This window comes from Labeo rohita, chromosome 15 (genome assembly GCF_022985175.1).
Source record: "Labeo rohita strain BAU-BD-2019 chromosome 15, IGBB_LRoh.1.0, whole genome shotgun sequence".
Taxonomy (NCBI): Eukaryota; Metazoa; Chordata; class Actinopteri; order Cypriniformes; family Cyprinidae; genus Labeo; species Labeo rohita.
In genome coordinates, this window is record NC_066883.1 from 9647700 (window position 1) to 9753268 (window position 105569).

General features: G+C 35.3%; 2 protein-coding genes across 4 annotated transcripts; both read right to left on the reverse strand.

Annotated features, from left to right (window-relative positions):
* Window positions 1-10266: 10266 nt before the first annotated feature.
* Window positions 10267-49941, reverse strand: arrb1 (arrestin, beta 1). Of its 2 annotated transcripts, none has more exons than XM_051129732.1 (17): window positions 49461-49941; window positions 49298-49356; window positions 21848-21878; window positions 21124-21184; window positions 20487-20531; window positions 19938-20134; window positions 19759-19818; window positions 19580-19647; window positions 18226-18361; window positions 17087-17171; window positions 16929-17001; window positions 16701-16838; window positions 16533-16616; window positions 14731-14754; window positions 14264-14334; window positions 13841-13892; window positions 10267-11638 (listed from the first exon to the last, which is right to left on the reverse strand). In XM_051129732.1, exons 2-17 carry the CDS (start codon window positions 49315-49317, stop codon window positions 11527-11529), a joined length of 1257 nt encoding a protein of 418 aa, XP_050985689.1. In that variant the 5' UTR covers window positions 49318-49356; window positions 49461-49941; the 3' UTR covers window positions 10267-11526. The 2 variants fall into 2 exon arrangements, with proteins under 2 accessions (XP_050985689.1, XP_050985688.1); XM_051129731.1 differs by having other exon boundaries at window positions 49298-49359.
* Window positions 49942-53215: 3274 nt separating this feature from the next.
* Window positions 53216-105069, reverse strand: LOC127177160 (protein Atg16l2). Of its 2 annotated transcripts, none has more exons than XM_051129251.1 (18): window positions 104657-105069; window positions 103896-103965; window positions 103385-103436; window positions 102688-102761; window positions 100588-100839; window positions 98892-98957; window positions 98466-98552; window positions 98186-98239; window positions 93398-93503; window positions 90810-90915; window positions 90339-90409; window positions 87610-87681; window positions 84841-84961; window positions 84595-84700; window positions 69888-70037; window positions 68249-68296; window positions 58524-58625; window positions 53216-56220 (listed from the first exon to the last, which is right to left on the reverse strand). In XM_051129251.1, the coding sequence occupies exons 1-18, from the start codon at window positions 104790-104792 to the stop codon at window positions 56127-56129; spliced, it is 1767 nt and encodes a 588-aa protein (XP_050985208.1). In that variant the 5' UTR covers window positions 104793-105069; the 3' UTR covers window positions 53216-56126. The 2 variants fall into 2 exon arrangements, 1 of the variants encoding a protein (XP_050985208.1); XR_007829195.1 differs by lacking the exon at window positions 53216-56220 and adding an exon at window positions 67867-68038.
* Between the last annotated feature and the right edge of the window lie 500 nt (window positions 105070-105569).

The following is a 105569-nucleotide window of genomic DNA, read 5'->3' on the forward strand; positions in this document are numbered from 1 at the left end:
GCATACAGATACTTTACCTTAACACATACTGTATAGTAACAAGGATGAAAATATGTACCTTTCAGAGTTCTAACAAAGTTGGTGGGTTCAAATGCTGAGAGCTGGGACACACACCTTAAGGCAACATTATTTGCACTTAGGACCAAAAAGCAGCTCACAACCCAGTTCTCTCCTTACTACCTCATGTTTGGTCGGGAGGCAAGATACCCATCAGAAGTTTCTGATAACTATGAGGTGGGTTCTTACATATCAGATACATCTAATGAATCTTAAACTGCTGATAAAAGTGATATTTCAAATGTCTGTGTTTTGTATCTTTCAGGTAAATGATGAAATTCTTATATTATATGTACATATATGCACATATATGTACATATAATATAGGAAAACGGCCAATTTTATATATGTCACATATATTAAAAACCTATATCAAAACCTATATTAAAACATATATGTTTATATAGGTTATTTCCATGTGGGTAAATTCCATAACATGCCAATTACATGTGATACCAATTTCACGTGTTCGCACATAAGTTTTTTGCATTTTTTTTTTTTTTAGTTAGATCTTAGTTATTGCCTTGATAATAGAAAATATGAGCTAGGCATCATGTATGACAGTTGCCAAAGTGAGATATGAGCTAAAATGACCAGATCCTGCCATGAGCTATATAGGAGACATATCTTGTATGTACATATAGGGCTTTTTTGTGGATATAAAGAAGCAATACAGGAGACCTATATGGCCTGTATATGCACATATATGCACCTCAATTTTGCCTATATGTGGCATATATACGCATATATGCAGCATATATATTATCATATATGTGCATATATACTGCATATAGGTTTCATATATGCGCATATATCCTCATATAGGTTCTTTCCATGTGGGTGGAACTGTGTTGGCCAGCCTCCCATTGAGGAAGATTTCTTTTGTCCTGCATGTGTGTAGGTGTGTTTGTGTGTGTGTGAGAGAGAGAGAGTGTGTGTGTGTGTGTGTGTGTACTTGTTTTTGCTACATTGTGGGGACCAAATGTCCCCACAAGGATAGTAAAACCTGAAATTTTTGACATTGTGGGGACTGGGTTGAGGTCCCCATGGGTACAAAAGCTTATAAATCATACAGAATGAGTTTTTTTGAGAAAGTAAAAATGCAGAAAGTTTTTTGTAAGGGTTAGGTTTAGGGGTAGGGGTAGGGTAAGGGGATAGAAAATACAGTGTGGAGAGTATAAAAACCATTGCACCTATGGAGAGTCCCTACAAGGATAATAAACCAGACATGTGTGAGAGAGAGTGTGTTTGTGCGTCCATTTGTGTGTGGTGTGCGTTTGAATTTGTTTTTTGTTTTTTTTTTGTGTTTTTTTTTACCTTTATTCATATAGTGCTTTATACAATACTGATTGTGTCAAAGCAGCTTTACAGTGTCAACAGGAAAATGGAGAACAACAGTCATTTTCCAGCTAAAATCAGTTCATTGATTTTAGTGATGTTATCGTTGTCATAGTCATCCACTTAAGCTCTCTTCCAACAGTGACTGTGCAATCAGTGAAGTGTCCCCAACTAAGCTATACAAATATGAGCTATACGAATAAGCTATACGATTTTTTTTTTTTTTATTAACCAGTGAAATTAACCACTTCAGTGTACACTGTCTTTTGTAGCAGGATTTGATTTGAGCATTAACTAACTTTTATCTTATGTATTTATTCATATTTTAAATTTATTTTTGTTGTATTTTTGTCAAATGTCCACTACACCAAGACAAATTCATTGTACATGTAAACCCACTGTATCTGGCAATAAAAGGGATTGTGATTGTGAAAACTTGTGAAGCATTGATTGAAAGTGTTTGGATATTTGTCCTTTTACCTATTTCTACATTGTGGCTGAGAGTTTGAATGGGGAAATTTCGAAAATCGAAATCCTGATTATTACTAGTAGTGTTTTTGGTGTGCTTTTAAAAAACTGTTGGCTTTTAAAATGTCATTTAAACTCTTTAAATGGTTGCACGTTAAAGGTTGTCTTGGAAAGTTAGATGTTACAGGGTATTTCTGATCGTAGGATCAAATTGTATTAATCATTTAGCAGCATTGCAATCGTTTTGGCTTACGCTAATTTATTACAGTAAAATTAGATTTTGGCTAGCAAACAAAGGTCACAAGTTAACACGGGCACATTCAAAGAATCAAAGGCTGAATCTTTACACCGCGTAGGAAGGGGCTTGTGTAAAAAGATTTTTGTCTGTGTCTTATAGCTCAACGTAATTGTGACCACCATATAACAGCACACACCATTTTATTCGGGTCGTATCCTGTGTCAAGCTGATGCTGTGTGATATTATTTTTTTTTTTTTTTTTTTGGAAGTGTAAAATGGTTACATTCTAAATGTAGTATTGGATACATAATGTGTCAGAAAACCCTTGGCCAGGCGTGGATAATTTAATACTTACTTAATAAAACTAAGAAAGATCTGTGTTTTCAAAACATCTAGTGACAAGTTAACACGTTTGCAAAATAATATTTATAAGCAAAGGTTTGACTGAAAAATGTTATTTAATGACTTTTTTTTTTTTTGGCAACAGTACATCGTATTTATTCATTAAATGTTATTTTATGAATTTATTGCAACAGTAAAACGCAGAGGTCACAAGTCAACACAGACACTTTTAAAGACTTAATTATTTTTTTTACTTATTTTATTTTCAAATGATCAAACCGTCCGATCATTAAGCCTACCTATCGGCTGTTTGCGAATATATTCACAAGCAGAAAATCACGTTTATATTTCATGCTTTTAGAATTAATCGGCTTGTGAAGGCAAGTCACAAGGTAACACGTTTACAAAGTATAGTATTTGCATAGAGATTTTCGATTACAGAATAAAGTTTATATTTTACATATGTACCGTTACTAAAATACCAGCTAGTGAATGCAGATCACAAGTTAACACGTTTATAAAGTAATTTTTATAAGCAACATTTCAGCTTCAATAGTCTTAGACGTTTGCATTTCATTCAATGAAATAAATCACGTCACGTTTCCACAGACAACACACACAACGTTATGTTACATTCATGAAACGAGACATCATCTAGTCTTTGACGAAAATGTACCATAGTTTTACTATAGTAAATATAGTTTATCGATAGCGTTTGTAATTCAACCACAGTTGCCACTTTTTTTTTTTTTTTTTTTTTTTTTTTTTTTTTTTTTGGAGACTCCATGAAATGTTTTTACATCATAAACCATAAAATGGAAAGTACTTTTTACTACAATAAAACCATGGTTCATTTTTATAAACACAGGTCACAAGTTAACACGGGCACATCTCCTGGATTCAGCCAGCTGCATAATGTTGCACCAAAAATAACACCCTGACTTCAATCCAAAAATGAACCACACGATCTACACAGTCTCATAGCTCAGTGCGTTAAGCGGCGGCTTATCACAACAAGGTAATTTTCTTTTAGCGAGTGTACGAAACCCGTGCCAAACAGATTTTTTTGTTTATTTTCCGAACTTCAGCCGTTGCGGCCGATTATACCATTCATTTGTAATCTTTACAAGAATGCCAAAATCATGCAATGCGCAAGTCTGCGTTTATTAGACAGCTTAATATCACGTCAGTTTGTGCTTTCAGAATCGGCGAATCTGCTGCCGTCGCACATCACATCTGGAGCGGAGGACCTGAACCAGGAAGTTGGTCACCACGGTCACCAGTTAAACCGTAACACCAGCACAACCCCCTACTGGCAATTCCTAACCACTTGAGAGACCTGTCAAGCTATCTTAAATAACTGGGAGAGTAAGAGTGATTCTTAGCTTTAAGAAATTTGATAACTTGCTTTTATACTCAAGTTTGAAAGTAGGAGTAAATTTCATGAATTCTCAGCACTTAAGACTAAAATGGCATTTTGAGAAGCTTGATAAATACGGGCCCTGGACACTTGCCACTTCAATTCACCAGAGCAGGTTTATTAACAGTCATGCCCAACATGGACTGGCCACTGTCTGTGGATTAACATTAATCAAGTTGATAAATCACTCGTAGGCATCTCATAACAGCATATTCCTCTCCCCAATGTATGTAATGCAAACTCTGATCTGTAACAATTGAGCAATATGATCATTAACACTGAAACACAATACAAGAATATAAAAGACAATAAAAGGTTATGAAGACAGAAATACCTGTGGATTAACATCAATAACGTTGACAAATTGCTCTTGGGCATCTCATAACAGCACATTCCTGTGTGATATAATACCTGTTAGCTGGCAAGAAACTGACACATACGTACATAGCCCACACCATATATCTTTAAATTCCTAATCCATCCACACGTAAAACATACAACAGAACACTGCATATAATCTCAGTACTACTTACCAGATAAAATTAAACCAATTTATGCACTTTGTAAGCTTAAGGGGCTGTTCACATATTTTTGCGCAGTCAAGTTCGTTATTTCAAATGTAGACACGCGGCAGCCGCACTCATAACGGAAGCGACGCGGTCGCGACGCGCTCGGTTTTTTCAGGCGCGTCCGCACCTCTATGCACGATCACTTCCGCGTTTGGTCTCAGTCCGCTCAGTTACATCCGGTGCAGCACCGGAAGCCGTTTTCGCTATTGGTTATAACTGTGTGAAACTGGAGCAGGAGAGGATTACATACTACACTCACTGTTTACAAGAGCTTCCCTGCATAACTGTAAATGACGTTAATCGTATTGTGAGGCAATCAGCTCAACAGTAAAAAAGAGAAGGGCTTCAAATGATATATTTCGAATTACATGGACTATTATGAGTTTTATGTGATTTTTTTTTAATTAATATACATTATGGATTTTACTTTATGAACGTTACTAACTATAAATAATATCTCAGTTTTTAGTAAGGATCAGGTGACAGGAGAGATCTGCGTGAGGAAGTCAGAGAAGCTGCAAGGTTTGGGAGTAGGACACAATCAAGACTTGAGCTAAGTAAACTTAACGTTTTAAATAGAGATGCACCAATCGACCTGTGCCAGATGTTGCTTGTGCAGCCTGCCTTGCCACACCAAAACTGTTTTGTGTCTCCGAGCAACACAGCGGTGTTTCGTTACTGAATAAATCCACGCTTTTTAACGAATCAAATGAGTCAGTTGCTTGCCTCGTTTCTGAATGAATCAGCTGTTTGAACCAATCTGTTGAACTCACGTATTTAAACAGCCTTTTGCTGCCACCTACTGGTTTGGTTTCAATTTATTTTCATTTCAATGCCTACAGGTGTAGAAAACACACACACACCAAAAATATATATATAAATAATAATAATGAAAAAAACGAACACAAATAATCATTTAATATTGTATTTACACAACATCACCGTACATGAAAAGTTTAACACTGCATCAAAGTTATTTATATTTGTATTTCTGCATTATAAATGTTCAGTTATATTTATATGTTTACATTACTGCATTGCATCTGTTCAAAGTTATATATAGTTACATGTTTACAGTATTGTATTGAAACTATTTATTAAATTTAAAAGTTTACATTCCTGCAGTCCAGGCAACATTGTATAAAATATACGTTTATATTATTTATTACGAAAATAAATCTAAAATCATCAATCTTCAACAAATGTTATCTTGTCTTTAATCCTTTGCCCAAGCTTTCACTAATGGGCCATTCTGGTAATTACTATAATGTATAACTATATAATACTATATTGTAATACTTAAATTATAAATCGCTGTCAAATTAATCTTATGAACGAGTTTTGCCGCTAGTATATTTCGCTATAGAATGCGCTATGCGGAAGTAAATGGGCTGGCCGAGATTGTACCGGAAATACGTCAGCAGCGTTCGTGCATAGAGACTCAAGTAGAATCTCGGCCAGCCCATTTACTTCCGCATAGCGCATTCTATAGCGAAATATACTAGCGGCAAAACTCGTTCATAAGATTAATATAATACAATACACGCAGACGCCACTGGAGCGCAAGCTACAGAGCGCTTGGAAAGGAGGAAAAATCGGCGCGCCTAGCGTTTTCCACGCCTTTTTAGGCGCGATATGTGAACATCCCCTAAAGTTACCTCTCCCCAGCGTATGTAATGCGAACAGGCCAGAAGCGCGCACTCAGGTCAAAATGCCGTTAGCAAATTTCAAAATAAAAGTCTCTAAACAGCTGATAGCAGAATAAACATTTCACCCAAAGAAAAACAGAAATAAATCAAAAATACAATAAGAAGGATTTTAGTGAAAAAGCAACAGTGTATTACATACAGGTTGTACTCACTATAACCCGTTACATATACACGAAATATATTATACTTAAATCATTAACAGATTAACAAAACGAAAGAAAAGAAAATGTTTACTTCTGCGACGCATATGTGGAGTTTCTGCACGAGGGCGCCCTCCAGTTTCCAGTACGAATAAAACAAACATAGCGTGTTTATATATTTTGGACAAAAAAAATATTTAAAAGAAATGTGAAACAGACATATTGTAATCCATGTTTTTTAGCATACAAAAGTGTACAGGAGGGTTTTTTGTTTTTGTTTTGTTTTTTGTTTTGTTTTTTTTTTTGTTTCATTTATTTGAAAAAATACGTTTTGTTTTTTTGTTTGTTTGTTTTTGTTTTTTGTTTGTTTGTTTTTGTTTGTTTGTTTGTTTTTTGCAAAAAAATTGCAAAAAACACTCCGATATGCCAAGCCATCAGAACCAAACCAAACTGAAAACCATCGTTTAAAAAACAAGGTATGTACCAACAGTGTATTGTTGCATCCGTAATATATGTATTAGACCATTAGTATTTTCACCAAAAAAAAATAAAGGTTTGAAGCTAGTTATTTTTATCTTTTCCAAACATTCCTTTTGCTATTAATTATCCCAGTGAGATTTTTGTATGCAGAAGGAATCTGACAACAGATTCCACACAGAGATCTGATCTCACCACCATCCATTGAGGCCATCTGGGATTACATGAAGAATCAGAAAAAAACAGACTAAATCCAGAAGAAATGTGCCAATATTTCCAAGACAAAAATAAAATATAATATAAATTAAAATAAAATAAAATGCTGGTGAGAGCTGTTGATCTGGACCATGATGACAATCCGATGTGCTTCAGCTAAAGAAACTGGAAACAGATTTCGTTGCTCTCTGGCAATCTGCATAACAAACGGTCTTTGAGCTGAGTCATTGTACTCTTGGATATACCTCTTTGCAACACCTCTTTCTTGCATTTGCATGTTTGCCCAGGTACCAGGATCTTCATTTAGGAAGAATAGCAAAGAAGTTGTAAGTGTTCTGCCATTGTTGTGACATGTTGGCAAGTATGGTAACCCATATTCAGAATTTCTGCTCTGCATTTAACCCATCCAAGTGCACACATACAGCAGTGAGTAGTGAACACTGCTCACACACCATGTGAACACACACCCGGAGTGGGCAGCCATTTGCATCAGCGCCAAATGAAATAACTGGGATCTAGTGCCTTGTTCAAGGGCACCTCAGTCATGATATTGAAGCACTGTTTATTCACTCTCTCAATAAATGTGGTAAGGGCATTGTTAAAGTAGCTTTATAAAATTTTGTTGAACCACTGATGTCACATGGACTTCTTTAACGATATCATTATTACTGTTCTGGGCATTTAACATGGTAGCTCTGTTGCTGTCAGTGCAGAATCAGAAAGCTCTTGAATTTCATCAGAAATATCCTAATTTGTGTTCCGAAGATGAACGAATGTCTTACTGGTTTGGAACGATATGACGGTGAGTAGTTAATGATACAATTTTTATTTTGGGGTGAACTACCTGTTTAATGGTCAGTGAAAACAAAGTTCCCATTTAATCAGTCCACTCAGTACAACACAGGACTATGGGATATTGCATTCTTCACCAAAGATATCTTTATTCATGCCTGAAAGGTCTTTAGCTGTTTATCGTGCTACTAGAAGTCCACCATGCATTTATAAGACAAAACCATGGTGACTAATGCAGCTTCACGCTTTGTGCCCTGTGTGGGTTTACGCAGATGCAGCAGACACAAGCAGTGCACTAACCAGCTTTTTGTATGTTTTGCCAACCCAGTCAATGAGAAGGTGCTAAAAAAACACTCTTCTCATCGGAATGTGGTGGCTATTTATAAAGCATATAAATGTAAAGTTTTGACTCTGCCTGCAAGGTCTACTATACATGGTAACAGGCATTGTCTGTGTCCATCACTGGCTTTTCAGGCATGGATAAAGTTGTTTTTAACAAATGGCTTACATTAGTTTATGTCTGTCTCATCCCCAGCACCATCCTGAGGTTACCAGAGTGACCTGGAGCAGCTAAAGCCCTGTTCGGATGGGACTAGTTCTACAGGGGGACATTAGAGAAATTTGTGTTTCACAGACGTACTTTACGATTTTAATCCTGTCCAAATCTGCCAAGTCTGTGTTTTTCTCACACAACCTTTGTAATAATTCTGTTTTTCTGCCAACTCAGTGATCCTTTTGGCCAGCATGAACTACTGTAGACGCTCTAACTACCACACACATTTTGCGTCCCATTCATTATGGATGTAGATGAGTTTTCTTCCAGGAGAAGGAATAAAATAATAATAATTATTATAACAAAATCAAGAGACAGATCACGTAAACTGTTCAGACTGGCTAAAATAATATCAACCTCGAGTAAGATTACTCATCTTCATTTCTCCACTACAAAAGCTAATTATAGTTGTTGTAGTTGATGTAATAGTTTACAACTATACGCAATGCACACATACAGAGCACCTGATTTCTGCCATAACCAGATGTACAAAGCAGACCCTCCCAACTCTGTAATAAACACAGATGGTGTCAGTCCTGTCCAAATCGGTACTTGTAATCACAGACATCAAGTGATAAGATGTAACTCAAATGTAATTTATAATATTTGTCCCGTCCAAATAGGGCTTAAGATCACAATACAATTATATTATCTTTTGTTTATCATTTTAAATTACATTTACTGTATTTATCATTTTAAGCCAAACACTAAAAGTACTGATTTTGTGCTATAGTTTGGAATGAGCAATCACATTGCACTCATACTGTAAATCAACAATCACACTCTGACAGACACTTTTTTCCAGTGAACATTGCATTTAAGGCACACGTTGTTGCACACAGTTCAAGTGCCATATTTTACTGTTTGTTGTCCAGAAGAGCTTCATTTGAACTGATGCAAGAAGAAAAATTAAAACAATGAAAACAGATACAATTAAGTCCGTTGTTGACATACAGTAAGAGTACTGAAAAACAGCTGAGATCTCCTTTGTGGTTACAAGGACTGTAGTGTAGTGCATTATACTTTAACTGTTTGATCTACTGATGATGGTAGCCACAAAGTTTCCAAGTACTTCAAAGTCTTCATTTGAACTGTATGTTGTACCTAATTTATATCATTTGAAGTTACATTAAATGCCACTTGGTTTGGTCTTTCATAAATACATAGAATGTAAAGAAGAAACAAAGACTTTGATATATACATTATATATTTAATATATTTTAAATTCTTACATTGAATCATCAATACCATTTTCTTGCCTTATGCCAATAATCAAGCTTATTTATTTTATAATTGTGGTTTATCCAGCACATGGAATTATATTATATCAGTTCACTGAATAATCCATTTTTCCAATCATTCTCTTTCTTTTGTTTTTTTTTTTTTTTACAAAATGTTTCATTCACAAAACATACAAATTTATTGACATGTTTCATGCATTAAGTCAAGGCCTCATTCATATAGAAAGCACATCATCTTTGCAATATATAAATGGCTACATTTCCAATCAAATTTCGTTTAGTTACTCTCCAGTTCAGAGAATTACTGGATGATTCTAGAGGAAATTCATGTATGAAACTGTCCATAGATTTAAATGAATAATTTGCCCCAAAAAAGTTAATTCTGTCTCATTCTGAATTCTCAACCATTTATTCACTGTAATTTTGTTTCTAAACCTGCATTTCTTTCGTGGAACACAGAAGAAATTTAAAGAATGTGCTGGTTGTTTTTTCAATGCACTTACAATTAATGGGGTCTGGAGCTTTCAAGCTTCAAAAAGGACCATATGGAGAATATTTATTATATATATTATAGTGCTTTATACAATACTCATGTCAAAGCAACTTGACAGTGTTAAACAGGAAAATCGTGTTTCAATAATGCAAATAAAATAAACTGTGCTGTAAAGCAGCTCTAAAAAGATAACAATTATTTAGCATAAACTGGTTATTTGATTCTCAGTTCAGCAAGTTGTTCTTTTGAGTCTGATCTTTTCAATGAATCGGTTGATCCAGTACACCAAATGAATAATGAATTGATGAACATTAAATAATACATTCAAAATCTGATCCAGTTCCGGAGTGCTGGAAAGATTATTCATGAATAACAACTTAAATGTTGAGTTCTTTCTCACACAAACCTATTCATTCAGTACAATTCATACAATATGCACAAGGCACAAACTGAAGGGATAGTTTTTCATTATACTTTGGGGCTTTTAAATTCTTACTGAAGCTTGAAATATCTAAATTAATTATGATAGCATGGGGAAATATACCAATACATTCCTCAAAAGTTATTTTCTGTTCCACAAAAGAGACAGATTTAAGTATACATATACTTTATATATACTTTATTCAGAATAGAGATTGTAACTGGAATGTTTGTAGCTCATGACTATTCATAGGTGCTCTGTATGAGAAGCTTCAATTATGTAAAAATATCCTATAGCAATATATAGTCCCCTTAAAGATATATAGGCATCGTTTATAATTAAATGATTTCATAGAAACCCGCTTTTAGAAATAATTGAAGATTGTTAGGAGGAAAAAAAAATATTTGTGTCATGTAGTCTTTTTATCAGTAGTGTATCCATAATTTTTGTTAGGTAAGATAACTTTTAGATATCTTTTCTTCCAAAAAATGAAAAAAAAAAAAAAAAATTAGAATAAAATAAAATACTTTCACAAAAAGCTCAGTTGAGATATGAGACGTTATAAAGATTATTCAGTTTGGCAACTTTTATAATAAAAATACTAAATCCAGTTCCTTTTACAGTAATTAAAACAACAAATTCCATACATTAAATATGGGTCAATACTAAGTCACGGCCCTTAAACTCTTCCTCTGTTCTTGCCAAAGGAAGAATCTATAAAACAAAGCAACAACAAAGGCATGCTACCACTGACATTTGATTTAGCTATAATGAGAAGCCATTGCCTCAACCCTAAAAGACCCTCAAATACCCGAGGCACTCAGTGGCCGGCCTACCAACTAAAACCTCACCTTCTAATCGCTTCGACGACAAGGTCACATTTTCTACACGTAAGTTTTTATTTTACACCCTCGCAGGATGGAAGAGACGAATGTGAACAAGAACACAACAACTGCACCACTGTGAGTGTGTTAAAGGGTGTCCCACTTTTCCAGGTTATCTCAAAAGGGTCTCTTGTATCGTCACAACACAGGAAACTCTCATCTGTATATCTATCTGTCATTCAGTTTGGGTGAATCGGCACCCTCCTCATCTTCATCTTTGTCATCTTTCGCCCCGATCAGTCGTTGCCGAGCAAAGTCCTCGAAGATGATGTCATCGTCACTAGGGACAAACAGTTAAAGAAACGTCCATCAGTTGTTGTATTTCCTTGAGCCCCTTTTTGTGTTGTGTATTACTAGCTGTTCTTGTTTTTTATAGACAACAAGTCAACAAGGTACAGACAGCAAAACATGGAGCAATCATAGCTTTTTAACACTTCATATATTTTTTTCCTTCAATTAGCTTAAAAAATTAAAACACAGAGAATTATCACTTAGTGGAACAGAATCTGGGCCAGGGTCATTCCATTTCTTGTGATTCCTATCCCTCAGTAAGATTAGGTTTTACTGCAAATTACGTGCTTTTAAAAATAAGTCTATTATACTCATCAAAATACACTAAAAACAGTAATATTGTGAAACATTATTACAATTTAAATCAATATTATGTTTTCAACCATTACTCCAAACTTTAGTGTCACATGATTTTTCAAAAATCAATCTAATAAGCTGTTTTGGTGCACTCTAAAACATAATAATAATAATAATTTCACAAAATTTACAGTACAAAACTGGCAGCTGTGGTTGCCGATTTTACCGTAAAAAAATACGATAGCAACGTTTTAGGTTTTACAGTTTGAATTTAAATGTACATTTAAACACCATAATTTTATTAACTGATAAAATGTTAATATTATCAACCTTCTGAAGTACTGAAATCTGTTTTGTACTTTTGTAATACACTGTTAACCACCAAAAGCAAGTGGTGATGAGAAAGTGACATGATGAACCAAAGCCCATCACAAGCAGCTTTTAAATACTAACATGTAAAGAAGGTGCACAGTGTTATTCACACAGACAGTAAACACCATCATGGTAACACATGAAACTGAAATAATAAAAAATAAACATTCATTTAACAACATTAGATGTACAACCCTACAACCCTAATGTACAAAACTGATAAGAAAAAACTAAGTTCTATGTTCTTTTTCACTTCAGAAATGGTATACTACTGTAAATTACATGCAATTTCCAAAACAGTTTTTCAACATATGTAGTAGGGGAACTTACGGTTAATCATTTTACAGATTTTTACTGTAGCATTTTACAGCCTTTTTACTGTTAAATTTGCTGTAATTTTTTAGAGTGTGCCCAAGAAACTTTTTTCATTATAATCATTGTTGAATATAGTGGTCATACACTACAAAAAATTAAAATATGTTTTTATAAAAGAAAAGTAATTAATACTTTTATACAGCAAGGATGCAAAAAAATTCATCAAGCGTGGCAGTAAAGGTTTATATTCAAAATATTTGCTGTTCTTTCAAACTCAATTTTAAAAAATCTGATTGTTTCTACCAAAATATTATCAATGTCAAAAAGTTTTTGCTATTTAAATTTTTTCCTGCCTTTTTTTTTTTTTTTGCTAACCACCACCTTTATTATTATTTTGGCCATAACAAGCATGCTTTATAAACACACAGTTACAGCAGGCAAAGAAAAGTAATGTAAGCTGTCAAGGCTCAACACTGATCACCATAATGGTAACTTCAAATGAAACTTATTTTAGTTACATATATAATCAACAAGCTCTGTAATTCTCAATAAGACCTCAATGTCGACATCCAAAAATAAAGTCACTCTGGTTAGTAATTATTATGCTGATTAAGAAAGAGGAGTTGCTTAATCTATTGCTGAGATCTTTGAAGGGTTAATGTGTTATTTTATTCCAATTAATTCAATTAATTTTTAATTCATTTCTGTAACATTTGAGTGAAATTTGGCTGTGATATCTGATGCGTTGTGCCGTGTCTGGTGTGGATAGCCAAATTGCTTGACGCATCATGACTGGTTAGGACATGATGTAAATGACAGAAACTTCTGTCAATGGTGGGGAAAGGGTTAATAAGAACCATTATCATTTATTGAGCACCAGTAATAATTAATAATAACTGAGCACCAAAATAGCATAATAGAATATTTTCTGAAGGATCATGTGACACTGAATGAATAGCTGAGTAATGGCTGCTGAAAATTCAGCTTTGCGTCAATTGTAATAATATTTTATAGTATTACTGTTTTACTGTATTTTTACAGCCCTGCAAATAAATGCAGCCCTGGTATTTAGTATACAGCATATAATGAATATTGAATAGAATATATATAAGAAATAAATACACATAAGATTTATGTATAAGCACATAGCTCAAAGCAGTTTAATATTTCAAAGTCCAATTACACCATGGAAAAGATTTTCACTTACTTTGTGTCAAATTCAATGAGGTTTGTGTCAATGGGGGCATCATTTTCTGGTGCTAAAACAAGAAAGAATATTGATTGACACTCTGTAGGTAATGGACACAATTTCCCACTTAAAGAACTCGTTATACATCTTTTAAAAAGCAGTTTGCACATAAATGTTTTCATTTGTCAAAATGGTTATTATTTTTTATTATTATTTTAGCCACTAAAGTCTCACCCACTGGCACCTATTTAACTAAACAAAACATTATTGTCAGTATAAATACAATTTTTGACTATTTTGCACAGATTTGTACAGCTTGAATTCAGTATTAAGTTAGTTTTAGTGTAAGGGAAGGTATATGACAGAATGTGCTGTAAGTGATATCACACTAAAAATAAATCCTAGCTTTAAACTAGTTCACCAGAGCAATATGACACATACCGTCTCTGTAAATTGATTCCTCCAAAGGTTTGGGATGCATTAATGTAAAGGGGAGCTCAACTGCAACATCACTAGAGAGGGAAGCACAAATTATGAGAGTAAGGCATCCAAGACTCATGATAACCAAATAAATCCTGGCCATTTAGGATATGCTGCTCCCAAACTTCAATCCCACCACTCATGAGGTGCTAACAGAGTGCTGGAATTACTGGCCTAAAAGCATCAGCACAAATGGCTCAGTAATTGATGGCATCTTATCAAGTATCTGAGCCCGCCTGTGCTTCTAGACAAAAGCTTGGCTACTTATAGGAATCTCTAATGTGCACAATTGGCTTGTCAGTCCTACTCAGTGAAATTCACTATGGAGCAACTTTATTTCAGTTGCAAGGAGAGAGTATCAAACATCTGTACACGCTGCATTAAAACTGAAGAATTTCTGGTAGGAATAAATATAAAAATCACAGTACCTTGAGGCAAGATCTCCAAGCAGCCTGAAAAAATAAATAAATAAATAAAACAAAATCTTACTATATTACAATAACAAGCATTTCATATTGATGTTCAGAAATTACGTTATATGTTATAAAATGAAATGACACAGGGATAAAGTATTGAACACATGAAGAAAGGGAGGTGCAAAAAGGCATGGAAAGCCAAGACACCCGCTGAAATCTAAAAATAATTAGAAAGCAATCCTACCCCTTGTCAGTGGAAATTAATATTAGCTGGTTCAGTCCCAACACCTACAGTTTCAGTGTGGACATTTCAGCAAGACAATGATCCCAAACACAGACAAGGAAACTCTCAATTTTAGAAGTTTTAGAAAAAGAAAATAAAGCTGCTAGAATGGCCCAGCCAATCACCTGACTCAATCTAATAGAAAATAAGAACTAAAGTTTAGAGTTCATAGAAGAGGCCCAAAGAACCTTCAAGATTTGAAGCCAAAATCACACCTAAGCAATGCATACAGGAGGCATCTTGAAGCTGTCATTACCAACAAAGGCTTTTGTACAAAGTATTAAATACATTTCAGTAGTCCAATACTTTTCCCCATGTCATTCCATTTTATTACACATTCATTTCTGAAATTATTAGTTTTGTTTTATTTGTATGTATGGATTGCTTGGGTTATATTGACATCTGGTGAAAACGTCACGTCAACACCACCTTCAGAAATATATTTACAGGGAAAAATGGTGACGTGTTCAATACTTATTTTAGCCACTGTATTAAATTACATTTTTCATTGCATTTATTGTATATGGGAAGTGAACAACTAAACATTGTTGAAACATTCAAACACTTCTGTATAATAAAAAAATCTTTCATTACACTAAAACAATAGATAAACCATGAAAATATTTCCTTTTAAGGAACCAACTGAATCCAATATGGGTCAATACCTTTAATACATTTGTGCAGGTTTTGGGGTCAGTTGAGAGTTGTGGATGTTTCTAGAATGTTGCTACGCTGTTACTAGGGTTTTGTGCCAAATGTATGGTCCACCATGCGTAGAGTTCGACTGCTTAGAAAAGTGATGCCACAACTCTCCTTAATAAGTTGTGCAATTTGAGGTTTCATGCCTGTAGCACAAATGCCAACAAATTCTCACTCACAACTCGTCACATATTGAAACTTGGTCAGGACCTTTGGATGTCACTCTTTAGCGCACAGTGTACCACTTTAGTGTCAATTTTTCGATGTGCAGGGTAAATCTTTGCTGTTAATATACAGATGCGAATGGCGTGAAAATTTTATCATGATGAAATTCTATATTGGTTAATAGGTTTGCCATTCTGTCATGTACGTCAAGGTATGATTTTCAATTTAAACGGCCACAGCAATTTTATTTACATTATATAACACTATTTAGACATTTATGAGCATGTATCCCAACTACTACCCCTAAACCTAAACACTCGTCAAGAAGATTCAGAAGATTTGGAATGCAACATGCAACATGCAACATGGAATAAAATCATTTCTATTTTTACAAATGTATGCAAAGAATTAAATGTCTTGATCTGATGCATAAGGCAAACAACTGAAAGCAACCCGACGAGCACCCTGCACGTCGTAAAGTGGCGCTAAAGGGGTACCCTGTGCATTAAAAAGTGATGCCAATGGGTCCTGAACAAGCATCAGTATATGACAAGTTGAGAGTGAGAATGTGTTGCAAATGCCTGTGTGCTATGAGATGTAGGACATCTTAATGTAAAGTTTATTTCAGCATCACACACCACACAGGATGACTAAAATGCAGACTTACCCTCCGCGAGACACCACCAGCTTCACTTTCACCTTATAAGAAACAATAATTCCCAGTATTTCCTTATTGGCCCCCTCTCTTAACCTTTTAAGAAACAATGTCATGAAAAGGTGATTAATAAACCTTGCAAGAAACACAATCCACTTTTAAATCAAAGACTGAACTTACAATGTACTTGAGGCTAAATTTGTGTCTTCATGTTTGAGTTTGCCATCCAGAGCCAAGCCACGTTTCTCTCGGTTATTTGCGAGGAATGGCGTGAGAGTGTATACTTTACAAAATGTAGCACTGGGGGCCACAATATCACTAGAAGAGGAACAAAGCAGAGAGTAATTAATCAGATGTCAAGCTGTGTTCTCACAAATTTGTTAAGTGTTCAGTTTGCAGAGTATTTACTCTGATTCCTCTGTCGCCACTGGACACTTGTACTGGGCAGTGTTGAAGAGGCAGATATCAGCATATTGACGCACTGCAATAATAGAAATAACGGTTATTGTTTCTGAACTACAAACTAGTGTAAATACAAAGTCTGTCCATACACTAAACTAAATGACCTGAAATCTTTATTTTTTTTACTGTCTTGTTTGTGTTGTTTGTGACATGGACGTTAACACTGATTGGTTCACCATGGTAGTAAATCTGAAAGACATTAAGCACAAAGAAAATGTGTTACTAGCAGCATCATGCAAATGGCAAGAGTAAATGGCAACATAAGAAAAAAAAAAATATCTGTACTATGTAATGTGTTTCTAAAAATAAAAAAGAAAGAAAGAACAAAAAGAAAAGAAATGATCTACATTAAAAAAAAAAAAAAAAAAAAAAAAACATAGGCCTAACTATTTAAGATTTATGTATTTGAAAACAAAATTTCCATCCATCTGAATTACACCATTTTAACATAACTTAATCTGGTGTAAAAGTACTAATGAACTGAATGTGTTTTGAATACACAACAATCAGGTTTGTATATTTGTCATCAATAAATCCAATTTTAAGTCTCAAAAAGTTTGCTTGTTTCACAGCTATGTATATTTTAACTTTGTTCATACTAAGTTTTTACAATGAACAGATTTATGCTGATTCTGAAAATATGATTATAGTAATCAAATAAAATGCCAAGAGTTAATTTTGTATAATTTTATAATTTATGAATACAGTTTTATAATTGTCATAATTTCTTAGCTTTTTCATTTTAAGATTGCAAACAGAATACATCACAGTTTATTACTTAATGTTAAAATTATGTAATCCAAATGGGTGAAAAACAATTATATGCAATTAAAATTCATTAATCTTAGCTTTATGCCAAAATAACTTTTGAAAGATTATGCTTCTGTTCTGTTCTATAAAATATACCAAAATATTTAATAACATGCCAAAAGTCCTTACTGACATGCTAAGATCTGAGTTTACATGAGGTCATCAGAACATATTTAAAAAATTAAGATAAAATTAAAAAGTTATTATTATTATTATTATTATTATTATATATACTACTACTACTACTACAATACATAACGTCATGCCTCCAGGATTTCAGTTGTAATCCCCTGGTTCTATCACTAGATGTCCTCATTGTCATTGGATTAACTTGGATAACTAATAAGCAAATGTGTATCTGTGATGTTGTCTTTCCTCAATAGTCAAACACTTAATCTTATTCAGACCAGCTAAATATACCAGACAATCCTACCTCTTTGTCAAGTGAGGCCTCCAGGTGTAAAGGTTTGTCTGACATGAGAAACTGCCTTGTGGTTTCAGCCATTGGCTGTGGGCCCGGCTTCTCTGGAGCATACTGCACTTTTCTGATTACAAGACGCACTGAATTCCTGTAGAAGGGCAGTTAGCAGGACATACATATTATAATTTTTGACATTTATTGACTTTTATGAAATGTATGTTTTGAGTGGTTGCCAGGGCAATGGTATGTGTTGTTAAGTTAAAGAAGTTCACTTCCAGAATAAAAATTTACATACAATGTACTTACCCCCTTGTCATTCAAGATGTTCATGTCTTTCTTTCTTCAGTCGTAAAGAAATTATGTTTTTTGAGGAAAACATTTCAGGATTTCTCTCCATATAGTGGACTTCTATGGTCCCCCTGAGTACGAACTTCCAAAATGCAGTTTAAATGCAGCTTCAAAGGACTCTAAACAATCCCAGACAAGGAATAAGGGTCTTATCTAGTGAAACAATCTGTCATTTTCTAGAAAAAATTTGCATGTTCACTTTGTAAACACTGGGTCGGTACTTCTGCAGTGATGTAGGACAATTTTGAATTGTCAATTTTTTAGAAAATAACAGATCGTTTCGGTAGATAAGACCCTTCTTCCTCGGCTGGGACTGTTTAGAGCCCTCTGAGGCTGCATTTAAACTGCATTTTGGAAGTTCGTACTCGGGGGCACCATACCAGTCCACTACATTGAAAGCAATCCTGGAATGTTTTTCTCAAAGAACATTATTTCTTCACGACTGAAGAAAGAAAGACATGAACATCTTGGATGACAAAGGGGTAGGTAAATTTTCTGTAAATTTTTGTTCTGAAAGAGAAATCGTTTTTTCCAGCACGTTGTTGTGTTTGTTTGCTATGTTCGTTGTTTTCTGGCCTAACCTCCAAGTCTATGTGGTTTTCTGGTCTTTACATAAGGAATTTTTCAGACATTTTATCTTTACTCTGATCATTTAAGAGTAATAACACATCATTCTTCAACAAAATACCTAGTTGGCTAGTTGTGATTATTAAAACAGTAACAGTGATTGCTTTACAAAACTAACAATAAACTAATAATAAATAAAATATGTTGTATTACTGCCTGTTAGACAGATTTCTCATTTGAATCTGACAAAAACCCAGACCTAATGAAATTAGCAATCAAAATAAGACACTTTCTAAAATGTATTCAGTGGGAAATGATTTAGTGTCGTTTATCTCCCATATTTTCCCAAAACTCATTTCAACAATGTTGCAAAAATGCTTAAAAGAAAGGTTATGTTTTATGTGTTGCTTTGTGTCAGTACTCGGTTGGGTGCCATTGTCAAAGGCTGTACCTTTTGTGGATTTTTTCTTCAACATTTTCTGCACAGAAAGCTTTCACTTCAAAGTCAACCCCGCAGGCCTTTGCAGATAGGTGTAAGAAAATGTTACACGGGGTGTGAGAATTCTGCAAAGCCTTTTTACTTATCTATCAAAACCAACATCATGAAACATTATTTGAAGAAAAATATACCTTTCCTGTATCCTCTGGCCCTGGTTGTAATGTGACAGAACAGGGTAAGTTCGGAGGAATCTGTGAGAATGAAATGTTTGACATTTAATGTTGAGAATAAAAATCGTAGCATATTTTTAGTTAAACCAGAATCCGATATGACACAGTTGGCATTATGTCAAGAAAATAAGACGTTTCACCTCAAAGGTGAAGGGGTAAGCATGTTCTCCAAGTTTCTTTATCAGTCGCTCTTGTAGACGTGTCAAGCTCTTTTTGTCTTCAGGCACAGGTGGAAATGCCTGGATGTTGGCCACAAAGAGGTCTTTGCGAAACGTCAAGCCAAGAACGTCCAAGTCCTCCCGTCCGTAGCGGAAAGCACACGTCAGTGTCACAAAAACTGAGGAAGAATAAAAACAAACTTCTCAATAGATGTAAGGTTATTGGATTCACAGTCAATGTTGTACTCCTTGTTCCTAATGAAAGAAAACCAGCAAATGGACACAATTAGTACAGTAAGTGTACAGAGCTATAAAATTAATGTTGAAAGCACAGCTCAGATATTAGCCTTGAAGATAGACATAGGTTTAAGCTCATAGATCTCAAAGTTATGATTGCTGGTATCTTTCAAATCAGAGCACAGATTGTAATGATGAGATCTCTTCTGAAACTTTAGGGGAGACATATGTGAAATTAATGATGAGTGAGGCAGGGAACATCAGGAAAGCCTCAGGAAACATCAGGAAACCTACCTTTTCTCTCTTTTAAGTACTCTGGATCAATTAAAACCACACCATCTGAAAGAGCAAAAAAATATATGAAGAAGGTTTTTTTTGCAAAAAAAACACACACACAAAAAAAAAAATCTTTGTTTTATTGTGTTAGTTAGCTGTATTTTTAGTTATTTTAACTTTAATCAAAATAACCCAACTGCAGTTTGATTGAATTGGAAACAACAAAGAAAAAACATGATTTTTGAAAATTGTTAAAAACTGAATTATTTATTTTTGCAAATGAACTCTTCATATATTACAGCTTAAAAGTCAACTTTATACCTGCTTAGCTGTGAAAAGATTGTTATACTATTTGTTTAATTTTTTAATCCAAAACATTTCCTATTTAAAAAATCAAATGATAAAATGTGTTTTCTTCAATGAATAATTTTGCAGATAATAAATGTGGTGACATATGGTAGTGTCTGTGTTAGATGTACTACATTCTAGTTAATAATTTACATTTTAATCTGCAATTCTTTTTGCAAGCAATTTCATTACGTAATTAAGAAGTACACATACATATGACTTATTAATTACAATGTAATTACAATGTAACACGATCGTTGTACAAAAAGTGAAACGTTAAGTTAAGATTGTGTATTTTAGTGCCTACCGACAGGCTCCACAAGGTCCACATGGTCGACGAAATCCCTCTTACCAAGGTACACAGTTAACTTAAAGGAAAATCATAAATTCCAGTATTAGCACAAACCATAAAACAATTCAAAAAGAGAACAATTTGAACTTAATTCAAATTGAGCTTAAATGTGCGTTTGTGCCATTGTGCATGTGCAGTTTTATATTTGTCCTTAATTAACCCCAGCAAAATTAATGCTTTTATGAAATTATGAGCACTAATTTGTCTTTTTAGTGCATTTTCCATCAAAGCCCATTACTGAGTTGTCCCACTGGAATATATGTTTCTGTATTGGTTGTGTTGCAGATCCTTAGTAAAGCCTTTCCCAGCTTTGCAGAAGGCTGGGTGCTGAGTCACATGCCCCTCTTTCATATTCGCCCCACGCCCGCTTCCTGCTCAAGGACTGTTGCGGCGCACCACAGGTCTCCCTGCTAATGATACATATAGACTCATGGCTATATGCTAACCGCACAATCATTGTGAGCTGGGACCCATTCGTCTGGCTAACAGTGTCGCAAGCATCAAATCAAATTTTGGAACAGGAGGTACTTTGTTGCTCAATATTTGTGGTTATTCAGTCATAACCATAACAGGCTGTGCTGCACTCACTGACTGAAAACCTTTGCAGGATCAGAGTCAAAACAACTAACAGTAACATTATCATCAGAATAAAGAAGGGACAAAATGAATGTAATATTACCTTTCCATTGGGACTTGCCTTCTTGAACACCCTGTGGAAAAAGAAGAGTAACATAAGATGATAATACACATGAAGTTTTGCTAAGATGCAGCTATTTAAAGGAGGTGTAAGTTAGTGGTGTCCTGAGAAATCACACTTATCTCTCTGACAGTATCTTTCTGGTGCAGGACCCCTAAAACATCCAATCTGGATTCTTTTTACTCTAAGGGCCCTTACTTGAAGTAAATAGTGTAAGGGCTCTCTTTTTTTTCTATGTGTAGTTTCTTTAAATATCATGAGGAAATGCTTATGAAATCATAAGCAGTTTTTCTAACTCAAGACATAAATGTAGACTTTTTAAGACTTATTTTTATCCTAATTTGTTCTTTTTTTCCTATATCTGTCTCAGTGGCACTGAAATAATAACACATCTCTTAGCTCCTCATCCACAGTTCAGCCATTTCTTTCACAAGCAGCACCCTACAGCAAAACAACAATAAATGAAGTCATAAATCAGTTTTGCTGCTGATGTGATGGTCTACATTTTTAAAGAAACACTAAGGTGTTTTATCTGTTTGTGTATGATCTAAGCGAAACAAAAATAGGGTTGTATGTGGCCTAAACAAAATAAAATCAGAACATTTATTTTTTCTAGACAAAGACTAAGGGTACCACTTTTTGTAAACAACAACAAATGAAATACATTTTCATTTCTTGACATTTTTAAAATGGATAAAAATGGACTAACCCAAAATCAAATGTACAGAGACATATTATGTTCATAAACAAATCTTACTGTTCTTTTAGAACTTTAAATGTGTCTGCATGCTTCCATTCAACAGTGCCTCCATGAGCTTCCATTTACCATATATTTAATGTGCTCTATGTATGTGCATTAATCAATGTTTATATGTAGTTTATACAGTCATGGCCAAAAAGACTGGCACCCTTGCAATTCAAAAAATGCAGCACTTCTCTCAGAAAATTGTTCCAATTGCAAATGTTCTGGTATTCACATGCTTATTGTTTTTGTTTGCACTGCAACAACACACACAAAAAAAAAAAAAAAAAAAAAAAAAAAAAGAAGAAGAAAAGTCAAACTTGATCAAATTTCACACAGAACTCAAAAATGGACTGGACAAAATTATTGGCACCTTGTCTAAATTGTAAGAAATAATTGCTTTTCAAGCAACTGATGCTCCTGTAATTTGTATTTAGACACACCTGTGGCAAGTAACAGGTGTGGGCAATATAGTAATCACACTTGCAACCAGTTAAAATAGAGAAAAGTTGACTCAACCTTTGTGTTGTGTGTCACACTTAGCATGGATAGTGGAAACTGTGGAAAAACATGAACGTCTGGAAGCCGCTCTTTGGGGGGGGCTATGTCATGAATCGGGCCCATGGCCTTCAGTCTGCTCACCACCAGAGGTCGCCTTGCCATTCTATGGACAGTCCCACTACACAGATCATTGCACTACACCCTGGACTACATTTCCCATACTCCACCTCACCTATTACGTTCCCAGGTGCCGCTCATTAGCCAGCCTTTATAAACCACGTCCGGACTCTTACTCCTTGCGAAGTCTTGTTTGCTGTAGCTACATTTCTGAGTGTTTACCTTGTTTGTGGATTTTCTGTGTTTGACTTGGACTGTTTAGATATCTGATTCCCTGCTGCCTGCCTTCGGACCTATTGCTTTGTCTCTCTGGACTACTGTTTTCTCTGTCTGCCGCCTGCCCCGACCATCGCCCGCCCACGGATTACTCTGTTGGATTATCTCCGTTGTTCTTTTTACACTGTTTCTGACCCCTGCCTGTCTGACCTTGAGTTGGTTTTTAATAAAAGCTGCATATGGATCCGCACGTCTCCCTCGCTACATTACAAGACTGGAGTTTGCCAAAGCTTATGTGACAAAATCACAATCCATCGGGGAGAACGTACTGTGAACAGATGAGACAAAAGTAGAGCTTTTTGGTAAAGGACATCATGGCACTGTTTACAGGCCTTCAAAGAAAAGAACACAGTCCCTACAGTCAAACATGGTGGAGGTTCAAAGATGTTTTGGGGTGCCTTTGCTGCTTCTGGCACTGGATGCCTTGACTGTGTGAAAAGTATCAGGAAATCTGATGATTACCAAAGAATTTTAGGGCACAACGTAGTGGCCGGTGTCAGAAAGCTGCGTCTCCACCAGAGGTCATGGGTCTTCCAGCAGGACAATGACCCGAAACACACTTCAAAAAGCAGTCGGAAACAGTTACAAACAAAGCGCTGGAGAGTTCTGAAATGTCCAGCAATGAGTCCAGATCTGAATCCCATAGAACACGTGTGGAGAGATCTCAAAACAGCAGTTGGGCGAAGGCATCCTTCAAATCTGGCGGAAAGTCTAATCAAGCACATTGTGGAATACAGTACCCAGTGTAGTGTCATAGATTATCACAGAATATCAAAACAGTGTTAAAGAGCAGGTCATATGGTATTTTTTGTGTCCTAATATTGTTTTACAGTCCCCTACAACAGGTTTAAATGAATCTAAGGTCAGAAAACATTGTAATGATTTCTAAACAGAATGTGTGTCAGAAACAAAAATGCCCATTACCATTAACAAAGCTGCTATAAGGTAAAAAAATGGCATCAATAATACCTTATTAAGTCAAGGCCAGAATCCGAGGGTGATAACGATACAGTACCTCAGCAAGCAAGCACGAGTTCATCAGGACGTTTCTCAGTGGTAAGTTTACACTTTGTATATGGTACGAATTGTATTGCTGAGGTATCGTGGCAAAAAAAAGTGATTTTAACCATTAATTGTTCACATCATCATCTTTCGGCAATGAAAACAAAACAAACTTGCTTTGTCGGCGCAGAACACAGCGTCTTCTCAACATGATATAAACACACTAACTAGCGGAAGTGTTTGTGGGCAGGTCAGACTGTTTGTATTTTCCGGGCAGATGGGGATTATGCTAATGTGTTACAGAGTATGTCAGTAACAGGCAGAAGATTCAAATATATGACAACTCCTTAAGGCAGTTCTTTTGAGATAAAATATCTTTATTTATCATGCACTTTTTTGATTAACAACATTGCAGACTGTTTACATTGAAGGATAGCTGTTACAAACTGCAAAAAATATATTTTTCGAAAACCCAATGACTTGCTCTTTAATATTATTCCTAAAGCTTTTGCTAGCCAAACAACTCTTGCTCGAGCATGACCTTGCGGTCAATGCTAAAGTTAGGCAGGTGAAGCACAAAAGCTTCTCAGCATTACACTGTCTGTTCAGTGCCATATCTAGTGATAGCCTACAGGCATGTTTGTTCTAGTTAAAGGGCTTCAATTAAATTACCCAGCTTTCCTCTCTGTTAAGTCCTAATGCTGCTGTAAATTAGCCGTGGTGTCTCCACAAATCCCACTGGGCACCAGCATATCCTCTCAACTTTACATCCTTATTAGAGGAGTGTCCTCATTAATGGACATTAGGCTTTCAGAGGAAGCATTTTGGTACAATAAAAACGTGTGTAATGATGGAGATCTTAGCAAAAAGCTGCTTACTATTAAAGCAGTGAGTGTGAATCATCACCACCTTTAAAAACACAAGTTTGTGGGATTTTTATGGCTTGAGCATTAGAGGACATTTGAAATGGTTGTAATGGCGCTGATGTGCAACCTATTTTGCACAAAACAAAGAGTTGTAATAAACCACAATATTAGCTTCATAAAATTAACCCCAAGTGCCCTCAAGACGGCGTAAAATGACTTCATATAAAACAAAATAAGCTAAACAAATCAAGACATTTCTTATCCCAATTCACCCCCCTGAACAACTGTACTGGAAAACCTGGATATTTTGAAAGTGATTTCTAACATGGTCATGACTTTAATATACAATTAATAAAATCTTAAAACGGCACTGAGTGCGTTTACACGCAAGTTCTTAAGCCGGTTATGCTTAATAAACCGAAAATGCTTGTGGTCATGTAAATGCATAACTCATTTTTTTTTTTATCGGAATAAGGTCATAAACGGCTTAAGCATAAACTGGTCAACACAGGTAGTTTTTTTTGCCTCTTACTCTGATTTTGCAAGGCATGTAAACACAATAACCCGCTTTCTGTAGGCTTATAGAACTGTGCATGTGTGATATGTGACAGAAACGCATTGTTAGTGCAGTTATAAGTGCATCTAGACAGAGCAAACATTTTTCAGTAAAGAAAGAAGGAAATATATTGCAAAAGTAGACTCTTTCATGACTCAAAAATTATAAAAAAAAAAAGTGTTCTCATCTCGCAGCCGAAGTAGAAGTGGTTCAGTCAAAACTCTGTATTATAACTGCATGAGAAGATAATATGACCCGTAAGTTTCCCACTAACATGCTGCAAGCTTGATTTAACATCACAACTGACAATTTATGGTATATTTGGAGTCAGATACGCAAATGATTATATTTTGACGTCACTACAGGGAAATAACCTGATTTATTACTTGCGTTGTCAGGTTACTGATGTGCATGTAAACAGAGAAAACTGCTTATTTTAATTAGTTGATATTTGTGAGTTACCAGCTTACTGGTGTGCATGTAAACATGCTCATTGACATTTTTACAAATCATATACATAAGAATATACGGTCATGCATTATTTTAAGGTTCAGTTCCCACTATTAACAAACTATTAACTACGACTTTTGCCTCAAAAAAACTCCTAATTTGCTACTTATTAATTGTTAGTAAGGTAGTTAAGTTTAGGTATTGGGTGAGATTAGGGATGTAGAATATGGTCATGCAGAGTATGTTACTAATAACTGATTACTATGTTAATAATAGGCATGCTAATAAGCAACTAGTTAATAGTGAGAATTGGTCCCTATACTAAAGTGTTACCATAAATACAAATTAAAAATGTAAAGGGGTCATCGGATGCAAAGTTCACTTTTACATGTTGTTTGAACATTAATGTGTGTTGGCAGTGCATGTACACATCTACCCTATAATGATAAAAATCCATGCAGTGGTTTTTAATTAATCTGTAAAAATAATATTCCCTTTTTCAAATCAAGCCATTCTCAGATGCCTGTCGGTGTGGCATCACACCAACAGAGGTCGCCCCAACGATAGTTGATTAACATGAGCATCTTACCTCAGACCCGCCTTAAATCAGCTGTAACAGTCCGACCTCCATTGTTTTGAAGCCGGAGCAGGGATGTAAGTTAGACAACAATATCTCCGATTGAGCGATTGAGGTGCTGTGTTGCTGGATGTAATAATTTACTCCCGCCATCTGAGCCACTGAAGATGCAGTGGATTAGGTATCTTTGTAAAGGGAATTGTGAAGGGAATGTGCCTCCCGATCTACATAAATGCGTCTAAGTTTGCGACAATCATTCGTGATCCAGCTTCACTTACAGCAGAAGTGAGTATAAGGGGTTTATTATGAATCTCTGCAATCACCTTTCCTAATAACGTACTAGTTAGCAAGTTTAGCGGCCAAACGCGGCTAAATGCGGCTAAAGTAAACAGGCTTGTCACTCCACAGAGAGAAGAGAGGGGCGGGGCGAGCAGAGCTCATTTGCATTTAAAGGAACAATCCTCATTTTGACAAGGTAAAAAGTGTGTTGTTTTACACTACCATTAAGAATTTTTAACCGAAGTATATTATAGACTTTTCATTAAGACCCTAAATAATCATATCAACTTGTGGAAAATGGGCATCCGATGACCCCTTTAAAGCAACATTATCATTACAGCAAATGTACCAAAGGCCAATAAAATATTAGCCAATAAAAAGAGCGAAGTGGCTATGGACAAATTAAAATATTTTTGCTGTAGAGTAGACAACAGTAAATTATTTGCAATAGTCAGTTTTTACATTGTGTGGCACACACAGTTTCTCAATGGTGGCACAAGCTTACTATTACTGTTGTCGTAAATAGTGGAGCCCAAAAGTTTGAGACCACTAATGACTAAAATAAATGTTTATTTGCTTCTATTATTTTCACAGTCATAAAACATTTTATTTATTTCTAGTTTTAGATTCATAGCAGTCTCTGAGTTATAAAAGATTGTTTTTCCCCTCATGTGTAAGCCAGATAACAGCATCTGATAAATGAATAAATGTAAATCAGTGACTCTCTGTGAAGTTTCACTGTTTAAGTTACCATGGTACAGCTGGCATTGCTTAAAAAATACAGAAATGTACCCTGAAAGCACATTGATATTCAGTGAAAGAGACCTCTCTTTTAAAATATAGTCGGCATGGCAATGAATGATGCCTTTTACAATTTAGTGCCATGCCTCTAATTAAAATGTTTTGTAATGCAAATTACCATATTAGGGCACTGACTTTATGTTGCCTGGGTTAGTGGGACACCAAGCCATTCAGAGCTGGATACTCTTTAGGTTTCCAACAGCACTATGTAGAATGTTAGTAGAATGTACTGTAAGTAGCACTTAATTCCTATGTCATATTTTCCAAAAGCATCATTATCTAACATAGAAAAATGCTTGTAAATGAATAGAATCTTCTGACCAAGTTCAACTGAGTATTTTCATTTGCAATAGCAGATACAAAAAAAAAGAAAGAAATGAAATGAAAAAACATGAAAAAAAAAGTAAAAATTTGACAAACAAAAATCCAATCTGTGTGTTGCATTTGTGGATTCAAGTTAAACCTTAAGGGTTCCTATTCAGTCAAAAAAAAAAAAAAGTCATGCCTCACTACTACATGTCTTTTGGAAAAGAGCTGATTGGCAGCTCCAGTGCTCCTGAACATGCCCCATGCATATGCAAACACCTGGGAAGAGAAGCAACTTTTCAACTGGCCTCTCTCCAGAGTCATTTGTCTTCATTTAAATGAATGGCTCATACAGCGGAGCCTCTTATTACACTCCCTCAGCTCAGGCATTGACAGCACAATAATGACAGGCAGTGATTTAGATCATTTACAGCAATTACAGTGAAAAATATTCAGCCTTTTCACACCAAGCTTTCCTAGGAGAAATAATGAGGAAATGATCAATAGGAAAAAGCTAGGCTCTTGAGTAACAAAATATTCATGAAGAGGAAAGGGCAGGATGTGAGATAAAACCAGATCTGATTATAGAGCTTCTTCATGCTGTTCTGTCCTCTTGCTAAACTGGTCATAATAGTCTGAACATTTATAAGAGGTGTCCATTGGGGGAGAACGTTGGGGAAGCTATTTTGAAAATGTCCTTATTAATAAGGATTATAGAATTAAAGTGACAGCATCAAACAGAAACATGCGGTACGTAATTTTTGCTCCACTAGTGCCAATGAATGGGTGAAAAAAAACTGAATATGCCCCCACCCCATCAGCCATCTGTTTGATCGAACAAAGATACACTCGCCCCAAATCGGTTGTTGATGTGTAGAACTAGACTGGCTGCTTAAAACAAATAGAGGTCTTTTTATAGCAGCTCAAGAAAGTGTTACCAAAAATTTACAGTTTACCAAAAATTAACCTTGGCTTACTTAGTTCACAACCAAAAATGAAAATTCTCTCATCATTTAATCATCCTCAAGTTGTTTCAAACCTGACCGACATGTAAAGAAACCAATCACAGTTTGTTTGTTCAGCGTTATGTTTAGGAGCGTGAAGTTGACAACACACATACTTTTCACATTCTTTTGAAAATCCAGTATTTAGTTCATCTTGACAAGCATTCATTCTCACAGTTTTAAATGTGATGGCTTTCGTCTACCATGAGGGAGTTTGGCATCACAACGGCTTTGTTTCCAGGCGGACTGTTAAAAATCGTTATGAAATAGAAGTTCTGATTGTCTTTTCTTTTTCTATATTGTGACATATATCTGAGTGAAATGAGAAAAAATGTAGGGTTGGTCTATACTGTTGCTAAAGACCCTAGATTAAAAGAATATAAGGAGATTTTATCAGCTATATATTCTGGAGAGAAAGAGTGCAAACATTGGACAAAGATGAACATTTGTATAGTGCACATTTGTTGACTGTATGTGCTTGTGCAGACAATCAAATCATAAAGTATACTTTGAAATGCTATGCAAACTGCTATATGTGAACACTAAGCGTTTGCATTAAAACTGAAGTATGCTTTAGTGTTCTGACTCTGTGCATACAGTATGCAGTCCTACTTACAATGCTGATGACAACATTTTTGCTAATGCAAAAAAAGTTATATAACAAAATTGCTTATTAATTCTAAAACACCTGTTTTTTTTAAACCATTTTCATTAAAAAAAATACTATCTTTAAAAAAAAAGAACTCTACAGATATTCTAGTAGAGAGTGTTTGATTATTGACTCAGCTTGCTTGGTGTGCAACATAACAGCTATTTGTCACACTGCACCGGTGGAAATAAAAAGCCCTTTAATGGAAAAGGTAAAGTTTTTCAAAACAGCTGAGCTACTGTCAAGCTACTGAAAAATGGAGCTACTGAAAAAAGTTTAACACTTTTAGCTACACCTAACCACTGCATATCATAGACTGACCCTTACCAAAAAGTTGTATACTTCAAGTTTATTTTATTAGGTATACTTGTAAAGTTCAAGTATATTTTTAAGTATACTTTATGTAGTAAGTATACAAATATCAGTGTACTCGTAGTATATCTGTAAGTGTACTATTTCAATACTCCTTGGGACTAAATTGGCCCACTTAGTATATGTAGTATACTAATAATAATAGTTTCATACTGCAAGTATACTGGTAAGTTTTCTTTAAGTGAACTTTACATCATACTTTAAGCATACTACTATGTCCCTATTTAAGTATTATTTTTATATGTATTTTGTTATATGAATATCTGAACATACAAAACATCAAAAGAAAGATCCTTATAAACAAAAACATTTTATTCTAGCTTCCAGCATTCTGTTCATAAACACTTGAATGTGGGTAAGTTTCATAAATAAATAAATAAATGAACAATATTTTGAACAAAACGCTGAAAGAAGACTGAACTGGATTCAGAATGATAATCAAAACGTAGATGGAATCGATCAACACCCCAAAGCTTGACAGTCTCTTCATGGGTATTTTATTCATTTTATTCCATAATGTTACACAGTTTTGATGCTGTTTTATGTCGGATGATCGCGTTAGATTACATGTGGAAGCATCTGTTGTTTCAGTTTCTTCTTCATTTGTGTTTTGGAAATACTGTACAGAAGATGTGTAATAGCACCCCCTACCATTTCACAATGAAAACATGGATTCTCTGAGCTTAGTATAGCATAGTTTAAATATATTTAGACTTCTAAGTATAAGTCAAGTATACTTAAATTACATTTTAGGTATATCTCTGAGAAGCACATAAAGCACATTTCTGAGAAGTATATAATATTATAATACAAACATTCAGAGCTACAGTCTGCTCTGTATTTTCGCATGCCAGATAAAAAAATAAATAAACAAATACATAATTAAATAAAAAAAGGACAAAGTCTGGCACACATTTGCTCCATAAAGTTATAATAAATAGAGTTAAAAAGATGATAAAAACTACACAGGCATATTAATACATAAAGAGTATGGACAAAATAACCCATTATTATAAGGCTAATATCATTTCTGTCATGACAACTCTTGGAGGGATTGGCATGGTAATATACATGACAATGTTAATGTATTTGGTCTTGGCTTGCTACTGCCAATACATCCACAAAATACTGCTGTAACCCCCATATACCATACATGAATCACCTCGTAGCAAATCTATACAGGTGGAGCTGGGGAAGGTGGAGGGTTTCTGAAGCAAGCTGCAAACTGCTACAGCAAGCACTGGTCATATATTTGAATGTTGAGCAGCAATCTCATTGGCTACTGATACAGGAGAAAACCAATCAGCTGTGCCATGTGATAATGATGTTATTATGTCAGATTGAGTTAGACCTATCGGACTGCACCATCTAGAGTGTCATGCCAGAGCTTTGTATTTCTGTAGGCTACATGTAAAAAAAAAAAAGAAAATCATTGCCTACTATCTCTACTTTGTACATTAGTGTAGTATAAGCATTGTCGTATTAGTGTGTTCAGCAGTGTGTTTAGTACAAGCTGCGGATGAAATGGGTGACTTGTCAGACTTCCAAAAGGGGCAAATCATGGATGCTCATTTAGCAGGAGCATCTGTAACAGCCTAATTGTTTGGTGATTTAAGATTGACAGTCTTTATGATTATGAATGTGTACACGAAGCATGACAAGACATCATCAGCGAAGAGCAATAGCGAGTGAAAACCAACAGTGAATGATAGGGATCGCCATACACTAAGAAGTATCAGGCCTAAACAACACAGAACTACTGTGAAAGTGACAGCAAAACTCAATATTCACCCTGAAGACCCTGTTTCCACAAAAATTTCACAAAGCAACCATCCAGAAAGAACTATAACTGCTACAACTGTAATCACAGTTAGTAATGCTAAAATGCACAAAAAAATCAATCATGATAAACCTTTAGAAAACCTAAACAGATGGAGCACCAAGATGAACTTCAATATCAAATCACCTGACTTGAATGTTATCAAACCTCCATGGACAGTTTTGGGGATTTTGAAGTAACATGTACTGTTACTTCAAAAAAAGATACCTTGCAGATATACATTTTTTTTGCCTTTATTATAAAGATAATCAGATTTTAATACTTCATCAAAGAATGGCCATATACACCTGACAATGCATTTCACAATAATGTGATAGCCCATACTGTATGTCGTTTTGGCAATTTTGACAGGACAGGTTATATCCTTAATATTAACATTTAATGCTAGAATGTTGAAATCGTCACATGATCAGTATATGCAGAACATCAATTATACATTTATGATGCATACATGATTTATTTATTTTTTGTAATTCTTTTTTTAAATACGTCCTGGCTGCTTCTACAAATTCAACCAGGAAGAAATTAAAAATTAATTATATTAGCTGAGCACATAACGCTGTCATGCCATAAAACTGAGTCATCAGGCCGGAAATTTGGTTCCCAGCATTCATGTCCTGTAAAAATGTAATTATGAAAATGTGTGTGCTTGACATGCAAATCACCACTGACCACAAATTTTTAATATTATCAAATATGGCTCAATTTTAGCACGAACCACAGTAAACTACAGCAGCACCAAACCGAATTGCTCAAAGAAACTGAACAATGTTTATATAATACCACAAACTCAGTGTTTGGGGGAGTCAACCTATAAATGGCTTAATTAAAGTGGACAAACTGTTGCTACAGACACAAGGTGACCTTTAGCCTAAGGAAGGCAAGGATAACAATGGCTTTTTAAAGGTGCTGTAAGCTTTATTTTTGGAATAGCATGCATAAAATGTTCCTTCTATCTGAAATTCTCTATTAACTAACATGGATATTACTAGCATATTGGCTGTTTATTAGTACTTAAAAAGCACATATTAATGCCTTATTCTACATGACCATATTTTAGATTCCTTAATCCTACCCCAATACCTTTTAACTGTTAAAAACAAACAAACAAACAAACAAAAAGCAAATTAGGAGTTTATTAAGGCAAAAGTCAAAGTCAATAGTTAGTTAATAGTGAGAATTGTACCTTAAGTGTGACCTATCAATCATACTACCCATTCAAGCTTGCTGATCTTTGAAAATCTCACTGAATTTGCCAGTTTACAAGGTTCAAATATGTTAATTAATAATTGGAAAAACAAGATATTTATACTTTAATATTTTTAAAAAATGCATTACAATTTCCACAAAAATATTAAGCAGCACAACTGTTTTCATTTATTTTTCTTGCGTAGCAAATCAACACATAAGAAGATTTCTAAAGAATCTGAAGACTTAAATAATGATGCTGAAAATTCATCTTTGCCATCACAGGAATGAATTACAATTTACACTATATTCAGATAGAGAATGGTTATTTTAATATTTTAATAATATTATTGTTTTTACTGTATTTTTATTTTAAAAAAAATGTTGCCTTGGTGAGCATAAGAGACTTCCTTCAAAAAGTGTGTATATATGCTAATCTATTCTTGTGGCCTAATGTTAATGTTATTAGGCCTTTATTAAGCCCCCAGAGCCGTGTGAGGCACTTTTTATTATGGATGGATGCATATTATTGGACTTATTTTGGACTGATGAGGAGAAACACCTGTCTATGCCGTTCTAAAGCTTGGGAGTGCCAGGATAAATTTTAATATAACTCCGATTGCATTCGTCTGAAAGAAGGAAGTCATATACACCTAAGATGCATGGAGGGTGAGTAATACGCTACAGTAGTGTTGGCTATCATCAGCCTGCGAGATCGCCAATACATGATATTATTGTGCTAATGTATTTAATTATTTACATACTTAGTTTCATTGCCGGAAACCAGCTCCAGCATAAGGCTAAAAGCAGCCTTACATTATCAAAGAACATCATCACTGATCAGCCTAGCCTATTCTAGTGCAAGTTTATGCATTTTAAAAAACACTTGTGTTATAAGTGAAGCTAGTGTTATCTACACTGTATGATGAACAAATCTCTTACCATACACTGCACACGTCTGCAGCGCATTACGACTCTGACGCGGCAAGCGGAGTAGATCGCCGCTTCGGCATGTGTTTCGACCCCCTGTACTGCACACGTCTGTGAGCGTTACAGCTCTGAAGCGGCCACTCTAGTCAATGCTTGTGTTTATACCAGCCATGGATTTAATTGAATGATATTCTAATGGACCGCATTGTGACATCATTGCGTGCGGAAAACAAACGTTGTAGTCCAAAGGAGCCATTCGTTGTAGTTCTTAAAAAGGGATTTTTTTTAAAAAACGAAATATCTCCTTTTGGAGTGGACTTTGAGATTTGTAACTTTGTAGATCTTTTTTATGCACAAAGATACACCACACACTGATTAAAGTTCAAAAAGTGAAAAAGCATAATAGCGCCCCTTTAAAAGGCATATAAAAATGTTGTATAAATGGTTACACATTGCACATTCATTACTTAACATTTATTAATATTGCTATGCTGTTTATATTAATAAAACTGCAAATGTTGGTGCAATGTAACATTTTGGTGGTCTGACAAAGGGGGCACAGCTTCTGAAGATCCCCCTACAACCCCATAATGCAGATTCTGGCAAAGGCAAGGCAATTACAACATGATTTATGTCAAAATTCTGGGTCACAGAAACACACTGCACAGTAGACTTTGCCACATGAAGTCAAAACAATTCAATCTTTTCTCAGAACAAATAAACAAATCCTGGCAGCAGTCCCTCTGACCTACATTTAGCCTCAGTCAAATAAACCAGATTAGACACTTTTCCCACTAGGGCAGAGGGAAAGACATTTTGAGACATTTCCAAAACAATATATTTTTTCAGTGATTAACCATTTTACTAGAACCTACACACACAGTCTTCAGAGAGATTATAGCGTTTTCATGTACATAACCATGAGACCAAACAAACTTACCTGATTGAAGGTTCTCAGATTTGTGATTATCTCAATATTACTTTAAGCTTATGCATGGTAAAATATCAGAAATGTGTAACCAAAATGTTATTTCATAGAAATCTGTGTGCAATTCTCTACCCACCGAAGCTCTACAGTAGCCGTTTTGGCCATATATAGACACATGGTGTTTCCTAAAAGCATTAGATTATGTGTTAACATAAACATGCCACAGACTCTCATGAAATTAAACCTGAGAGGCACCAGGAAGCTTTCAGCCCATAATGTGCTTTCTCACTCCAAGTTTTAATAGCCAAGGAACATACAGTAAGTGATTTCAAAGTGTATGTATGAATTTTTAAATATGGTGCGTGCAAGAGTATATGCAATCTTTACTGTACTCTTAAGCTAAAGCACCAGGACTGGCTACCGGTGTAGTTAAATAAGTTAATAATTTAGACCTGTTCAGGCTAAAAAAGGTCTTAAGACTCGCTAGAAACATCTAGGTGCAATGCCTTGCAAAAGTATTCATACCTCTTCATGTTTCCCAATGCTTTAAATGACTTTTTTTTCCACATAAATCTACACTCCATCCACCATAATGACAAAGCACAAGACAGGTTTGTAAAAACTTTGCAGGTTTATTACAAATAAACAACTGAAATTATTCCATTGCATAAGTATTCATACCCTTTTCTGGGACACTTGCAATTTAGCTCAGGAGCACTCATATCACTTGTAGATGTTACTACACTTTGAGTGGAGTTAAAATGTGGCAAATTCATTCAAATGAGTATGATCTGGAAAGGCACACACCTCTCAATAAAAGGTCTAACAGCTAAAAATGCATATCAGAGCAAAAACCAAGCCCTGAGGTCAAAAGAACTGCCTGTAGAGCTCAGAGACAGGAATGCATCAAGGTGAAGATCTGGGGACGAGTTCAGGAAAAAATCTGCTGCATTGAAGGTTCACAGAAGCATGTAGTCTCCATTATCCATAATGGAAAAAGTTTAGAACAACTAGACTCTTAAGATAGCCTTAATGAAAACCTAGTTCAGATCATTCAAAAACCTCAGACTGGGCAGAAGGTTCACCTTCCAACAGGATTATGACCCTACGCACAAAGCAAGAGTGGCTTATAGACAACTCTCTGAATGTCCTTGATTGACCCAGCAATTGGACATCACTGCACTATATGGATAAAAGTATTAGGACGCACCAACAACTGAATTTGTGTGTTTGAATCAAACCCATTGCCATATTGTATAAAATCAAGAGTTACATGCCATCTGCACTGCCAAACAGGGAAGTGTGATTCGCCACCCCCACAGAACACGTTTCCACTGCTTCAGAGTCCAGCGGTGGCTGCTTTACACCACTCTGTCTGACACTTGCGATTGTACTTAATGATGTGAGGCTTGCATGCAGCTGTCTGGCCATGGAAACCAATTCCATGAAGCTCCTGCTGCACAGTTCTTGTGTGGATTGACATGCAATGGCAGTTTGGAACTCCTCAGCTGTGGAATGAGCAGACGCTTCATGGCTGAGTTGCTGCTATTCCTAAACACTTCCAATTTCCAATAATACCACTTAGAGTTGACCATGGTAGGGATGAAATTTCACAAGCTGACTTACTGCAGGAGACATCCTATCACCATACCATGCTTGCATTAACTGTGCTCTTCAGAATGATGCACAAATATTTGTAAAAGTAGACTGCATAGCTAGGTGTTTATGATTTATAAGATTTGCTCATCATGATCCTCACAAATGAATACATCTTTTATGAATTTTGAAATCTAAAAAAAAAAAAATCGCATACCATGGTCAACTACACTATGGTCACATGACATCAAAGTCACCATCATATTTAACAGCTCTTGAAACCCTTATTTAAAAAAAAAAAAAAAAATCTTATGAGTTTACCTGTTCTGTGTGATAATGATGTTCCTAACAATCTCTGTATTTATCCCAATTAGCCACTTGTTAGCAACCATCTTTTTTTAGGACAAGTAGAAGCTTCAAAACCACAATGGGGTAGTACTAAAGTATTTTACATAAAACGTGAAAATACCTTGAGTTTGCGTTCAGGCATTAAACCAAAAACTCATTCCAAAAAACACAGGCCAGTTCAGTGTTTGCAAACAGTGATGTTTTTTTGTGTGCGGAGCTTATCTGGTTGCAGAAAATTACAGTTTTAAATTAGCAGTCTATGGAGTTCTGAAATAAATAAATAAAAAAGGTAAATTTGAGTTTATATTTCAAAATTCTTACTTTATTCTTGCAATTCCGAGATTAAATCTCACGATTTTAAACTAAAATGGTTAAATGGTTAAAAGGTTATAAAAAGTTATAAAGTCCGAACTAGCAGATATAAACTTGAATTTGCGAGAAAACAGTCAGAATTGTGAAAAAAAAAATTATGTACATTGTTAATAGTAATAGGTTTAAATATTACGTCATGTTGTAACTGTAGGGCTAATACAATGCGTCCCCTATGAACAGCATATGTGAATATTATGTAGACCTATTGTTTAATTCAAATTTTTGCTTTAAAAGTAGAGTAATCATAGCAGTTTTGATCCATAGTCTGTCTGTTTAAACATCTGCATTTAACTTCAAGTGGCATCTTTGACGACAGTATTCTCTCAAAATTATTTGCATTCCGATTCTGGCATCAAAAGGCACAAAAATATATTTTTCTCTTATTCCATGGATTTTAACTGTTTCACTCCACTTGTTACAAGTGTTTTTCTGACACCACTATGTGTGCGCAGCTGCAAGTGACGTAACTGATGTCTACTCCAAATTGGTCTGTAGTATGATGGAACCGGAAGTGCTAAAAAACTAACTAATTTTCTAGGTTTTGGCCTGGGTTTGGTCCAGGCTGTTTATTGTGGTTAGTGCAGGTGTATCCCTTATACAGATGACTTGCAAAACTTAACTGGTAAAGCTGATTAACCAAGGAAGATTGTTGGTTAAGCTTGTTAAGAAGTCCCATGCTTGGCTTTTCAGCAGGGTATTATCCTCCTCCCATCAAAAATATATCAGTTTATCTCCTACAGTGGATTGCCTTTTTCACATTATTTAAATAGCATCAAGCACTGGCTCGAAGTCCATACACAAACGGTATGTTTAACCGCAAAATGCATTCCGCATTTCCACTGCGTCTAAGAACAGGTTAAATCTGTGTTCAGTTGTATCCTCTTCATCCCAGGCTCCAGTCCCCAGCCTCTGAAGACACAGGATGTGCGGCCCAGGAACAAAGAGCATGGGTGGGATCGAGGCAGGTGGGGGTTGACTGGGGGAGGAAGCGGAAAGGATAGATGACAGGCCCTCTCTGTTTAGCACGCTAAGCATGACTGCCATGCTTGCTTCTGTCGGTCTTACGCATGCAAGTCTTCATTCTCCTGACTATATGGACATCAGTATCCATTCCGACAAGGAGGGAAGTGCAGAATGCACTCACTTGTTTACCATCCTAACAATACAGACTGACTGCGGTCCAAGATAAAATAGACTAGCATGTTTTCAGTGCTACAGCACAGCAAGAAGCTGTCTCACAGTATTTAGTACTTTGCGCTGCTTCGCTTGTCTTGACCTTCCTGACTTTAACCTACAGTGAAAATCATACCGTGATGTTGCATACCGCATGCAACCCTGTTGCAGCATGAAGCAAGCAAGCAAGCAAACAAAAACAAAACAAAACAAAACAAAACAAAACAAAACAAAACAAAACAAAACAAAAAACAAATAAAATATTTGGAATATTCCTTAACACTGTGACATCCAAAAAGTAATAATGGACTCTTTTTACATCATCCTGGGCTGGCCGATAAATAATTTCAGTTTTTTGTTTTTGTTTTTTGCATTTTGCATTTTGCACAGGTTGTTGTGTTTTTCAAATCTAAATTATATATATATCTACTTATATATATAATCTACATATAGGTTACACACTCTGAGTTTTTTAAGTTGTAAATAAGACAGATTATTAGAGTATGTTTTACAAGAAAATACTATTTTAGCCTTTCTACTTCATAATTTCAGGTATTTCAGTGTTTTGCTTGCCATTTTTGTTATGTCTGAAATTACTAGCAATTTCTGAGCAAAAAATGTTTAAAAAATAGTCTCCAAATGAAATTTTTTTAAATACCTCTATATGAGTAAATCAGTAAATCTTACACCGATTTTTATCGTTTCACTATGTATGTATGTACGTGTGTGTATACAAATATTATATATATATATCAGAGGTTGCGCTAGACTTTAACATTGTATGGACAGGCTCGTAAAAACTCCTTTATAATCTATTATTACCCGTGATTTTAATTTTCATATTTTAATTAGAATAACACATTTAATTGATTTATTTTTGTTCACATTTGTTTTTATTTTTAATCATGAACCTACAGGACGACAGCGCAGTGTTTAAAAACAACAAAATACGCTAGGGCTGGGTAAAAAAAAATGATTCCTTGATTCTAATAGATTCTCATTTTAATGAGCCAATATTGATTCTTAAATCACAATCGATCTTTTGGTCTATGCTGTTTTCAGTTGATGAATGAACAGTACATAGTGCGTCTTCCTTCCAATAAATTGCAACAGGCTAGCCTTTGTGTTATTTTTAATATGAAACAAATCAAATTCTGTCCCTTTCATTTGGAAATTCAAGCAATAAATACCGTTTTGGCGCTCTTTAATGTGGCGTGATCGTTGTAGCTTCAGTGTACTCGCCTGTGCTTAATCAAACGCATAGGAAGACATTCGTGACAGTTTCGTTTTTGTTCTCGATCCAGCGCTCTGCAACCAGACTGGACCGCACCAGACTGGGAATTACAGCTACAATTTTACAATAGAGTAATCTGTCAAAATGACGGACGGCCTTCAGATTTTTCCATCACTGATAAAAAAAAATTCGTCAATGAGGAAAATTTTCGGTTAACACGATATATACACACACACACACACACATATACAATTAAATCACTAAACAAATAAAAGTGTAAAACAAACAAAAAAACAAAAACAAACAAACACCTGACCTCAAAGGGTAAGCACTGCTGCAAAAGAAAATTACTTTTTTTTGTTTCAGACCTTATTTTGTGACCTATTCATGTAAAGTGTCATTGACATCAGCCTTCGAAGGCCAAAGAAAAGCAAAGCTGCCACAGCTGAGAGAGAGATTAGCAGGTCAAGGCGATCACTGACTAACCTCTGCTGTAGTGAGTTGTGCTCATTAAGATAGCTAATCAGATGGTAAAGAAGAAAAAGCCGTTCTCCGGCGCTCCATGAATAAAGAGAACAAGAGGACAAAACACAGGGGAAGACAACCAGTTTATTGGCAGCTGCTTGAGACTATCTTGCTGTGGCAATAGATTTCGCTCACGGTTATGTCAGAGGCTTTCAGGCCGAATCAATAAATGAAGTCAGTGCTCTTAACAAACAGCGGTCGTGCCCTTTCAGATGGTGGGCTGAGAGCGAAGCCCCTCCCCTCGCCACCTCCACTCATTCACAGGCAAACTACTTCCATCCTTTATGCTAGTGAATAGAGGTGCTTATGCTAATCATCAGCTAAAATGGAAGTGCTATTTATTGTGATTAGAGCATCTAAAATCTAGTTTAATGTGAAAATAAAACATCCCACTGTTGTTAAAATGGACTGAAATGATATACGATCTACACTATAAAAACACTGGCAGCTGTGATTGCCAGAACTTTACTGTTACAAATAGAGTGACAGTGTTTGAGAGATTATGGACTGTGATTATGTTAACGGTACACTTTAAAGTTATCGTTCACCCAAAATTTACAATTCTGTCATTTACCCACACTGTAAATGATTCCACCCCTGTTTTTCTTCTGCTGATTACAAAATATATTTTCAAGAATGTTGGTAAACAAACAGTTGACAGCAGCCATTGACTTCTATAGTATGGAAAAAGTACGTTGGAAATCAATGGCTGCCTTCAATGCTTCTTAACAAAACAATTTTGGTCACACTTTATTTTAAGGTTTAGTTCTCACTATTAATAAACCATTACCTACAGCTTTTGCCTCAAACTCCTAATTTGCTGCTTGTTAAAGGAGAAGCCCACTTCCAGAACAACAATTTACAAATAATTTACTCACCCCCTTGTTATCCACGATGTTCGTGTCTTTCTTTCTTCAGTCGTAAAGAAATTATGTTTTTTGAGGAAAACATTTCTGCATTTTTCTCCATATAATGGACTGATATGGTGCCCCGAGTGTGCACTTCCAAAATGTTGTTTAAATGCAAAGGCTTCAAACGATCCCAAATGCGGTTGTAAACTATCCCAGCCAAGAAAGAAGGGTCTTATCTAGCGAAATGATAAGTTATTTTCATAAAAATAATACAATTTATATACTTTTTAATGTCATACGCTTGTCTTGTCTCACTCTGCCTGGACTGTTTTTGTTCTCATGACAGTTAGGGTATGTCGAAAAACTCACATCTCATGTTCTTCCTCAACTTCAAAATTGTCCTATATCGCTGTTTTACCTTTTTGTTAAGGGTGTTTAATCTTCTTTGCATGTTCACTTTGCAAAGACTGTGTCGGTACTTCTGCAGCGAGGTAGGATGATTTTGAAATGATTTTTGAAGTTGGAATTTTTTAAAATGAAAATAACCAATTGTTACACTAGATAAGACCCTTCTTCCTCGGCTGGGATAGTTTACAACCGCATTTGGGATTGTTTGAAGCCGCATTTAATCTGCATTTTGAAAGTTCAAAATCAGTCCATTATATGGAGAAAAATGCAGAAATGTTTTCCTCAAAAAACATAATTTCTTTACGACTGAAGAAAGAAAGACATGAACATCGTGGATGACAAGGGGGTGAGTACATTATATGTTATATGTATATCTTTGTTTTGGAAGTGGACTTCTCCTTTAATAGTTAGTGAGGTAGTTGTTAAGTTCAGGTATTGGGTAGGATTAGGGATGTAGAATATGGTCATGCAGAATAGGTGCTTTATAAGTACTAATAAACAGCCAATGTGTTAATAATAGTCATTATAATAAGTAACTAATTAATAGTGAGAATTGTTCCCTGTTACCCAATTTTTAATTTGTTTGGGTAAGTACGGGTTTTGTCTTAATTAAATATTAGCTGTAAATTACGATAAGAAATTTATACTTGAAGATGTTTTATTTTAGTATTTTATAGAAATGTTACGTGTATTGCCTTGTTAAATATTATACAAATAACCACACAGTAATGTGCAATAGAGTTAATCACTTAACAGGCTGTAGCATTTCTACTTTTTCTCAGTTCAAATTACTATGATGTTATACAACATGCATAAACATTTTGAAAATTTGTTTTATTTGTATTTATTTATTTGTAAGTTCATGTTTTGTTTTAAGATATTAGTTGTAAATTATAAGTAAGGCAAACTTTTTATATATTTTTATAAACTTTTTTTAATATATTATATTTTACTACATTTACAAGTTATGTCTTGTTAAATATCACACGATTTTTAACCATGTGGTAATTTATAGTGCAGTTAATTACTTGAAGGGGTCATCGGATGCCCCCAGTTGATATGATTCTTTAGGGTCTTAATGAAAAGTCTATAATGTACTTTGGTTAAAAATTCTCAATGGTTGTGTAAAACAACACCCTTTTTACCTTGTCAAAATGAGCTCTGCAAAAATCATCCCATTTTGATGGATTGTTCCTTTAAATGCAAATGAGCTCTGCTCGCCCCGCCCCTCTCTTCTCTCTGCTGCTCTGAGGGATTCTTTACTTTAGCCGCATTTAGCGTGTTTAGCCATGAAACTTGCTAACTAGCACGTTATTAGAAAAGGCGATTGCAGAGATTCATAAAAAAAAAACCTTATACTCATTTCTGCTGTAAGTGAAGCTGGATCACGGCTGATTTGCACAAACATAGAGACATTTATGTTGATCAGGAGGCGCATTCGTTTTACAAACAAACGTAAACCACTGCATCTTCAGCAGCTCAGATGTCGGGAGTAAATGACGACCACTATGTTCATTATTACATTTCGCAACACAACACCTCAATCGCTCAATCGGAGATATTCTTGTCTAACTTACATCCCTGCTCCGGCATCAAAACATGGAGGTTCAATCATGTCAATCAACTGTCATGGGAGCGGCTTCTGTGGGTGTGACAGGCATCTGAGAATAACTCGATTTGAAAAAGGGAATATTATTTTTACAGATTAATTAAAAACCACTGCATGGATTTTTACCATTATAGGGTAGATGTGAACATACACTGCCAACACACATTAATGTTTAAACAACATGCAAAAGTGAAGTTTGCATCCGATGACCCCTTTAACAGGCAGTTTTTACATCGTTTTTTAGTTCAGATTACTAATATTAATTACAGCATACATTAACATTTTAAAGTAAATTCATGATGTTTTGCTTGTAACCAACATGAAAACCATCTGATTTCTGAGAGCATGTACCTGTGTATATGTGACCCTGGACCACAAAACCAGTCATAAGTAGCACAGGTATATTTGTAGCAATTGCTAAAAAAATACTTTGTATGGTGCGAAATAATAATTTTAGCTTTTATGCCAAAAATCATTAGGATATTAAGTAAAGATCATTTTCTATGAAGATGTTTTGTACATTTCCTACCATAAATATATCAAAACTTAATTTTTGATTAGTAATATGCATTGCTAAGAACTTCATTTGACAACTTTAAAGGTGATTTTCTCAATATTTTTAATTTTTGGACCCTCAGATTTCAGATTTTCAAGTAGTTGTATCTCAGCCAAATATTGTCCTATTCTAACAAACCATACATCAATGAAACGTTTATTTATTCAGCTTCCAGATGATGTATAAATCTCAATTTTAAAAAAATTGACCCTTATGACTGGTTTTGTGGTCAACGGTCGCATATATGTGTACAGTATATATGTTTGTGTTTTGCTGCATCAGCTGAGGGAAGAGCGCTCAGACCACAAACATGATGTTTCCTGGTGTATGATAAATCTAATAGCTTCTTCATGTCATTCAGGTCAGAAGGTCAATTGAATATATCCATCAGTTCAACACATTTGTGACCCTGGACCACAAAACCAGTCATAAATTGCACTGGTTTATTTGTAGCAATAGGCAACAATACATTTTGAATGGGTGAAAATGATAGATTTTTCTTTTTTTGCCAAATATAATGAGGATATTAAGTAAAAATCATGTTCCATGATGATATTTTGTAAATTTCCTACTGTAAATATATAAAAACTTAATTTTTGATTAGTAATATGCATTGCTAAGAAGTTCATTTTTACAACTTTAAAGGCGATTTTCTCAATATTTTTTGCACCCACCTTCCAGCTTTTCAAATAGTTGTATCTTGGCTTAATATTGTCCTATGGTCATAACAAATCATACATCAACGGAATAGTGTATAAATCTCAATTTCAAAAAATTCACCCTTATGACTGGTTTTGGGGTCCCGGGTCACATTTCACAGCCACTAAGACATTCCCTGTTTGATGGTGTGTTATTTGTTGCACTGATTGTGCGCACAACTTTATGACTGACTGAACTGGGGATTGTTATTTCAGCAATAAAACGTGAAATGAAAATGTATTTCTACACCTACTGTAAAGGTTTCCATTTGTGAGCTCTGGCTTAAAGGCTTTTTGAGACACCAGCAGCTTCAAATACGTTTTAATATAGCTGCCTTTTTATTACAATCAATTTGTTAGACAGAAATCATTCTTATCAATCCTTCATTTGAACCAAGTTTTTCTTCCAAGTTGTGCTCTATAATCACTCATAAATATTTTGACAGTTCAATAATCTCTATTCAGTTTTCACAAAATAGTTGTGTTAATTCCTTTTGCAAGACACTGCACTGTAAAAACTTTCTTCCTCCCCCTATTGCATGAAACTGTGACTTGCTTAAGAATATGGAAGAACATCTAGTAGGTTTTACATTTACTTAAGAAGACCTAACAAATCTGTCTGAGAGTGATTCTAGTTATCTAAAAAATAAAACACTTTCAATTAAAAAAATACAATCTGAATGTTTATTTTCAGAAATCCTATGTATGTCACTTCCATACTAATTTAGAACACAGTGTAGTGATTCATAAATGTTTTTGGTTCACCAAAAAATCTCTTAAGAGCCATGCATTAATTTTAGGACATGTGTTGAAGCTTGAGAAGCCATGCCAGATATTAAAGGGTTAGTTTACCCAAAAATGAAAATTCTGTCATTAATTACTCAGCCTCATGTCGTTCCAAACCCGTAAGACCTTCATTCATCCTCAGAACACAAATTAAGATATTTTTGGTGAAATCCGAGAGCTTTCAGACCCTATATATACAACAGTGTAACTGCTATGTTCAAGGCCCAGAAAGGTAGTAAGGACATTGTTTTTTTGTTTTCTGTTTTTTGTTTTTTTTTTTGAGAGAGTGTCAAAAGACACTTAACAGCACTATAACAGTTTTTGTGCTATTCTTCATGAAGAAGAGCAACATACAAAATTACACCAACAAAAGCATTATAGCATTAAAGAAGTGCCATCTATTATTGGATTCCATATCAATTGAATTTGCTTACAGCTGCCTCTTAACGGATTACGCACAAGAGATAACTCATTCTAGACAATGAAACTGTGATTGAAGTGTTCATACGCATCATGGGAGATTCAGATTGGCAGGAGAATGCAAAAGCATAGAAATCATTCAAAATGAACAATGGATCAGACAGAATAACTTTATATTTTAAGTGTGGGCAGCACAAGTAGGACGCCTATCCTGAAATCACTGCACGGTAGATCCATAGCAGAACAACTATAGGCTTTTGAACGAAAAAGCACTTTAAGTCACAATAAACCATTAAAGGCTATAAAGATTTCAAACTTGCTTACTCCACCGGAAAGTCAGAAATCAACTCTGAATTTTAAAAAGCGCATCAGTGCTGATAGCCTGATACCATTGTAAATTAGATTAAGTGGGGAAAAAATGAATTTTTATCTTGCAAAAAAACACTTAAGCATTGCAGATAGTGCACAACTTTATCACACCAAAATTTCAACTGCCAGTCAGGCCTGAGGTCTAGTTTCTAGATTTAACAGGGTGTTGGTTCAGAAGTAACACATGGCTGATCATGCAAGGCCATAGATTTTAAGTGGTTGTATGTTCCTCAAACTTTTAAAGAACAGAAGCAGAATAAATTCTTTCATGACTATGATTTATTTCATGCAGTGTCTGTGTCTAAAGGTCAAAGAATAGACATATAGGGACATTGGTGACTCCACATACCTTATGTTATGGGTGCATGGGTCATCCATTTATACATTTATAAATGTGATTATCGTGTATTTTCTTTTTCTTTATTTCTTTAAATTTATTAGTATACTCTAAAAAAGTGGAATGACTGTGCTTCATTTACAGTGCATTATACAAATATTATAATAAATATCAAAGTGATAGTAAAATATTTTAGTGATTAAAATGAAAAAGTTTACTAACAAAGTGTTTTTTAGTTTTATCTTAAATGAACATTCTACTTTCATAGCTTTTGTTTATTGTAAAATAAAGTTGTAAAAAACAAAAATTCATAAAAAAAAATGTAACATTTTGGCTTATGTCTAAAAAAATATATTAAGTGTGTATGATTTTTTTATATAATATTTGTATTTTGTATTTTTGACTTTGGGAAAATAAATATTTTTGATTTTGAATGTTTGAAACAACAAAAAAGTTAATACATTTGGATGTAACTGTTTATTAATACTTTTCCCCCCCTCAGTATATGCAGAAAACAACCTAGATTCATTTTTAGTTTGATACATAACACATTACCTAATGTTAAGTAATTGAACTTTACTGTAGAATATTACCAGAATGTCTTATTATTAATGTTGTCTTAGTAATGTCGTATAAAGAAGTGGTATAAACAGAAATAATAACAGAGTCATTTTTGATGAGTATATGCAAGGTAATTACATCACCTACAAGTCACACAACCATGTGATGCAACAGAAGATGCAATTCTTACAAATATAGTAAGTTTTGTCACGAGTACATTCAGATGGCTCGTCAACAGACCGTTCTGTGCAGTCTGTTGGAATTTAGGGTTCACAGGTATTTATCAGCCTGCCATGCAAAATAAAGTCGTAACTACAAATTCCTAGTCTGTTACAATAAGCACTTGCACGAAAGGACTAATCACTGTAATTTCCAACTTTTGTGGGGTTCATACCATTACATCTTCGAAAGATGTTTAATAATTGTTGGCAAGTAAACATTGCTAAAATGAGCACAGCTATATTCCACTGCACTCTTAGATTTACATTTTTATGTGTATCATATTACTTTTAGGGATGCACCCATCTGATCATATCAGTCCGGACCTTTTTACGGATAAAGTATCGGTTAGACGGGACTGATCCATTACGATTCTGTGCCTTATGGTTGTTACTGTTAAGCTCAAAAAAGGACAAAAGAGGAAAACAGTGAATTTATACAAGGTGAATTATATAAAAGGGTACATTAAGAAAAAAACTAAGCATGAAGGTCCACTCCATAACCCCACCCTTAAATCATAAGAAAACATAGAACTGAGATTATACAAATGTATACATATCACCCACCAATTTACCAATTACGAATTGCTATTAAATTGCGTAAGTCACATCATTCTTTATTATGCGTTCACTTACGACTGTCTACAAAACCCTTGAAAAGATGTTCCATTGTTCCCATTTTCATGCATAAGCTGACCATAAAGTCCTGTGCGTTTGTTTTAAAAGACTGCATTTTGATGGAGTTTACTGGTGATTCTGAATGTTGTACTTGCAATCGGATGTCTGTTAGATGAGATAACTGGAGTAGCAGACTAAATGAAACTGTGAAGGTTCCATGTGACTCCATAAGCAATGCTGCTTTAAAAGTGAATCATCATGCACCCAAAATACGCTTAAGTACATTTGTGCCACTCCACATTGGGGCATTTCATATTGTTTTTGCAATCAAAGATTGTTTTCCAAATGTAAAGAAAGTCATAAGGGTTTGAAACTAAATGAGAGTAAATGTCAGAATTTGAATTCCATGAACTGTTCCTTTAAGTGGGTGAGTATACACTCTTAAATATTCTAAAAAGGAGTTTTTGCAGCAATAATATGTATAAGAACCAAGTTAGCTTCCCAAAAGAACCTAAAAGGTTCTAAAAGTAACTTGTTTTTAAAGGAGCCATTTTCTCAGTGTAAAGAACGTTTAAAAATAATATGATGAACTTTTTTCCCATCACAAAGAACTTTTTGTGTAATGAAAAGTTTCCATAGGTGTTAAAGGTTCTTCAAGGAACCACAGATGCCAATACAGAACCTTTTTTAAGGATGCAGATGATTTTGAAGAGTGAACTGTTCAGTTGAATCATAAAGCTGTGTGCTTTGAGCGCCAAACTGGTTCACAACCCTGCTGAGAGTTTTGAATGTCCTGGTCAAATGTGCTCTTGTGTGAAATGTCAAATATCAATGGAAATGCTGCTATGCCAAAGCAGTGTGATACCTCCACCACCCTCTAAAGCTTACCTAGAGAGAACTGAAGCAAATGAATAACAGATGAAAGAAATGGGATACATTTAGACAGTGGTTTCTGATGTATTGCAGGTCTGTTCCTGATTGGCCCAGGTAAAACGCAACTATCCATATAGCTAAATGTCCATTTAGCATAGCAAATAGGCTTATTTGTAGTGCAGTGCATGTGCTAGTGAGGGCAGGGTCAAATCCAGCCCGTGTCCCAATCCCACTCTCTCCCTTCACTTTCCTGTCCTGTGTTTTCAATTGAACGCCCCTAAATACAATTTTTATGATGAAGACTTCTCATCCATTTACTTCATAAACTTAGTCTGGGAATGGAAAAATGTGCACTGGGATGCAATACTGACTGCGTTGTTAACTGTTCTGTTAAATGACTAATTACATCAACGTAAACTATAGAATAAAAAAAAAAACTGAGCAATGGTGCAATGTCCTCCTGTACCAGCCAATCCATCTGAAACACACGGCTTACCTTGTGCCTTTATCACCCATCGCGAAGATCTGCGTGCGACACGTTCCCCAGAAACTCTTCTGCTGTGGGAAGAAGATGAGAGGGGTTGCCGAGAAAAGAGAGGGAGATGGAGCCGAGGGAAAACAGAAAAATCAAGAGACAGGCTGAAAGAAAGAGAATTTACTATGCTGCGTTAGAGAGCCGCTGTCACTTAAGTAGCTCTCCTTGCGGTTTGAGCGCTTTCCAGATGAATCCAATTACAGGAGCATCTCCACTGCCGCTTGCCAACAGACAAACCCCGCGTTTCCGATATAAAGCAAGCCAGGGATTCCTCGTTGCTTTCCTGCGCCGCTCTGCTTTAAGAGTCCTTCAGGTGAGAATATACGAACAATAAACGCAGTCTGAAAAATCCTAAAGCTTAATAAGATTCCGTTTGATATCCACACTATCTAGCAGGGCTCTTCCGCTGTTTCCCTCTCCTCGTCTCTGTCTCTCTCTCGCACACATATACTCGCTATCTCCCCTCCTCTCGGGATGTGTGAGGGTATGTGTGCGGGTGGTGAGGTGAGTGGGTGATGATATTCTCCAACGCTGAGCAGATTTCTCAGCTCGCCATCATTGTGCAGAGGCTGTGAAATGAGCGCGGCGCGGTGTCGCCGCGACGACTGATGAGGCATTATTTACATCTTGACATTGACATCATTTAAAGTGGTGTCACATTACAGTTCTAAACTCCCAAAGCAATAAATCAATACCGGCGCGGATAAAGCATATCAATCAGCCATCGTGAGGGTTTAAGATGGTTTTATTAATTGAAAAAGCATCCCTGATATTTTAGTGTTTTTATCATGTATCAGACAAATAAATCAATATCATTACAGCACTGCAATAAAATTATAAAAAAAAAAATCAAGATGCTTAACGATGCTGAAATTAAAACCCACAAAAAATGACATGACAACAATACATGGCGTCGTAAGACTGTAATGATAAAAGTGCAACACTCTAAAATACATTAATTCTAAAATGAAGCTCTGAATGTTCTCAAATGAATGCTAAATCACGTCATATTGGCACTTTCCACAAATAGGATACATTTTGGTGTCCCTTGACTTTTTATTAGGCAAGTTTGTAACCCAAAAAGTAATCCAGAATGAAAACGATTTATAAAGTATCTAAAATGTATTAAAGTTATTATATGAAACAAATATAAAAAAATAATAAAATAATAGGAAATACAACTTTATCACAACAACATCCAAACATTTTGGTTTCAAATTAACCCGCCACAGAGAGTGACACATTTCCAACCCTGTTACAGTATTTACAAAGCAGTCACCCTTACTGGAATTACAGTGTTGGCCAAAATATTTAGAACACTATTTTCACTAGCTAAAAAATGGTTTTAGGTTAGTGATTTCTATCTTTTGCTGTGGTGTGTCAGTAGGAAATTTCAGTTTACATTTCTAAACATTCATTTTGCCATTAATTGTAATAATCCAGTGAGATTTTTGTTTGCACAGGGAGTCTGACAACAGCCAGTGCTCCACAAAGAGATCTGATCTCATCATCGTCCAGTTTGTCTGGAATGACATAAAGAAACAGAACAAACTGAGACAGCCTAAATCCAAAAGAACTAGCAACATCTCCAAGATGCTTCAAGAAACCTACCAGCACAGCTACCTGAAAAACAAGTGCACCTAGGGCAAAAGCTGCTTTAAACACAAAGGATGGCCACATCAAATATCAATTTCATTTAGTTAATAAAAGTTAACTGATAAAGAAAATCTATTTATGGCATTATTTTTGACAGCATCCTAATTTTACAAGTGCCTAAAACTTTTCAGTGTACTGTAGCTTTGGTAGGTTTCTTGAAGCATCGTGGAGATGTTGCCACAGTTCTTTTGGATTTAATCTATCTTAGTTTGTTCTGTTTCTTCATGTCATTCCAGACAGTCTGGATGATGATGAGATCAGATGTCTGTGTGGAGCACTGCCTGTTGTCAGACTGCTTGTGCAAACAAAAATCTGACTGGATTATTACAATTAATGACAAAATGAATGTTTGGAAATGAAAACTGATATTTTCTATTGCCACACTACAGAAAAAGATAGCAATAACTGACTTAAAACCATTTTTTAGCTGGTGAAAATACTAGTGTTCTAAACATTTTGGCCACAACTGTATGTATTTTAAATGTTAAAAGCATTTTATTTTATAAAATGATTTATTTAATTACCATTTAATGTAGAAAACAACAAACTTACTTAAACTATCCGTTTTGGTGTTTAAGGTCCTACAGTATTTTGTACCCTATTCATGGAAAGTGCCTATTAGAACAAAGACAAGCATGGACTTATTCTTGTTTGCTCTTTTTCTTTAATTTCCTATGTAAACAACAGACTTTATCATAAAACTCATTTTTAGTCCTTACTCTGCAGTTTCGCGTGGGATGTTTCTGTTCTGGTCACATAAAACAAAGACAGCATATATTTATATAACAGTTAAAAAGTATATAAAACGTTTTTACAAAAATGAGCATGTTGTTAACAGATATACAACTGTTCCCTTGATAATGTGCTACTTTGAGAACAATCCACATTTGGAAAGGCAAAGTTCTTTATGTTTTACTCAGTAACAATATAATCAAAAAAGAAACGCTTTCCTCTAAAAACACACTTTTAATAGCACTTTTAAGGGCAAAAAAATTTAACCTCAAATCTGTTGCTCCAAGTAGTGCCACCTGTAAACATCCCTGTTTTTCTAAGAAATTTGCTGTTGAAACGTATTTAACTGTACATCAGTCATTCTAAATCAACCAAAATATATATAATCATTTTTTTTTTTTCTTTTGGTCAAAAATATGTTTCTCTGTTACTTATATCATAAAGTGGCTTTGATTTACTTAGCCAAAGTATTTTAAGGAGGTCACTAAAAACATGCCAAGGCCAAATCTTTGAACATATGTAATTCAAATATTTATACAAAATGACAATTTAGTACATTTTCACCTTAATTCTCATTATTGCATGGTAAAAAAAAAAGTTACTCTCATGAGCGTAATGCAAACATAACTTGTGTATTTTTATATAAGGTGTTTTTAACATGTCAAGTTTTAATCATAGAAATCAAAAATAATTATGAAAATATAACTCCTTATACATTTAACTTTTATAAAAAGTTGTATAATTTCATAGACATACATTTGATCCTTTGATTTTGGGGTGAAATATGACCTGGACATTTATACAGTGATCTAGAGAAAGATCAGAGACTTCTGTGGCACATAATTCATCATAACAACTAGCACATATGGTCATAGGTTAATAAATATTCTAGACTCTACAATAAAACTTCTTGGTTCAACAGCTGACAAGTGTAAGATGGGCATTAGGCTTTCTTCATCTAACCTTTAATTAACATGCAAATGAGCACAGCAGATCGAATCACATAGCGGTCTGTGCATTACGTTGGACTCTTGTGATCTGCGATGGCAGTAATTTGGGTCTTCAAAGTCAGTCGGAGCGGTGCGGTGCGATTCTCATCAGACACGGACCCTTTTAAATGCTAATCTGAGCGCAGTTTAGCAGTGAGCATACTGGGTCTCTATGGCAGCACTAAAGAGTGTGGCGGAGGGCAAAGCCTCCTCTCATTCATTTTTAAAACACAAGTCCCTTTTTATAATAAATTACTGGAGTCAGTCCAGTAGAACTGAGCACTTCCCTGAGGCAGTGATTAACAACATACAGTGGGGTCTAAATGTCTCAGACCACTAGTGAAAATGCTTCTATTTTGCTTTTGTTTTTTTGCATTAATGCATTAAATGCATTAGTGACAGCAGCACTCAAGCTATATGAAATCATCCTGTTTGTGCATGATGATGATGATGTGAATAATTAGCTTGAGTACATTTCATTAGAGATCTAGAAATAGATAAATTTAATGACAAATACATCATAATGGTCCCAACATGTTCGTTGCTGTCTAAGACATCTGAAATATATACACTAGCATTCAAAAGTTTGTGGTCAGGCTTTTCTGCTCACCAAGGCTGCATTTAATCAATTAAAAATACATAAAAACAATACAAGTGTAAAATACTATTATAATTTAAAAGAAATATTTTCTGTTTTATTTACTATTTTCTTGTTTCATTTATTTCTAAGATGCAAAGCTGAGTTTTCAACAGCCAATTACTCCAGTCTTCAGCATTACACGATCCTTGAGAAGTCATGCTAAGAAATGTTTCTTATCAGCCAGTGCTGTCAAAATTAGCATGTTAACCCATGCAACTAATTTGTCCAGTTTAACGGCACTAAAAAATGTAACGGTTAACGCAGGGGTGGAGCTAGTTATCCACCCCACTCACAACTGCTGCTTCTGTCTCTTTTGTTTTTGCTAAGAATTGCATTTATTTAGATGCAGAACTGCGATGCGATCACATCAAACGGAAGACTTTTCAGATGCACACTCCACTTTGCCTCAGCGCCAGGCGCTAGTCAAATAAGCCCGGAAAAGGTACAGGTGACGAGGCAGCTTCAGTAAAACAACAGTGAACTGCTGTCAAATAAGATGTTGTCAGGCCATATGCCAGTAAAAATGAATTTACCTGTCCTGTCAGCCATATTGTGCTCTTCAATTGCACATGCAAATGCAGTGGCACACGTTGTATTAAATGTGAAAATTAAACTACAAGCATGCAGTGTCATAGTTACGTCTTCAGTTAAGTCATGAAGTTACCAAATAGGCGATTAAAGCTTCCTTAAAACTGTGCATGCATGCATTGTTATACACTCTTGAAAATAAAGGTTACAAAAGGGTGTTTTTGCAGTGATGCCACAGGAGAACAATTTTTGGTTCCCCAAAGATCCTTTCAGTGAACAGTTCCTCAAGAACCATTTTAAAGAACATTTTAAAAAGTTTTCCGACTATAAAGAACCTTTTCTGCATTTGAAAGGTTCAATGGATGTTCAAGGCTCTTCATAGAACCACTGATGTCCTTTTTTTTAAGAGTGTATATGAGTCTGATTTAAGAACATAATAGTTTATATAATAGAAACAGTTTTCAAAACTGTCCTGAAGCACCCCAGCACTGTCTCCCTCATCTAAAACACCCGACTCAACACGTCAGCTCATTAGTAGAGACTTTAAGACACTGGTCTCAAACTCAATTCCTGGAGGGCCACAGCTCTGCACAGTTTAGCTCCAACCCTAATCAAACACACCTGATCCAGCTAATCAAGGTCTTCAGGATTACTATAAACTTCCAAGCAGGTATGAGCAGGAGCTGGTTGAAACTAACTCTGCAGAGCTGTGGACCTCCAGGAATTGAGTTTGGACCTCTGCTTTAAGACCTATAGTGAGTCAGAAAAGTTGAAGACTTGAAAATATGAGAAAATATGAAGCATGTCAGATTGCGTCATGTTCAGCAGAGGCAGCTCTTAAAGTAATAGCAGCCAAATAACCTAATAACCCAGCTGCTGTGATGTCTGTTAATCAAAAAAACAAAAGAAAATCAAGATGAAATCAATAACTTCTGTAACTTTGGAAATAAATCTATGTTTAATTTAGAAAATAGTTTTATAACTCACATTTTGTTCAATTTCTGTATATTTCCTACTTGCTGAAGGGCACAGGTAGCTAAATATGATTATTTATTGGGTTTATGTAATGATTGTTTTCGGTTCACTTAAATTTGTTTTTTGTTTTGTTTTTTTTTTTAAGTCTGATGAATGTTAAAATTGATAGCTCTTAGTTATATTGTAATGTTGAATGTCTATAGTCAATGGTTAAATATACATAGAAAAAAGTTACTGGCCTTCGGACATAAAAAGATGCCATTAAACAAATATTTAAAAAAAAATACTGTTTTTATTTAGTTTCTACATCAGTTTGAAGATTCAGTGTAAAATGTTTGCAATATAAAAGTATATTTAAAAAATTCTGAATGTTAGGTGGGATTATCAGAAAAAAAGTGCAATTAATTGCTTAATTTTTTTAATCGATTGACTGCACTATTATTAACTTAAACAGTTTCAAGCTACTTTTTTGTGGAAATACATATTTTCAGGATTCTTTGATGAACAGAAAGTTCAAAAGTATGGCATTTATTTAAAACATAAATCTTTTCTGTCACTGTTGATCAGTTTGCTGAATAAGCGTTCGTTTCCAAAAAAAAAAAAAAACAAATAAATAAATAAATAAAAAATGCTGACCCCCCACCCCCCAATTTATAATATTTATATCTCGTTTATGTGGCATTCACGAATCAGTGTCATTGTGCGACGATATACAATGGCCATTTTACCAGGCATTCAAAATAATGTGTCTGTTCTGTGTTTTGGTCTCTAAAAATAGGACTGACATACGAATACATTGGGGTAGGGTTTCCATGTATTCAGAAACGTGTTGTCATGTTCCTAAAACAGGCTGAATCCATTTTGTTCGTGTTTCCCTTTGATATCAAATCCCAGAGGCAGCAATATCTGGTGTATGTCAAGAGATCTTTAAAGTTGCTGACGATAATAGTAAGAATTCAAGCAACAGGAAGGCCTACAAACGCTTTGGCACATTCTGCATCAGTAATTCATTCATAACAAGGTTTCAAAACAAAACCCAGACGGCTCTGCTCGACAGTCGCCAGACCCCTGTAACATCAGCACATCTGTCTGCGTTTTGGATGACACCGCCTCTTAGCAACAAGACTGTCACAATAATAAGGGTCTCGTTATTGACGGAGTGCAGAGTGTGAGCTTTTCCCAACAAGGTTGTGTTTTGATGACATCCCTGAGTGCATTTCCAGGAGTGACTTCAGTTGATAAGATGGAAAAAGGCAGACCGTGTCTGGTCTCAGATATCACTCCAGAGCACAGCTCGACGGCTCTTGTCCACGCTTACCACGTATTCACCCGACAACGACCAGGCCACAGCGCTTATTGAAGCTCTGCAGAAAGAGTTTCATCTTAGAATTCAATTTCAAAGACAAAATTAGATAATTCACAGCATCCCACCCAAAAAACACAGCAAAAGTAGAATTTTTGACACAAAAGCCTGTTTAAAAAAACAGTATATGTTTTGAAACACGGCAGCTGGTTTGAGCTGGTTTAAGCTGGTTATAAGATATACACTATGTGCAGAATTATTAGGCATGTTGAAATTCTGGTCATATTTTTTTTCCAAACACATTTTACCAATTCCAAACCACATCAGTCTTAATAACTACTGTTCATTTTGTATTTAATCATTTATATGTGATATATAATTGTCCGTGAAGGCTGGAAGTGAAAAACTCCTTATATTCAGGTGTGCATAATTATTAGGCATGTTTTCTTTTACAGATAAAATGAGCCAAAAAAGATATTTAACCCAGACTGAAAAGTCCAAATTATTAAATGCCCATGAGAAGAATGCAATACTAATGCATTACAAGAATTTGCAAAGTTAAGGCTTGACCATTGGACAGCGAAATGCTTGTTGAGTCTGCATGGTCAGAAAAAACAGGTGGAGAAGAAAAGATGCATGTTAACTGCAAAAGAATTAGGATTTAAGGTGAAGAATTAGGTGTGACACCATCAGGAACCGTTTAGTCTCCAGCGCCACCATTTTCCAGAACTGCAACCTACCTGGAGACTTCAGAAGTACAATGTGTCAGGTTCTCAGAGACTTTGCTTGGTAAAAAATCCTAAAAAATGACCCTGACTTAATAAGAATAACAAGCCGTGTTGTGAAATACATGAAGACAGTTTTTTTTTTTTATAGGCTTTATAGACAGACAAGTTGAGAGTGACTCTTGAAGGACAAGCATCACATTCTCTTGTACCTCTGATTCAAGAATTTATCTTCCAAAATCTGGCAGTACATTTTGGGAGTTCATGTTTAGTCTCCTATCCTGAAAAATCTGACTTGCAGAGATGGACTAAAATGAACTCCCAAAACTTACTGCCAGATTTTGACTCCCTCAACTTCGAAATTGTCCTATATCGCTGTTTTACCTTTTTTGTCAAGGGTGTTTGATCTTCTTTGTATGTTCACTTTGCAAAGACTGGGTCGGTACTTCTGCAGCGATGTAGGATGATTTTGAAATTATTTTTGGAGTTGAGGGAGAAAATCCGACAGGAGTTTTTTGACATACCCTAACTGTCTTGAGTCAGAGTTCAGGCAGAGCAAGACAAGATGTGCGTTTGAGATTAAAAAGTGTTTAAATTGTATATTTTTTATGAAATAACTGATCGTTTTGCTAGATAAGACCCTTACTTGGCTGGGATTGTTTACAACCGCATTTGGGATCATTTGAAGAATCATTTTAGAAGTTCAAACTCGGGGCACCATATCAGTCCATTATATGGAGAAAAATACTGAAATGTTTTCCTCAAAACCATAATTCCTTTACGACTGAAGAAAGAAAGACATGAACATCTTGGATGACAAGGGGGTGAGTACATTATCTGTATTATTGCTCTGGAAGTGGACTTCTCCTTTAAGCCAAAAACAAAGAAAGCATTCATTTATCAATAAATTATTAAAACGTTAAAGCAGTGTCTTTGTCATTTTTCCCTGACACATTCATAATTATTTTATCTGCCAGTGTTCTGTGGCAAGCTTTTTTGTGCACTATGTGGGCAAATTAAGGCTAATTATTATGATTTATATGGTTTATTAATGAACATGCGAATAATAGTTGACTAACGCTTAAAATTAAAACTACTAGTCGACCAGAAAAATCTTTAGTCAAGGGCAGCCCTAATGAAAATTGTTTAAAATGCTGCCAGTAGCTGGCAACTTAAAAAAAAAATATATATATATATATATATATATATATATTTATATATAAATAAAAATAAACACTGGCTGTGAAAAAGTTAAAGATATGTTAACTATTTTAGGTCTAATTCACTATTTTACTCTACACTTTATTTACAGATATTTTATTCAAATGCAGGTTCTGTATTACGTTCCACCAGCGTTCTAAAGCACATTTGCACTCTTTACAGATGGTGCTTTCATTGTCTAGACTAAAAGATGCAGAATGAAAATGTGGAATGACATATTGTATATAGGTTGTCCACATGTCATACTAACAAGAAACTATCCTGTAGTTCTGACCACACAATTCTGCTATGCCTGTTGGAACTATGGTTTTGGAAAACAAAATCATTGAACTACGCTGGCAATGACAATACTTGCAATCATAGTTTGCTAACAATACTTTTAGGAAATGCACTCCTGATTGGCCCATCCCTAGGTTACCTGTGCATGTCAGGAAGCTGTTTTTCCAAGTTTCCTGTGTTCACATTCCATATGTAGACGGCACCGTCTGCAGAGCCAGCTGCCAGGAAACTGCCATCCGGACTGAAAAAGAGAGAAAACCGACTATTGTGACTGATGACTCCAGACTGAAACACATTACTCTGTGGAACTGATTCTCTCTTGCCGTATAGATCCCTCAGGCAAGTGGTCTGATATAAAATTCACTGAAATGTCAGGAAGCTGTACAAGACATATCTGTTCAATCTGTTCCTAAACCAAGTGAATGAGACTGCAAGATTGCATTTTATTTTATGCTGAAATCATGGTGCCTTATTTTGGACAAATCAGACGTGGCATCAAATATATACCTCACAGGGTGTGCGATCGCAATGACAAAAGCGCAATGACAAAAGCGCAATGACAAAAGAAAATAAGATGGCGGATGGAGTTTATGAGCATTAGCTGAAACCAATGTAAAGTGTTTTAAATCTATTGAGGATCCAATTCAGACAACATCCTGTCTTAGAAGATAGCTGCCTATTGTATGTAGACAGCATGAGCCATAAACTACAGTCAATAACCATCTGAAAACAATTTTTGATGCTTTTGCTCTTTTCCATGATACTGCATCTGAAATGAATCAATGGACTTCAAAAGGTTTTATAAGCGATTTTAGCCTTGATAACCTCTGTTAGACTGCATTAGATCATCCTATTCCTTCAACCGCATGCTTTCTCTACAGAAACCTGTGCTCCAAAGACACGTGAGCCAACCTGATGTCAACAATACTAAGTGCACTAAAACATTACCATGCATAGAGCACTTCTGATTGGCTAGTTTTATGATTGGATAAAAACTGGTGAGCACTAGTTTTATTCTAAATATTATGTATAAACAGGGCTTGACATTAACAGCTGCCAACCTGCCAAATGCAGGTTGATTGCAGCAGTAGTGGGTAACACAGTCACTCCCACAAACCACTTTAGCAGGTTAAATTTTTATAACAGAGCTCGACATTAATGCTTGTCTGGGACAAGTGGATTTTTTGATGGGGCAAGTGAAAGAGACTTTTACTTGCCCGACCAGACAACTAATCTGATTAAAACATTGTATTAGGGAAGAACCAAAATTTAGGCTACATTTGGTGTAAACGGCAATTGATAATGAATAATGTATTAACAGTAACAATCGTGTAACAGCCTGTCTGAGAAATCAACACAAATGAACACAACGAAGAAATATGCTGCTGTAAAAATTCCATTTTTATATGTATATTTAACATATAGCTGTTAAGCAACATGACACGACCTAGAAAGTGCAGTTTTCCCACAAAAACACGATTGTAAATTTGACATTAATTTCATACAAGATTTCAATGTACGTTAATATACATTTAGGTACAATATTGTCAGTGTTTTTGCTCGATCTGGTTAACGAAAATAGTTTTAAAAACATCACAGCAGAACGTTTCGTTACTGAATGATTCACGTTTCTGAATGAATCATTTGAGTCAATGATTCAGTGGTCCATTCATGAAGACAGGCACTTGCTTCATTCTTGAATGAATCAGCTGTCTGAACGAATCTTTTAAAGGCATGACTCAGTGGGCCCTATTTTAACGATCTAACGCATTTTTTAACGCATGGCGCAGGTGCACTTAAGGCGTGTCCACATTCATTTTTGCTAGTTTCACAATGTGAAAAATGGTTGGCGCACCAGGCGCATGGTCTAAAAAGGGTTGTCCCTATTCTCTTAATGAGTCATGGGTGTGTTTTGGGCGTAATATGCATTAAACCAATCAAAGTCTCATCTCTCATTCCTTTTAAGAGCCAGTCCCTGTGTGTAATAAGCAGAGTGAATGTGCGTTGTGCACCTGCCTAAAGGCATGTATTACTAATGTGCTCTTTGAATAACAAGAAAAATATTGTGTAATTGACTTATTGTGTCAATGGCACAGTCTATTTCAGTTGCCTCAAAATAGCAATGTTACAACAATGTGCCTGAACAGACCAGCACGCCCACGGGTGCACAAATAGGTTTGCTATTTAAACAACATGGTGCAGGACGTGAAAATGATAACTGTGTCAGGCTGAAACTAGCAAAAATCACTTGCGTCGCGCCTGGCGCCAAATCGCACCATATATATAATAGGGTCCATAGACTTCATTAAGACAGTCACTTGCTGCCACCTATTGCTGGTTTACTTTCATATTTAAAAGTAGCTTATCTTTGTATGTTATCATTTATCTTATAATTTTTTTCTAACATTTCATATTTTTATATATATATAAAAAAAACTGATTTTAAACACAAAGCTCATAACATTCATATACTGTTGCAATTTTGCAATGTAAATGCTTGCATGCTACATTTTAGCTTCATTAAACATGCATAAATGCATCTAAATGTCACTTCAGCTGCTTCTGTTTCTTCCGCAGTGGAAAGATTGGTTTTGTTAATACCAACCTAAGTTGAATGGTGACAGCCCTGTAGTATCTTAATTAAGTGAAATTATTAATAAAATATAACAATTTGAAATGAAAGATGACGCATGCATTTCATACAGTTATGGAAAAATGTCCTTTAAATAAGCAAAAAAAAAGACCTGGGAATCAATTTAAATAAACTTTAATGCTACGCAGTAACTTTAGTCATTGAAAATGTAGAAGTGTATAAAACCCCCAACCCCCTTAGTTATTTATTTATTTATTTTATTTCACTAATACTTTTTAATTAAGGAATTATGCATTAAACTGATCAAACTTGACAGTCAAAGTCTTTTACACTGTTAAAATTTTTAATTAATTTCAAATAATTGCTGTTCTTTTGAACTTTCTGTTTTAAAAATCTGTAGATCTGTAAATCAGAACAACTGTTTTTAGCATTAATAAATAACATGAAAATGTTGAGTACCAATCACCATCAGCATATTACAATTACTTCTAAAGGATCATGTAACACTGAAAACATGATGCTGAAAATTCAATAAATTACATTCTAAAATATATTCAAACAAAAATAACTATTAATTAATAATTAACTATTTTTAATTATAATATTTCACAATATTTATTTTACTGTTTTTATTTTTCATTAAATAAATGAGTGAGCATAAGAGAATTCTTTCAAAAAAACTAAATCTATTAAAATCTATATCATGAATATATAAATATATCATTCCTCACACTCTGTAAATTGTTTAGCCAGATAACAGAATTAAATTAATACTAAATAAATTTTCTTTAATACCAACACAGTGTAGTAGATATGCTTTGTTCAACTATTAGTTTGAGATGCAGTGGGCTATTTTACCCGCCCAGTGTAACAGAGGTGTGTTAGCCAATGAGGAAGACGTTGAGTTATGTGCCTGGCACAAGGGGAGAATGTTGCAGAGTAAAAGTGTTGATGAACGATGAAGCGACCATTAGGTTCCTGCTTGTGACTCTCTCTCCCCTTTCAAGTGCTCGTGCCAGATCCATTTGTGAAAAAAAAAAAAAAAAAAGCCACAGTGCGTTCTGGCCTCGCTGTCTCCATGGAAACTGTATATGTCTGTGCAGGGAGGTGCTAAAAAGACTCATCTGTAAGACTCGTTTCTCATCTCACATCATATGGAGCGTGTTGCATTTAGTTTCTAACAATGCTGAGAAAATTGCAGGGTCAGACTGCGCATGAGGATATGGAGGCTGCAAAGGCTGTAAGATTATTGCAAATACATCTGAAGATCTGAAGTATAGCACTTCATTTTTAGGCTAGAAATTGAAAGCATCCATCTGCTTTTTTAATAAAGCATCTTACCCTGTTATATAAGCCTCTTCTGTAAATTCATACACAACAGACAAACTTGGCAATGAAATTAAGTCTAAAGCACAAAATAAGATATCATATTTTGTACAAAGAAAATGAATGTGAAATATAAGCAGTCAGGTTTTAGTTGTAAAATAATCCAGTTGGATAATTTTTTTTTTAATTATACAACTAATTTGTGGCTTCTGGAGGAGCCAAAAGCCAGTATGATTTCACATTTGCATAACTGAAGAACTACACTAGCCATAATTGAGAAGACAGATTCACCAACTAGAGAAGTCACTGTTACCATGGATATGGAAATTGTCCACTTATGTATTGAAATAAAATTAATTCTCCCTACATTCTCAACCAACATATTTAATGGCTGATTCTTGAGTCCTGACATGCACAGGTAATATTTAATTTTAATAAATGTTTATATATATATATATATATATACAGTTGTGCTCATAAGTGTACATTCCCCTTACAGAATATGGAAATATGTTAATAATTTTAACAAAATAAGAAAGATCATGAAACTTGCATGTTATTCAGGGCTCTTGAGTAAGGAGCCACTGGCTCCTATAAGAAAAAACCTTTTTTAGGTTCCACAGAATAAACGTGTTTTATTTTATTTTATTTTTTATTTTTATTTTTTTTTATATTTTAACATTTCAATCATACTGTCATGTGTTTATGTCTAACCTTTTCTAGACTTTATTAGCATTTTAATCCATCTTGTAGATGACCTGGGAACTAAGGTTTACTTAAAGTGGAAACTAAACATCTTTTCCAACTTGAAATATACAGTCAGAAAGAACTGTTTATTACACAGAATCTGTATCAATATCATGAACCATATACTTGGCCACTGAATGTAGTTTGGGTTCCTCCTCAATGCATCTTATAAATTTTGTCATATGTCTTTCACACATCCAGTCAAAGAGCATTGAAGCAATTTTATGGGAGGTGATGAATTTTATCTTTAGCTTGCAATCTTGCATTTTTTTATCATGTAGACAACAGTTTAAGTAAAAATATTAATATGCAATAATGCATTAATATAGCAAAATACTCCTCTTTATAGTTATTTTTTCTAACTGACTGATGACACCGAATGGTTATTCTGAGGTAAATCTATTGTTACGTGACAATGTTTACACAGTAGTGTAAGTTTTCCACTGTTTGACACATGCCAAAAAACTGTCGAATGACAAAGGTAAGTCAGCTGTGTGCATATATATGACTTGTGCTAGTTCGGATGATTAGCTAGATAAATTGCACCTGTGCCGAATTAGTTGATTATCTGATCGTGCTCCTCACGAACTTTATCAAAACATCATAAAAAGAAAGACATGGGTTCAATTGCCAGTAAAGCGATCGCTTTAAAGAGCTTCAAAACCGTATTTAGTGTTTGATTTCGTTATGAATTTGCCATAATTTTAAAGCTGATACTTTGTTTATTAAAAAGTAACAAAGCACAAAGCTTATTGCGATTACTATGGCAAGTGCACTACAAATAGGCTAATATGAAGTTCACGCATTGACAGAACACAGCATATAGACTAAGATCTTGATAACAAGAAGCCATAGTATCGATTATAAACCAGAATTGTTAATGATATTGTCAGTATCCACACAGCTGACAGCTTTACCTGTTATAGTTTGTTCAAGTTGTGCACGAAATGGACACTACTTCGCACGCCTCTGTCATCTCTCTCATGCTGCACATCTGGAGCTGTGTCCAGTAGAGGGGTGTCAGACTCCAGTCCTGGAAAGCCACAGAACTGCAGAGTTTAGATGCAACCCTAACTAAACCCACCTGATCCAACTTATCAGTTCCTTCAGGTTTAATTAAAAACTGCATAGTATGCGTGTTGGAGCAAGTTGGAACAAAACTCTGCAAGGCTGCGGACCTCCAGGAACTGAGTTTGACACCCCTGGTCTAGTATGTGTGCCGTCAACACGGCTGATTGGCAGAGACTGTATATATACAGGAGATGGACAATGAAACTGAAAAACTGGCCAATATAGTGTTGGAGGTTCCCTTTCGAGGAACTCGAACTGCATCCTCTAGGGGTCGCTATGGGGAACGCCATCTCTGTGACCCGGTGCGTCACTACCGGTGCGACCACAGTATAAAAGGACATTGGCTGAACACAACATTCTCTTCTTCGTCTTCACTGACCTTTTGTCTGAAACTAAGCACAAATTGAGTGCATGTTCTCTCATGAGGTTTTAAGAACAGCTCGCGTATGACAATGTGTGGTAAAGAGCAAGCACTTTCAGCTCCCGAGGGAGTTTATTGCCCTCTTTGTATTTATTGCTTGTCTCTTGCAAGAGGCAAGCATGCTCTGATACCCGCAGCTTTCATACGGCTCATGAGCTGTGTATGTACGGTGAGGAGTAAGCGAAAATCAGCTCTCGAGGGAGTTGAATGTGATCGTCGCATTCATTGCTTGTTTCTCGTGACAGACAGGCACGCTCTCGTACCCGCTTTCACGAGCTCGCGGGCTGTGTGTGTGGTGAAAAGCAGCACATCCAGCTCTTGAGGGAACTGGATGTACTCATCATGATGCATTTACAAAGAAGGGGGGTGAGTCTTCACTGTTTACTCAAGTTGTAATACCCGAATTCGCATGAGTGGGTTCGCCTCTTGCGGCATTAACAACGCATTTGTGGCGGTGGCTCCATTCTCGCCTGATTCTGAGCGTGTTTAGCTCCCGTGGGAGCTTAATATATGTTTTGCGTTGCAGTTGCAGTCCTAATTCTCTGCCAATACTCGGGTTTATGGACAGAACATAAAAAAGGGGACCTCCTTAGTATAGCCAGCTTCCTGGAGCCTGCAGAGATGGTGCTGTCTTCCCTTATCTGGTGACAGCTCAGTGAATTCTCCCCTTCCTAGGGTTTTTAAGTAGCGGTCTCTTTGAGCTCTTACCCAGACAGCACTGTCTCCCCTGCTAGGGTTGTATGTAGACAGCCCACTCTTTGTGGTCAAGTTAATCTCAGCTGGTCCCCTTCTGGTAGCCTTCATAGGCACATTGATTATCTGAGGATGCCTTCTTTGGGTTTTTTAAGCAGTGGTCTCCCTGAGCCCCTGCCTAGACAGTGCTATGTGCCCTGCTAGGGTTGTAAGTAGATGACCACTTTTGTGGTCTGGGCAGCTTCACAAGAAGATTTACCTGGCCTAACTGAAGTCATGCGCGGGAACCACGGTGGGTGAGTACGACCCTGTTATTATGTGTCTAGCCTCTTTTGCTGTATTTCTGGGACCTGTCTGTTGTGTTTTTCTTTCTGTTAAGTAGGTCCTCTTCGAGCACCCCCCTCTGGTCTTTGACTATGGTTGTGGCCTGCTTGTCTATTTGGATCTGCCTTCGACATATCTACCTGGACATCGTGGCCACTCTTGGCCTTCAGGTCCCCACTACAGCACTACATCTAGGGCTATGGTCCTCTTACCAGGTAAACTCTTCAGAATTTATCTCTTCACAGGATGCTCCTGGACACCCCTGGGTGGACATGTGTGCCTTAGAGGCCACCTGACTGAGAGACACTATCTGCGTCCCGCCCTGAGGGGCTTCCTGTTTCAGGGTATCTACCCAATTGTCATACAGCCTAACCTCATACCATTTTGATGATCTAGTGAGTCGTCCCTCCTCAGAGTGGGCTTGACCACACTATGTTTTCACCAACGTATGAGTGAAAGGTGTTTCTGCGGAAACCCTTCTGAGTGTTCTGAGGAGCAACGACTCTGCGGGCCTGGTTAGAACAGGGCCCATGCTTTCTATCGAGATAGTAAACGCAGGTCTGCTTGGGTTGGAAGTGGCCTGTGCCCCCTCAAGAGAATACCCGCAACACAGCCTGAGGGCTGGGGATGCTGCTACTCTCTATGCAGCCATACTGAGTTGAACTGGATGCATCTCTGCTGAAATGTCTGATCTCCTCTGATCAAATCACATTTCCAAGGCCTCTTTGGCAGGGCATGACGATGCTCCCCTCACTGCGGGAGGGTCTCTTAAGAGCTTATCACCCCTGGGTGGATCAGGTGTTCCTCCTTGTCTCTCTGGAATTAGAAGCCTCTCCCTAAGCACTGACCTCTCACGTTGGTCAAGTGTATTGGCTCCATGGCAGAATTATTAGACAACTAGCTGTGGCTAAATTGTCTGTTTTGGTGTAGCGATGCTCCCCTCACCTTGAGGGTTGGCTTTGTGCATTGCACCAACTGGACAACTGAAGTTTGCCCTTACTGCCTACCCCTTGGAGCCCTGTTTGGAATGCCTAGCAGTGCTCCCTAAATCTAGAGTGTTATCTACTAGCAATTTTTTCTAAAATCCATGTTATGGTAAGTGCCCACACAAACCTTTGGACACTTTTCTTAAATCCACACTCTGGTATGGAATGCACCTGGATTTTGCGTCCATTCTAAAATCCTGTATGGTAGGGATTCACATGCTTCCAGCCCGTACCCTTCTTGATTCAGACCATGGCCACCTTGGGTCCCACTCCATGTATGCATCCTCACTGATACCTTGTGAGCATCTGCTAGGCTGAGTCCCCAAGTAACAGTAATACTCGCACTAGTTGCTGCGCACTCTCTAAATCCTGTATGGTATGGGTTACATGCTCGATCCCGTTTCCATTCTCTGAGTTGGTTGTCCCCGGTTACCTTGGGCCCCACTCTACTTGCGCATCCTTGAGCAGGGTGTTGCTACCTATGTTCTGTAGCACGGTTCCTGAGCGAACCTATGCAGAGCCAGTGGTACCCCCTGGGTGACAGGCCAAACCTAGGTAAAACCCTAGGCATTTGGCCATATCCCTTAAAGGAATATCTTCTGATTGCAAGCTTCGAGCTCTACCCCGGGTCCAGCATTTCTGACCCCCTTCAGGTAAGTCTTTGGGTATGCAGCTAAGGCTTTATGCCGATAATGTCACTGACAGCCGTTACTACATCTCAGGGGCAACTCCCTTAAGCTTGAGGGAGTTGGTACTTAGTGCTTGCCTCTATGATGGCATGCACTCCCCTCAGCATGGCAGTGTGGGTACAACCGTTCCGCACCGGTAGTGCCACACCAGCAGCGCCGGAAGTGACGTCATAGGCTGTTGCGGGCCAACATTTCTTGTCCTTTTTGAATGTAGACCTCAGACACGGATCACAGAGATGGCGTTCTCCATAGCGACCCCTAGAGGACGCAGTGTCTCATTCCCTTCTCAGGGAACCAGGGTTACATACGTAACCTGAGACGTTTCATGGCGATATATGCGCAGCCTGATGGCCAATAATTACTGGTTGCACATTCCACCAGTAAGAGCAAAATGTGAAGGCTGACTATGTGGATCCAATGATTGACTAATGATGCTGAAAATTCAGCATTGCATTACAGGAATAAATAACATTTTAAAATATATTTAAATAGAAAACAGTGGGGGTTTTTTTCTTTTTTTTTTCTAACACTGTTTTTTCCTATTTTGAGGTAAAATATGACCTGCACAAGAGTTTGTAAGATTTACCCTAAAATATTATGCACCTGCACGCCCGAATAATCCAGACTTTTACCTCAGAGAAAACAAGACGTGACTCCTGCTGAAACTAGAAAGTGACAAGAGTAACAAACGAAATCCATCTCGCCAGCTATCTTTACTCAGGGGGTCAGAGCCTTTCTCCATTCATCATGGTAGCAGAATTGGATTTTCCATCTACGTGTAAATCCACATGACCTCTCCAAAGACTACGGAAAAAGTCAAGACTGCAAAACAGAGTTGGTGTAGTTGCCAGAAGCGTTCAACAATACAGCAGTATGTTTCAAGGGCTGTAAGCATCACACCGCATGCCATCTTGAATGAGACATAGCACAGACATGCCCTATTACTGCACAGACAGTGGTCCGCAAATTCAATATTGATGGATAGCTCATAGCGTCCTGTTTGATTTCACTCACCTGAAGATGGCCTTGGTGCTGTCACTTCCACATTTGAAGCCCTCCGCTCTGAAACAAGCAAGAAAAAGAGAGAGAAATTCTTTAGTCTTCTGTAACATGAACAACAAAACTAATCAGTATGCTCATTCAGCTTTATATAAACATATTTTTTAAATGCTTCGGGCCATGTTCTGTCTATATAACTAGTTTCCCTGTTATTGCAACTGTGCTTGCTTTAAAACAGAGGAAAATGCTGAAGGGAGCCATTCTGTCATTGGTGTCAGGGTATTGAATATGCATGATTGATGGTTTAAATAACAAATTCATGTCTTTGTCTCTTGGAACTTTAATAACCATTGTGAGCCTATTGCAAAGTCTGTAATTTAAAAAGGCAAAAAAAAAAAAAAACATTCTCATTGTGTGTACATATCATACATACATTACCAAGATTGGGATCAATTTTTATACAAACATACATTTTATTTTTTATTTATTTTTACTTTTTTTGTCACACACATATTTGTAACAATGCAAAACTTTACTATCACTTACAATTAGTTTAATGTATTTTATACATACTTATAATTAGTTTTATGTATTCAGCATATGTATCCTACTGAATAGTTTTAATTTCTTTGAAGAAAAAAAAATGTACTGATGATACATACAGGTTATATACCTTAAAAAAGACAAATTACATAGTTTTCTATGATTTATTATAATCACTAATATTTACATATTTACACATAAACATACTTACACACTGCTTTCCCAAATTAAAGAAGTCCACTTCCAAAACAAAAATTTACAGATAATTCATTCACCCCCTTGTCATCCAAGATGTTCATGACTTTCTTTCTTCAGTCGATAAGAAATTATGTTTCTTGAGGAAAACATTCCCAAATTTTTCTCCATATAGTGGATGTCAATGGTGCCCCCAGGGTTGAACTTCCAAAATGCAGCTTCAAAGGGCTCTAAACGATACCAGCCGAGGAAGAAGGGTCTTATCTAGCGGATTACACAGACTACGCATGCACATCGCACAGACAAGACAAGACGTGAGTTTGAGGTTAAAAAGTATATAAATTGTCAATTTGTTTAAAAAATAACCCTTTGTTTTGCTAGATAAGACCCTTCTTCCTCGGCTGGGATCGTTTAGAGCCATTAGAAGCTGCATTTAAACTGCATTTTGGAAGTTCAAACTTGGGGGCACCACTGACGTCCATTATATGGAGAAAAATTCAGGAATGTTCTCCTCAAGAAACAATTTCTTATCGACTGAAGAAAGAAAGACATGAACATCTTGAATGACAAAGGGTGAGTATATTATCTGTAAATTTTAGTTCTGGAAGTGGACTTTCCTTTAGTGCAGAATCAACATAAAGAAAAATACATTTAATAATTATTTATATTTATAATGTATATTTCATGATTTTTTTGAGGATCACTCAATATCATATCATATATTATGAACATGTATGTTACAGTTCCTAATTAACTTACTGGCCAACTGTCAGGGCTTTTATTTGCTCACCAAAGGTAGTTTTTGTTACTCAGCAAGTGTTAATTTTTAACTCTGCGTAAAATCTATTTCTGCGTATTACGTTGTTAAAAATACACTGCCACCTGTGCCTAACCTCCTCTGTGTGTGTGTTTCTACCTGAAGGCCACTCTGTCGTTACTCTTTCTCAGGTCAACCAGCTGCAGGATGTCATCCCTGGAGCAGCTGAGCAGCTGCCTGTGGTTGGGGCAGAGGTCCAATGATGTCACTCTGCCCTGAAGAGGCACTTCCTGTGTGCAGGTTCCTGCCCTACAGAATACAGACAACCAAATTTCATTTTACCATTATATTTTAGTGTAACTGAGCATTAAAACAGCAAACAGGTAAACATAATAATTCAGCACTTGTTTTATTACCGTACTGACCCAAATTTAAGACAATGTTTTTTTCTTGGAAATACATCTGAAAAATGCGGTCGTCTTGTATTCAGGGTCTAGACTTTGACATGTCATTATTACACCCACAACAATAAGTGGCGCCAAACATGTGTAAAACGAGTGTGACTACGTAATGTAATTATGTGTTGTAATGTTAGAACATTGCGACTGAAAGCAAAAGAAAAAGAAAAGCTTACAGAAGTATGAGTCGTGACTGCCCTATTAGCCTGATGGGACTTCCTCTGTAAGTGATTTTAAAATGTAATACACTACCCAGATTTGAAGACTACAATAAGATTTCACGTCGACTGGTAAAGAAGAAGTCCACTTCCAAAACAAAGATTCACATATAATGCACTCGCCCCCTTGTCATCCAAGATGTTCATGACATTAAAAAGTATATAAATTGTATTATTTTTATGAAAATAACTGATTGTTTCGCTAGATAAGACCCTTCTTTCTTGGCTGGGATAGTTTACAACCGCATTTGGGATCGTTTGAAGCCGCATTCAAACTGCATTTTGGAAGTTCAAAATCGGGGCACCATATCAGTCCATTATATGGAGAAAAATGCTGAAATGTTTTCCTCAAAAAACTATTTCTTTACGACTGAAGAAAGAAAAACATGAACTTGGATGACAAGGGGGTGAGTACATTATATGTGAATCTTTGTTTTGTAAGTGGACTTCTCCTTTAATAAAATTTGGGTAGGCTACTATGAGATATAGTCTACCTGTTATTTTATATCAAAAAGTGCATTTTTTATATGTGATTGTTGGTACATTTTACCAGTATTTACAATACTTTCAAAACAAAAATTAAAATAGGCAAAATATGCAATATGAAAATAATTTAAGAAAAAAATGTTCTAAATAAAACAAGGTTTGGTTTTCAAAAAGCCTTTTTCCAAAAGGTACATCTTGAAAAAGGGGGTCGTCTTTTATTTTTTTTAGGGCTGGGAATAATTTCTGAAATTATTATTTGCTGTTTAATGCATTAAAAAAAATAAATAAATAACACAATTAACACAGCATCTATTCTTTCAATTCCTTAAGCAGCTAATGCCTTTTCACATAAATTAAAAGATGTTATAATATTGTTAATGTTCTGTAATTGTTGATAAAACACACAAACCTAATCATTTGCAGTTTAGCCCTGGCTTTCAATTATACTCTAATGTTGAATGGCTGTAATTACCCATTTGATTCCCCCGAAATTAAAAACAAAATAGTCCATTTAACCAAAGCATCAGAATTAGGATTGGTATGGGTAATACTGGCCTGTATAATACTTATGAAGATGCCATTAAACAAATATTTAAAATATTAAATAAATAAATAATGTATATTTTGTTTCTACAATAATTTGGAGATTCAATGTGAAAATATATGTGACCATGGACCACAAAACCAGCAGAGATGGCAAAAGTACACACATCCATTGATTGCCATTGATATATGTGACCCTGGACACAAAACCAATCTTAATTAGCACGGGTATGTTTGTAGCAATAGCCAAAAATACATTGCATGGGTCAAAATGATCAATTTTTCTTTTATGCCAAAAATCATTAGGATATTAAGTAAAGATCATGTTCCATGAAGATATTTTGTACATTTCCTACCGTAAATATATCAAAACTTAATTTTTGATTAGTAATATGCATTGCTAAGAACTTCATTTGGACAACTTTAAAAGGTGATTTTCTCGATATTTTGATTTTTTTGCACCCTCAGATTCCACATGTTCCAATAGTTGTATCTCAGCCAAATATTGTCCTATTCTTTACAAACCATACATCAATGGAAAGCTTATTTATTTAACTTTTAGATGATGTATAAATCTCAATTTCAAAAAAATTACTCTTATGACTGGTTTTGTGGTCCAGGGTCACATATGTTTGTTAGGACAATTTTTGGCTGAGATACAACAATTTGAAAATCTGGAATCTGAGGGTGCAAAAAAAAATACATAAATAAATAAATTGAGAAAATCGCCTTTAAAGTTGTCCAAATGAACTTCTTAGCAATGCATATTACCAATCCAAAATTAAGTTACATATATTCATGGTAAGAAATGTACAAAATATCTTCATTGAACATGATCTTTACCTAATATCCTAATGATTTTTGGCTTCGATAATTTTTGCCCATAGAATGCATTTTTGGCTATTGCTACAAATATAATCATGCTACTTAAGACTGGTTTTGTGGTCCAGGGTCACATATTAATGATTACAAATGTAAATGTTTATTACAGAATGTATTTTAAATGCAATGCATTTACAAAAACCAATTAAATGAATGTATGAAACTGTTAATTTTATGTTTAACAATTATAATAGCTAAAAAGTTAAGATATCTAAACGTGTTTTTCAACTGTTTGAGAAAAGTGCCATTAGTTGTCATTCTTGCCATCTGGCCTCATATTATTTGTGTATTGTATATTAGGACAGATCACATACCACGATGCTTAAGGCCCATCTGAAAGTCTGAAATCTGTCAAGTGCAGCTCTCCATCGAGGTTAAGGAGACTGATGTCATGATAGTTTGTCTCATTACACTATGAGTGATGCACTTAATAAGACAAGAGAGGCGACTGCAGATGTGCAGCCTGAGGTCACAGTCTTCTGTTTCCTTTTATATTCTAACAAGTTATCATCTGGACAAGGACAAGGGGAAAGATTGTGAATCTCAAGGCGTTTAACATTTATGATGTTCGGGGTGTCACTCGGTAAACCGTAGCCTCGTTTTTCTAAATGTTGCACAAGACAATCATTTGAATTTCAATCGCAGAGACGGGCTCGAGTGTTTATTGCCTCTTAAAGCGACACACATATTGTGCAGGCTTATTAAATGAGATGTTTAGTGAACGCGCCCGTCATTAAATTGCCACTTGAAAGTGACTCTTCTTTTCCCAAAGAATCAGAAATAGTCGAAGCGTTGCATGGAGAAAAACGCAAATGTCATAATATAGCACAAATCCCATTACAACGAGATGAGAGGAGAGACAATTATGTGGGCTGACGGTTGCTAGGAGACAAGCGAGCCGTCGGCTCCTTGGCAGCTGAAAGCTGTGGTTGCTGGGAGTGAATGAGAGATGTCAAGGACTGAGACGTGGTGTAAATAATGGCTCTCTTTCTACCTCTGTGGCGTCATCTATATTGTCATCTTCGCGCTGAAAGGTGAATTACGCTCTGCCCTACGGAGAGGACTTTGCTGGACTAACATCCTTGGTTGCTATTATTTTACATCTCTTATCCAATCAGAGCAATCGAAACCCACTGAGATTCTGAATAAGGAGGGTTATGCAACAAATAAGGCGTATTATTACAGGGTCGCTGCGACCGTTACGAAGTGATTTCCAAAGCAGCCTTACTCAAGAAAACTTGACCAGCTCCAGTGTGACATAAGATTTATGCAACACCATTAATATTTAGTTGCCAACGATGTAAGCTGTTCTTACCGCATCAATGTATTCAATCAAACAAAGACGTGTTTGCTATTGTTGGTTAATGGAAGCAGGGATTAAAGCAAAAAAATAAAAATAAAAATTCCACAGACATACCTGTCACACACTCAGTTTAAGAGCAGTTTTTCTTTCTTCTTGTAATTAGGAGCGCTTGTCCTCCTAATTTAAAACTATTTAGAAGCACCTTCTGATCAATAATAAAAAATTCTGATAAAAAAAATTAGCCTTCCCAATACAAGGTGATATTTGACTCCTTAAAGTTTTTTACAGGGGCATTTTCTTTTTACCTTTGTAATGGCATTTTTCTCATTTTATTAAAAGTATGTCATCATCTATGTCAAATTTAAAACAATTATGTTTATAAGCTTTTTAAAATTTCTAATTAAAACAATATAAGAAGCAGAATAAGACAAATAAGTTCCAATCATATGACAATATGAGTGCTATCGAGATTAATGTTTTAAACATAACATTTTGAATATAAAAATATTAAATTATTGAAATAACTGAAATTATATGTTAAGAATGAAACTAAATCTGCCAGCAGGTGGCAGCAAGTCTCTGATTTTATCACTGAATCATTCATTAATTGAGTGACTGCCTGCATCCTAATGTGCATACTTTCCATCATAAATTCTATTTGATAGTAGTAATTTTCAATACTATTTACTCTGTAAAAATAATATTCCCTTTATAAAAATAATATTCCCTTTTTCAAATCGAGACATTCTCAGATGCCTGTCAGTGTGGCATCACACCGACAGAGGCCACTCCCATGATAGTTGATTGACATGAGCGTTTTACCTCAGATCAGCTGCAACAGTCCGCCCTCTTTCTTTCGATGCTGGAGCAGGGATGTAAGTTAGACAAGAACATCTCTGATTGAGCGATTGAGGTGTTGTGTTGCTGGATGTAATAATGAACATAGTGGTCGTCATTTACTCCCGACATCTGAGCCGCTGAAGATGCAGTAGATTAAGTTTGTTCGTGAAGAGAAAGTGCCTCCCGATCTACATATATCCGTCTATGTTTGCGCTAATCATTCGTGATCCAGCTTCACTTACAGCAGAAGTGAGTATAATGTTTTTTTTATGAATCTTTGCAATCGCCTTTCCTAATAATGTGCTAGTTAGCGGCTAAACACGGCTAAAGTAAACAGGCTCGTCTCTGTACAGAGAGAAGAGAGGGGCGGGGCGAGCAGAGCTCATTTGCATCTAAAGCAGCCTCGACCAGAATGAAATGATTTTTGCAGAGCTGATTTTGGCAAGGTAAAAAGGGTGTTGTTTTACACAATCATTGAGAATTTTTAACCAAAGTATATTATAGACTTTTCATTAAGACCCTGAAGAATCATATCATATCAACTTGTGGAAAAAGGGCATCCGATGACCCCTTTAAAAGCTGTCACTCTCTATAGTTTATCGCGATCTGTGGGCGCACAGAATGGTCTATAAGAGAGTGCACCAGTGAGTTATCTTTCACTTTAAATAAGCAAGACTCATGCAAATGATACATTCCGTCGTAACGAGTGGGGCGGGGCCGAGAGCCGTGGGAACGGAACGAGGCCGGTGGAGCACAAAGATAATGAGCGACACCTGCGCCACACACCGGTCTCGAGTCCCACTGAGGAGCTCCGGAAGGATAAAAGGAGGAGCTCCTCCGTGGAACTCGAGACCGTGGCGCAGGTGTCGCTCATTATCATTATACTCCACCGGCCTCGTTCCGTTCCCACAGCTCTCGGCCCCGCCCCACTCGTTACATCCGTCATCTGTCATCGCATTATAAGTGCGGAACCTGCGGGAATGAGTAGAAGTATTAGGCTCGTTTGAGATGCGCCTCGCCTTGCCTGAAATGTAGGCGAGAGTAGGCAGCTGCAGTGAGGGGAGGAGTGAAATAAGTGCAGTCAAGACGGACACTTCTGAGCTCTCGAAGTAGAACAGATACCTACGAGATCAAAGGTGGATATCGCGTTATCACACTCACGTGCTGTGTTGCTGATAAGCATGATATAATTTCAGCTCTGTTGTTTTTATATGAAAATAAATACGATGAACAAGACACTCAAAGTGCTTGCTACTTAATTCCATACAAAAGGCATATTTATGATCCATTTTTACTTTAATACAAAAGGGGTATTTTAGATTTTTATAGAAATATGACAACAATCACCTATGTCACGCAGAGATCGCACTGGCATAGTGTTTGAGAATATTCATGCACAATTTAAACACATTACCACATGATATTAGATTAAAAAAAATAAAACATTTTAGAAAAGAACAACAATTTCACGGATGTCTGAATCAATGAGCTTCAAGCTGTGTCGTCATCCAGGCATTTCCCATTGTGCTTTTGGTCAGCGCAGCCGGTGGAGAGCTACTGGCCCGACTGCGCAATCCAACACAGCCGTCGCAAGAGTTTTTTGGCACATGTTAGCATGACATCAGAGCAAGGCAGACGTAACTCGGACACATTTCTAACAGGCATGCATCTTGCGGTGATCACCGGTGATCGATTCTGCACAGAATTTACTCATCCCAAACGAGCCTATTAAAAAGTACCCGAGTTCTGCTCTGTGTTCTTTGCTAATTACTCGACTGTGAATGACGCAAGCGTCATCACTAGGTTGTCACTGAGAAGGCTGCACTCGCTATAATGTGCTACATGTAATACACATGTTCAATCCCTGAGTTTGTCCATGCTAACTGAAATATATTCTACCTCAGCCGTAGCCTAACATGATGCTTAGATTGGAGAGAGGGACGTGCTTTTCAGCTGATCACATCCCCCTCAGCAGGCTGAATACACCTCGTCTTTTCTTAATTAAAGACCTATTCAAACTTAAATTAAGACATTACACTATTTGAGAAATGTAACCCCATTTACAGCCTTAAAATTAGGAAAAGTGAATTTCAAGACATTAAGAACAGTTGGGAACTCTGCAATTGACGGAAATCCGTCGGAGCGACGGAAAACTTTAATCCCTGCGAAAGACACCACAGGTGAATAGGGTAACATTTTTAACTAAAAGATATCACCATACTTCCCCAGCTGACTGATCACAGTACATTAAGACTACTGTTTTGTATTACATTATAATTTTAAAACACACCATACATTTCTAGAACAGAAATCTAAACAAATCTAAAAAAAAAAAAAAAAAAAACTTCATTTATTTATTTATTTTAACAGAGGGGATTTGAGGTTTTTTTAATCACTCCATAAATTAGAAAATACTGTCAACAACCGGGGGAAAAAAAAAAAAGGAAGGAAAAAAAAATATTAAAATATCAGGATTTTAGAAATCATATCTGATATAAACCAGGGCCCATATTTACAAAACATCTTAAGGCTAAAAGTAGCCAGTCCATTTAACATGATAAACATAGTTGCTATTGTTGTGCTACTTTTACACAAATTATAAAACTTTTACGCAATTACGTTACAGCCACATGTCAATTACCCTTCCAGAACGGTAGCTCTGTTCTTGGTTTGCATGTGTTTTTTCTCATTCAAAGCAATGTTTGTTGTTGTTGTTGTTGTTGTTGTTGTTGTTGTCAAGCTTGTCTCCTGTCATGGTTTAAATGTAATGTCTATGTAATGACTAGACGTCACGTCACTTTCAAAGTAAAGCATTAATTATAATGGCCAATGTGGTTTTGTCATGTGGCGTCACATAGCGCCGCTCGATTGCAGAGTTGATGTATTTGTGGTGTTACACACTATTATGCTGTTATGAGAAAGGGAGAGTTTTCAATTGTATTTGTCAGCAAATAGGATACATAGATGATCTGTTAGTTATTAGAAAAAAAAAATTATGCCAAATTTCCAGAAGTTTGTCTGTCCACACTTTTTAACCCTAAATACTACACTAATTGTAATAGAAATTGCACATATTATTTGTAACTCTGGACCACAAAACCAGTCATAAGGGTCAATTCTTTGAAAGTGAGATTTATACATAATCTGAAACTGAATAAATTAGCTTTCCATTGATGTATAGTTTGTTAGGATAGGACAATACTGGGCCGAGATACAACTGCTTGAAATCTGAAATCTGTGGGTGCATTGAGAACATCACCTTTAAAGTTGTCCAAATGAAGTTCTTAGCAATGCATATTACTAATCAAAAATTAAGCTTTGATGTATTTATGGTAGGAAATTTACAAAATATCTTAATGGAATATGATCTTTACTATCCTAATGAGTTTTGGCATAAAAGCATAAAAGAAAAATCTGTAATTTTGACCCATACAGTGTATTGTTGGCTATTGCTACTAATATACCCATGCTACATCCGACTGGTTTTGTGGGCCAGCGTCACATTTAGTACCAAAAATATTCTCAAAATATATAACAACTAAATATAACTGAACTTAAATATAGTACAATTATTTAATTGATTAACTGGTGTTTGATCACATATGACTGCCAAGAGTACAAGAACAAATTAATGCTGACCCTTTATCATTCCCCAGAACAAAATGCTATTGTAAAGCATAGTTATCAATGCACAATCAATGCACATTATGCGTTAATGATTACTGCTGTCTATCCTACTTAAACCCATACACAGAAAAGTGTATGACACCCGTCAGCATGCAACTATCTTGTCTTCTGCCTTTTGAATGGTCAAATATACACAAATTAGGGTGAAAATGCTCGTCTTTATAAGTTTACCAAACACAGCCGGTTAAGGCTTAAGAGAATGTAAACATTTGGGAGAAAATTTCATGTGAATCAACTTACTGGATCCATGCATTCAGTTTTAAAGTTAAAGCAGCTTCCCTGCTGTCTGTGCCGCTAATGTAACATTAATAGATTTTTTTTCTGACATTTGGTTAGTTTATTCAATTTCTTTAGTATGTCTCACTATTGTTAGGCCCAGTTGTATTTTTGTTCGGTTGTATATATTTGTCCTCTTACTTGCTGGCATTGTTATTTTTTTTATTACTGTTTGCTTGTCTATGCTTTTTTTCCTTTAAACCAGATGTTTAGGAAAGATGTGTTTAATTACTTTTCACAACAGTTTGGAGAAGCTGTAATAGAGTCACAGGAAAACGGTAAGTGTGTTCCTTTTCTCTAGGCCAGCTGATATCTGCTGTATTTTATCAATTAAGTCTCAGAGTTGTTTCCATCTGCACCATAATATTACAGACCCACACCAGCTGGTTCAATATGAAATTAGATTTCAAAGCAATGCATACATGTACTGTACAAGGTAGGTTCTTTAATATATTATATGTAATGAGATGATTCAGTGAAAACTATGTTACTATGTTATTTAAGTTACTGATCTAAGACATTTATGTATTATACTACAATTAATCCCAATTCAAATTTAATTCAAAATCTTTCATGGCAGGACAAACAGATACTTCGAAGAAGGTGAAGGTGAAAAAGGATCTTTTATGTTTGTTTGTTTCTACGGATGGACACATAGACATTAAGAGTTAGTTCACACAAAAATTAAAATTTTCTCATTTACTCACCCTTGTATCATTCCAAACCCATAAGACTTGGTTAACTTTGAAACAGAAATTAAGATATTTTAAATGAAACCTGGGAGATTTCTGTCCATCCATTGAAAGTTCAGGTAACCAAAACTGAGAATATACTAAAAGTTGTTTTAAAGTATTCCATATGAATGGAGTGGTTTTATCCAAGTCTTGTGAAGAGACACGATCACTTTATATGATTAACAGATTAAATTCACATATAAACACAAAAACAATTAATTTTATGATGCCTTTTTTAGATCTTGTAAGTTTTAGTTACACAGACTATCACTGGAGGGACAGAAAGCTATCAGGTTTCATTAAAATATCTTAATTTGTGTTTTAAAGATAACCAAAGTCTGATGGGTTTGAACTACAGTTGGCTGAGTAAATGCTGACACAGTTTACTTTTTTGGAGAAAAAATGAAAAACACATACACACTCGAAAGTCTTTGGATGCCCTGAGTATGCTGCCGCTTCCTTGAAAAATGAAGCTACAGATGATGTTTTTCTAGCAAAATGATGTTTTAAAAAAACTGTCTACAGCACTAAATATCAGTAGAAATGTTTTGGCCAATTTCTAAAATGTATTGAATTCTATAAAAGAGTTTTAGAGCTGTAATCGGGCCTTAAAAGTTAGGCCCGACAGTGCCCGAGCCCAAAAGAATTCGGCCCGAGCCCGACAAGTATATTTTGATTGACAGCTTTTTAAAAGCCCGAACCCGTTTACAGCCCGATATTATTCAAATAAGTGAAAAAGTACTTTGTTTTTTGAATTGCATACATTTAGCATGAAAAGGTATTAAAGATATATAAAAAAATGAAACACTTATTTCATAGATACATTGTCTTTCAATAATTCAAGCACTTCTCAAGCACCTCTTCGGTAATATTGCTATTTTCAAGGGTTTTCCAGGCCTTACATTTTAAAAAGTCAAATTCAAGTACTTTAAGCACCTTGTACAAACCCTGTTTCACCATGTTGTTATGCTCACATGACCTTTCAGCTGTTTCACTGGCAAGTCCCAGAAAAATATATCCAGCCCAAAAGCTGACCTAAAACTGTTAAAGGAGAAGTCCACTTCCAGAACAAAAATTTTACAGATAATGTACTCATCCCCGATCGTTTCACTAGATGAGACCCTTCTTCCTCGGCTGGGATCATTTACAAGCGCATTTGGGATCGTTTGAAGCCGCATTTAAACTGCAATTTGGAAGTTCAAACTTGGGGCACCATAGCAGTCCATTATATGGAGAAAAAAACCTGAAAGGTTTTCCTCAAAAAACTATTTCTTTATGGCTGAAGAAAGAAAGACATGAACATCTTGGATGACAAGGGGTGAGTACATTATCCGTCAATTTTTGTTCTGGAAGTGGACTTCTCCTTTAATCTGAAGAAAGTCATTAACATCTGGGATCCCATGAGGGTGAGTGAACGATGAGAGAAATTCTGGGTAAACTATCCCTTTAAAGGACAGTCATGTCCTAAACTGAACCCAAAGCAACAAAACATTTAGCCTAAAGATAAAAAAAAAAGAAAAAAAAAAAAAAAAAAAATCACATCTGGAAAATGAATTCCATGCAGAGCAGCTCAAACACCTTTGAGCATCAACTGTCAACACGTGTGGAAGAGTTTCTGTCTGTACGACTGGGCCTGTGGAGAGACCAATCTCATGCATTACCACAAAAGCGTTAACAAGCTGTCTCTCGCCAGCGATGACACCACACGCACCTGAGGCTACACTGTTTTAGGTCATCGCGCTAGCCAGACGTGTGGTGACAGACAGCGAGCAGTGCCAGTTCAAGCACTGCCAGCTGGGTTCATTATTCACATTTAATTGTGCCAACTACTCTCAAGTCAGCCTGAAAAGCACTAAAGTGATCGGCACATTTATGATGCAAAATTTTTAAGCGTTCACATTGCTACAAAGCCATTAGACAGCTTGTTTAATAAATTCACCTTCAACTATAAATGTTAAGGCTATTACTTTTGGACCAGAAATATTTTCAATAACTGGTCTGTGTACACAAGCAGATCTGCCCTGTTTACCCATAGTATCAATATCCGTCTCAGATGATATTAAAAAAAAGTGCTTATAACAGATTAACAAAAGAAGTGATAACAATGTTTACACCACAGATGCTATGTGGTCACATGTTTTCAACTACCTCCAAATGCTGTTTGAGTGATCCAAGATGTATTAAGATGGATTTTATTACAAGGTGTACTGTAAAAGTGATAAGAAAGTAAATTAGAAATTCTAGAGAACACCGTAATGTTCTGCTTTGCTCTTTGCTCTGTGGAAGTTTATTTCTGACATTAAATAAAAATATAATAAAGGCATAAAATGTGTGACTTTTTATCTCACAATTCTGACTTTTTCACACAATTGTCAGTCTATGGCTACATTCACACTGCGAGCCGATTTTTGCTCAGATCTGATTTTTTTTTTTGTATAGCTGTTCAGATGGCCAATATTAGACCTCCAGTGTGAACAGATCATGGTTCTGAACCAGGGCTCTACGTTTATGTTTCCTTTTTAAAAAATTGTAAAAATTCAGGAGAACAGTCAAAACTTCTAATCAATAATCAAAAAATCTGATCAAAAATTAGCATTCCCATTATGAGGTGATATTTGACTCCTTAAAGTGATTTACAGGTGAATTTAGTTTTTAGTTTTTATGTCATTTTATGCCGATTTTTTTAATTATATTTTTTTATTATATATATATATATATATATATATATATATATTTTTCTTTTTTTTTAATTTCTAATTTAGAAAAACAGAAAAACAAGTAGAATACTAATAAGTTAACAAACGAATGAAATCAGTATTAACAAAATTAATTTGCACAACAGAGGTGGCACAGAAGAACACAAAAGTGGCTTTTAGGTGTATTTTCACATGTTTAATAAGGCTCAGAGGTGGCATGAGTGCAATCAAATTCATAAATTCATGTTGAGATTAATATTTTAAATATAAAAATTTGAATACAGATATATTCAATGATTAAAATAACTGAAAAGATACTTAATGAAATTAAAACTGCCAGTAGGTGGCGGCAAGTCACTGATTTAATTACTGAAACATTCGTTCATTTGATTCGTTCAGATAACTGATTCATTCAGAAATAAAGAAATTACAAATTAATTTAAATGTCTGAAACCTTATTTTTATGTGGCTGAAAACACTGAATCATTGTGATATAGGCTAAAAGCACTGAGTGCGTCTATTTGGCTCAGTGCCAGACAAGGCATAAAAGCATGTTGGAATTTAGCAGTTAAAGTTTATTTGTCCACACTGAATGGTTAAAATCAACAAGGTTTGGGGGGTTGGAGTGGGTCAAATACAATCTGAGGTGGTACAAATCATGAAAACTTTGGGTATGTAAAATCTTTGAAGCAACTCCCATGAGTTGCTTCAAAGATTTATAGAGTGTTAATCTAGAGTAACATAAAATTTGCATGAATTCCGATATGACTGTTTCAGACTGCGGTTCGCATTGAAAACATCTGACCTGTATCGGATTTAGTACCACAAATGGAAGTGGCACAGTTAAGAATTGAAAAGACCAGATTCCATGCGGTTTGTGCTGTTCACGCTGTCATGAGAAAAACAAATCACATGTGAGCAAAACAATTGGATTTGGGCCACATTTGCCTGCAGTGTGAACATAAAACTGTGAACATTCTCAGAATTCTGTTTACATCTTGCTACTCTTTTTTTTTTTTCTGATACCTGACTTGACCGCATGCAGAATTTTGAGAAAAAAAGACAGAACTGTCTTTTTAAACCCAGAATTCTGAGGAAAAATGTCAGAACTGTCAGATGAGATAGGGAAAATAAATATCAGATTTCCCAGATCTGCACATATGTGAACTGAACATAAGGTTCAGATAATCACTTCCTGTCTAAGAGGGCAGTTCTTAGGCTTCATTTAGACAAGCAAAAATCTGACTACACAAGTCAAATTCCTTTAGTTTTTTATACTCTGAACAGTAAAAAACACACGCCAGATCCTGGTTTTAATTTATTGCCATACCAGGTGTTGCGACAAAAAATAGAAAAAAAAAGAATGCATATTCCCACCTTTTCCGTCTTTTAAGGTGTGGACATATTAGAGAAATATTTGTAAAAAATCAACTGTCTATTGTCAATAGTGTAGCAATATATGAAGCACAGCTTACACAGAACTTACTTTTAAACCAAACAGCTTTCTGTTGGTCAGTGCGTAAAAATGTGCGTATGGAAATCTCGTGATATTCCAAATTGTGTGGATTTGCGTTCAAATGCGTGAATTTGATTCACAAAACATTGCTAAACAACAGTAAATGTGACCGACAGTGTTGGGGAAAGTTACTTTTAGAAGTAATGCATTACAATATTGCATTACTCCTTAAGACAGTAACTAATTACATTACTTTTTATGAAAAGTAATTTGTTACATTACTTTTGCGATACTTTTTAAATCTGTGCTGGGCTTGCTTCTTGGTTTTTAATATAAAAAGTTCTATTTTGGCAAATGTAAAAGCCCTTTCACACCAGAAGTGAAATGAATAAGGCTCAGGCTGAAGGAAAAGTAAATTCACGTCTGTGCAGTAGAACGCAGAAGTAGAAAGTTCAACACACTTCAGCAATAAAAAAAAGAAGCACAAATGTTTATCTAGAGTAATTTTTGCTTATTAGTATGGTTGAATTGGATCATAGAAGGTCAGCAGCAAAGACATTTAATTATTGCAGATTTTCGTCATATTCTGATTATATTCTGATTCTATTCATTTTGAGGAATACTGAATCTTTTTTTTTTTAGATGAATTAATTTATGTTCACATTTATTGTAGAACTTCAGTAACATCTTACTCCCATTTTCTCTCAACATGGGGACAGGAGACCTGTCAGTCAATAAATGGGAAAAAAAGTAACTGGCGTTACTTCTTTGAAAAAGTAACTTAGATATTTTACTGTAAATTAATAAAGTAATGCTTTTACTTGAAAAAAAGTAATCTGATTACATAACTCAAGTTACTTGTAATGCGTTACCCCCAAAACTGGTGACCGAACCTTTTCACTGTTTTCTGACGAATGTGTTCAGATATAAATACTGATTTCATAAATGAAAATATCATAAATGGTGAAACATCGAATGCTATAATTTCACACATGGTGGACCTACTTTTGTGGACATGCAAGCAAAAGTGACAGCACTCTGAAAAGAATTAGATCTGGTCATTTATGTGTGCTGTTTTGAACTGTTTGTTTAAAATTGCAGTGTGATTTCTGTAGTGTGAACAAAACCTTAGACAGCAAAAGCCACTTTATACACGTAGTCAAATGTCTGGCTATGTCAGACTAAATAGATGTTAACATTTCATAAACATTTATTAAGACAAGGGTTTTTTATGTTGTCAGATTGATGCGTACGCAGTGGGAGGTGTTGTAATTGCCCTGTTCTTACCTGCTGTCCCAAAACCGTATTTTTCTGTCATAATGGCTGCTGATGATAAGGTATTCGGAGCACACAACATCACTACAGAAAGACAAAACCTCAATGGTTTGTATGCCTGTGAGTAGTACAGAGAGAGAAATATGAAAATTACTGAGCTGTGCTAATATGTTGAGCAATTAATTGCAGACAGATGTGAAATGTGCACATTGTTAGTTAACGCATGACTTGTTTGTTGCATATTTTGGTGGCACATACACGCTGCTCGCTGGAGGTCCCATATCTTCACGGTCCTGTCTGCACTGCCCGTGACCACCTGCCTCTGACTGTATTTAAATTTGGCTGCTGTCACTTTACGAGAATGACCTGTCAATGTAACCTAGAAAAACAACAGACATACTTTTAATGAGAGGCTGAACAGAATTTCTCTAAACCTGTCAAGAACATTTCCATGTCATATTTTCTCCCAAAAAACATTATATTTTGCATAAAGAAAATGTGACTATTTTTGAAACCATTATGTTTTTGAATTGTATAATATATTTACACACACACACACACACACACACACACACATATATATATATATATATATGTGTGTGTGTGTGACCCTGGACCACAAAACCAGTCCATAAGGGTCAATTTTTCCAGATTGAGATTGATTTATACATCATCTGAAAGCTGAATAAATACGCTTTCAATTGATGCATTGATGCAAAATCTGGAATCTGAGGGTGCAAAAATAAAAATCAAAATACTGAGAAAATCACCTTTAAAGTTGTCCAAATGAAGTTCTTAACAATGCATATTACTAATCAAAAATTAAGTTTTGATATACTTACAGTAGGAATTTTACAAAATATCTTCATGGAACATGATCTTTACTTAATTTCCTAATGATTTTTGACATAAAAAAAAAAAAAAACAATAATTTTGACCCATACAATGTATTTTTGGATACTGCTACAAATATACCCCAGCGACTTAAAATTGATTTTGTGGTCCAGGGTCACATACTGTATATAGATAGATAAATAGATAGATAGATAGATATATTAGGGCTGTCATTTGATTAAAACCTTTAATCTAATTAATTACATTGTGTTGATTAATTAATCTAATTACGCAAAATAAATTTGACTGTGTAAATACCCACAAAGATTATTTAAAGCTATTTTTGTTTTAAATGAGAAAGTATCAAGTAGACATTACAAATTGTAGCTTTATTTGATTCAACTTAAAATTTATTACACATAAACATTTAGGCTGCTATGGAACATAACAGAAGATAATTTTAGAAATATCTCAGTATTTTTTTTTCGTATAATAAAAAAGTCATGGTAAACAAAACAGCTTTGTTACCAACAGTCTTCAAAATACCTTCGGGTGAGTAAATGATGACAGAATTAATTTTTTTTTTAGTAAATTATCCCTTTAATGTTGTTGTTGTTGTTATTATTATTATTATTATTATTATTATTTTTATTTATTTATAAGAAACTAAATCTGCCAGAAGGTGGCAGTAAATGTCTTAATGAGTCATTCACTCGATTTGATTAGTTCAAATGGCTGATTCATTCAGGAATGAAGTAAATGGCTCTCTTTATGAATGGGCCTTTGAATCATTGATTCACAAGATTCGTTCAAAACACAGATTCATTTAGAAACTAAACACTGCTGTGTTGCTCAGTGATTCAACAATTCTGCTATTGCTTCAAAGGCAATCTATTCTTTGAAAAACTGAGCAAAAAACTACAATATAGTGTTTAAAATATATCACAGTATCAACTTCTTATGTACTGAACTGTTGTATAAAATCACATTTAAGCTCATGATAGATCGAGGCAAAATCAGCACTCGTGTCATATTGCTCTTGCTGCCCTTGTGATATCGTGTGATATGTGATACAAATATGAGACAAAACACATACAGCAGCATTTTTTTTTGCACCAATATCTTGAATTTTAGGGCATAACCGCATTTATAGAGTTGTTGCCCTGCATCATATTTGTCAACAGTAAAATATAAGATAATGTACAGCTCTGGGGGCGGGGCCAGTGCGTTAAAATATTTTAAGCATGTTATTTTTTTATATACATACAATAATCAAAACTAAAGTAATGGTTTTTTTTGTTTGTTTTTGTTTTTTAATTTGGGGATAAAATGTGACCCAGATTTTCTAAGAAATTCATCCAAATATCTACTGTCTCTCTTACTCTCTCTCTCTCTCTCTCTCTCGCACACGTGAGGATAAAATATTCAGTCAATCTTACAGCATAATTGTGTCTTGTTAAAGTAGTCCCCTTTCATATTCAGCATGACAAATTGGTTTTGAGGGTAGCAATTGTCTTTTTATCTGGAAACTAAAACACGAGCATTTTACTGAAGGACAGCTCTTTCTCGCTGCTTTATTTTATATTTTTTCTTAAAATGAATGAAAATGAAAAAAAAAAATAAGAAAAAGAAAAACATTGTTCTTGTGTTTTGCTTTTTATCTGTCATCTTTATTGTCCTCCCTTCTTGTCATGCTAGTAAAATTTCAGACACATTTCTATATGGCATATGGGCCATTCCTGTTATGCCAAAACCTTTGAACTTTGTACCTTATAAAAAATGTAAATTCTGAGTCATAATTAGTTTTTCTATAAAAGTATTACATCTGCAGACACCTTTTTGAATATTCACCCCATCTTGACTTAACTGTTATATTTCCTGATATACTTTCCATCTCTCAAAATTGTGAGATTAACATTTTATACAATACAGGCATATAGGATGGGCCATAAAAAATACTGCATCGTAAAAATGACCCATATCTGGCCTGTTTGCCTAAAAAATCATGTGACAAGCTGGTTCCTCCCCATAAAACTCCCACGCCTCCCTGTCATGTAAAACACAATGGAATCTAAGCAGGCACAGCAATAAAACATCTTTAACATGGTTCATACTGGTCTGTCTCATCTGATGATGCTCTAGAGTAATTCAGAGAGACAGACAAGCACACGGGTAAGAGGTAAGCTCTGTTACCTTGGGAACGCTGTCCTCTAGCCTCCAAAATAGAGCCGACTTGTCATATGACGCAGCTAAAATCCGAGTGCCCTGATGGAAAAGCACAGTGACACATCCCACAATGCATTAGAGCAGTAACCGCAGCATAATCAACTCAACAGCCTTACAGTCTCCTTCTATTACTAATAAAGATACTTCAGTGGCCAAGGGCTCTTATAGTCATCGGTACGTGCTAATTAGCAGTGGACTTAGTGGGATCATCTAAAGCAGGGCTTTTTTCTTTCAGAGTTACAGATTGGTTTCCTATCTATGGAACCTTATTTATTCCCGTCCCAACATGGTACATTTAAGCACTGTGTGCCAAGAGAATCTTTTTTGCCCTCCTCCTCCCCAGCACCACCTGTCTAGATCTGCTACAGTGTCCACAATACCAGTCACTAGGGTTTTTGAAGCCGAATAAATAATCTTTCCACTGATGTATGGTATGTTAGGATACAACAATATTTGGCAGAGATTCAACTATTTGAAAATTTGGAATCTGAGGGTGCAAAAAAATTTAAACATTAAGAAAATCACCTTTAAAGTTGTCCAAATTAAGTTCTTAGCAATCCATATTACTAATCAAAAATTACGTTTTGATATATTTACAGTAGGAAATTTACAAAATATCTTCATGGAACATGATCTTTACTTAATATCCTAATTATTTTTGGCATCAAAGAAAAATCAATAATTTTGACCCATACAATGTATTGTTGGCTATTGCTACAAATATACCCGTGCTACTTACGAGTGGAAACAGCATAGCTCTAGTCCGCCAAGATCTACCTACCTACACTCTATTATTTTAAAAACCTGTTTAGTCTATTCTGAGAGTTTAAACAGTCTACAGACTGTTGAAAATTCTAATTAATTGTGATTATTATATTCCTATTAACAGTCATTGTTTTTAACACTAAGAAATTACATTCACACCTGCATGTAGTTATGGAAAAGAATAAACACTACCAGTCAAAAGTTGTTGAACAGTAAGATGTTTAATGTTTTTTAAAGAAGTCTCTTCTGCTCACCAAGCCTGCATTTATTTGATCCAAAAAAGCAAAAGCAGTAATACTGTGAAATATTTGTACAATTTAAAATAACTGCTTTCCATTTGAATATATTTTAAAATGTAATTTATTCCTGTGATCAAAGCTAAATTTTCAGCTTTATTACTCCAGTCTTCAGTGTCACATGATCCTTCAGAATTAATTCTAATATGCTGATTTGCTGTTCAAGAAACATTTATTATTATTATTATTATTATTATTATTATTATTATTATTATCAATATTTAAAACAGTTGAGTACATTTTTTCAGGATTCTTTGATGAAAAGAAAGTTCCAAAAATCAGCATTTATCTGAAATAAAAGACTTTTAGTAACACTGTACACTATACCATTCAAAAGCTTGGAGTCAATAATTATAGAAATTAATACTTTTATTTAGCAACGATGCTTTAAATCGATCAAAAGTGATGATAAAGACATTTATAATGTTACAAAAGATTTTTATTTTAGATAAATGCTGTTCTTCTAAACTTTCTATTCATCAAATGAACCTGAAAAAAGTATTTTTAAGCTGTTTTTAACATCATAATAATATGTGATGTTAATGTTTTAACATCATAATAATAATAATAATATTAATAAATGTTTATTGAGTGGCAAATCAGAATATTGGAATGATTTCTGAAGGATCATGTGACACTGAAGACTGGAGTAATGATGCTAAAAATTCAGCTTTGAAATCAGGAATAAATTACATATACATATATATATATATATATATATACACACACATATATAAGTATATACATATAATTACATATATATTCAAATATAAAATTAAGTATTAAATAGTAAAAATGTTACTGTTTTTGCTGTTCTTTGGATCAAATAAATGCAGGCTTGGTGAGCAGAAGAGTCTTCTTTAAAAAACATAAAATCTTACTATTCAAAAACTTTTTTGTTGTGTGTGTGTGTGTTTTTTTTTTTTTTGTACCTTTCAATAAAGTTTCACCTTACTACTGTCACCTTTAGCTTGCTCAACAGCATTATTTATAAATGTGAATTTAATTGAAAATCTTTCTCGTCAGATCTGTACACATTCAAAACCACCTGTAGTCCAGCTAAATTAGCACTAACTAGTGCTGAGTACATAAAATGCAATTCATCAAAAGCAGTATTGAAATAGTTGATTACAGTATTGAATCTGGATTTAATTTATTAAACTTATTGTATATAAGTTTTATTCATACGTTTTTGTAGCAGCTGTACAAGCATTGTAACCAATCTTAGAAACGCCTGTTGTGCGCATAAATGCAGGCATTAAATTGGAAAATCACAACAACCGATCCTAACGTCCCATTTGAAGCAGTCCGATGCACATATCTGTTTTGGCTGCAGTGCACACAGAAACGACTCCTAATTAAACTGAAGAAAAATGAATGCACTGTAACACTCAATATACACTACAAGCGAACAACATAAAAACACAAAACTACAATGCTTCCATTATAACCAACAAAGAGTAAAGAATATGTAAGCTGTGCTGAACTGCAGGGCTCATATGTAAAACTGTGCAAAGCTGTAGGGAGTGACAGCTTCAATGATTATAATGGGGGCCTTCTAGTATGTTGTCTTGATACAGTGCTTATTTTCAGTGTATAATTTATTCAAACACAATGATTTGTGTGTGTTCATACCGTAGGGTCAAACTCAATGCTGGTGATCCCTTCATTACTTCCGTCTAACGTCCCTCTGTTCTGAAGAGTTCCTGTGAGGACAAAACACTGCAGTATGTACATCAAGCCTGAAAATATATTCACTCAATTCTGTGTCTAGTTCTACTGACTGCATAATAGAGGACATCACGCGACATCACAGTTTATCTACACACTTTAATGCTTGTCCATGCAAAATTTGCTGCCACTTTTGTTTTGAGCATAGACCTCACACAATGCTAAATGATTTCTCAGAGAACTTCATTTTGCATCTCAGTTGTTTTAGATATTAGAGTGCTGACATCTGCTGGTGGTCAGAGGCAGTCACATGTAATGACAAAAGTATTCAGTTTCACTCAGTGTAGGATTTTACTATCTGTCTAAACACTGTCTATATGGCTAAAGCTGACAAACAAACAGAAGATTTTTTTCCAGATCAGTTTTGTGATGTACCTGCTTCAATGTCCCACAGTTTAATGACCCTGTCAGTTCCTCCTGTAGCCAGCAGGTTTGAACTGGTACTGAACCTCACAGCATTGATTCCCAGCTCATGAGCATCCTGAAACCACAAAACACACATTAATTTCTTATTCTTTACATTTACATGTATGCATTTGTCAGACATTATTATTCAAACTGACTTACATTGCATTTAGGTATATATTTAATCAGTTTTTGCAGTTCCTGAAAACCCTAGCAATCTATAAATTTTTGAAAGAAGTCTCTTTTGCTCACAGATGCTGCATTTGTTTGTTGTTAAAATATTATTTCAATTTAAAATAACTTTTCTACTTGAATGTATTTTAAAATGTAATTTATTTCTGTGATCAAAGCTGAATTTACAGCATCATTACTTCAGTCATTACTCCCAATCTTCACATGATGCTTCAGAAATCTGAATTGCTGTTCAAGAAAAATGCATTATTATAATGTATGTATGTATATATGTATATGTATTTGTATATCCATATGTATATATAGTTAGGCTGCTTAATATTTTATGGAAACTGTGATGCACTAGTGTTAAAAAGTAACCAAAAAAACAAAAAACAAAAGCTGTTTTTAACATTGTTAAGAAAAAGAATAACATTTGATATAAGATTAAGATAATATTAATATAAGATTAAGATGAACAATTGAAAAACAATAATAATTAATAAGAACTAAAGGAGAAGTCCACTTCCAAAACAAAGATTCACATATAATGTACCAACTCCCTTGTCATCCAAGATGTTCATCTCTTTCTTTCTTCAGTCGTAAAGAAATTATGTTTTTTTGAGGAAAACATTTCAGCATTTTTCTCCATATAATGAGCTGATATGGTGCCCCGATTTTGAACTTCCAAAATGCAGTTTAAATGCGGCTTCAAATGATCCCAGTCGAGGAAGAGGGGTCTTATCTAGAGTAACAATCGGTTATTTTTATAAATAATACAATTTATATACTTTTTAATGTCCTAAATGCTCGTCTTGTCTTACAAGACAAGCATTTGAGATTAAAAAGTATTTAAATTGTTTTTTGTTTTTTTTTTAATGAAAATACCCAATCGTTTCACTAGATAAGACCCTTCTTCCTCGGCTGGGATTGTTTACAACCGCATTTGGGATCGTTTGAAGCCGCATTTAAACTGCATTTTGGAAGTTCAAAATAAGGGCACCATATCCATCCATTATATGGAGAAAAATGCTGAAATTTCTTTACGACTGAAAAAAGAAAGACACGGACATCTTGGATGACAAGGGGGTGAGTACGTTATATGTGAATCTTTGTTTTGGAAGTCGACTTCTCCTTAAGCACCGAATCAGCATATTAGAATAATTTTGAAAGATCATGTGACACTGAAGACTGGAGTTTTTCTCAAAAATCAGGAATAAATTACATTTTAAAATAAATTAAAATAATAAACAGCACTTATAATAATATTTCACAGTATTATGTATAATGCAGAATTGGTAAGCATATGAGATCTCTTTCAAAAACAATATAAAATACTAATTATTCCAAACTTTTGATGGAAGCCCTGAATAACCTTCCTCACAGTTTCAATCTGGACAGACAAATTACTTAACTAAACTTTACCAAGTACCAAACACCATGGTCCAACAAAGGTATACAACAACAGTTTTTGTTTGTAATATAATTAGACTCTCTGTGCATGTCTGATGATACAAAAAACCATGTGTCTGATTTTGAGGAACTTCACTACCTTCTGTTTTTACCATGGCACAAATAGTAATAACCATCATACTCAAATCTTATTTTTGTACAGTACACTAATGTGATACAGAAGGGGAAGCAACTTTACTAAGGTGTAAAAATAATAAATGAGCAGTGTATTACTTTACACTCAAATAGAAATGTAAGCCGTAGGCAATAAGCACTTCTGCTATTTAACAGCAAACGCACAGCAATTTGTAGAATGTCCTTGGAAAAATGACTAAAAATAGTACTTGAATTCTGATCAGCCAACAACCAGAATATTAATATTCTGATGCACCAACAACCAAAAGATCAACAGGAAATGCATATCATTAAATTGTGACATAGCTCCATATAAGGAAGTGGCAACTCCTCTCCATACCACAACTAGGGCTGGTTCCTGCTGTCAGCTATTCAAATGAAAATGGACGTGTGAACCGGGTGGCTGCACATGACAGAGCTGCAGTGTGCTATAGAAAGACACTGTTTCACAGCGATACACAGACGCTTTGTTCCGCAGCCACATCATCCAAAGACTGTCAGCCACCACCACAGGGAGTGTGCTCTTAAAGATATCTTTAACATATGACCCATTTAAGAACCACAAGATCAATATTATAGTCCATCTCTAGCTTAGCCTATCTCTCCGTATTTATCTGTTCACTAGTTCATCAGTCATACTAATTTCCCCATCATTTTCAGGGTTCAAGGTTAGGAACATTTCTGCTTGCTTCATAGCCTAACAGGACCATAATCGATCTCAATATATAATTTAAACATCATCACTAATTTGTAAGAAGCAGATTTTGTTGTTTCATGTTATTGTAAAAAGCAACACGCACCAATGTAAAAATTGCCTTGGTTGGGACTCTGGCAACCAGACAGACTCCTAATGGTATGTAGAGATCTTCCTCTGATCTGCAAACGGATTTACCTCTAATCTTCCTCCTGGACACACAACAGAAAAACATCATTAATCACAAAATCATTAATACCAATCCAGGTCATTTAACAAAGAAATACTATGTGTTTTAATATTAACTGTTATAGCACCAGCTGTGGTCTGATCTCCTTAAAACTTTGCATGCTGGTGAACTCCAAAAGTGGGCAAAACCTTCAAAATGGGGTGGGGTCTTGTTGCGCAAAGACTTTCACCATTGGCTTATGGTGTATTGGCTTCACTTTAGCCAATTATTATTGACTTACATTTCAAAATAAAATTGTATACATTAAACACTATAAAAAAAAAAACTAAAAAAAAACTTTGCATGCTTGTTTAGAATCACCTGTCACATGAGCTCAGCAGGTTTCATGAAGTTTTGAGTTTTCCTTTAGGATTTTGCGTAAATTTGGACAGGACCCTTTTCTAAACGACCCCATTACAGCTTCCCAAAGGGTAGATTTCAATTTTTTTTTTTTGATAATTATTGACCTAGAGAGCCTAGTGTTTTTTTCCAGATTGAGCGAAAAACTAGGACTAGTTCGCAAAAGTCGATTTTTTTTACATCTTTTCCATCATTTAACCCTTAAAGACCAAAAACATTTTTGGGGCACCTGACACACCTGCACTTTTCTTTGTTTTTTTCAGACCTATTCTAACAGGCAGCATCAAGTGCTATATATCATTGTAAACAGGAAAATTTGATAATTTAAAGTCCCAATTTTCCTTTTGTCATCTCTAAGAATGAATGAATTTCCAAAATTTGAAGAAAATCACAAGCAACAATTGGAGGTTGTTTTACTCAAACAGAAACTCCTGAAGTTTGGATTTTTTTCTTTAGAAAGTTGTATTTGGGTGTTTTACACTACTAAATAAAATTTTGCCTACATATAACATTCCCCAAGCAAGTTATAGCCATTATTACAATATTGTTATAGGCACTTTTCAGTAAAAAACAAGTCTATTTAGTTTACTGACAATATGGATCAGTTAAAACACGTTTAGAAAGTAAAGTAAATGGAAACAGTGTTACATAATAACAAAACACAGTAAAAACAAAAAAAGGTTTTTTTTCAGAAAACTATCATTTTCAATCAGAGTATGAACAACAAATTCAAACAGAGCAGCAATTGGTGAAAACAACTGCACAAATGGTCTTGTGGAACAAATATACAAACAGTGCAAATGATTCACAAACTACACACAAAAAGAAAAAAATGTCACAGTGCATCACAAAAAAATAGTGCCAATTATCTTTATAAACTATATAAGAAGAATTTCCATAATATAACAGCCAAATGGATTGATCCGCTGTCTATATTCCTGTTTTACCGGGACAGTGCATAGCCACGTGAAAACATAAATTTCAGTGCTTTATCAGATATGTACCACTGTTTCATCCTTGTTTTGTTTTATGTCAAAGTGCTCTGTTGTGTGTTTTTCTGTGCTTTTTCAGAGAGTGCTGTCATGCAAATGTGTTATTTTGTGTTTGTTTTCATGCACGCATGATGCATTTTACTTTTACTTTGAGTTTGTTAAAATTTCCAAAGAAAAGACAGGAAAGGACATTACACGTGGCCAAGTATAGTGACCCATACTCAGAATTTGTGCTCTGCATTTAACCCATCCAAGTGCACACACACAGTAGTGAGTAGTGAACAAACACACACACACCCGGAGCAGCCATATTGCTCTGGAGAGAGTGCTGGTTATTCACTCCCGCCACCTTCAATCCCTGCCGGACCTGCGACTCAAACCTGCAACCTTTCGGTTACAAGCTTGACTCCCTAACCATTAGGCCACGGCTGCCCCATTACATGCTAATTGGTGGTTCAAAAGTCCAAAAACTATGTTTATTGTTTGAATAGTTGACAGCTTGAACCAATCTGGGCACGGGGGTGGGACTAAGCGTCAACAATCGTTCCTGTTTGCCTCAGAGGAACGAAATGCATTGGTTTCCTCTGATGAATCAATGCGATCAAATTGTGATGACATAATCACATTCACAACAGAGCCTCTGAATATCCAAACAATAATGAGACAAATGAGACAAACGTGATACAGGAAAAAAGTGGAGAATCTCAGCTTTGCAGTATTTTTTAAAGCATTCCGATTGGATGAGCGATTCAAAAGTTATTCAATATTTAAGAAATTATTATTTTTAATAATTATTTATTTTTAGCCGCAGGCGGCTGTCTCAGTCTTTGAGGGTTATCAAACAGTTTCATTGACAGCAGTGGTTCTAGAGGCAAAATTGTCCAAAATGGGGAGTTCTATCATGTGAAGCGACCAGGGCCTAAAACTAACTTTTTGCCACACCTGCCAATGGCCGGTGACGTGATAAAATTTACCAGCCAAAATTTTATTTTACCGGCCATGAAAGTCTTTTTGCAAAAAGAGGCAGTTATTACTACTACAATGACTAAACATATTTACAATGTTGTTGTCTCTATTAAATGCATTTTCTCTCAAAGTTCAACATTACAGTATAATTAAAAGCCATTATTTTTAAAATTTAATAGGCTCTGAAATATAAAACAACTTTTCATTTAAGTGATTTTAAAACAATCTTCTCATAAACTATAAATTGTATATGCATAAACTATACAGATTAATCTTCATTCAAGCTACAAAAGTTAATCAGCAACTACAGCAGCCGAGTGATTTCTGTTTTTCTTTTATTCTTTGATTTTCTTCAATGACAGACTTCAGCAAGTTTCACTTTAACATCACCACTGTCTCTTTAAAACCTGATGCACAACATAGATCTGACCCATATCTGATATTCTCCCAACTCTTTATGGTCATTTAAGACTTTATAATTCATTTAAAACTATGTTTACGAGGTAACTCGCCAAAACCGTGCATTTTGATATAACTGTGTGTGTTTTCGTCTGTTAAAAATGCTACTGGTGCGCTGTCTGAGGCGAATGTGCAGCATTTCAAACTATACTTCACCGTATAGGTTGCATTACTGGATATGACTATCACATGTACGTGTGAAAAATCGTGCAATGTACAATCGTTTACACCCTTAAAAAAGGTAATATCACCCCCAGTGGCCGATTTCTTTCAAATTTCTCATAGATCTTTGGGGCTGTGAGTCTAACAGGCCCACCGAGTTTCATTCTGAGGTTCATTCCGATCAGCCTCTGGTAACATTGTCTAACAGGTGCTCAAACTTCCATTTGCGGCACTTTGGACCATTTTTTTATGCTGATACGACAAATGGTTGCGTAGGTATAGCCATTTTTATGTTTTTTCCCTATTATAGCACCACCAGGTGGCCAAGCTCTGGGATTTTTGTCCTGTGACCTCAGACTGAGCTCTTAAATGAGTGTTCTGAGTTTGACGAAGATATCTCATTCCCTTCAGGAGTTACAGGCATTTTACTAAAAGTTGGCCTGCCCCTTTCAAACTTTTTGGCACCCCTTTGCGACAGTTAGTCAAAAGTTTAACTCTTTTTGAGATACACCAAAATCTGAGGCATGTGTTTTGTCCAGCTTTACGCGGAGATTGCTGACCCTTGGCTATTTTAAAAATTACAACAGGGTTTCAGCACTATGCGCTTTAAGCCCCAATAAATTTTTACACCATAACACTCTTTCAAATACAGTAATATAAAGTACTTTTCTTTTTAAACATTTGCCAGGTCCAGACATAATCGGTAGAATCTTTTAGATTAATTTAGATATATCTAAATCTAAATATAACTGAAATATTAACTGAAAAACCTACTGTAGTCACATATATGGTGAGCTTCCCACACAGCAACGCAGCTTGCTGCTTTAGCACCATAATTAAGATAAAATGTTGGATAAACAAACTAGCTACTTTAGTCAGTTTAGACTGTTTCGCAAAAGCATAGTAACTACAGTAATTATTGCACAGTAACTACTGCAAATTGCCACATATGTTGTAAGAACCACATTTGATCAACAATGAGGGTTACACAGAAAGTAACACAGAGCAACATAATACTAACACATTACACTGTCCTGCACGTTAATATTATCTACGTTATCATTTGCGGTGCGGGTCTGCCATGCGCATGCGTAATCTGAGTATTCCGGTTCAAGACAGTTAGGGTGTGTCGAAGAACTCCCATCTCATTTTCTCTTCCAACTTCAAAATCATCCTACATCGCTGCAGAAGTACCGACCCAGTATTTACAAAATGACCATACAAAGAAGGTCCAACACGCTTTATAAAAAAAAAAGGTAAAACAGCGATGTAGGGCTATTTTGAAGTTGGAGGAGAAAATGAGATGGGAGTTTTTCAACATACCCTAACTGTATTGACCCGGAATACACAGAGTATGCATGCGCATCGCAGAGCTAGACAAGACAAGCATTTGAGGTTAAAAAGAATATACATTTGTATTTTTTTTAGAAAATAACTGATTGTTTTGCTAGATACGACCCTTATTCCTCGGGTGGGATCATTTAGAGCCATTTGAAGCTGCATTTAAACTGCATTTTGGAAGTTTAAACTTTAAACTGGAAGTTTAAACCATTGAAGTCCACTATATGGAGATAATTCCTGAAATGTTTTCCTCAAAAAACATAATTTCTTTACAAGCGAAGAAAGGCACGAACATCTTGAATGACAATGGGGTGAGTACATTATCTGTAAATGTTTGTTCTGGAAGTAAAGTACTCCTTTAAAGGGCTTTCAGCGAGAAACTTACTCGAAAAGTCCTCTGATGGAGCTGATGATGCGGGGGGACGTAGCTGAAGCAGACCTGAGGGGAAAAACAACAATTTTGATAATGACACCATGATAATAACTATTGAGAATTGTAGGGAGCAGATTAACACTCAAAAACTACATTAGGGTACTAATGATACTACAGCGCATGAACTGATGTCACAATTATTAAAAGTAAGTCAATAATCAGCCATAATTCTGCAAAATATCCCTTTAAAATAATTACAGCAGGAATTATACATAAACACCACTACTGTTACCTGTAAAGTGGTCCGTGGGATCTCTCTAACCTTTGTGACTCACTTTGAGGAGATGATGGATTGGGAGGTGATATATTTCCAGATTCTCTAACAAGTAAAAGCAAAACAATTAATGACAACCATGAATAAAATAATCCACCTTTAAATAATACACCTGTTGACTTTATGCTGCCCTCATATGCTGATAAAAGGAATAGTTCATTTAAAAATTAAAAGTCTGTCATTTACTTCACCCTCACATCATTCCAAACCAGCATGACTTTCTTTCCTCCGTGAAACACAAACAAATAACAGTGCATAACAATTAACAGTTAACAATTATAACAATTTTCCTTTTGTGCTTCACGAAGAAAGACATTTAAATGGTTTGGATTGACATGAAGTCAGATTTACGCTGCAGCACCACGTTATACAGCTGATACTTACTCATTAATATTCACATTCTTACTGGCGGCCATCTGAAGCTCTTTGTGAAGACTGGCCTCTCTGGCTCTAAGAAAGAAAAGGAAATGTGATCAGAAAGGATGTGGTGTTTATGGAATAGACAAAATTTGCTTTCAACATCTAGAAAAAACTCTTACAAATTATTTGCCAGTGGAACACCACAGCAGCAGAGAGAATGTGCTCTGTGAACTTTGAAATATGGTCTTTGTTTAACAAAACACCAATTCATTAACTACGTTAACCATCTTCTAAGCCAACAAATAATATTTCTACTGTTGTTTGTCATGGCCTCTGTGTTCTTTATTCCCTGTTGACAGATGTCACATACAGTACAGTGACCCCATAAAATATTTGGACACTGATAAGAATTTAGTACATTTAGCTCCCACAATGTAACATATTTAAAAGGAAAGTTCACCCAAATATTACAATTATGTCATAATTTATTCACCATTATGTAATTCCAAACCTGTTTAACTAACTTTCTTGCGCAGAACACAATAGCAGATTTTTTTCACCCATATAATATGTTAGTAGGGTTAAGAACAGCATTGGACCACGTTGTCTTTTATTTTTAGGGACCAAAAAAAAATAAATCAAAAATTCAAAAAAGTGTGTTCTACAGAAGAAAAAAAAGTCGGGTTTGGAACAGTATGTGGTTAAAGGAGAAGTCCACTTCCAGAACAACAGTTCACAAATAATTTACTCACCCCCTTGTCATCCAAGATGTTCATGTCTTTCTGTCTTTAGTCTTTAAGAAATTATGTTTTTTTCAATTTTTTATACTTTTTAAGCACAAAAGCTTGTGTAGCACAGGCTCTGGGATGCGCATATTATTGAATCAAGTCGAAAGGTCAAACAAGACAAAACTATACTGCTATAAGAAACAGAAAAGATTAATTCATTGTTTACCTGGGTTTTTTTTCTATGATTAGCTCACCTCACCTCTTAGTTTTCGGGTTTGAGTCGTTCGTTTATCACGTGACCCCCATAAGATGAACGAATGACTCGAAAAGCCCGAAGCCTCAAAACAGATGAACTAATTCCAATACAGAACCTAACAGGATGTTGCGTACTAAACTAATTACTCCCCGAGATGACTTTTTCTTCCCGAGTCACATTAAAGGTTTGTTCAAAATGAAAGAATCGTTCAAGAACGTCCCATTACTAATTCATAGCATCGTGGACGTGCATCCAAGAGCCTGTGCTACATGAGCTTTTGTGCTTAAAAAATATACACATTTGTATTTTTCGAAAAAAAATGACCCACCGTTTCGCTAGATCCTCGGCTGGGATTGTTTAGAGCCCTTTGAAGCTGCATTTAAACTGCATTGTGGAAGTTCAAAATCGGGGCACCAATGAAGTCCATTATATGGAGAAAAATCCTGAAATGCTTTACTCAAAAACCATAATTTCTTTACAACTGAAGACAGAAAGACATGAACATTTTCGATGACAAGGGGGTGAGTAAATTATTTGTAAATTGTTGTTCTGGAAGTGGAGTTCTTTAAGTAAATGATGATAGAATTTTCACTTCACTTCCCTTTAATAAATCCATTCCGCAGAAACAATGCATAACTGATGACATGAATTAAAAGACAGGGATTATTTTTAAGAGTGCATTTTTTAGGATTTGATTTGGTTATTCTAATGGCGCAGCAATCTAATAGCCTCTGACCTCACTCTCTTCTCATTGCGATGGTTCATGCGGACAGCAGCCTGCTGTTTTGGACGAATCATGTTCTCCAGGATCTCTGAGCTGCGAAGTTTCTCTTGTCGGTACGTCCTCTCCATGTTCTGGTGCTGCTCCAGTAGAGAATCATATTGGTTTTTCAGGAGTTGGTTCTTAGCCTGTACCTCTGCCACATGGTTCTGAAGTGCGCTGTGCTCTGACGACAGAACACTGAGATGGTTTTGGACATCGTACAGCCTAATAAATAAAATTTAAAAATCAATATACATATGCAAGATCTACAAAAAAAAAATGGTCCAAATATTCCAACATTTTTGACACACTGCCGTTCAAAACTTTGGGATCAGTAAGACTTGTAATGTGCTTTAAAGAAGTCTCTTATCCTCATCAAGGCTGTATTTATTTGATCAAAAATACAGAAAAAAACAGTAATATTGCAAAATGTTAAAATAATATAAAATAATAAAAAAATTATATAAATTAATGGTTAAAGTGTCACATGATCCTTCAGAAATCATTTTAATATGCTGATGTATTATTAGAATTATCTATGTTGAAAATAGCTGTGCTGCCATTTTTTTTTTTTTTTGGAACCTGTGATAGTTTTTTACAGTTTTTGTCAATAATAAAAAATAAAGAACAGCATTTATTCAAAACAGAAATCTTTTATAACAATATATGTCTTTACTAACACTTTTTATGAATTTACCACATCCCTGCTGAATAAAAGCGTTAATTTTTTTCAAAAAAAAAAAAAAAGAAAGAAAGAAAGACAGAAAGAAGAAATGTACTGACCCTAAACTTTTGAACAACAGTAGTGTATATTATTAGAACATATTTTAAATAAATGCTGTTCTTTTTACCTTCATTAATTTTTATTCATTCAAAGAATTTTGAGGTTCAAAGTGTTACAGGTTCAAAATATATATATATATATATATATTAAGCAGCACAGGACTGATAATAAATCAGCATATTAGAATGATTTCTGAAGGATCATGTGACACTGAATACTGTAGTAATGATTCTAAAATTTCAGCTTTGGTCACAGGAATAAATCAGTTTTTAATGTATATTAAAATAGAAAAACTTTAATTTACATCATAATAATATTTTACAACATTATTAGTCATTACATTAGAATTACAATTAACAAACTGGGTTGCAAAACTGGGCTGCAAAAGCTATCACTCAGTGGAATCAAAATATTCACTTATAAAAAATGTTCATATAAATCAAAGACCAAATTTTGTTTAATACATGTATAGGATGAATGGTCAAACATGATAAATGATAGAGTTACTAATTTGTATTAAAAAAAATTTATTTACATGCAGTGTTGGGGGTAACGCATTACAAGTAAATAAATAAAATAAATAAAAACAGTGAAATTCAACTCAGAATATGACGCAAACCTAAATATGTTAAATAATACAAATATCCTTTATGTGTTTAATCCCATTTAATTAACCGATGTCTTTGCTGCCGACCTTCGATGATCCAATTCAACCATACTAATAAGTATAATACTAATTTTCCTTTTTTTTTATTGCTGGAGAACTGACATTTTTTTCTTCTGTACAGACGTGAATTTACTTTTCTCAAAGCCTGAAGCTTTTGGTGTGAAAAGGATTTTACATTTGCCAAAAATAGAACTTTTTATATTAAAAACAAACAAGCAAGCCCTGCCCAGATTTAAAAAGTAAAGTAACGCATTAAGTAACGTAATTAGTTACTTTTTTTAGGGAGTAACTCAATATTGTAATGCATTACTTTTAAAAGTAACTTTCCCCAACACTGTTTACATGTCTTCCTTCTATGCTGTAGTCTAAACGTCTGACCAATCACAACAGACTGGCCTTTTGAGAAAGGTGGGCTTTAAAGAGACAAAAACTAAAACGGAACATTTCAGCCAGAGAGGTGTTGCAGCAACAGTATGACAATAATGTTTTTCTTAAAAGTTTCAAATCATATAAATGTATTCTATTGTAAAAATACAATTATGAATTTGTAAATGAGCATAATATGGGCACTTTAAAAGAGTGGTTTCCTGTTTTTGTGTCATAATAGGATAAGTAGGTTTACTTGGTATGTTGTTCATCCAGTGTCACTTCCTTTATCTGGATTTTCTGCTGCAGTTCCACCACTTGGTATGCAAGCTGCAAAAACAAAAACAAAGTCTTAAAAATAAAATCAGTGAAAAAACATAAATTCAGACAGTGTAAACGCGCACCTGTTTATAACATTAAGCTATATTTACAGTAGTTTCATTAGCTTAAACAATTCAATATGGGAAATACTTATGTGTTGATAAAGCAGAGATACACAGCAGGTTTTATCACATACTTTAACAAAAACTTTCCAACTGGTCTAAAGAAAGCTTTAATGCAAGATTAGGTGTACTGTAAAAACTGGTTGTGCCACTGTGACCACTGTGATAACTACTAAAGCAAAGCACTCAATTTTCCTAATATGTCTCCAAATAATGTTCCCATTCGCATTAGACTAATATGCTTTGGAAGAACATTCTCCAGGGCATTTTTACATGTTGGAAGCCATCAGTTCTGTGGAACTTTACCATGCTTTAGATTTGATGATTCACTGTCTGCTAAAAGGAAGAGATAACAGCAAGCCAACTTGTAAACCTGTTTAGTGAAACAGGTCACAACTTGTGCCATAAAATTGAGTTTGGTATATAAACGTTTGACAGAAACCCAATCACCACGCTGCTTTTATATGAGAAAGGCTGATTCTGTTTTTCACATATACCACCATTTCCTACCTCACCGGTGGTTGTCTTTAGAGACGTCAGTGAATCTTCAGATTGTGAGGGCCTGCAAAAAACAGTATTTTGAAATTACAAGCAGAAACAGATTGCATAAGAATATATGCTATTGCTATACTGTAATGTTTAAATAGCATGGTTGATAATATGTTACATATTACATATACATTACACATTCAGCAATCATGGTATTTAAAAACAAAATTATATTACAATCAAAGTGACATAACGGCATGCATAATTCCACCCATTACATTGTCATGTGCAGTAATCTTTTATTACCATTTAACAATCAGAGTTTATTGGGTCCTTCCTGTAGTCTAAAAATGTGGTAATCTAAATTAACTTGTTTTATGTAGTGATATTATTACATATGACTGCATCAAACTGACTACGTATACTCCAACAGAAATCATATTTAGGTTCAGATCAGCTAGAATTTGCACTGCACATTTTCACATTTTACAGCGTAACATTAAAGAATATTATGACTCAGAGAGAAGGTTACCTTGACCCTGATCCCAGAATGCCTTTGGTTATGAGGGCTCTTTGCTTGGACTTTTCCAGCAGACTGTGATCTATAACAAGAACAATATGACAAACTACTTCTGAAGAAGCATGATTTGTTTGAAAAGAGGCCAACTGATGTTTACATCGACTCCAAGTGTGTTTGTTAATGAGACTTTCTATTTGCACGTAAGTGTCAAGATTCACAGAAGAAGTGAGAACTTGCACAACTCTGAATTTTGTTCATATCATTTATACTTAAGATATGCAGACTAGACCTTCACCTTCAGCTTAGTGACACTTTTAGATTCTGTTCTCCATAATAAATTAATACTAAATAAATTATAAAATAGTAAGAACTATATATAATGATACCATAATTCCCACGTTATAAAATATATGATACTTAACTGTAATATATTTACATTTATATTTTTACAAATTACATGAATATAACACATATCACAACATATATAACACATTTATATAGTAAAACATTTAACTACTACTGAAATTCTTTGTATTTTGTAATATCAACAAACCATAAAATATGTTTAACAATTAATTGTATTTTATTGTATCTTTAGGTACTTAAATATACATAAAACGAATTTATTTAATCAACCATAACAGCAACAGATTATAAACTGCAACCAAAACAACAGGTTGTTTTCTCATTTTGCATGACGTATAAGAAATTGCACTGCATGGCCTAAAAGTTAAATCATAAAAACATTTTAAAAAAGCATTAATAAAGCTTACATGACTCTATAATATCCTGGAAGACGCTCGTCTGTGTCCTGTTGCGATATTTCAGCTGTCTGATAATATGACGCTTCCATGTTTCGTTCTGATTAAGTTCAGAGTTTCTCGCGCTTTGCGACGCCGCCATGATCATAAATATTAATTTTACTACAATCACAATAATCTACTGTCTTAGACATAGTTCAAGGATGGACGCCCCGTCATCGGGAACTTATACGTTTGTTTTCCATTCCTATGAAGCACACAGGAAAGCGGCAGAAAGTGGGTTGTGGCGCAGCTGTGCGCGCTGAGACGCGACGCGTCATTTTAGTGGCTGTAAACACATGGAGGGAGCCGCCTGCTTCTGTCGCTGATGAGTAATCATGACAAACATGTCAATGCGCCTGAAGCGTGGAAACACACCGTGGAGAACGGAGAGTAGATCTAAATCGTGTAAAATAAAATGGGAGTGGCCTTTTGGCCCAGACGTTTCCTCTGATTGGTTGGGAACGATGCGTCAAATTATAATTATTATATTTTAATTCTTTAATGTGTATTTTTAATTCAATGTATATTAAAGTTCACCACTGTGATTATATAGGTGAGAAATATTATTTTTTATTACGCTTGCGAAAACGTGCTGTCATGTGACTTCTGTTACCTTTCTCAGCGATTAGTCAGGATGGACTAATCGCATTCAAATATTTGTGTTTATTTCATCGACGTCCTGGGGCACATTTTGATTTATATGTTTGATAACAGTACGTAGAATTGAAATATATAATTAAAATGTTGTACATTCACTATATTAATGTTTCCCATGAGTCAATAAACGTCTTTATTGATTTGATTGCTGCTTATGGGGACACAGCTTTCTGAGCCTCAAAGCGCCCTCTGTCGTAATATAAATAATATTTGCTAGTAACATTTG

Bases quoted from the DNA above. Each gene is read 5' to 3' on its own strand.
- LOC127177160 (XM_051129251.1), bottom strand. From the start codon at position 104,792: ATGATCATGGCGGCGTCGCAAAGCGCGAGAAACTCTGAACTTAATCAG. The intron at 100,840-102,687 runs GTAAACCTACTT...TTTATTTATTAG, and splicing joins CTGGATGAACAACATACCAA to GCTGTACGATGTCCAAAACC. The intron at 84,962-87,609 runs GTAACAGAGCTT...TTGTTTTTCTAG, and splicing joins TAGAGGACAGCGTTCCCAAG to GTTACATTGACAGGTCATTC.
- arrb1 (XM_051129732.1), bottom strand. From the start codon at position 49,317: ATGGGTGATAAAGGCACAAG. The intron at 20,135-20,486 runs GTAGGTTTCCTG...ATTCTTCCTCAG, and splicing joins GTACTTAAAAGAGAGAAAAG to TTTTTGTGACACTGACGTGT. The intron at 18,362-19,579 runs GTACAGCCTTTG...GCCCTTCTACAG, and splicing joins GAAGAAAAAATCCACAAAAG to GAATTCAGTGCGTCTTGTAA.